At 44.1% G+C, this 144,179-nt stretch overlaps 1 protein-coding gene across 1 annotated transcript; it reads right to left on the bottom strand.

Moving 5' to 3' along the window:
• Positions 1–45,133: 45,133 nt before the first annotated feature.
• On the bottom strand, positions 45,134–111,409 carry CDH20 (cadherin 20). Its single transcript, XM_054984723.1, has 11 exons — positions 111,164–111,409; positions 86,718–87,012; positions 83,739–83,858; positions 79,207–79,374; positions 73,330–73,517; positions 64,721–64,974; positions 55,131–55,267; positions 52,861–52,982; positions 51,759–51,876; positions 46,493–46,744; positions 45,134–45,633 (listed from the first exon to the last, which is right to left on the bottom strand). Exons 1-11 carry the CDS (start codon positions 111,407–111,409, stop codon positions 45,134–45,136), a joined length of 2,400 nt encoding a protein of 799 aa, XP_054840698.1.
• Positions 111,410–144,179: the final 32,770 nt, after the last annotated feature.

The raw sequence follows: 144,179 nt of genomic DNA, 5'->3' as shown, positions 1-144,179 counted from the left end.
TTCACCAAACCATACATTGGCAACTCTCTGTATCTGTAACATTTGCTTACAATAATTATGCACAGGTAATATTCACCAACTAGGATGCCAGCCAGGATGTGAGCTACATGGCACAGAAAGCTGAAGCCAAGCCAACCCAGCCCAGTTGAGCAAACTGCTCAGAGAAAAGAGAGCATTGTTTCCATTGCAAATAATAGGCACTCAGTCTTTGCAATGGGGCAAGTTGGCTTGCCTTATCTTGCTTTGATTCTGATAATATCTCCCCAGCTACTGTTAACATACACCAGAACTCTGTATTTAGTTGGAATTAAAAAATGGTGGAGCACCACCACACAGGATAAATATCCAAGGGCTCCTAAGGGAGAAGAAATCCACACAGACACATGAAGCTTCCTGATACAGACCAGGACCATTAGTCCATCAGGTTCGGTATGCACTGTCTTCTCAGACCGGCAGCGGCTCTCCAGGATCTCAGGCTGAGGTCTTTCACATTACCTATTATCTAATCCATGTAGTTGGAGATGCTGGGGATAGAACCTGAGGCCTTTGGCGTACCAAGCAAAAACTCTATCACTGAGCTACAGCCCCCCTTCCCCGTTCAAGGACATCACATTTTTTCTGCCATCCTTACCATCAGTTCCAGTTCTCCTCCTCTTCCTCCTCCCTCTTTTGCTAACCTCTTCCTCTTGCCAATTGCCTCTTCAAACTCCTCCTCATTCTGCCTTCAGTAGGTTTCACATACCATTTAGGTTGCCATAGCAGTCCAAATTGCTGCCTGAACTGAGTTCTGTACTGGGAACTCAGTTCCCAGGTGTGTTCCCACAGCATGTGGGGAGAGGTGCTTATTCCTTCCATACCATTGGCCAACCCAAAGACCCAGGGTACGGAAAACTTCACATACCCCAGATCTGACGACTCCCCGGTGTTGTTCCTGGGGCCATTATGGGTTGGGAGAACAGCATGGGGGGAAAGGATGAAGCCTCTTGTCCTTGTGCATCGTGATCTTGATCTGAATCAGAGACCAGATGCCTACCACACATAGTTCCTATTTGGAAAAATTCCCTAGTAGAAAATTTGCAATCACGTGGCTTGCATGGAACCAGAATTAGTTGACATTCTCCAGGTGGGGTCTGAAGATCTCCAGACTACAGAGATCAGTTCCCCTGAAGAAAATGGGGGCTTTGGAGGTTGTATAGTATGGCATTATGCTCCGCTGAGGTCCTTCTCCTCCCCAAACCTCCCCCTCCTCAGGCTGGTGGAGGTGGAGAGCACTTTCAAGTCATAGCTGACTTATGGTGACCCCTGGTGGGGTTTTCATGGCAAGAGACTACCAGAGGTGATTTGCCATCGCCTTCCTCTACAACTCTGGTTTTCACTGTAGGTCTCCCATACAATTACTAAACAAGGCCGACCCTACTTAGCTTCTGAGATCTCACGAGATCAGGCACACCTCAGGCTCTATTCCCCCTCCCCCAAACTCCAAGAATTTCCCAACTTCCCAGGGTGGAGGTGGGGAAAATGTAGTGTGTGGTTAGGCCCTTAGAATCCAGCTAAAGATGATGTTGGACATCCATTGTTTCTCTCTGTGGGTTTTTTTTGTTAAAAGTAATGGGAATATATATTTAGTTTGGTTTAGTTTAGTAACCTAGCAAAGTAACATAGCAGTGTTATTCTAGTCAGAAGCATTTAAACCCTTAAAAAAGTGCATTAATTAATTAATCTTCAGACAAAATCATAGAAAAATAGAATTTACAGTTTATGTAGTAGATTTCTTCCGTAGCAATATCTTCTGGTAATAAGAAGGGAAAGATCCTAATCTAAAGAGTTACATTCCCTATTCTAATGCCACGGCCTGAAAAAGTAAGCAGCGAGGCTGTAGATGTGGGTTTGTGGACAAAAAGAAGGGCTCCATAAGGAGTACGGAGGATTTACATCCTTCCTCTCTGGAAGACCATGTAGGGAGAGAAAATTTGCCAAGAGGCACAGAGGCAAGAGAGGAGGAGTCAGTAGGCATTCCCACCTTAGACAAGAGAGTGGCAGATTGCTAGACTTATATATTACGTTCAAAGAGACATGCAGCACCTCCCAGTGTCCAAAGGCAGGCTAAGTCGCCTATTCCAACAAAAAGTAACTGCAGTGGCCCTGAAATAGCCTGGGGCTGCAGCTCTGGAGGGACGAGATGAAACCCTTTCCCTATAATGCACGTTGCTTTCCTCCACCTGATATATACATTGCTGAGGTAATATAAACCTGGAGGTGGATTAATAGAAGGAGGGGTTGTGGTTAACATTCAACCTTCATAGAAACAGATGTACATTGAAGCCCTGAGCTGACAATGCAGAGATTGTTTGGAGGCAGGTCTGGGGCCAGCATGTTCGTGCCCCCTTTCACCACATGGCGAATCAATGTGTGGACAGGTTGTCTCCACAGGGCTAGGGACGCCGGAGTAGGTGCTCTAGGCAAGGAGCCTATAAGGGTGTATTGTTTAGAAGAAGGGTTTTTTGAATGCCATTCCTATGGAGGACCAAGGAAGGCAAAATACAACTTCCAACCAACCATCTTTACCCCTTCCCAGAGAGAGCTTTTGCTTGATTAAAGATGCAGCTTTTCTCCATGGAGCATCCATTAGAAATGGGTAGGGCTGCATAAGCATTTCTTTGAGCAGTTCCTAGCGAGCATCTCATCCCGCCTGTTTTACTCAGCTCAGGAAGAACTGAAGTTCTTGCATGTTCAGCCTAACAAAATATTGACAGGAAAGTTCCATCTCTCCCAAACAGAGTGTTGTACTAAATCATTCTGTTTTGCTGGAGTCTTTAGCCTTTACTCCCAGCAAGCCTTTTCTGTGATGCCATCCTTCAAATTAAATTAATATAACAAATTGCTATTAATCTTGATTTCAGACTCTGGAGTGTCCCAGATGCACATACTGATTCAGCACCTTTATTTTACTATGATCAGATTAAAAGGGGATATGGATGAAGAATAGACTCATATTTTTTACTTTTCCACTATTGCTGCTAAATCCTTACATATCTGTCAACACATAAAGCTGTTTTTTGCGGAGTCGGACCATGGGTCTATCAAGGTCTGACAGGCAGCAGCTCTCCACGATCTCAGGCAGAGGCCTTACACCACCTGCCTGATCCTTTTAGAGATGCTGAGGATTGAACCTGGGACTTTCTGCATGCTGGTTTTCAAATTTTCTGCGATCATACCCTACTGCAGGGCCCCCCAACCTTTTGGCACACAGGGGCCACATTAGAGTGCTCAATGCCTAAAGAGGGCTACAGCTTAAATCAAAATGTAACAAAATTGTTAACTTACCTATTTAGATCAACAGCAAACATCCAGAGGTCAATGAAAAAATGTTAATTTGAATGCAATCCATTTTGGAACAGTATTTTACTGTTACCTCTCTCTCACAAGCCCTGGGCAGAAGACCTCTCCTTGCCTACAGACAACCCCCAACCTTAAACGACTTCTCACTTACAACCGTGAATCGGCTAGCAGAGTCACCAACACAGGTACCAGACCCTGCAACAGACCCAGATGCCAACTCTGCCCACATATCTATCCAGAAAATACAATTACAGGACCCAATGGCGTCAACTACACTATCTCTGGCTCTTGCAGCTGCTCATCCTTCAACATGATCTATGCCCTCATGTGCCAACAATGTCCATCTGCTCTGTACATTGGACAAACCAGCCAACCTCTGCGCAAAAGAATAAATGGACACAAATCTGACATTAAAAATGGCAACATCCAGAAACAAGTGGGAGAACAATCTATCAGGACAGTCCATCAAGGACTTAAAGGTCATTGTAGTTCAACAGAAACCTTTCAAAAACAGAATCCAAGGGGAAGCTGCTGAATTGGAATTCATATGCAAATTTGACTCAGTCAGGCTTGGATTGAATAGGAACTATGAATGGTTATCTCATTATCAGAAGTAACTGATTTCATTATCAGAAGCAAACTGATCCCATTATCAGAAGCCACTGATTGCATCTACTCCCCCTTCTCCTCTCCACGTATATATCTACCGGTTTCTTCTTACCCTCCATGCATCTGATGAAAAGGACTGTAATTCTCGAAAGCTTATGCTACAGTAAAGTTGGTTAGTCTTGCTACTGGACTCTTTTCTATTTTACTGTTGAATCTTTTTATCTAGCTACACATGCTTACCTAGTCAGTGTGATTTTTGTGGCTGTTTTCTGTTAACCAAGGCATTAATGTCCAAGTCAAGGTTTATGACAGACATCCTTAAATGTCATGTTCATCTGTAAATTTTGACCTGCATTTGGATTTCGCAGATTTCTTTCCGTTGATAAAAGTATCATGTAGACCACAATAGAAAATGAACAGACTATTTTCTTTGTAATTGGCTCTGAGATGATCACTGGCTTGCAAATAAATTAGTTCAATCTGAAAAAAGTTACTTGTATCTTCTGGTGCCACTTCAAATGGATTTTGAAACATTCTTATTTCCTTTCTGTGCTTATGGCAACCAGTGAATCTGTTTTGGAATTCCACCTGCAATAGGTCCAGTGCTTTGACATGTCCTTCAACACAGAATTGAAATTCCCATCCTTCTCAAATTTTAGTTCATTGCAGCATGAGAAGTTTGAAAAGTTACTTTCACTAACTTGCTTCACAAAAATGTTATTTTGTTTCAAAAGCTTTCAGTTCAGAATACATATCACACACAAGCTTTCCTTTCCCCTGCAACCTTAGATTCAATGTGTTCAGTTGCTCTATGATATCAGTTAAGAAAGCCAAATCAAAAATCCATCCACGGTCAGAAAGTACTTCTTGACTTTCTCCTTTCTCCTTGAGAAAGACATCAACCTCATGATGAAGACTGAAAAAAAGTTTGAGGATTTTGCCTCTGCTAAATCACCTGACTTTTGCATGGTACAATATGTCTCCATATTCTGAGAGAAAATTTTGAAACTGGTGATGAGTAAGGCCATGATGCCTGATGTAATTAATGCTGGATACAACAATATGCATCACACTTTCCCACTGAAGAATCTTACTACACAAGGCTTGCTGATGGATGATACAGTGAAATTGCATGGGAAGTGTACTGTTTAATTTCAATATCTCTTCATTGATTCTTGCATCTACACCAGTTTTACTTCCCACTATATTTCTTGCACCATCTTATGATGCTTTTCAATTTATCCCAGCTCAGACCAAGATTTTCTACTGATTCACACACCTTCAAGAATGTTTTCTGCAGTATTAGTGCCTTTCAAACTCTGATCAATATTAGTGTCTATAATGTCATTATTCTCATCTAATGCTGAAGAAAAAAAAATCAAAACTTTTTGCCTTGTTGGAAATCAGTGACATATGCAGCTCTTCTCCTAGTTCTTCAACACTCCTGGTGCTTATAAATGCAGATAAACTGACACAACTGACACAAAATACCTTAGCAGGGCACATTTCCTCCATTACTTTAACCATGCGCTTTTTAACAAATTCACCACCAGCAAATGGCCTACCACTCTCAGCAATACATTTAGCAACATGATAGCTGGCCCTCATAGTACATAGGTTCTCCTCAACTATTTTGCTGCAAAAACATTGATTTTAAAAGATAATTTATCTTGTTCCCTCACATTTCTCCTTGATATATTGAGTAACTCTTGAGACAGGATTCAAAGTGCCTTCTAACATTGTATCCTTTTAATACTGAGACAGTTTCAAGACATATCAGGCAAACTGCTTTATCTTTGTGTAAAATAAAAACGTACTCAGTAGTCCATTTGTCATTAAAGACATGGTGCTCATCTGCAATTTTTCATTTCTTTGAAACAGCACTTTCTTTCACAGACATCTTCTTACAGAATTTTTAGCAGAGCAGCAGTTGCAGTGTTTCAATATTATACTTGATCCAGAGGGGAGAGTCATGTTAGTCTGTAGTAGCAAAATAGAAAAGAGTCCAATAGTGCCTTTAAAACTAACCAACTTTACTGTAGCATAAGCTTTCGAGAATAGAGTTCATCTGACGAAGAAAACTGTGATTCTCAAAAGCTTATGCTACAGTAAAGTTGGTTAGTCTTAAAGGTGCTACTGGACTCTCTTCAATATTATCTTTGAATAAATAAAAATATGAAAAGTATAGTTTTAGGGGCCTAACTCTTCCCTTTCCCATCATACTCTACCTAGCTGCTATTAGCTGGGGGTTCTCATTTTGACCACGGTAAAGAAGAGAAGAGACCCTTCCTCTAAAGTTCTCAGGAGCATTGGGCCATATGCACAGGCGAGGAAGAATTTTTAAAAAATGGATTATGAACCTGACCTACTAGATGGCAGAGTTGCAATCCTAAGTACATTGAATACTATAAGAGTTATTTCTTAATAAACATGCTGCTTTGAGATTTAAATCTACATATGCTAATACTTTGGGGGTCCTCCAAAAAAAAGCAGATAGAGAGAAAGAGCGAATGAAAGGGCAGCCTCTCACCTGGAGCAGAAGATATGCTGTTGAATTGGCTTCAAATGATATGTGGAGTGCACATACACATCACTGCCTGCCAGCCAAGCCTCAATCATGAGAAGCAAAATGGCACCCGGGCTGAGGGGAACTTAGCTGGAGGAAGATGTGGGAAGAGGGATCCCTTAAGCTTCCCTGCTAAGGGAGTGCTGCTTCCCTTCAACCCAAGGGGCCACTCACTGGCTCCTGCAATCACAGATGCATGATAAGACTCCTAGCTGGAATGGGTGGGGGAGGAAAGGCAGAAGCAGGCAAGGCAAAAATTCAGAGCAACCAGGGAAAATGCCTTGAGGGTGATAGCAGCAAACAAGCAGGTTGAAGGGCTGCACAGAAAGAGCTTGGGGGCTGCATGTGGCCTGTGGGCTGCAGGTTGGGAACCCCTGCCCTACTGTATCTGCTCACTGAATGTCCTAACTGTTGATTATATTGTATTTCACTTGCACTGTATAATCCACCTTGAGTCTCAGTGAGAAAGGCAGAATACAATATTTTTTTAAAAGCTCTACCACTGAGCCATTGTCCATCCTTCATATTTCTCTTACAGTTCCTTCTGAGAGGTTGATAGCTGTTATGATCCTGCTCACTTCATCTTGATGCTGTGTTTTCCATACAGGGACAGGCTTGTGTAGTTTCCCCTTTGCTGCAACCGAAAAGGCCTGGTTAAGGGCCAAAACGGCCTGGAACTGGCCACTGCTGGGTGGGGGAACTCTTCCCCACCCAGCACCAGCCTGATCCTGGCAGTTTCCAATCCAGGCTGTTTGGGGCCCTAAACAGGCCCAAAATGGCCAAAATGGTGCTGAAATGGCCGGGATTGGGGCCGAAACAGGCTGGATCGGGTTGCTGCTGGGTGGGGAACCCTCCCCCGCCCAGCACTGGCCCAATCCAGACCCTTTCGGCCTCAATCCAGGCCATTTTGGCTATTTTGGGCCCATTTAGGGCCAGGATCGGGCCTGTGCTGGGCAGGGGAAGGTCCCCCCACCCAGCAGCGGCCCAATCCAGGCTGTTTCGGCCCTGATTTGGGCCGTTTCAGCACCATTTTGGCCATTTTGGGCCTGTTTAGGGCCCCAAACAGTCTGGATCGGAAATGGCCAGGATTGGGCTGGTGCCTGGTGGGGGAGAGTTCCCCCATCAGGCAGCAACCCATTTGAGGCCATTTCAGCCCCGATCTGGGCCGTATTGGCCCTTTTGGGCCCATTTAGGGCCAGAAACGGCCAGGATCAGGCTGGTGCTGGGCAGGGAAGTGTTCCCCCACCCGGCAGCAGCCAGTTCCAGGCTATTTTGGCCCTGATCCAGGCTATTTCGGTGCCATTTTGACAGTTTTGGGCTGAAAGGGGCCCCAAATGCCCAGGATCGGCCCGCTGAGGCCTGGGGAACACTCTCCAAACAGGCAGCAGCCTGATCCTGGCCATTTTGGACCCCTTTCGGCCATTTGGGGCCCAATTCAGGCCCAAAATGGCCAGCATTGGGCCTGAAATGGCCAGCATCAGGCCCCTATCAGGCGGGGGAGGACTCCTCTACCCGGCAGCAGCCTGATCCTGGTCATTTTGGGCCCCAAATGGCCATATTTGAGGCCGAAATGGCCAGGATCAGGCCCGAAATGGCCAGGATCAGTTCTCTGCCAGGCGGGTAACACTCCCCCACCCAGCAGCAGCACAAGCTTGGCCATTTTTGAGCCCCTTTTTGGGTCTGATCCTGACCGATTCTGACCATTTTGGGCCCCTTTCAGCCATTTTGGGCCCAATTCAGGCCCAAAATGGCCAGGATCAGACCAGAAACAGCCAGGGCCGATTCCAGACAACTAACCTGAAGGTGCTGCATGACGCCATGTTCCGGATTGCGATGGGGAAAACGTTCGCGTTTTCCCCATCGCAATCCGGAACATGGCGGCATGCAGCACCTTCAGGTTAGTCGTCTGGAATCGGCCCAGGATTGGGCCACTGCCTGGCAGGGAGTGCTCTCCTGTGTGGCAGCAGCCCGTTCCAGGCCAATCCGGGCTGTTTCTGGCCCATTTTGGCCCAATTTAGACCTAGAACGGCCTGGATCAGGTCATTAGTGGCCAGGTTCGGGCTGCTGCCTTGCGGCGAAGTGCTCTCCCGTGTGGCGACAGCCTGTTCCAGGATGTTCCAAGCCATTTTGGGCCCATTTTGGGCCATTTTGGACCCGAAATGTCCCAGATCTGGCCACTGCCAGGCGGGAGAGTACTGCCAGGTGGGGGAGTGCTCCCAGGGCAGCCACGCCTGCGTGATGACATCACTTTCCAGAAGTGACGTCATTATGCAGTCCCGGGAGTGTATGTGCACTGCGCGTGCCCTCATGTATTGAGAGGTACAGCACCTTCTCCCAGGAGTTGCCCCGGGTGAAAGTTCCTCCACCTCTTTCCCCAGAAAAAAGCCCTGGTTGGAACTTAATTCCCAGGTTACATGGGGGCTAGAGTTTCCACCTCTGGGTGGGAAATTCCTGGAGATTTGGGCTTGGAGCCTGGGGTAGGCTGGGTTTGGGGAGGGGAGGGACCTCTGCAGGATACCATACAGTTCTGCCTCCAAAGCAGCCACTTTCTCCAGGAGAACTGATCCCTGGAGATTAGTTGTAATTTTAGAAGATCCCCACCTGGAAGCTGACAAGCCTAGAAGGTGCCCAGTTTGGAATGTGGCATGTGGAGAAAGGAGGCTTAAATTCACCCCAGAAGTAATGTCATTGCATCACTGGTGATGCTCTAGCATTCTGCCAAAATTCTATGGTTTAATCATAGAGCGTGATGGTAATCACCTGTTTATTTCTTCCTTCAGTCCCTACCCCCACCCCACTGCTTAGCTGGGTAGTGGTGGGTAGAGATGGTGGGGAGGACTGGCAGGGGCGGGAAGTCTGCTTGTTACAGTCACACACCTTTGTAGAGAGTTTTGCAGCAGGAAGCATAGTACTAGGGGACAATCATTAGCAAGTTTTTGACATCTGTCTGTATGCTGGCTGGTAACATTAGACTTTCGTGAACTTTCCTGTACCTACTGGCATTACTTATATTTTCCTATTAGCTTGATAATTTAAGCTTTTCCTTATTTGTTATGTTCTGATTACACATTTTGAAAAATTGGTGTGGAGTCCAAAATCTTAATATGGTACTGTCTATAGCCCAAGGGACTATTGCTTTGTGGAAACCACTTGTTATACCTCAATAATACCAAGCAATTAGCTGTTGAGAGGCTGTGGCTTTGTGGTAACCCCTACATTGTTCTGCTTATGCCTCCTGTGTCCCCTGAAGCATTGCTTTAGATGCACAATTTGCTGTTGGTAATGAGTAACTAAGTGGCCATTTATACTTGTTTACATTTGCTTTAAGAACCTGCTTAATGGCTGTTAGCAAAAAGTAAACCTTGTAATGCCAAACTGGCAAACGAAGCCTTTTTTATTCTGGAAAATTGTTCCAGAGTCAGCACTCCTTTACTCAGACAGGTGGTGTTTGGGGAAGGGAGCTCTGACTCTTGAAAGCATACACTCTGAAAATCTTGTTGGTCTCTAAGGTGCCACTGGACTTAAAGCCTGCCATTCTACTGAAGACGAAGATGGCTACCCACTTAAAATGTAAAGGAAGAGAGGTTTTAGCTTGCATTCGAATTAATCAGGTACACTTAATAGCAGCTACGTTTAACATCTCACATGGGCCTGACATTCAGAAGGGAACAATTATATCAGTTGAGAGGTCTTTACTGAGTATTGCATTGATCACAAGACAGCAGAGCTAGCATGTTCTTGGCCAATTTCTTTCCACTTGGAATGCAAGATGAACTGTAGGGGCATTCTAAGACATCAGTTCTAGTTGACCAGCTTAGATTAGTTTATATTCTTTAGAATTTTTACAGAACACTTAAAAAAGCTGAAGTATAAAGAAACAAGCATAAATAAATATTAGAGATTCTCAAGCACTCGCTGGTTTGGCTCATGTCCTGTTCGCCAGTCATAAACCAGTTTTTCAATGGGCTGTTCATCGATTGAGCCATTTGTGACTGTTCAGCGGGTTGCTTCAAATATTCCTTCCCATCAGTACAGTATGTTGCAACTGTCTTTTTGCACATGGGTATTCTCACAGAGCCTAATGACGATCTACGCCATTGCGCTGCACCACTTTCTGCTCAGCCGACAGTTCTTTAAATAAGCATTTAAATCAACCACAAACCATATAAATTGAGTATAAATAACACTGTCTTAATAAAAACCGTATCGTACAGTTTTCATCTAAGTAGTCTTTGGCGACATTGATAGCTGCCATTCCATTTGGATCAGTAGCATTTTCATGCATGCACAGTTTTGCAGAACCCGGGTGCTGGACTGAACAGACCCAGCAAACACATCAAACACATTCACCTTGAAATTAGCAGTGTCCCTAATAAACATCCTCGGGGAGGGTTCATTCAGGAAAAAGCTCTGCCCTGAGGAAATTGTAAGTGGCTGATTGTCCTGTGATGACTTTTCACCCCCATATAATTGATCCCAGGAAAGCACAACCTGCAGCCCACAGTCCATGGCAGCCGTCCAAGGGATCAGGACGGAGTCCTCTGTTTTTCTTTTGCCTGGTTGGGACTGCAGAAATTGGAGGATTGCTGTGGCTTGCCAGCTGCATAATGAGCTCCACTTGGTGTTGTGAGTCACACATTGCACAAGCCTGGTATAAGCTGTCCCTCTGTGGCTGTTTAAATAGATGCTGTTTCATTAGCTTTAACACTTAGAAGGGAACCAGCCATAAAAAGCCTTTCTGCCCACACATCTATCAGTCTCCTATTTCAAGGGAAAAAATCAAAGGTCACGCCTAGCCCTACGCTTTCCCATTGATGGAGAGGGAAGTGGAGCAATCCCTCACAGATCAAATGGGGGGTAACAACATGCCATCAACTGCATTTCGATTTTCTAGAGTTAACAATTAATCTTCACTTTGAGTTTACTTGAAAATATATATATATACAAGAAGAAGTGGTTATTTGTCAAAGGTTGTAAAAAACTGAAGGGGATGGAAAGGAGAAGTAGTTAGGTCTCACTGTTTTCAGTGGAACATACTTGCAAAGAAACACATTTAGGATTATCATCTTCTGGCCTGAGCCAAAGGCCTCCAATTCTCTGGAGCACTTCTGTTCTTAGCTTCGAAAGGAAATGCAGCATGCCTATGGGAATGCATGAAGGCAGGCATAAGAACATTTATCTACTTATAGATTTTTATGTCTCATTTTTATCTCCCCCTTCTCAGTGCTCAGGTGATGAGCATAGATCTCTTCTTCCATTTTATCTTCACAACAACCCTGTGAAGTAGGTGAAGCTGAGAGAGAGAGTGTGACTGGGTTAAGGTCACCAAGTGAGTTTCATGGCAGAATGAAGATTTGTAATCGTGGTCTGCAGTTCTAGTTCAGCATTCTAACTAGGGTTGGCAGCCTCCAGGTAGTGCCTGGAGATCTCCTGGAATTACAAGTGATCTCCAGGCTGCAGTTCTCCTGGAGAAAATGGCTTCTTTGGAGGGTCGACTCTATGGCATTATACCCTGTTGAGATCCATACCCTCCCCACATCCCACCCTTTCCATAATCCAGTCCCCAAATCTCCAGGAATTCCCCAGTGTGGAGCTGGCAACCCTAGTTCTAACCACTGCATTACAGTAGCTTCTCTATATATGCAAAGCTTCACCTTCACACACACCAGAATTGCTGGACTATGGCCTTAATCTGCAGTGGAGCAGGTAAAGGGTACAAATTTAAATATTTGAATAGAGTTCAAATACTGAGCTATAAGATTTGGATTTGTTGGATTTGTTCAGTAGCAAATATATAAGAATTCAGCCCCTTAACGGGCCAGTAGATGTGTATACCCAGTTAGGGAAATTTATACTCCCATCTTGTTCCCTGCTAAACTGCTTTCCTGTTTGTTCCAGAATTAGAGATAGGCATGAACCGAAATACGAACCAAAATTAAGCACAAACCTGGGCCGATTCCAGACGGCCCCCCACCTCGCGAAACGTCACGCGTTGTCGCGCGTCGTTGCGCAGAAAACGCGAAATATCGCGTTTTCTCGCGCGAGTTTTGCGCGATGTCGCGCAAAACTCGCGCGAGAAAACGCGATATTTCGTGTTTTCTGCGCGACGACGCGCGACGACGCGTGACGTTTCGCGAGGCGGGGGGCCGTCTGGAATCGGCCCAGGCTGGTTCATGGTTTGTGAACCGCGGTTCATCAGATCCCATTTCTGACGAACCGCCACGAACTTTAGGCTGGTTCATCTGGTTCATTTTTTGGTTCGTGACTGCACACAGCCTGGTGCCAATCAATCAGTTTCCTAGGCAACAGCTGATGGACTTCCTGCAGACCTTCTGCTGACCCAGAAGTGAACTTCTGCTGGGCCAGAAGTGACCACCTGCTGACCCGGAAGTGATGATTTTCTGACCCGGATGTGATGCTTTCATAAACCAAATGAGCCGGTTCGCGAACCAGGGGCAGGTTCGTGAAAATTCGTGGTTCGTGGTATTTGATGAACCACGAACCGCATGGTTCAGGGTTTTTTTGGTTTGTACCCATCTCTACCCAGAATGCAACTCAGCCTTTCTGCTTCTTCTCTTATTTTCTGCCAGCCACGGTCACTAGAATGCTTAACCTTCCTTCTGCCTATCCAGTGCATGAATCTGTTTATACTGCCTTATACTGAATCATACTGTTGGTCCATCAAGGTCAGTATTATCTGCTCAGTCTGGCAGCAGCTTGCCAGCCTCTCAGGCAGAGGTCTGATCATCTACTCCCTGGTCCTTTCGACTGGAGATGCTGGATATTGAACCTGGGACCTTTTGAGCGCAAAGCAGATACTATACCAGTCAGCCACAGCCACACTGAACTCCTACCCCCAGGAGGGTAAGTTCCCAAGAACAAATGTAATAGCTGCTTACGTTTTCTTCAACTGCAGAAAACCCCAGTACATTTTTTTATGAGCAAAGAAAAACTTCAAACTTTGCCAATGTTAACGCACAAACGAAAGCTCCCATTCATGCAACGCATTTGTATTGCTGGCAGATTCACAGAGAGTTTTTTTCTAGAGATTTTTCATGCCTTTTTAGTTCGTTTTCTTAAATCTTAGTTATGTCAAGAAATCCCACAAATTGATCAAAACTTGGTAATATTTCTGTGGTTTGTACTGTGGGTAATAATTACTATGTAAATTATAGACTACACTTGAATGTTTGAAGAGAGGAATTACGGATAATTTCTGGTGTGTCAGTCCAGTTTCTATGGTAATTTGAATAATTGTAAATTAATTGCTGGCTGTTGCCATGGTTCTTAATGACAATTCTAAGTTGACAATTTTTGTAACTTACGGGAAATGTTTTTTTCTTGTCTTCACGCCAATATGCTCTCTAGGATGCTTCCATGCTTTCTTTTTTTAAAAACAGGATGTTATAAGTAAGTTGGTTAGATCATTCAAAAAGGCAACATAACTTGTTTTATATAGGTCAGATTTTAAACAAGGGAAGGGAAGTTTTCCTATGGCACCCAAGGCTGGTTCACATGTGCAAGCTGGTTCACATATGCAACAACTGCTACATCAGCTAAGGGAATGGGTCCTCGAAGATATAATACCACAGCAAGACCTTTCCTATTACTACTATGGGGTAGTACTTTTTAATGGCAGCCAAGCATAATTTCTTTGGGCTTTGTAGAAACTTGAAACACAGGCCATAATCTTTTTTTAAAAACTGATTTTATTTTGGAAATGTCAGAAGTAGGCTTATTAGCTGGTGGCTGTGGGAGATTGGAGGGCTGAGACATGTGTGCGTGTGCGTGCACACCATCATGTTGATGGCATGCCATGATTTCTGGGGTGAACCATACCATAGAGTTTCTGCTGAATGGTAGAGCACTATGACATCACTTCCAGCTTTGTCCTGGAGATGATGTCATGCTGTTGATGTGATGGTGATTTTTGCACTATTTATAACTCTGGGGGCCTATAGCAGGAGACTTGGCAACCCTAGTCAAAAGTCAATCAGAATAACATTCAACTATTACAGCAGCGAAAATTTTAAAATAGGCGCTGGGAACATTTTTGGAGCATAGAACCTCACTGAGTTGAAAACAGCAGTCTCACAGAGCAGTCCTAAGAACACTTCCTTGTGTGTCAGCCGCATTGAATAGATCATGGTAGGATTCTGAGTAGATCTGCCCAGGATTGCTTTCCTAATTTATAATAGATACCTTGTAATTATTATTCTACTGTTTCTGTTAAGGTCTGGATTTCTCCCTCCCTCCCCTGTTTGCCAGGCCAAGCCTAGCAACCAGTGGGAGGGTGGGAGGAGGGGAGTGGGGACATAAGAGGATGTGTGATGTACATCACTTCCAAGAACCTAGAAATGATAATCTGTAGCTCTAAGAATTGGTGGAAATTCTATGGTTTTACCATAGAGTTTCTGCCAATTCCTAGAACTATCCACTGTCACTTCCAGGCTGTACCCAGAAGTGATGTACTGACACAGAGTCTGCCAGTGTTTTTATTTTTCTTCCACTGCTGCTTGCAGTGGTGATAGGCAACAGCAGTGACTTATAGGAGCAATCTTACCTCCCCCATTATTCTGTTTCCTCTGGGACATTAGTAAGTAACAGAAAATAGGACAGGCTGTTGGATAGTATGAAGCTGTACCTCCTATAAGTGGTTCTCAGGTTTCATGGATGGATTATGCTCACATACAGGTTTGATTCATGCCTCGTATTGTTGGGGTATATGCTCTGCTCATATATGGCACGTCCTGCGCAGCAAATGTCTGTTAAGTGGAATCATGCCAGCTAAGTGAACGACTTAGCTCTTTTCTGTGCATACTATTCCCTCTTCACACCTGTGCAGCCAGATATATCCTTTAAATGATTGGCATCACAATCCATCTGATGCACTCATGCATCTGACAAAGAGAACTGTGGTTCTCAGAAGCTTATGCTACAATAAAGTTGGTTAGTTTTAAAGGTGCTACTGGACTCTTTACTACAATCCATCTGGGCTCCTTTTCATACCATGTAGAAGTGGCTTCCATGCAATCATGAAATTAATTAGGGCTCAGGAGGATTAATGGTCCCTAGATTTAGAGTCAGGAAGAAATCCCTTTTCCCAAATCAGGCTGGCTACAGATGTGTGTGTTTGCTTTGTCATTCTCCTAAGCATGTGGTTAGTTTCACTTGCTGGAGCTGTGTGCTTTTCATGCACCTTCCATGTTTCATTTTCTTTCTACTTATGGCCTGCGCTTTGGGCATGGGAATGACCTGAATAGTCTTCTGGTATTTCCTGTTCTTTGATGCTGAATTATGTAAACCTTCCATACCTTCATCTCTGATGCATTCACAACAATGTGAAGGGCCAGGAGAGATAAGCAGAGATGTTTTGCCTACATAACAGCAAGCTCCCCTTCTTGACATAATGATGGATAACTTCAGCAGGAAACTTGAGAAGAATAGCCATGGGGGAGAAGAGAAACTGGGAGGTGAGGTGGGAGGGTTTGGATCTTATTTGAGTACAATGCAGTCTTTGATCTGTTCCTTTTGTGAAAATCTAGTTATTAGCACTGCAATGCTCCCCTCTTAGGAGGGGAGGTGAAACTAACAGAGTTTCCAAAGGCAAAGGGAAATTAACAAACCCTCTGAGCAAGGATCTCCCTGGCTCTGTAGAGAGGGGAAATTAACAAAACCTTCCAATCTCTTTTAAAACTCAGCTCCTCCTCATGTAATTCGTCTCATGTAGCTTGGCTCTAAGTGATAAAAAATGTCTTGGTTTCCAAATGTATATATAACTTGGCACAATCATAGCATTTTTTCTGCCTACCCAAATAATCACTGAAAATATCATCCCATGCCTATGTCCTGAACGTAGATGAGATATTGTGGTTCAAGTTTCCTAAACAACACAATCAGCGTTTCCTACTATAAAAGATTCTTCTTGTGCTCAAAGGGGCAGATAGACTGATGGGGGTAAAACTGGAATTGTGGGAGTCTGAAAAGCTTCATCTTATTACAAGTCTTTCAAATGTTGACCAGGTTTGTATCCCCTTTGCTTCAGTTTGCCTCAGTTCACCTCTACTAGGCCAGATTTCCTGCCAGCCAGAGGCAGATTGGGAAGAAAAAACAGCCCTGGAAATGAGCCCTGTCCCCCTGTCGGGGAGATGGAGGGTGCACAGGATGAGGGCTGCCAGCTCACACCTGCCCACCTAACACAAGGCAGGGGCCAGCAGCTTGTGGTGGTGGTTCCTGCCCGCTTTGCTTATATCATGGTGGCTTCTACCTGGCCAGATAGGAGCTGATCCATGGAGGGAGGGCCCCCAGGCCATCACCCCAAGACTTTCCCAGCAGCCTTTATGACCAAACTACCTCTACTGTCAGCCACCCCCCTTTCTGAAGAGAACCCCCCCCTTGCAATCAAGAGCACAGCATCCAGTTAAGGGCAAGTGTTGTCTAATGAGTTTTCCCTATTGCTGGTTATTTTATTTCCTTTCTCATGTGAGAAGTCTGAGAGCCCCCCCCCCCGAGAATTGTTCAGGAAAGCTTAGGAAGACAAATAGATTCTGATTTGAGCCAACTTACTACCTGAAGGTTGTTGCTATTATTGTCTAGGTAAGCCAGACTCACTCCTTCTGTTCCGTAATAATAGTCTCTATGGCAAGTTTTTTGGTTAATTTATCTAAGTTATGTATTGTACTGAATATTTCCATATGTTTTTGTTGGTGTTGCTATTCAGCTTTTTTTAATCCTACAGTTTTTTTTAAATGGCAAATGGGGCACAGCTGGACACATCTGCTCTTCTTGCCAAGTATAGGAAGGCACTTTAGCTACCCAAGCACAATTCGCTGCAGTTAAATTTGACATATAATAATGGGCTGCTTGTGGAATTTTTAAAAATCCTATCACATTTATTATAGAGAAAGCAAATATTATTACTTGTTTTATGTGAGTCTATCAGTGCAGTCCTAAACAGAGTTATACCCTTTTGTCCCCTTGCAATCAATGGGTTTAGTTTTACTCTGCTTAGGATTGCATTGTCAGTCATGAAGACAGAGCTATGAAAGAGAGCTGGGTCCTGGTATTCCCCGTGAACTGAAGATAGGAAGATGAATATTAAGGAAAGGCAAGATTTGGACATATGTTCATACTGCACTGGGATTGTTTGTGTCTTCAGCCTGCCCCAAACTGGCCTCCTTGCCTAATAAACTTCCCCTATCTAGTACCAGGCCTGAAATCTTGGGAAGCCTACATACTCTCCAACATTTCATAGATGACAATTGGCGCATGCTTGTAGCACCTCAGTTCTCATAATACAGGCCAACCCTCCCTCCATTATCAAAAAGTTCAAAGTGATTAGTTTTGTTTACACGGATATCTATATGATGTATATAGTACTGGAATTCTCACTCTAACCCCTTCCCTCTAAAAAGGAAGAAAAGAAAGCCATAGTGAGAAGGAGGATTTTTTTGTTATTTAAATCATTTGCATTCAGTTTCATTCCAAATCATAAGGAAGGTTTAGTCTCTCAGCATTTTAATTTGAAAGGAAAAGGTTGACATAAAAAACTGACTTTTGCCTCTAATCTGACCTTTCAAGCTATATAGTTCCTTTGAAGAGCTTCATTTTGCTAATGTGATTATATTAACAAAGACAAGCAAACCAGAATGAATGTAAAGTGGTCTTAACTATGTTAGGTAAGACAAACTGACAGATCAGTTAACTGATAAGGAATCTGGCATTGATCACAGAGACTGACTTCTTTTCTTGTAATTTTCGTAAGGTTGAAAAACTGAAATTACAATGGTTGGGGATTAGCTGAATTTTTCTTTATCAAAACAAAGGATCCAGTGTAACAAGATTTTAGTGTTTAATCCCTGGATTGCAGGACACCATTGCTTTTGACCTGACAGCCACCTGACTGAAATAATCTCTGGCTGATACTGAGGTGACTGTCTGGGAATGTTTGCAGAGGTCTTGAAGCGACTGAGAGAATTCTTTATTATTTATTTTATTTTTATTTTTATTTTATTTATTCCCCGCCCTCCCCACAAATGGGCTCAGGGCGGCTAACAATATTCATAAAACACAGTGAATTAATCACAGAACCATAACATCAATAATAATCTTTAAATGACTACTGGAGCAAAGAATTATAGTGGTGTTAAAATAGGCCCTTTCTACACATTGTTAAAGGGACGGCCCACTCACCAAACTCTGGTTATTTTCCCATTTGACTCCAAATGTCTTTGTTTTCAAAATGGTTGCAGGCCCGTTGGCTTCCATTTTTTGGCATATTTTCTGGGAGCACACAGAAAGAAAATTGATTCATTTGAAATGTGCTGGGGGAGAGTTTTGTGGATACCATGGATGGCCAAAAAGACAAATAAGTGGATTCTAGACCAAATCAAGCCTGAATTTTCACTAGATGCTAAACTGACAAAACTAAGGCTATCATAATTTGGTCACATCATGAGAAGACAAGATTCTCTGAAAAAGTCAATAATGCTGGGAAAAGTGGAAGGCAGGAGGAAAAGAGGAAGACCTAAAACAAGATGGCTTGACTCAATAAAAGAAGTCATGTCCTCCAGTCTGCAAGATCTGAGCAAGTCTGTTAATGATAGGATGTTTTGGAGGTCTTTCATTCATAGGGTCGCCATAGGTCAGAGGCGACTTGACAGCACATTACATGCAAACACATTATTGATTTTAATGTTTGTATTTATCTATATGTTGTAAACCCCCTCGAGCACCTGAGATAGTGGTATATATAGTTGAATAAATAAATAAATAAATAATATCAGGAGAGGGAAAGGAATGAGAAAAGGCAGACAACCAGTAACCAGGGCTGTAAACATCTAGGTGGTACTTGGAGTTCTGGTATTATACCCCTGATCTTCACATCACAGAGACTGGCCACTTGGCAGTCTTATCGCTACTACGCTGGGGCAACCTGCATGTAATTAGAAAGAGTAATAAGGGAGGAATCTGCTAGAAGAGCCCTCTTCTAATTTTCTCAGCATTAGGTTCCCAGGTTGTAGGGCAGAGCTGGGGGGGGGGGCATATTCGGACATGAAGGGTACAAACTTTCAGAGAGGAAGAGATTATTGGGGAAGACCGAGACTTCTGTTGTGTTGTGTGCACAAGACAATTCTGTCATTAACTTGGAACTTTCTGTTTACACCACACCAACCCCTTATCTGGAAAATCCAGAGCAAAACTTGAGATGAGTGCAGAAATAGCAAAACACACACTATTTCAGCTTTGGGCGTAACTCATTCCTGAGTCTCCAATAGGGTTGCCAACCTCCAGGCAGGACCTGGAGTTCTCCTGGAATTACATGTGATCTCCAGATGACAGATCTCAGTTCCCCTGGAGAAAATGACAGCTCCAGAGGGCAAACACTATGGCATACCATCCCCAGTTTTCTCCTCCACAGGAACTTCCCACAAATCTGGAATTTCTCAGGCCAGAGTTGGAAACCCTAGTCCTTGATATAAACCTGAACATGGTAACTGACTGGAAATCAGGGTGTCTCTTGCTGAATCACTCTGCTGCATAACTGCTGTAAAGTATACTGCTGGAAAATGCAAGAAATATACAATGCCAACTTCTCCGAATATGGTAGGTTACATTTGAACATTAACTTTATTGAGGAATATAAAATGGTTATGTTCAGTTGTCGGATTTTTGCAAGGGAGGTTAAGTCATCTTTGTCTTTGAGACATTTACAGTTTCACACAGTTGCGCTGTGCAGACTTTTAACCCTTCTAATGGCAGGGTTAATCCTGCATTGACTGAAAATAACATGAATCTACCTATCCTGTTGTTTGGGCTAGATTAATACTCTGATATACTGCCATCTACTGGCAGCACTGAGCTGTGCATTGTATCATATTTTCTTTGGCATCTGTGCATAAAATACAAAACGGGGGATTTAAAATTTTGCAAAGTTAGATTGTCACATAGTTTGATTTTGGGAAAATAGGTCTCTGAAGACTTCTGGTATCATGTTTAGATCATGTTAGTCTGTCTGTAGCAGTGGAAAAGAGCAAGAGTTCCGTAGAACCTATAAGACTAGCAAAATTACTGGTAGGGTATGAGGTTTTGTGAGCCATGGCTCACTTCTTCAGATACAGCTAGATACAGCTAGAATGTGAGTTTACCTGTCCTTATATCTTGGAGAGTGGAGTGATTACAGAAGCCAAATGATAATAGCCGGTGGACTCTTGCTTTTCCCCACTGGTATCATGTTTAAGACTCAAAGAAATGCCCCCTCCCCCTTTAATTGTGTACTTATTTTTTATAAAGCGTATTACAATGCATTTATTTATAACATTTGTATGCTGCCTTTCTACCCAAATAGGGTCTGCAATGTGGTGAACATATAAAAAATATAAAACATTTTACAAAACTTAAATTTATAACAACGTTTAAAATAGTATAATATTCAATAAAAACATACACATAAACTCAGCACCAAGAACAGGGAAGAGGGTGATAACAGTTATTATTACCAAATTTCTTCATATTTGGGTTTATGTGTATAGGACATAAGACCTTATACAGGGGACATGAGGCCTTATACAGAAAACCTGGCATTATTGCTTACTGGGTTAAAGCAGGTGGTCCGAAGTCAGTCTTCATAACAACTTCTCTAATTTTATAGGTGGAGAATGAAAGAAACATACATATGACAGAGAGTGCTTTGAACTAGGGACCCCTGGTTTAATATAATTAATCACAGCGCCCTCCCATCAGAAATATTAGCACTCCTATTCAAAGATCCCTTGTGGCCATGGGGCATCCATAGGGCTGTTGGGTTATTGCTTTGGGTGGGAGATTTCCTGACCCTGGCTGACCCTTCTTGCTGCCACTCATCTGGATAGTGGGAGAGAAGTGGAGGGGTGGATGGTGAGGGCAGTTGCTACCATCTTGATGCAATAATGTAATTTTCACTGCAATTGAAAATATATGGCTAAACTATAGAGTTTTGACTGAATGATAGAGCGCCACCATTGATGCAGTGATGTCACTTCTAGTTGCACCAGAAATTACGTCAGCTGGCAATATTATCATGTCACTGGTGAAGGCCCCTTGCAAGGTCAGTCTCTTGCTGGTGGTGAGACTCATGCTGGCAACCCTGGGCATCTGTTTGCTCCCCTGCTTGCAAGAACTTCTGTTGCCATGCAGATTTTTTTTAACAGTTCAAACTCTAGGATTTATAGTGTCGATGCACGAATATGTTAATAGCATACTATACATACAATACCAGTGTTCATCACTGTAATACTATAGTGAAAATCACTATCCATTTTTTAAAAAAGGGGTGGGAGAATGTGCTGGAAATGGGAGGGAAAATAAAAAAGGCAGCACTGGCAGAAGTGCCGGAGATATTTCAAACAATGAACTGCAGCAAATCAGAAGTAACCAGAATATTTTAGGAAGAGAGAAAGGGGTAGCAATCAGCAGTCAAAACGGTTGCATCTGAAACGGCACTAAAAACCCATTCGCGACCAGCAGCCAAAAGGCTTTAGAAAGTTTGTGCCACATCTCTCTCAAATAGCCCTCTTTCGCTCAACACATGAATGAGTGGTGGTGGTGTGGGCTTGCCCCCTGATGTTTGCATGTGCATTTGAAATATGTCAGGAGTCATGTACCTACAAATATATGGGTCTCACCATTCAAGATGCAGAAGGTGTCCCAAACCTATGGTGGGGACAGCCATAATCAAGTTTGTTGGCTCAATACATACATTCAAATCAATGTATGCAGTTGAGCTCAGTGTGTATACATTCAAATTAACATGCATTACTTGGGGGGGGGGGGTGGAGCTTGCTGCTGCAGTATTCCCCATATGTGCACAGTTATTCCATTTGAACATCTGTTTCAGTTCTATAAAATGGCAGGTAAGCACTTTTCATATTAAGGGCTGCAGGAATAACCCCCCCCCAATATTTACAGTGTAGAAATGCTTAATTTGTGCATACCATATGGCAAAGTGCATGCAGCATATGGACAGCTTGAAGGTAAAGGTTAATAAGGTGCTAATTAGGTTACTGAGTGATCTTTCTTTTTGAGAGAACCAAGCGCATCCGATTATTTTGGAACATCGGCCTGCTGTTAGAATTTTGAGCAACAACCCAGGTGATGCTGCCATGTTCAGGCAGAGGAGAAATAATTGCCAGGAAAATGACAGGAACCTTGTGAGTGATTCTTTCTCTTGTGGTAATTGACAATAACGTTGCTTCATAACAGAGAATCCTAATTATTTGGAGCTGCAGGATATTTCTTTTTGACTCTTGAAAGCCAGTTTGGTGTAGTGGTTAAGAGCACGGGACTCTAATCTGGAGAGCCGGGTTGGATTCCCCACTCCTCCACTTGAAGCCAGTTGGGTGACCTTGGGCTAGTTATGGCTCTCTGGAGCTCTCTCAGCCCCACCCACCTCACAGGGTATTTTGTTGTGGGCATAATAATGGCATACTTTGTAAACCGGTGTTAAGTTATCCTGAAGGGCGGTATATAATGCTGCTGCTATTATCATTATCATTATCATTATCATTATCATTATCATTATCATTATCATTATCATTATTATTATTATTATACTCAGAGACCAACAAGATTTTCAAAGATGCCGCTGGATCCAAAGAGCGGCTGAGGAAGTGCTTTGCTTTTCTCCTCCCTTTCCAGCCTACATGATGGGAACCAACACTAAGCATTTTCTCAGTTGAAATAATGTAAATGAAGTGCATTATAATTTCTATATATGCATAGTGAAGGTCTAATATGCCATATATGCCAATATGTTTCCAAACCTGATGAGCATACATAAAACGATAATACACAATTTTCTTTCGATCTATATTTAAATACTCTTTCTTCTCTTAAGCCTTTGTATGAGATAATTTGTTGTATCCTCCGGGCCCTTATTCATCAAAGCAACTTTAAACCACTTCCTCAAGATCAAATGGCTCTTTAATCCATCTGCCCCCAGCTCACTGTGTTATAGAATATTAATCAGAGGTATTAGTCAGCATCTGCAGCACGATTCCTCTGAAGCTCTGAAAAACGGTCATCAGGAATTCTCAAAGAAGAGAAGGAAGGAATTAAGGAGCGGGGAGACTTTCCTGATTTCTACTGTTATATTTGTCCAGTGGTGACATATTTTTTCCAATCAATTTACTTTTCAGTAATTTAAAAAAAAATATTTACCTCATGTATACCTCACCTTTCTCTCCATCTTACATTTCTGCTCCTCTCTTCTAGTCTCACAAAAGTCCTGTGAGCTAGGTGAGGCTGAGGGCCTAACTAGATGTGACGGCATCCCTGGGTCTGACCTGTGGCCGATGCTGCCATTTTACAGTCTAATGAGGTGATTTAAACATTCTGTGAGGGCCTGACCTTGATTGGGTGCTGGGGGATGAGGTGCTCTTAGGCTTAAAATCTCATCAGGCTTTCAAATGGTGGTGGCAGACATGGGTTGGATCTGCGGATGATGCTACGTCTAATTGGCCCTGAGTGTGTGTACCTAGCCCAAGATCACCCTGCAAGCTTCCATGACAGAGTGAGGGTCTAAACCTGGGTCTCCCAGATCCTAGTCTGGCAACTTAACTGCAATTATTATTTATTTATGTCATTTATAGTTTGCCTTTCTCACTGAGACTCAAGGCGGATTACATAGGGTGAGATTAGTACAATCAATATCAAAGCTATTTCAACAAATAATGCCATAGAGTTTCTGATGGTATAATACTGAACACTGCATTCTGGGATTAGTTTTAATTTATATTTGTATTATATTTGATGTATTTTAGCATATTTATTGTATGTTTTTATCTTTATTGTATGTGGATTTGATATTGTTACCCGCCCTGAGCCTGCTTGTGGGCAGGGTGGGCTAAAAGTTTAATAAATCAAATCAAATGAGTGTATAAATGCAACCTTACAAAGGCATAACATCAGCAAATATCCATTACAGAGCTGAAGCAATGCTGAAACAGAGCATAAGTAATTCTAAGACTGACATTAAACAACATAGCACTACCCAGTTGGATTATACTTAAAGCAACAGAATATGTGGTAGCACATACTTGCATTTGACCTGGAAGGAGGAATTGTTCAACTGGCCTCTCGAATATTGTCAAATAGTAGTAAAATACTTAAAGTATTTTTTTTAGAAAAAGAAATATTACTAACATGTAGAATAGTAGCTGCACCTAGAAGTACTACATAGCACTAGGAGGTATGTAGAAGATCTTTCTTTCATAGTGGGTATTAGTGAAACAACAATGCAAGATTCCCCCTCTTCTGTATGGCACCCACCATACAGAGGGAGTCTGTTTACTGCAGCTCTGCATCATTTAATGATCTGGCCTTGCCTGCATCCTGTTCCTCTCTATTAGGGCTGGGTAATTCTGCCAGTGGATTATTCGCTTACTCCTGATCAGGGCTTTTTTTCTGGAAAAAGAGGTGGTGGAACTGTGGCGCAGAGGGCAATCTCAACTCCCCTCTGTCTGGAGATCAGGGGGCGGGGCCACCAGCCATGTGACCATTTTCAAGAGGTGCCGGAACTCCGTTCCACCGCGTTCCAGCTGAAAAAAAGCCCTGCTCTTGATGCAGCAGAATTGCCTGCCCTCAGAAGAGGCAGATCTAGAACAGCGACTCTTTCAGAAATACAAGTGTTGCTGCTCTGGGGATGGGTTGATCTTCCTTCTCTACATTCTGTTGCTGCAGGCATTTATCCCCAAGGATGCTCAATCACTCACTGATTCGGCACATGGGTTGCTTGCAGGATGCCGTGGTCTCTGTCAGACGTTTGACACACTTTTCAGCAATGCACAGACAGTTGCGGGAGGGTTCAGTTTCTCTCATCAAAACTCTCCTTTGTTATACAAAATACTAGATTCCTCTTCTTTATCTATGATCAGGGCAGATGCATGAGTAAATGAATGTGGCTGTCCCTATCACATCTATTCTGGCTCTTAAAGTGGACTTGTTTGGGTGTAAGAATGGAATGTGCTTCAAATTTTAATTCAGATAAAAAGTATGTTTTGGCTATTAAGCAAAAGCATGTGATCCTGTCTCCCTTCCCATCTTACTCACCCTAATTTTGCTGCCACCAGTTTAACCAAAGAGATCCAATTTAAAATCCCCCCGTGTGATGCTATTGTAGCCGCTTCAGGCAGAACATAATGAGAATTGGCTGTAACACGCAAATATTTGTGTCAATCATATTTTCCAACGTGGTGTCTCCAACCAGTTTTACAATATCTCCACTTCACTTCCAATTACTTATGTACCCAAGATTTAATAATGATTGAGTAGCTTCTTGTTATAGGTAATGATCTGCTTTTGCCAAAATAACATTCAAGGAAATTGTTTCTGTTGCACAAAATGATTAATGAGGTAGAAACAGTCATTTTCTACACTGAATGTTAATGGGCACATGAGAATTTTATCACAGCACTGTTATTGGAAAGTTGGATTATGACTGGCTATTTGTGTTCAGGTGGTCATTGTACATGGCAGACAATCTGATGTCTGTCTGTTCATTAGGCAGCTCTTGCTGTCTGGTTCTTTATTCTCCTCTGGCCGCAAAGAAAGTCCGTTTGAAACACTGCTGGTGAAATTGTGTCAGTAAATAAGTTGTTTCATGAATCAGGCAGCTTGATATTGATTGCATTTTGTAGAATCTCTGATTAAAGGCTGGTGAAGGCAAGGTAAGAGAAGGCAACCCCAACTTAGGTAGAAAGAAGAAACGGAAGGTAAATTTATACCATCTGCCTCTAAAAAGTGTACAAGATGTTGCCTTCTTAAAATTTCCAGATTATCTTTCAAATTACCACCTCCAACTGGCATTGAGGGGTTTTCTTTGGCAATGGTGCAATATATAACAGAGTGCATGGATCCTATGTCCAGGGCCGGCACGCCCATTGAGGCCAGGTAAGCGGTGGCCTCAGGCGCGGGGTGGCGGAGGAAGTGCTGGAGGAGGCGTGGGGGGAGGAAGCGCACGCCACAAAGCAGCAGCCTCCTATCCCTCCCACCCTGCACCGCTGCTGCCACCAGCACAAGCCCCCAGCCGGGCACAGCTGCCGTGGGCAGGCATCTGCAGCGGCGCAGGCAACCGAGTGGGAGAGCTCAGAGGCCGCCTGCCGCAGCGATTGGGTCAGCGGCAGTACGCGCGCTCCCATGATGATGTCATGTGTGACATCATCACGCAGGCCAGGGTGCGCGCTCTTGTACACGCGCGGGGGGGCACCCGGCCGGCCACGAGCACCGCAAACCCTTGCGCCGCCCCTGCCTATGTCTATGTAATGCATACAGATCAATGGTGCAATATAAAGGTAAAGGTCCCCTGTGCAAGCACCATGTCATTACTGACCCATGGGGGGACATCACATCACAACATTTTCTTGGCAGAATTTTTACGGGGTGGTTTGCAATAGGTAGGATGTATGAGGAAAGACAATGGTAGCTTTTTTAATTCAGAAGAAAGTTGAATCTGAAGGGATGTGATAGAGTTTGATAAAATCTTGCCTGGTTTGTTTAGAAAAAGAACATGTTTTTCTCTTGTCTCATAATATCAGTACTCAGGGTTACCTACTGACATTGATTAAGAATGCAAGAAGAGTCCTACTGGATCGGACCAGTGATCTAGTTAGTCCAGCATCTTGTTTCAAACAATTTCCAACCAGTTGTTGCAGAGGGCCAAAAAGGCTTAGAGGCCAAGGCTTCCCCCTGGTATGGTCTCCTAGAACTGGTTTTTCAGAGGTTTATGGTCTGTAGTTTCCTTTAGTCACTAGAAGTAGTAGGCATTGATGTACCTATCCTCCATACATATGTCTATAAGAACATTAAATAGGGTTGTCGTCTTCCTGCTGGAGGACTGGGATCTCCCACCCCCATCTCCCATTGTTTGCTGCTGCTGGGCTGGATGACAGGAGGAAATGCTCCAGCAAAATGATAGAGACGTTGCTTCCGGCGTGAACTGGAAATGACATCATCATGCCATATGACACTTTAGCATTCACTCCAAACTCTATAGATAAACCACTGAGTTTTGGGTGAATGCTTCAGCATCAACCCCAGCTCAATGACATCACTTCTGGGTCACACTAGAAATGATGTCATTGGCCCCTACAGTCCAGAAGTCCCCACCTGCCGCATCTCCCTCTAGTTACAGACTGTGCCCTGCTGGATCAGACCAGTAGATTGAAGACAGACATACAGAGTATACAGGATTGGCAACTCTGAGTTGTGAAATTCCTGGTGATTTGGGGGTAGAGCCTGGGAAGAGCAGGGGTTGAAGAAGGGAGGGACCTCAGTAAGGCATAATGTACTTTAAAATGTTGTGGAGGAATTGAGGCACACAAAGCTTTTCTGCATAGCTTGCAGAAGATGCTAGTGAGTGGCCAGAGCTTGGAAGTTAAGCAGGATCAGCCCCAATTAGTACTTTGACGGGAGTCCTCCAGAGAAAAACTGTCTTTGCACAGAGGCAGGCAATGGCAAACCACCTCTGTTAGTCCCTAACCTCGAACATCCCAGCAGGGAGAGCCCTAAGTTGATTACAGTGTGATGGCACTTTACACACACAGAGGGTAGCTATTATAAAGGAACTTTGTGATATAAACAATACATATAAAACATGGGTAGGTTTGGAGGTGCAAACGGCCCAGGATCAAGCAGAGCTGAGCAGGACATGGCATGCTGGCTCCTTGGCTTGAACCTGGCCATGGGTGTCACATGAAGAGGATCCAGAGGAGTTAGCCGTGTTAGTCTGAAGAGGAGTTGGTCAGGCCTGAGACAAATGCCTCTGTTGCCAGTGACACGCCAGAAATATATTAAAGGGCCCATCTACTCCTATTTGCAAAAGAGAGAGGATGAATGAGTCATTTTGAATCTTCCATTACTAAGTCTCTAATGCAGTTGCTTTTAATATATTCTCTTGCTGTGTACTGGAATAGCTGTGCGGATGGTGTAACAGTTGGAGCCTGCTGAAATTGCAGCCACCACGTTCATTTCCCAGATGTGGGCAAGTCTTGGGCAAGCCCTTTCTCTGTATAGAGTGGCTCTTGCGTAAATTATACTTCGGCAAAATATCCTCAGCGTTGGTTGCGGTCCTACTGTACAGCATGCTTAAGTTGGCAGTTAATCCAGCCCTAATAAATTCTTTACAATTTATTTGTATCATAATAGGAACTTTACTTTTAGGATAAAAATAGTTTCCCCCTTAAATCTCTAGACCTTCCAGATGTTATGGTTGTGCATAGATCCTCCTGTTACACATAGTCACCATGTTGCCCGACAAGGGAAATGCATGGATTTTTAGCTTCAGTACATGTGAACCAGAACCCTGAAAAACAAATAGGTCTTTCGTGTGGGAGCCTGTGTGGGTCTCTGTGTGGTTTCATGTCTGAAATAAATGTGGAACTATATAATGTTTCTTCGTAGGGAAAATTCACAGAACTGTCACCTCTTTTGTTGTTTACATTTGCAGACAATTCTTTCATGCTAGGTAAAGGTAAAGGTAGTCCCCTGTGCAAGTACCGAGTCATTACTGACCCATGGAGGGACGTCGCATCACTACGTTTTCTCGGAAGACTTTTGTTATGGGGTGGTGTGCCATTGCCTTCCCTAATCATCTATGCTTTACCCCCAGGAAACGGTACTCATTTTACTGACCTCAGAAGGATGGAAGGCTGAGTCATCCTTGAGCTGGCTACTTGAACCCGGCTTCTGCCAGGATTGAACTCAGGTCACGAGCAGAGCTTGGGCTGCAGTACTGCAGCTTACCACTCTGCGCCACAGGGCTCTGTCTTCTTACATACATGCTATTGAACCTCAAATGTTTTCTGATTAGCAAGCAAGTAGAAGTCTTTAATCCTTGAAATTCTGAATTGCTAGGGGATAATAGCTTCTCTGGAACTGGCTTAATTAAAATTGGCCAACAAGGTCACTTTAAGCAGCTCTTTAAGGCAAGTCTTCCAGTTTAATGCAGTACAAACTTTCTCTCAGAAAACACGTTGCCCTGATGGTGTCACAGCTTTCCCCTGCTGCTAATAAACAAAAAAAGGAATGATTGCCATGGATAGCCTGACATATCTATAAGCATAGTGCTACAGTCGCAGTATGAGGGCGTCTTCATGGCACTATTTCTGATGTCATCGCACCACGATTCCATTTTCATGGTACGATGACATCAGAAATCACACCATGAAGATGCCCTTGTTCCATGAGTTTAGCACTATGCTGAGATGTGTGAAAACAACCCTTGTTTCCAACTCTGATGAGTGACAGAAAAGGAAATGCAAACAAACAAACAAACAAAAACAAACAAAATGATGGCATCTTCAGAAGATGCCAGCCACAGCTGCTGGTGAAACGTCAGGAACTACAATGCCAAGACCACGGCAATACAGCCCGGAAAACCCACAACAACCATCGTTCTCCGGCCGTGAAAGCCTTCGACAATACATCAAACAAAATGATCTTGGGCAGCTGAACAATGTCCTATGTTGTTCATTCAGCCAGTGCTTAATTTCTAGGAAGAGAGATGCTGTACCCTGTGATGTGGAACCCTCCTTCCCAATCCCTTCTGTGAAGAGATTCTTGGTAGTTCCGCAGTGAGGGATGGGCAGCCATCACCAGTTGAATGCATAGCAAGTTTAAGAACACTGGATTAATCTGTGAACTCAGATCCATGATAGATAGAGGCAACTTGAGGGAACTCAGAGGCCTGTGTAGATGATTGTAGGAGAGGGGGTGCGGGGCCAGAAAGATACTGTCCACTCCAAGAGGATCATCACAGACATGAGGGTCTCTAGGGGAACAATTGGAAGCATATCTGTTCATCTTTCATGTTATTTCCTGGGTGTTACTTACAGGAAAGAGGTTTTAGGATTACAGCCTAGGTCTTGTTGTGCATCTAACACTATCATAATTCAGGAAGGTGGTTTTTTGCCATATAGTTTTATCACAGAATTTCTGGTGATTCCTAGAAATGTGTGTTGACTAGACATGGGCACGAACCAAAAAAATTTAACAAACCAGTGGTTCATGGTTTGGTGCCGCCGTCGAACCCGAACTAACGAACCAAAATGAACATTTCCTGCTGATGAACCGTTTTGAGGTTCGTGGTTCATGGGCATCGGAACGCCCTCTGTTGGACTTAGAGAGCCCATATTCCCAGGGAGTATTTAGAAGGCTCTCCTCCAGCCAGCACCCAAGTTTGATCAAGATTGCAATAGGGATCTTGGAGTTATATCCTCTCCAATCTGAGGCCCCCAGGAAACTCCCATTCAATACAATTAGAGCCACCAGTTGACGTTGGCCCAGTGTACAAGGGGTTGGCCGTCAGAACTGCCTATCAGGGTTTGCAGGGATGAGGCTGGAGTGCCCATGGCTACCCCCTCCCCCTCCCTCCCCCCGGGTGTCTTCTCCCACGTAACCAATTGTAACCAATTTGCAGCTCCATGGTTGGAAGGAAGACCTGCCGATCAAGGTAAGGTGGGTTTCGATTCGGGTTTCCAGGGCGACAGAAGGAATGCAGACAGAGTTCAGGCATTCCCCCAGCTCCGTTTTCAAGGGAATTGATTGATGGTGCCTGACTGTCTGGCTTCACAAACCGCAGGCGAACACAGTGAACCAGGTTTCCAATGAATGCTGGTTCATTGGCCATGGACCCTCACGAACCACCGGTTCACGAACAGACAATCAGGCAGTTCGTGGGTTTTTTTGGTTCGTAATGTGGTTCGTGCCTATGTCTAGTGTTGACAGTGCTTCTGGGTATTTCCTGAAAGTGATTCCACAGCATCACTGACTGCACTTTCATGTCCCTGCCCCCAGACTCCCACTAGTTACCAGACAATCGTACTTCTGCCCACATTTGGCTGACAACCTTACTTCTGTCCATGTTTGTCCCGTGACTCCTGGCATAGCCTCTTTGGAGGTGAAAAGGGCCTTCTCCTCTTACTTTCAGCAGTGGAAAAGTTGATAGGACCCTATTCTCCATTATATTCTCTTCATATATAAGTCAGAGATTCTTTTTAGTTATTTTTGGGCCAAGTAGACCCCCATCTGGCATCCCATAATGGATGATGAAGTCCGTGGATCCAGCTGCCTTCCTCAACCATTCTACACAACCATCTGGCTTGTTGGCCTGAGGAAGGCTTGGAAACAATCTGTTGAGTGCCTATCTCATGCCCTCTGTTCTACTTAATAAGCCAGTTTGGTGTAGTGGTTAAGAGTGGTCGGACCCTAATCTGGATTGATTTCCCACTCCTCTGCTTGACGCCTGCTGGGTGACCTTGGGTCAGTCACAGCTTCTCAGAGCTCTCTCAGCCATACCCACCTCATTGTTGTTGTGGGGATAATAACACACTTCGTAAACCGCTCTGAATGGGAGTTTAGTTGCCCTGAAGGGCGGTATATAAATTGAACGTGATGATGATGATGATGATGATGATGATGTTACTAGTCTTTACATTCCAATGGGCAAGCAAATATCAGTCAGGTGTATACTTTGTGCTGTATGCTTCATGCAACTGTTATTGCTACTGCAAGTATTGCTGCCTCCTGTTCTTTCTTTCCATCACTGTGTGACTTGAGGGCAAATTTCCGTTTGCGTTCTGAAGCTGTGAATTGTTCAAAAGATACTGAAGCCTTCCAGCCACTCCGTGGCTTCTTGGAGTTATATCCTCTCCAATCAAAGTATCCATTGTTTAAATATTGATATTATTCACTGTAACATCCATTGTGAGGGTGAACTCTCAGTGGACAAACCTGCTTCCAGAAAATCCTACTTCCTTTCTCTTTTCTTGCTGGGTGAGACCAACAGTTCAGCAGCCAGCTAGTTCTAAACATGTTCCAGTATTCTCTTTCCAACCTGCATCTTTACTCAGTTCAATTAGTGCACACACCTTTTAAAGTGAACTTTTACCCTTCATGGGCTGAGAGGCAGCTTATACCCTGGCCCTCTGTTAATTACAGATACTGTGGTGTTTTAATTTGCAGTGCCTAAGAAAGCAGAACAGCAGGTGAAGTTACATTTGCAATGAAATCATGACTCAGTGTTTTTGAGTGAGTGGATGTATAGTCATTAAGGTCATGGCTCTACAAATGTCAAGAAACTTACGGGAAACAGGTGTAGATAAAGGGGAGTTGGTTAAGCTAGAATTGTGGATTAACAAACCCAAGGGAGTTTTATCATGCAGAGTTTCTTTAGATGCCACACTGATGTGGAGGGGACTCAAAGTCTGTTCCTCATTATCTGAAATACAAGCTTTGTGTTTCCCTGCTGTAACCAGAAGATGTAACCTCTTCCACTCAACTCCCCTCTTTTCTACAGCTTCAGTCCCACATGGCTTTTCCTCCATGCAGGTACCCTGATCTCCAGTTTAGATTTTTGCTGGTCAAAGGGAACCTCTCTTCCCCTTTTCATCAGCGGAAAAGCTAGTTGGATCCAACCCAATGGGAACTCGGTTAAATTGTTATGACTTGAAGAGGAAGAGAAGGCTGCCTTTCGGATGGCCTCCTCATCCAGCACTGACCCAGTCTGCCTTCTCTTCTAGCTTGACTTTTTTTGCTGAGTAATCAACTTCATGCGTACTTTTCTAAGATGTTCTTCTGCTTTCATTTTATGGTATACGGAGGCCTGACTGTGTGTTGGGATGTGTGCTGAGGAGTAGATGCTATGGCCACGGATGATTTGAAAGTGACTGCATGGTCTTTGCTGTCTTTAAACTTGACTCCATATAGTTGGTGAAGTGCTACAGGATTGTTCCAATTCCCACCTTTAAAAGAAAACATCGACGGCCCCATCTAGGAAACCCTATTGTTATCTTTGTCTACTCCTCTCTGATTGCTTTCTAAGTGAAATCAGTGGCAGCTTGCATATCTCTAACTGGAACAAACTTGCATCCTTCTTCTGACATGTCTGTCTAGCATTCTGTCTGTTGCATAGTGTAGCCAATATACTTGTAAGGTCTCTATGGTCCAAACAGATTAGACCACTTGAATTTGCACAATGTACATGTGGCATTGTACACATTGTTCCCTATGTTATGGTATAGTTCGGACAATGTGGGCCAATTAGAAGCACATTTACTTCTCATGATGGATATGCTGTGATGTGGTTGTGGGTATCAATGGATTTGCATAGCGACGTATTACCTTCCCTTGAGCTTCTCATGTTCAGGAGCAGAATCACATCCTATATATTGGTATTACCATGTTTCTTTATGCTACCTTAGATATCCCCATTACCCAAGGTACATGAAGGATATAGGATTACCAGCTGCCTGGAGGAAAAAAAATATGTCCTGCCCCTTTAATAGACACATCAAACCTCCATTAAAGGGCCCAGGATATTTTTTCTCCAGGCTGTTGGCAACCCTAGAAGCATATGCAATAAAAGAAGAAAAGATTTAGCTGCCCCGAGTTAGAAGCAGAGATATTGAAATCCAAGGTCCTGCCAATGAAATTCACCAAGTTGCAAAATAATGTACGGGAGCGATACTTGTTTGACTTATATTTCCATGATTATTGGGTAATCATATTAATAAGAATGAACCATCATTAGCCATCAGGTCAAAATACAGCAGGATAACAAATAAAATACTAACTATTTGGAGCACAATTTAGCCAAAGTTCCAGTTGGAGAGATTTAAACAGACACTTACATTTCCCATTAAAATTATTAGAATTTGTATGTTAAGGTTAAAAATAAAGAAAAGCCCTCTTTCCAGCTCTGATTTAATAAACTTTCTTTTCCAGATCCATTATATACCCTATCCAATGTTTTTCGTTAAATTATTAAAAACAAGTCATCTGGCATCTAACAAGTATTCAACAGATTTTAAAAAGAATGTCACACTATTTAAATTCATGGTTTAATCATGGAAGGTTTGTTAGATAAATAGTAGGGAAACCAGGTTTTATATTTTCACATGTTGCCTATGTTGATTTTATTTTGAGAAGTGCTGGAAAAGTGTAATTGGGGGAAGGTTCACCCTTCCCTTTATCCTTTAAAATCACTCCTATGCTTTTATATTAACAATCCTGGTGCCCCATTAAATATATACGTATATTTTTTTAAAAGCACAAAAGCTTTTTAATGGGAAAAATCTGTCAATTGACCACTGGGTGGCACTGTGGTCTAGCAAACTCTACCTGGAATTTACAAGCTGGTGTGCAATACCTGTGTATATATTTGTAACATGAGAGGGTTCTCAAAGGCTGCCCATGGAAGGGTGATGTTAGGGCCCTTGTATACAAGTAGTTTATGGGAAGGAATTAGGAATTGCATGTTGCAGGCAACTGGGCATCTTAATTTTGGTTAAGTGATTCACCATCACAGAACACTTCCTTGTTTAGCTATAAAGGCGTTGTTTGATAACTAGAACTATTGTAACTGTTGAAAAACAATACTGTCATTTCTACGCATGATGTGATTTTCTTTACATCGCCGTTTATTCTAGCCTTCTGGTGTGAAGCTGAATAGCTTTTCTTGTCCATATTCCCCCTACAGTATACAAATTCTGCACTTTTTGTTGGGTTTGGTTTGCTGTGTAAGCCCAAATTCCTTTTACGAGTGCCACCTGTGACTTTTCCTGGAGAAATCTGATCTAGCCATGGTTATGCATAGGGTTGCCAGGTCCCCTTACTGTCCCAGTAGGTGGCTGGGGACCTGGGCCTTACCGGTCTTGTGGCCCCAGCTTGCTTCTCTCGCATTTTGTGTGCGTGGCCCTGCACCTGCACGATAACATCACTTCCGGTGATGTCATTCCCGGGTGATGTCATTACGCGGGTGCAGGAGCATGTGGGCACTTTGCAGTGGGTTGATTTAGGTTTCAAATGGGCCCAATTTGGCCTGTTTGGGGCCCAAATCGGCCCACTGCAAAGTGCACATGCACTCTCGGGGAGGGCGCAATGACATCACTCTTGGGCATGATGTTGTCGTGCCACCCCCAGAAGCACCCCTGGGAGGCCCAGTCCTGCGCCCTTCTCCCTTGCCAGCCAGGTGAGTGGTGGCAGGGGGTGGAGGGTGAAAGTGGGGGATCCTCCACCCCCACCAGCGGAATGGGATCCCTAGTTACACAAACGTTCTTGGGGAAGTCTACTGGTCCAAAACGCAGCTACCTATTTGTTGGCCTTACTCCTAGTTTGTTGTAGCTTCCCTGGCTCCCTGTTTGTGGCCAGGCCCAATTCGAACTACTGGTGGTGAACATTAAAAGCCTTAACCTGCTTGAGACTAAGAAATAGAGATGGGCATGAACAGCATTATGAACGCAAAAGAGCTCATGAACAGCCTGGTCGGCTGTTCGCGAACAAGCTGTTCATGAGGCCCCATTCTATACGAACAGGTGGTCATTGCAAGCTTTGTTCATTGCTCTTTGTTGCTGTTTGTCAAGCCAGACAGTCTGGCACCTGCAATCAATTCCCATGGCAACTCAGACAGGGATTGTCTGAACTCTGTCTAAACTCCTGCTGTTGCCCTGGAAACCCCAATCTAAGCCCAATTAAGCTTGATAGGCAGGTCTTCCTTCCAAGCATGGACTGGTGCTCCAAATTTGTTACAAGAGGAAAAGACCAGGGGGGAGGGGGGCTCCCAGCTCTGGCTTTCAGGGAGAGACCGCTGCTGTTAGAGAGACAAGGTGAGTGCATTGGAGCTTGAATTTTCTTTGTGTGTGGTGGGATAGGGATCTACCCCTTCAGGTTCCAAGGCTGCTGTCAGGCTCTGGGGCCAAGCTATTATTTATTATTGGTACCTTTCCTGCTGCTTGCTCAGGTAGGGTTTCTGGGAGTGGTGCGGTAGGGATCTACCCCTTCAAGTTCCAGGGCTGCTGCCAGGCTCTGGGGCAAAGCTATTATTTATTATTGGTACTTTTCCTGCTGCCTGCTCAGGTAGGGTTTCTGGGAGTGGTGCAGTAGGGATCTTGATGGCTGGAGGAGAGCCTGCTGGCCCCCACAAACAACGAACAACGAACATGTTTGTGAACAGGATCATGTTCGTCAGTGTTCGTTGTTCATTGTTCGTGGATGGCAACGAACAACGAACACCATGTTCGGGTTTTTTTTCCTGTTCGTGCCCATGTCTACTAAGAAAGATTCAGGACTGTGTTCTCCACGAGCCTGCATGTGCACTTGAGATCATCCGGAGACGTCCTGTTCCATGTCCACCATGTTCAGAGACTGGAAGGATGAGACCATGTAGCAGGGCTTTCCTAGGGTTGCCAGCTCCAGGTTGGGAAATTCCTGGAGATTTGGGGGTGGAGCCTGGAGAGGGTGGGTTTGGGAAGGGGAAGGACTTCGTCAGGTATAATGCCATAGAGTCCATAAAGCAGACATTTTCTCCACGGGAACTGATCTCTGTGGCATGGTGATCAGTTGTAATTTTGGGAGATTTCCAGCCACCACTTGGAAGCTGGCAGCCATAGCTTTCTCAGTGGTGTTGTGTGCTTATGGAATACAAAGAAGGAAACAGTTTAAGTTTATTTTTATAAACTGGGAAATACTATTTTGTTAGGAAGGCTTATTTAGCTGTGGGTTCCTGTTTTAACTCTGCGGATATTAACTTGAATCCCGGTACATGTAGCTTTGATTGGTTTCATTCTGCTGGCTTTTAACTTTCAACTTTTCCCCATGTGGTTTTACATGTTTTGTATATTGGCTCATTTATGATTTTGATGTATTGTTAATTACTGGTACTTTGAAAGCAGTTTTGGGTCTACAAGGACCATCCCCCGCCCCCGAAACTGCTTTCAAAGTACCAGTAATTAACAATATAAGCAGGATATAAATATTTTAATCAATGTAAATAAAATATGTCTGAGAATTCAAAAACCACATTGTACAATAGAACAAGAAAGGAAAAGAAAATCTAATTCTGATCAGAATACATTAAAAATAGCAGTGCACTTTCAGGGTACTACATAGGAATTTTTGTTTATCCTGTATAATAATTTATGTAATATGCAAAATCTCATTGGGCTTTTCAAAGGGAAATTCTTTAGGGACATGTAACAAATTACTATTAGAGCAGGCACATGTTGCAGTGTCTACTAGGGTTGCCATGTCCCCTTACCCTCAGCACTCACCTTGGTGCCTTCCTTGAAGTCCTCCTCGCACATGCCGTTGTTCCTGTGTGATGATGTCACTTCCAGGAAATGATGTCATCATGTATGTGTGGGGGCATGTGCACACTTTGCAGCAGACTGATTTGAGTCCCACTGGGGGACCTGGGATCCCTAGTGTTGACAGACACAATAGGGCACAATGCTCATTAGTTGTTAGTGTGATGTGACAGACAGCAATGTAGAACATCTAAATGTGGGTAAGCTTATAGGATCTCTTGATAAATATTATGGTATCCTAAAGTACAACAGTTTGGTGTAGTGGTTAAGAGCGTGGGACTCTAATCTGGAGAGCCAGGTTTGATTCCCCACTCCTCCACTTGAAGCCAGCTGGGTGTCCTTGGGCTAGTCACGGCTCTCTGGAGCTCTCTCAGCTCCAACCACCTCCCAGGGTGATTGTTGTGGGGATAATAATGACATATTTTGTAAACCGCTCTGAGTGGGCATTAAGTTGTCCTGAAGGGTGGTAAATAAATTGAATGTTGTTATCTATAGCTGAATGCCAGAGGGTCAGCTAGCAGGAACATTTTTCTCTGCAGAAACTCCCTTACCATGATATCAAAAATGGTTCCTGGGTATCTTCCTTCTTTGTTCAGGCTCTGGAGTTGAGCCACCTCCATTGGAAGAAGTCTCCTTGAGGAGCAGGAAGGCTTCAGACTAGGCAGAACACAATGGTCATATGCAAGCTACATCAGCTCCGCTTCTCTGCTTTTTATGCTCTCCCCTGCAGACCTTGTTTTGCAGCACAACGGCTGCTCTTCTTCCAGTGCTGATTTTCCTTGTCCCATGTGGCATCATGCAGCTTCCAGTCACTGTTCTGAAGTTCTGTGGATTCCAGGTCTGGAAAAGCTGACGGCCACTGGACTAGGAAAACCAGCACAGGATGCAGAGGAACCTTTGGGATGATTCAGCAGCAGGCTTCGAAAAGCCCTAAAATAAAAAGGCACTTCCTGTTAAGATGCTGCCCTTGGAAGAGCATCCGAAACAAAGCAAGAAGCATATGGCTCATATAGAATTTTCAAAACCAGAAATGGAGTGGGGGTGGTTAGGGGAGGAAGCAAACCATTACAACAATACAGCCTTTACAGAAGTTTTCATTAGGGGCGCCACACTGAGCCTAGCAATCAGGAGAAAGGTTGGGGCACGTGGGTGTGTGACATTGTCAACATCATTGATATTACTATGTCGCTCCTTGGTGCAGTGTCACGGTGGCTGTAAGTTCTAAGGGCTTGGTTTCCATTTGCAAAGAAAATGGCATCTCTAAACAGTTACCATTTGCAATTCTATATTAAAATCCAAATGAGTTTCTAGCAGAAGGAAAATCCTTGTCTGACCTTTGTATGGTTTTGTGATTCGTTTCCTTAGGGGATACAGATGTTTGGTAGCAGTTGCTGTCTTTAAAGATACTGATGCGACACTGTTCTGAAAAATGGTACACTTATAGTTTCTGTAATGCAGCAGCTGAGCCTACTGAGCTGGAATTGCTGGCATAAATATTCATATAGGCAATGCAGTAACATCAACTGGATTTTCTTCAGCAACATTTTAATGACATTTTAAAGCAGAACACATAGGTAATGTTCTTGATTGTGGCCTGTGCAAGACGCTTAATAAGCTACAAGTTTACAATGATGCAAGGAAAGTAAGTGCAACTGCCTTGAATAGGAATAGCAAGTGTAAAGCAGTTGTATTTCCTATTTCCTGTATGCCATCAGCATGTTTGAAGCATGGTTTTGCAACAATATAGTGGATCCTGTTTCCTTATGATCATGGGATAATTGTGCATCCATTCTTACAGTACATCGATGGTTTACCGCCCCCCCCCCACCAAACCTTGGATATTTGTTTGAGTGTTCCAATTTTTTTCTGGTAGAAAGAAAACTGAAGGGTATCCGAAGAAGTGAGCAGTGATGTGTAAAATCTCATCCTCTACCGCAAATTTTGTTAGTCTTATAGTTGCAGCTGGACTCTTGCCCTTTTCTACTGCTACAGGTGATAAGTTAGTGTGGAATTGAAATTCTCGTTGTTAAGAAAGGAATGGGAGGAGGGGGAGTGAGGCAAGTGCGACAGCCTGGCAACAATCTGGGCTTTTGCACACTTGTCCTTAACAGTGGTTAGGTGACACATCTAATACAGCTCTGGTTTACTATCAGGAGGACATAGTTTGTGAAGCTGCGTTTGCTCAATTGAGCCTGCTGTCTGAAGTAATACAGCTCAGGCACAGCTTTATTACCTTCGTGAGAGCTGGACCTCTGATTTAGACCAAAAACACGATGGCAGATGGTGGCATTCTGATCTTAGATCTTGGTCATCGTAGTCAAAGGACAAGAGAAACCTCCACTGCCTAAAGAGCAGATTTTATATTGCTAGTTACGAGAGGCCAGAACCAAGCCAATCAATAGTTGATAGAGTTCCAACCACCAGGTGGGGCCTGGAGATCTCCTGGAATTACAGTTGATCTTCAGATGACGGAGATCAGTTCCCCGGGAGACAGTGGCTGCTTTGGAGAGTGGATTCTATGGCATTGTACTAGGGTTCCCATTCCCCTGGCGGGGGTGGGGGATCCCCATTCCCACTTCCCTGCCCCCACTTCCCTGGCCAGCAGGGGTGCACCCCCCTGGCAGCGTCTCCGGGTGGTGCGGTCCCCTGTGCAGCGTGGCACACTCCCGCAGTGGGCCCGTTTCACCTAAATCAGGCCCCATGGGGGTAACGATTCAGGCCTTGGACAAGTGTGGGAGTGCTCCTGGCTGCCCTTTGACCCACATGATGATGTCACTTCCCAGAAGTGACATCACCATGCTGGCCGGAAGCACGTGCATGCTTTGTGTGTGCGCGAGAAGAAGTCTCCACAGGTAGAAGCCAGCGTCCCAGCCCCCAACTCCATATGTCCAGGAATTTCCCAACCCAGAGTTGGCAACCCTAATAATTCTAATAGTTGATGAGATGCACCTGCCCCCCCGTGATTTTCTTGCAAGTGGTCCTAATTGGAATTCTAGTGCTATTTCCTGACATTGCTGGTACTGATACATTAAATTGGATGGGCCACAATCTTCATTGCTGTAGTGTATTGAAAACTGGCCCACTATTGCTGAAGTTACAAAGTGAAATCAGGAGAATGCATGCAATATGTAATCAGCCATGTCACACGGGGTAGTAATTTTCCCTCTCTCCTAGAAATCTTCTGCTTTCACATTGTTGTCTTAATGATCTAGATGCCAAGCATATAAACTAGCCAGATACCTGCCAGTGGTGGGCAAACTCCTGGAGATTTCCTTTCTGCCTGGTGATCAATGAAGGTAGGCAAGCTGCCTGGAGATCACCCACCATTGTCAGGCAGTCCCTCCCCCAAATGGCCCTATGCATGTGTGCTCTTGTGATAGTGTTGTTTCTGGCTACATCGGCAGTGATGGCATTGTGGGAGAGCCAGTTTTTAAACAATCAATCCCAAACACTGTAATCAGAAGTGATGTAATTGCACAGGGGCCAGGAACAAACAAGGGTAAGTACTCCTGTCCCCACCCTCCTGACAGTTGCCAGGGGGACCTGAGAAGCCTACAAGCATAATATCTAAGAAGGCTCTGCATTCCCCACCTCAGTGTAGCTTGGGTCCTATCGGGCTGTCACCTTTGGTTTGTGACACAGCACCATGTCATGGGCTCTCTAGGACTGTGATTCTGTTCATCATCATATGCAACACTGAGCAAGTTGATTTCGTTCTATCGGGAGGATGGTGATCTGTACGGTTGCCAGCTTCAGGCTTGGGAGATTTCTGGAGATTTGGAGGTAGTGCCTAGAGGGGGTGGATTTAGGGAGGGGAAGAAGCTCACCAGGGATGTGATGCCATAAAGTCCACCCTATGAAGCTAAGATTTCCTTCAGGGACACCGGATTTCTGTAGTCTGCAAATCATTCTGGGAGAACTCCAAGGCCTACCTTGAAATCGGTAACCGTGTGATTTAGCCCTGCTGGGAGGAGTCTGTTGGCTGAGATTTTTCACTAGCTAATCACATTATTCTGCAAAATCAGGCAGCAGCCAAATGCACATCTTCATATAAACTGCACATAAATGAATTTTAAAAGTGCCACGGGGTGTGTGTGTCCTTGTCTCAATGCATTTATTCACAAATGGCAGGGAGGGGGGTGGTGGCAGGGTGTAATGCCCTAGAGGTCCACCCTGAAAAGCAGTCATTTTCTCCAGAGAACTGAACCATTGCAGTTCCGAGAGATCTCCAGACCCTACCTGGAGGCTGGCAACCCTATCCTATGGGTGTGTATGTCACTGTATATACCTGTGCTTAGAACCTCCAGATGTCTGAGACTCCCGGCATGTTCATGTTGCAACTACATGCAGCAATTTACCTGCCTCTAAGAAGTTTGTAATATCTGAAGTGGCCTTTCATCCCATTTTGATTTAAGTGTTTAACTGTTTGCTTAAATCCTATTGAGTTCAAGGGCACTTAGGTGTTCTTGATGTTCTATTCCAATTATAGGCCACAACTGAAAGCTTCAAAAACTAGCTCCCGGGGGGCTTGAGACCTGTTTTTCTTGCAGGTGGGATCAAAAGTGGGATCAAAAAGGGGCAGCTGCGGAACAGCCATATTCAAGGTCTTATGTGACCCAGATTGTTAGTGGAAACATATTGTACTTGTAACCTTCATGACATAAGAGGTATCTCCTGTAGGGGTCAGTGATCTGGATCTGGGAAGCAGGTGAAAAAACTGAATTTTTGCTGATCTGTCTAAATTCAGCTTTCCTTGATTGAATTAGAGAATCCCAGATGCTATCCAGCCTCTGGATCAAGACCCCAGATAAATCCAGGTTAATCTGGGAAATGTGGCTTCAGCCTCTTGGCTGGCTGTTTCCCTGTCTTTTCCCATGTTTTTTTCCAAGAGGGGAGGGGGAGTGAAGTAGAGGCAGGCGTGAGGGAGGAGTGAGGCAGGGAGGGTGAAATGAGTGGCCTAGCAAAGTTGCAACAGTGTCCCTTGCTTCAGTTTGGTTCGGGTGGAATTCCCTGCTTTAACATGATTCTCTGATTTGATGTTGGTCCTCATGATTCACTTTGGTTCGGGGGGGGGGGGAAATCAATTTCCTGGGTTCAGTTTGTTTTGGGAGTGTGCCTCTGGCCAGCGGCAGCCTTGCCCCTGTGAGTTTCTGCCTGAGAACCGACTTGGAAACTTTCCCGTCATAGGAAACAATGGAAAGTGGCTGGATACCTTCTTCAGGGGGCACTTGGCTTTTCGGGGGGTGAGGGATGTCAGTTTGGTTCTCTTGGGCTTTTCTGGGTTGAGGTTGCATTTGAGAATGTGCCTCTGGTCAGTGGCAGCCTTGCCCCTGTGAGGTTTAGCCTCAGAGCCAGCTTCCCACCATAGGAAACAATGGAGAGTGGCTAGGGGAACCTTCTTCAGGGGCCCATAGAACTGGATGCAAGGGTCCAATCTTCCTGAAATTTGGATATGGGGAGGTCTTTAGTGGACAGCCAGGAGTAGGTTCTCTGCAAATTTGGTGAAGTTTGCTTGCAAAATGCCTCCCCTCCAACCCCAAGATAGTTTTCCCCATAGGGAATAATGGCCAGATAAATCTGGGATTCGCTAATCTTGCTGAACTGCATCAGAAAATATTCCCTGGATTTTTTTTGGGTATCCTTGAAACCCCCAAACATCTGAATTTCCCAGATGTTTTTGGTGCACACCCCTAATCTCAAGTATTTCCCAGATGTCTAAAACAGCACTGGCTCGTTTTAGTCAATGGACAGATAATACATGCAGTCAAAAAGAATGTGACCATCGATAAACCAATATCCATTATGAACCGATACTGAGGCATGAAACTAAATGACTAAGAGAGAGATATTAATGTATGATGTGCACAGTTTGATTTACATTATTAATGGGTGAATATAATTTTTGTAGATAATGTAGTTTGACTATGTAACAGACACATGCTTTATATATTGTTTTACTTTGCTGTTGTAGTGATAAGAGTTAAGGGGGAAGACGTAGTGGTTGTAGATTTACAATTTAGAGACATTCCCTTATGCCATGTTAAGGTATTGGAAATATGTTTATTTGACCAAAGACGATGTTATTTTAGTTCTAGAACAAGATCCTAAGCAGAGTTGCACCATTTCAATGGCTTAGAAAGGTGAAACTCTGCCTAGGGCTGTACTGTTAGAGACATCTGTTTTTTGCTCTTCTGATTAAAGTTGCTTTAAACTATTCCTCATTCTGTAACCATTCCCTATGGACCCAGAAATATTGCATTACAAGGTGAAGGGAATTTCAAAAGCAGCTTGTGACATGGTGTGAGGAAGGCATAGTGATCGTATGCTGTAAAAAAAAAAGAAAAAAATAATTCCATGGACTGCTATGCTAGAGATGAAGCAATTATTTGAATTCTGGACATCATAGGTAAGACATTCAATAAATCACCTTTGCCTTTGATTTAACTTTTATTAAAAGAGGTTCTAAGGTACTGTATTGTATCCAGTACATGATATTTATTACCAAAATTATTAACAAATATACAAAACTTATATATGGAATATTTCTTACATCCACTTATTCCTCTATAATACTGCATTTTTTCAAGTAGGTTACCTACAGTATGTAAACTTCCCTCAGTTTGAACTCGCATAGTTTGGGAAAGCCCCTCTGACCCATATAGTTATCAAATCATTTTCATTTTATTTGGCTTTCACTGGTAGCATCTAATTTTCACATTTGGCACGTGGAAGAAATATCTACAGTGCAAAAAGAGGCATCTTTTCTTGTCTGGCTTCATTCTGAACCAGTGCCACAGTTTTTTTAAAAGCTGAGGAGAGACTCAACATACATTAATTCGATATTAGTATTAATGCAGATGACACATCAATCAGATGTTATTCAACTGGTGTGCAAGTCAACGGCTTTTGCTAACCCCCTTCAACACTCAGATCTGTCTGTGCAAGGTGGCAAATGTCAGGTCCCTTTTAAGAACTAGAGGACTCTTGCTGGTGACAGAAATCCCACTCTCGGGTTTTTTTCCCCTTTGTGTTGTGCCTTCTAGAATTTGCTAGCGAGTCCTTGCTTCATGAACCAAGACAGGGAGGGCTGAATTCACTGGGAAGGCTTTCTGTGAACAAGTTCCTTGTGAACTGAAAATTGCACATCTTCACACCCAAATGCAAAGAACTTAATAAGCTCTTGTTAAAAAAAAATACATCAAAAGAGGATAATGTCATTCTAGTCCAGGAGTGAAGTGTTCAAGTTTAGCCATTTTTTTAAAAAAAAGCCCAGGAAAGCCCCCCTCCCCTTTTCTTCCCTGTTTATTATTGTTTACAAATGTAACTTAATATAACTGAGTAAAGCTGATCCAGAGAGACCTTGTATGTATTTCCACTCTTCTTCTGCATTCTCCCTCAAGCACCATATTGCTATTTGTAGTAGGAGGCCACCTCACCCATGTCCTCATATCTGATGAGTACAAATTCGGATGGCTGTACTGAGTACGCTGCCCTTTCCTCTTCGTTACCAAAGGGCCCCGTTCCCTTCTGTGGCACCATACATTTCTGCCAGCTTTTTAAAACGAGGCCCCCAGTCCGTCAGATAGTCATAGCTTTGCTCTGAGTCCGTAGTCACTGACTGCAAGGAACTGAGCGACTCTGCCACGGAGCCGTTGCCCTCAAACATGTACGTCTGGAGAGAGTCAAAAGGGGGAGCCCAGAGGTCCATGTCAGCTTCGTAGAGCTTGGCCAATACATAGCTATGAACGCTGCTGTCCATTGTGCAGGCCTGAGGAACGTATCTGGAGAGACTTTCTATTTCAGGCATCATGTCCTGCCTACTCTTCATTACCACATGGGCCTCTCTTGGGTTCCAAAGGGCCGCAATATCAAAGGCCTCCGTGTCTTCCTCCCCACCCCCCTCATCATCATATCGTACGATATTCTCATGGATGTTCTCATCTTCATCAATGATGTAAGGCTGCTTCCTGTGTCTTCTCATGGCTAAGATCAGCAGCACCAGCACTATAAGAAACAAGCAAAAGGAACGATTTGTTTTGTTTGGCGTTCCCTCATTAACTCTCATTGGCCCTGCTCCCTGTTTGTGTGTCTCTGTCTTGTTTTAAATGATCTATCTATCGATCTATCTATCCATCGATCCAGCCAGCCAGCCAGCCAGCCAGCCAGCATCTCTGTATTTTAAATGCTCAAAATTCTCATTGTTCACTGCCTTGGGGAACTCTAAGTTGGGTGGAAAGGCAGCATACTAATGTTTTAATTAAATAAAAACAAAACACTGCAGACTTTTAGAAAGCACCTTTTTGTCCATTGCAATACGTCCCTCCATTAATGGCCTACCTGGAAAAAATGTCAAGACTGATGGGCTTATAAACAAATTCCATTTGTGGGTAATTTACCTAGAAGACAGGGGCTATGTTACAGTGGGCCACAATTACTTTCTGGTAGTAAAACTCTCACTTATATCTTATGCACTGGTGGTTTTTACAGAGTGATTATAGTTTCTAGCAGGTGCCTTCTGGAAGACCATCAGTCTAATTAGAAATGTGCAAATCCCAGTTTTCAATAAAAGGAACCATTGGGTAAGTTTGAAAATGGGATGTTAAACCTTTCGCTTTCAGTGTTGAACGAGTACTCATCCTGCGATAGTGAACTGCCACTAGCCATTGCTTAGCGGCCAAACTGCGTCCTAAGTAAAATGCAAGCTAATGAACCAAAACACTACTTTACATGATGAAATATTAACTAAACACAACCTTGTGCAGGAGTTGATAGCCCTTAATAGGCACTCCACTTCAGTGAGTATTTGTGAGCCTGAAGAACTGACGGCATTATCTTCCTTCAAGAAATGCTACTTATTGTTTACCTAGCAAGACGAAGATGCAGGCTAGAATGGCAATAAGTGCGCCTCTGCTGAGGGTGACGGGGAGGACGTAGGCCTCTGCATTGCAGGACATCAGCAGACCTTTGTCGTCGCAGCTGCAAACGTGGATTGTTACAGTCCCGGTGCTGCTCAGAGTGGGGTGTCCATTATCAGCTATGAGGATGGGAAGGTAAAAAGTGTTCTGCTCATGCTGCCGGAAGCCCGATCTCCTGGTTAAAATCCAAGCTGTATTGTCTGGAATAAAAGAAAAAAATACAAAGAAGTCAGTATTTATTTGTAAAGTAAAGGTATCAGAGGTTGAAGCTATAAAGCTATCTCTCATTAATCCCATAAGTTCAGAACTTTGAGTTTTGCTTGCCATTTTATACCGTAGAACTTGCAAACATAACTACTCATTATGAGACAAAGAGTGGATATTTTCACACCAGCGTTATCCTGAAGCAGGGGATTTTTAGAGGAGAATCATACAGGAAGAGAATGATGAAGTCCTCTTCTTTGATTCTAATGCCTCTGCCTGTCCAGTTTTTACTAATTTTCCTCAACTAGGCTTTAATATAAGATAAAAGCCTGGTTGTGGGGGAAAAAAGCAGAGAGGTGCTTTGCAGTGGAAAATAAGTGAGTGGAGAAATGGTTAAGTGTTCCCTTTTCACTGGCATTATGCTAGGGTAGGTATCCAGTTCACCCCATGAACATTTCTAGACAGGATGACAAAACTGATGATTCAAGTGCAATGCCATGGGACGGAGATGGCCTTGGTTGCCCTCACAGATGACCTTCGCAGGCATCTGGATCGAGGTCGGTCAGCGCTGCTTGTGTTACTCAATCTCACAGCAGCGTTTGACACAGTCGACTATGACTTGTTGGCCAGCCACCTTGCCAACGTGGGGATTAGGGGGCCAGCCTTACAGTGGCTGGTCTCCTTTCTCTAGGGTCGGGGACAGAGGGTGGCGTGTGGGGGAGATTTATCACCCTGTCACCCTTTGGTGTGTAGGGTTCTACAAGTGGCGATACTCTCCCCAATGTTATTTAACATCTACATGCGCCCCCTTGCCCAGTTGGTGCAGAGGTTTGGGCTGGGTTGTCATCAATATGCGGATGACACCCAGCTTTTTCTGTTGATGGACAGCCGGCCAGACACGGCCCTGGATAATCTGGCCAGAGCTCTGGAGGCTGTGATGGCATGGTTGAAACTGAGCAGGCTGAAATTGAACTCGGTGAAGACGGAGGTCCTGCAGCTGGGACGGGGGCTGCCAGATGTTGGGATCCAGCTCCCAACAACTTTGCCAGTGGTGAAGAGTCTGGGCCTGCTCCTGGATGCCTCCGTCGATGGAGGCCCAGGTCATGGTGGTTGCCAAGTATGGCTGGAAAAGAACCCAGAAGGCTGCAAATCATCACAGCACCCATTTTTTAAATGTTTTGCAAAACCCACCTAAACTGGATAAATCAGTCTCATTTTACATGGATAATTTTTGTAGAATATTTGCATTCTGTGATGGAAGGCATATTACGAATTTATTTGTGTAGGTGACCATGTATTAAGTATCAAGGGTTCTTATTATACTCTCATCTCTAGCATAAATGAACACAGAAGAGAAAACTATTTGATGACTGATATGTACCTGTTAAATGCCTGCTCTTATAACTGAGAAAAAGGATGATCTTGGAAACTGGTCTTTTACTATAAAGAATAAGGAACAACAGCTCAGTCACCACTGTCACTTTGAATTACCCCTTAGGAGGCCTTAGATGGGGAGGAGAAAAAGTACATCTGATGCAAAGAACTTTCCCTAAGCATCCCCTTTTTAGCACAACGCCTGGAGGATGAAATGAACCTCGATCACTCCTCATGGCAGTGATGGTTTCTCTTAACGTCATCAACAACGCATGCTTGAAAACAGGAAGACAAGGTCACAACATGTTGCTGCAAGTCAATGCCCTGAAGATCTTGGCAAGCATTTCCAAATAACTGATATGGGCAGCTTACTGCCATAAACATGCTGCTGTAAGAAAATACTCTGCTTCTTGAAAGTTCCAACCTTTGAAAGTTCCAACCCTTTTGGAATCTAAAGCAAACAGATCCACTAATATTTAAAATTTACTGTACAAAGGTTATATATCTATTCCCTGAGTCTTACAGTAATACCCATCCTAAAACATAAAAGGCAAACTGTGTTGCTGCTGACCCGGCATAGCAGCGGCCCCAAGCAGGCTGGGGTGGTGCAATGGGCCCTGGAGTGCTCCTGAGCTCCACAGCAGCCTGTTTGGGGCTGAAATCGGCCCTCTGTAGAGTGCAGGAGCACTCCCAGGCCTGTTGTGCCACCCCAGCAACGTTCCTGTACTCCACAGTGGCTCAATTTTGGCTACGAATGGGCGTGATTCAGCCCCAAATGAGCCAAAATTGGCCTGCTGCAGAGTGCAGGAGCTGTTTGTAGAGCCCGTTTTAAAAAATCGGGCTTGGTCACTAGTATATACCTAAAGGGCAGCTGTTGTCTCTAGATTAGGGATTCAGGATAGTTCCCCGACTTAGGTCAGAAAGACTGTTGCTGCTCCGGCTTGTGTGTTCTCCGTGGCTGCAGGAGTGCTGTGGAACAGGCTCCCCTAAGGCATGAGGAAGGACCTGACCCTCTGAAGCAGAGCTCTTTTCTTGTGCATTTGCTAGCCCATGTTGCTGGCTTCCTTGCCTCTGTACTTTTTTGTTGTGATCACTGCTCCAGCGGCGTGGAGGGCAATCTAAACTCTCCTCAGTCTGGAGATCAGGGGGCGGGGCCACCTGCCATGTGACCATTTTCAAGAGGTGCCTGAACTCCATTCCACCACATTCCAGCTGAAAAAAAGCCCTGATGAACAGCAATGAACAGCAACGAACGAGGCTTGCAACGACCACCTGTTCGTTTAGAATGGGGCCTCACGAACAGCTTGTTTGCGAAAAGCAGATTGGGCTGTTTGTGGGGTTTTTTTAGTTCGTATTGCTGTTCGTGCCCATCTCTATATAACTACAAGCCAGGGATCCCACAAGGACTTTTGGATGGCATCTCATTTCCCCTTCCCCACACTATTTTCTCTTTCCCTTCTCCTGGCAACGTTTCCCTGCTTCCTTTTCTTCTTCCCATCCACCCACCCACATTTTCACATATATTTATTTATTTACTACTTTATTTACTAACTTCACAGTGGGGACCCAAAGTAGCTTACACCATTCACTTCCACTTTATCTTCACAACAACCCTGTTAGGTTGGTTAGGCTGACAGAGTGTGACTGGCCCAAGTCTACCCAGCAAGCTTCCTTGGTAGAGTGGGGATTTGAACCTGGGTCTCCCAGATCCTAGTCTGAAATTTGAACCACTACACCACACTGGCTTTTGTGTGTGGTTGCTGTTGAACAGTAGCAAGCAGCCATGCCTAGGTGAGTTGTGCAAGTTTCCGTGGTAGCAAATCACCCAGGCCTCCCTCAGAGGCCAAAACAGTCTTGGAAAGGGCCCTTCCCTCTCTTCTGCATTTAACTGAAACCACAGCTTAAAAAACTGAAGTGTTGTTGTTGCCTAGTAATGGCCATAGATGGCATTTGTTTCTTAAAGTGACAGGTTCTACTTCTATTACTCTCCCTCCCTCCCTCTCTCTCTCTAACTCCCATGCATTTTTTTTAAAAAAAGATATTCTCAGGTTTATAGAAAGATCTGTCTTGTCTGTTCAGGGCTACACTCCCTGGATTTAAGTAACTACAGGTCTGGCCATGTTGAGAATTAGATATACTGATGATAGGGAACTATGCCTACTGCCTAGTCATTTTTTAACATCACCTTTTGTTTGGTGAAAGTATTCATGGAAGTAGTGGGTGTTTTCATCCAGTCCTAGTTTTCTCCACGCCTCAGGATACTGTAATAATAACTTTTACCACAAGGTGATGCTACGGTACTGTTTATTTTGATACTGTATTTTCATTGAAATTCTTGCAGGTAGGCAAGGCAGCTAGGAAAAGGGGATGGGGTAAACTTACACAGCACAAGACCTATAGGCTTACTCCCCAAGTAACAATTTCCTTCACTATCTGCATTGCTCTCTAGTATGCTGCCCTCAGCTGCCAGAAAACTCTCAGGTATCATGCCTTAAAAATGGGCTTGATGGTTGATGAAGGAGTTTGGCTTGGCTATGACCAGAGCATCCATATTCTTCCACCACCATTTCTGGGATCCACCTACAGAAGGCTGATGCTCTTTGCCTGAGACAGCACCTCACGGCCGTCCTCTTGGGCCTTGGACCCATGCACTTATTGGAGAATGCGCCATAACAAGCCCATTCAACAACCTGAGGAGTTTCTCGGCTACGTGGACTTCTAGTGTTACAGCAGTGGCATTCTGAGGGGGCTGTTTCAGATGGCATTTGGAGGACTGTGAACTGTTTTGGAATTAGATTTAGCGCTGTTTTTTAAAATCTCTCTGTGTTTGATCTGTTAATCGAATTTTATGTTTATGTCTTTCAGACTTTTTGTTGCCTTGTTAGCAACCCTTGAGTCCAAGGAAATACAGTGGAACGTAAATATTTTAAATAAATAAATACAGTTTGAAAAATCAGAAGCACAGTAATGAAAAAAGCGTGTCTCTCTCTGCATGTAAGCGGATACCTCCCTATGTCAACTCTTATGACCAGTTTCCTTTGCTGTTTAAGGATCCTTTTAAGAATATTTCTCTAGCTTTCTCACTTTTAAAAACTGTATCTTATTTCTGTGCCAAATGTCATCCCATCTGACTGATTTACATTTTTTAAAAAAGCAATTAGCTATTAATTTAGTAATATAAGAGAACAAAACTAATCTCAGGAAAGGGAAAAAAATCCCTTTCTGTTCTCTTGGTACAAAGGCTCAGAATACAAGAAAAAAATAATTCCTCTCTGATTCTTTCCCCGATTCCAGTTTCAAGCTTGACCTTTTTAAGCATCTACTTCTGAGCAAAAATCCTATTCAGAGAAGATACCCTCAGTATGACAAGGCGGTGCTTAGATTTGCACAACGTTGGCATATTTCCTCAAAATAAAAGAACCTGTCGCTGTGAAATGTGTACATAGGGGCAAACTCAGTACAACTGTAGTGCGTAAAATAATATGTCATTTTATCGCTGCCTTTAAGGAGCAGGTGTCACTTGGCATTATCAGCTATGGCAATCTCAAGACGGAGTGTTAAGACTCAGCCTCTCCAGTCCAGCTCACTGAAGAAGAGACATTAGTTAGCATAACAAATGGCATCGGCTCCAATTACCTTGATTGTCCCTTAGAGTGAAATTGGGGTTGTTGGCTGCCTCGGGAGCCAAGCTGTAGTAGAAGTGTTGTCCTTCTGGTGGATCATCCTGGTCGACTGCACTAACTGTCTGGACCAGCTGGAGGACACAAGAACAAAACAAAGAGACTGAAGACAGCTCCGGTGTGTGTGTGTGGGTGTGGGGGAAATGGTGACGTTGGGTGACAGCATTTAACTATTACACTCTGAAAACAAAGGAAGCAGAAAGAGACTGGCAAGTAGGCAATGGGAAATGTGCAAGAGACGGGTGTTAGGTAAAACACCTCATAATAAGAGGTCAGAAGAGCCCTAATGGATCAGACCAGTGTTCTATCTAGTCCAGCCTACTGGTGCAGCAAACCAGTTGCTCTAGAGGGCCACGCAAATAGAGCATTGAGGCTGAGGCCCCCTCCCTTGATGCTGCCTCCCAGCACTGGTATACAGAGGACTGCTGCCTCTGCACATGGAAACTCCCTTCAGTCCCCATGAGTCATGACCGTTGAAGTACCTTTCCTCCAGAAATCTGTCTAACCCCTTTAAAGCTACTGATGCTCGTGACCATCACTACAAGTGGGAGTGAATTACTCATTTAGTAAGGAAATATTTGCTTTTGTCTGCCCTGAACCATTTCCCTCCAATTTGATTGGCTGCCACTGATCATGTCTCCCCTTAGCTATCTTTTTCGAGCTGGAAAAGTCCTTGGCTCTGCAGCTTTTCTTCATAGGAAACGTGCAACAGCCCCTTAACCATCTTGCTTGCCCTCCTCTGTACTTTTTTCCAGCTCTGCAATATCCTTTTTGAGATATGGCAACCAAAACTGTACACATTATTCTAAATGAGGGCAGCACTAGACAAAGGCATTGCAATATTTATCTTCAATCCCTTTCCTAATTATTCCTAGCATGGAGCTTGCCTTTTTCACCATTGCTGTACACCGAGTTGACATTTTCATTCAACTTCCCACTACAACCCCAAGATCTTTTCCAATAGGCCAAAACTTATTTTGGCCTTAGTATCCAGAAAGCCTATTCAGAGCCTCAGAAGTTGGCACCAGTTTAATACAGAGTTCTTCTGAACTTCTCACCTGTCCAGGCTTTGCATTTTCACAAACAAAAGCCTCATAGAACCTGGGGAATTCTGGAGCATTGTCATTTGCATCCAGGACTCTGACTGTGACAGCAACACTGCCAACTTGGGAAGGGTTGTCTGAAAGAAAGCAGAACACATTAACACCAGGGAGTCTCGTATATGGCATGTTAACGCAGGGTATGTGAATCTGTACTGCAAATTACACTGCCAATGAAAAACAGGTGGGCAAGCAATGTATTAAGGCAGATGTGTTGCTACGCTTTTCAAACTCTGATTTAATTACTGATGTGACTGACATCTTCCCAGTTTTATATATCAAAATATCTATTGAAATTGCTTCTTGGAATTTTTAATCTGAACAGCAAAATGTCTTTGTACTTGTGACTAGTACATTTTTTTGGTAACATGATTGTGTTAGGCATCGAACCAAATATTTCCACATCAAAGAATTTAGAAAACCAGCTGCTGGCTTTAGTGATACATGATTTAGCTCTCTTCACACAGAGAAATAGCACATGAGGACTATTTGGTGGTCACTTGTGGGTCCGTCATCCAATTAGGGATTATCTGGAGCTTGCCAATGATATGAATTTGCACCTCCTGCCAGATCTATGCAATCAACCACAGCAACTTGCACAATCACACTGCCTTCAAAAAGGACCACTGCAATTGTGCAAACCATGGAAGCCATACGTGGCCACCATACATGAACTATAATGTGGCCCCATACAACACATGGCATTTTCATGCAATACCTACTGGGTTATGGAGCCTTCCTCAGTCTTTTTGAACTCTTGTGTGCAGTCATACGGGGGGGGGCGGGGGGGAGCTGCCGCAGAATATGGCATGTCTAGTTCTCCTCCATCTTCATAAAATTCATGATGTGACATGATGTTGTCATGCAGTGTTGGAAGGAGGGAAACTTGTAGCATAACAACGTCACATCGTGCTGTGAATTTTACTGTTTATTACTAGGAAAAGGCTGGGAATAAGATACAAGACTGCCGTTTGTGATGGCAGTCTTGTTATAATGTGTCACAATGTGACATCATAGAGTAATATTGGAAGCATTTGCATGCTTGTGGGCAGAGGGATCCCAAACTCAGTATATATCTGGAATTTCAGTATTTATCTGATATTCTGGCAAGCAGAATTCTTCCACCCTAAACACAAATTTATTATCAAATCATTTCTTATAGGTCACTAAAAGAGAAAGCAGATGGTAGTGACAGCCACTCACTACTGGCTCAAGAAAGGTTGGAACCAGCAACCTAGAAGCAAAAAGCTCCAAGCTCATTAACAAACCCCTGGTCCTCCATTCATCCCTGATAATGCTGCTCTGTACACTGATAAGCTCTGCAATATTCAGAGCATCTGTTTTTGCTACTAATAGTTCCTGGAAAGGGAGGGAAAGAACACTCTTAACTGAATTGGTTTAAGAACACTTAAAAATAATTCCTTTGAATGCTAATGACTTGAGTAAACAACACTCCCCGTTTCACTTGCAGGCACCCAGGAGTGCAAAAATTTAATGCCAGGTTCATTCCCTCAATCAAATGCAAAATGTAGCTTCCGCTGAAGCGCATATAAACAGACATGTCTTGTAGCCAGGGCAGACATAACATTGGCTTCCTCTTAACTGCAGGTAACGTGGCCAAAGGTCGATTGCAAGATGTTGATTTCAAATCTGTGTCTAATGAGAACCTTGGTAAGAACTAACCAGGGTTAAAGTCAGTGCCACTATATCCCATAAGTGCAGTTAAGGTGGCTGGGGAGGTGGTGGTGAATTCTTTTCTACAAGGAGAGGTGGGATGGACAGTCCTGTAGCACAGTGGTCCTCAAGCTTCTGTATCATATGTCCCACCAATCATTCTCTTACCTATCCCACCAATCATTCTTTTACCCATCATCTGAACTCTAAATGAGAAAGGAAAGAAATTACACAATGCAGACATCAAGCTCTTTCTGTGTACAAGTGTGTGTATTCCAACACTGGTTTTATCTCCACTATATGTCACTCTCTTACCTATTGAAATATAGGGAGCAATGTATCTAAGTATGAAAAGAGGGTGATGTGGAGGAACGGGGGTTGAGAATATATTGTGCTGATAAATCTTGATGGTTGTTCAATTTCTATATTCAAAAGCAGTAAAACATAATAGGACGAAGGCGGGATGAGCCAGCATTAACATCTGCTCAAGGACGTATAAATGAAACAACTTTGTTGACTCTTTCCATTATAACCGTAATTTGAATTTGCCTTACTCATCTCCACGGCCAACACGGTAATATTGTGCCACACAATGTCTTCCCGATCCAGGGGCCGTGCAGTCATCAAAGCACCAGTTGCAATATCAACATAAAAAAAGCGTCCAGGATCACTGCTCCGGTCGATGGTGTATCTGCAAAAGGACACATTTTGAAGGAATTATGCACATGGAACTGAACCCTTAAAAAGTTGTGTTTAGTTCCGATTCATTAGGAGTGCTTTGCTTTCAGTTCAGAAACTCATTGTAAAAAGTGGTTTGGGAAGAGATTAAACAACTCAGAACTGGTTTTGAACTGGTTTGAGTGTCCGAAGCTCTTACAACAGCAAAGTAACTCCAGTGAAATGAATACAGTGATGAATAATGGAATTAAAAACTTGATTCTCGATTCTGTAATAATGCCATGTCTTCTGGCTCATATAGTTCTCCAATGAAAGGACAAAAGGAATTTCATTTTCCAGATGTTCTTTGTACATTGATAAGGCGGAACAGGGGAGCGGGATAGCTAATTTCATATATTTTTATCTTTCTTAGCAATGTACAAATACGTTGCCACGTTTACAGTGCAATCCTAAGAAGAGTTACTTCTTAGGATCGCACTGTTAGTGTACTGCGAACAGTTTTGGTTATCCCATTTCAAAGGGATTTCAAACGAGAAAAGAGATGCTAAAATGAACAAGGTCTTGAAACATCTTCATCTGAGGGAAGGCTGAAGACTGTGGTACTTTCTAATTTAAGGAAAGAGACAAAGTGAAGGTGGTAGAATTTTTAAAAATTAAGACTATTAAGAGAGAAGAGAAAGAACCTTTTCTCCTGCTTTTATAATAATAGTACTTTTTGGCACACCCAAGGTGGCAGGCTCAGGGCAGACAAAAGGAAATACTCTTCCCCCCATTATATAGTCAATTTAGGGACCTACAAGATGCAGTGAAGTCCACTAGCTCGGAAGGCTTTTAAAAAGGATTAGATAAACACATTAAGGATATGATAAAAAGGCATCATCCAGGACATTTAAACAGAATTTCCACTTCAGAGGCATCACACCCGAGTCCCAGATACTGGAGATGGAAACAGGATGGCTCCCATCTTTCTGCTCTTTTTGTGAGCTTCTTTTAATCCTCTGCTGCTGGACCCGTTAGACTTTGGTAAAGGTCTATCAGGTCCAATAGCATGGTAAAGTTAATGGTAAAGCAGCACAGTAAAGTTAGTGTTCTTCGTTTCATTTTTATTGAAATGGTGCTCACTGGGGAAAAAAAAGAACCAAGGGAGGGCTAAGAGTTTGACCTGCAGTGTATGCTGAAGGAGAGTTACACTCATCAAAGTCCAGGGTCTTAGTAGGGCATTCACTCTGCTTAGGACTGCACGGTTAGTGTTGCTTCTTGGAATTCCCGTGCTTGTGATTAATGGTTTATGTTAATTAGCCAGACGGTTCAGATTGAAAAATTCATCAGACCTATTCATGGTTGGAAATGTAATGTCACAATGCAGGCAAAGCTAACACTTTAAAAACAAATTAATGGAAGATTTACGCATGTGCTTATTTTTTTTCTCATTGAAACCAACGGGGAGGAAAAGTACATCACTTTTAGTAGGATGGTACCCAAAGTTTTTCTGATGCTCCAGAGTAGCAATTAACTTTTCTTTGTCCTCATCGGAGTAAAGCATTCAAATCTGAATGCAAGGTAAATGCACAAAGGACACTCTCTTGGACCCCTCCCTCCATCTTTGCCCTTGGCATCTGTGGAAATATAGTATACAAACTGAGACCCAGCTTGGTGTAGTGGTTAAGAGCACGGGACTCTAATCTGGAGAGCCGGGTTTGATTCCCCACTCCTCCACTTGAAGCCAGCTGGGTGACCTTGGGTCAGTCACAGCTTCTAGGAGCTCTCTCAGCCCCACCAACCTCACAGGGTGATTATTGTTGTGGGGACAATAATGGCATGCTTTGTAAACCACACTGAGTGGGTGTTAAGTTGTCCTGAAGGGTGGTTTATAAATCAAATGTTGTTATTTTTATTATTATTTTGCATACCTATCTAGGAAAAGAGAAGAGAGATAAACTTTTTTATCACCCTAAAAAGCTCGTGCTTTATTTCTGATTATTGAACTACTTGTCCTAAACCAGCTATCAATTGTTCGTTAGTTACCTGGTTCAATTCAAGGTATTTGCTATCACTTATAAGACTCTTCATGGCCTTAGACCCTCCTAGATGCTCAACTGTCCCTCCCCCTGTGTTCCACCATGACAAATTTACTCATCTGAGCAGAGTCGTCTGCAGGTATCACCCTGCAAATGGGCAAGATTAACAACGGCCTATACAGGTGTATTCTCTGTTGTGGCCCCACGTTATGGAACAGCCTGCCTGAGGAGGTCAGGAAGGTTCCTACTCTCCTGGCATTTCACAAACTATGGAAAACTGAATTATTCAGGAGGGCATTTTTATAAAGGTAATAGGACTTTAATATAATGGAATTGATTCAGGAAGAACCCTACTATAGAAAAGGCTAACTGTTCCTGACAACTCACTTCCTACCCTCCAGAGGGCGCAGCTGTGGAGGGAAGCCCAGGCCTGGATCAGGTGTGGAGCAGGCGACAATGCCTACCCCCTGCTTTCATTCAACTGGGATCAGGAGCAGAGCAATGCCCGCCCCCCTTCATGCAACTGGAATCAGTAGAGGAACAGGTGGCAATGCCCATCCCCTGCCTTCAGCTAGCTGGGATCAGGTGTGGAGAAGTATCAGTGCTTGCTTCCCCTTCAACCCGCTGGAATCAGGCACAGAGATGGTGGCAATGCCCACCCCCCTTTATCCAGCCGTGACCAGACGTGGAGCATGCAGCAACCCCCCCCCCTTCATGCGGCTAGGATCAAGTGTGGAGCTGGTGGCAGTGTCCAACCCCTCTTCACCTGGCTGGGACCAGGAGGGGAGCAGGTGGCAATGCCCGCCACCTGCCTTCACCCAGTTGGGATCAGGAGCAGAATGTGAGGCAATGCCTGCACCCCTTCACCCAATCGTGATCAGATGCAGAGCATGTACCAATGATCACTCCCTTCACCCGGCTGGGATCAGGCGCGGAACAGGTATCAATGCCCACCCCCCCTTCAACCAGCCGGAATCAGGCATGGAGCAGGAGGCAATGCCCGCCCCCCTTCACCCAGCTGGGATCAGTAGTGGTGCAGGTGGCAATGTCCCCCCTTTCACCCAACTGGTATCAGTCACAGAGGAGGAGGTAATGCCTGCCTGCCCACCTTCCCCTTTCTAGATCCTGTTGTATTTTTTCCTACAATAGGCTTTGCCACTAGTGCTTTAATAAAAGGGAAGAGACTGTGGACTATATTATAGTTATCTGTTGCTGTATGCATTATCCTCTTATATAATTTCTGTATGGTTTAATATGCTATGTTAATTTTAATGCTTTGTTTCAGCTTTGTTTCAGTTTTTCTTAAATTTAGTTTTTAAATTTCAGCATCCTCATCCTATTACACTGCATATTGTATGTCCTAGCCTACTGACCACATTGACTTACACTATATAATTCACTAGTCAGAGTGTATCTACACAAGACATCTTACACAGGGATGCTCAAGTGTAGGGAGATGCAATATTAGCTGGGAAGTGTAGTTTTAAAAGACAGAGCCGGTGGAGATGGCTCCTCAGAGGGTTTATTAATTTAATCTTCGCCTTCCCAAAGGCTCTGTCAATTTCACCTCCCTTTTGGGGAGGCGAAGATGAAATTAACAAACCCTCTGAGGAGCAATCTCTGCCAGCTCTGTATTTTTAAACTATGCTTCCTGGCTAACATTGCATTTCCCTATACTTGAGCATCCCTGTGTAAGATGTCTTAGGTAGAGAGACTCTCAGTGAGAAGGTGGACTAGAAATAATGTAAACAAACAAACAAACTCCAGTTTGGGATCAAAGCAACGGAAAGACCTTAGGTTTGCATTCATATTCATTTCACCAAAAACATTTCTCTCAATGAACCAGTTTTGGATACAGGTTCAGTACAACTGTCATATTATATGGTGTCCTTTCTACAGGAGCATATCAATCAGGAAAAAGATCTCTGCCAACAAAGTACCTCATTTACTCTTACATTGCAAACTGTCATATAAAAAGATTATTGTGTTCCCTCTAGGCCTGCTGCCATTTACTTCAATTAGTACAGGGCTGGGTAGTTTTAGCTATCAGTAATTAAAATTGGTTTGTGCTGCTAATAGGCTGGAGGAAAGGAGATGCAAGGGAAGAATCTGCTGAAAAAGACTTCGTGGCAACCTGCCACCTGGAACGAACATTGCAAAATTTCTCCCATCAAGGCTCTCTCCTGCTTCCACTAGTGCATTTTGGTACAATCCCAGTGGTCTTAATAGGTCAGAATTAGGAACCCAGCAGTATGATGAAATGACACATCTGTTCATGTTTAAGAAAGTAAAGAATTATTCAGTTGATTCAAGACTGAACTCTACAACTTGGTGTAGTGGTTAAGAGCACAGGAGTCTAATCTGGAGAACTGGGTTTGATTCCCCACTCCTCCACTTGAAGCCAGCTGGGTGACCTTGGGTCAGTCACAGCTTCTCGAAGCTCTCTCAGCCCCACCCACCTCACAGGGTGTTTGTTGTTATGAGGATAATAACAACATACTTTGTAAACCGCTCTGAGTGGGTGTTAAGTCATCCTGAAGGGTGGTATATAAATTGAATGTTATTATTATTATGTTATTATTATAACTTTCACTACCAACATTCCCAACAATCCCAAGGTAAGTCATCGAATTATAAGTTATCTTCTTTGGCAAAGACGATTCACAATATAAAATTTAGCATATGAACGCTGGAGAAGGAGATCTACTTCTTATCAGGATTCGTGTGCCTCCCATCAGGTCTGGAGCTTCCCCAACATCACCTTGACTCTACGAATAATTATCCTGGCCCATCATTCTATCATGAAGCTGCAGCAAGACTGAACTCACTTAAAGCTAGATATTTCATTTATCGAGATTGTGGACTGGGAATGTATACACAAAAACTTAGTCCTTTACTCTTATGTAGGGTTGCTAGTCCCCCTGAGGGGGATGGGGGGGAGATCCCCTGGTCCCAGCTTCTGCACCCTGCCACCTCTCACCTGGCTGGAGGGTGTGTGTGGGGGGGGGAGAAGGGCAGGAATGGGCTTCCCGGAGTGCTCCCACGAGTGACATCATCATGCTCCCGTGCTTTGCTAGGCCGATTTGGGCCCCAAATGAGATGATTCTTTAAGATTCCTGGAGTGATGTCATCACACAGGCTGCAGGAATGTCCCTGTGCTTTGTGCTGGGCCGATTCTTAAATAATCTTAAAGAATCACAGGCACCATGTTGGGGTCCCCTATACTGGACTTTCATTCAGCATTGTTTAAGGATTAGAGGGGTAATGTACATGAAGTATATAAATATACATCACAGACAGCATAGCGGTTAAGAGCATAATATATAAGGTTGAAGTCCCTGCTTCAGTTTCAGCTCAACTACGAACTTGCCTTGGATCCGCTAGTAATTTCTGTCTATGGAGCATGACTTCCTTACCTCCCCTGATGCTGCCCAAAAGGCCTTCAGAAATGCTGCTCCTGGGACATGGGAGACCCTCAGGAATATCCTGAGAGAGGTCAGAGGTCTGCAGTGAGATGGGGGAATCGGCCAAAATTGCCCTCCTCCTGTCTGCAGAGATCCTCCAGCAGATGCTGTCTCTAACCTACAGATATGAGGGTCCGTAACACTCCTATAGGGATTACTGAGAAAGGCACAGGCAAGATGCTTCTATGTGCCATTTCGGGCCTGGGAAACTTGTGATACACAGCACTGTTAAGATGCTTGCAGAGGCAGAAGTGACTTTATATTGTGTAAGAACAAGGGAGTAGGGAAGAAAAATTAAAAGATATTTCCCAGGGTGCCAGGTTTATTTAGGAAATCTGCACAATGGCTTTTGTAAGATGGTGAAAAAATGATCGTTCTTGGAAAAGGTCTATTAAAAATTTATTTTCTGACAGTTTAAGGCTGGCTTGTATCTGAAATTGAACATGGCCTTGCGGTTAGTAGCACAGCATTAATCATGGGTGTCACCTAGCACAGGTGGCGGCTTTGTACTGCATTCTTCGCACATGTTCACCTATTATTAATAGCTGGCTCTCAGCACTCGAGTCCATTGAACTGTTTACATAATCTTCCTTAGTCATTCTGAATTAACCAGGCCATGCTTTCAGCCATCAGCAGCTTCCAGTGTGGGTAATCCTGCTGTCAACAAAGCTGGGAATAAGAGGATTTGAGAGTATCTTTTGAACTTTTTTCCAGGCTTTTAAAAAATTCAGTGTCAGATATAACTTTGCCATTTTAATTTAAATGATCAGTGGAATCTTGACACTTTTTTCTCCCTGGTGTAATTATTGTTAACATGGAAGCTCCATGTAAAAAAACCATATAACATGAAGTCTAATAAAGCACCACCAACATTGTACGTTTGCATTAATATACTGGCCTCATTCATTACTATTGTCAGGGCTCATTGCGAGGGGGAATGCACAGGAATGCAGTTCTGGCAGTTCCCCAAAGAGGTCACATGTCAGGTGGCCCCACCCACCTGACTCTCGGCCATTTTGGGCCTGTTTTGGCCTGGATTGGGATCGAAATGGCCCGGATTGGGCCTCTGATGGGTGGTAGATCACTCACCCGCTCATCAGCAGCCTGATCCTGACCATTTTGGGTCCTTTTCCAGCCATTTTCAGCCCCTTTTGCCATTTTGGGCCCAATTTCGGCCCTGAATGGCCAGGATTGGGTCCAAACCAGCGAGAATACGTGATGTCAGAGGATGTGGCATATGCAAATCAGTTATAATAATGACACACTTCCGGTGATGGCAAGAGGTGTGGCATATGCTAATGAGTTATGCTAATGAGTTCCTCCAGCTCTTTTTCTATGAAATGACCCTGCCCTGACTATTGGTATAATGATAGTATGATCGTCAAGAAGAATTAACTTCTATAAAACTGCAGTCTATTTAACAGAGATGCTGGTATGCTCCTGGTATATATAGCTAAGTAATTTCTGATTATGAACATGCATTCCTGTGCTTCCTAGAGTATAAAGAAAGCTATTGATCCCTTGCTAGATCTCTAAGCAAACATCCTCTTTCTCCTCCAAATCTCCCTTGCTGTCTCCTATAATCCTTGAAAACTTTAAAATATTTTAAAAAGCTTCAGAATGAAGTGGCAATTTGGACATTTTTCTGTGACAGTTGAGCAGAGATTTTTTTCCCCCTGTCTGAGGGCTTATACATAATGAAGCTTATTTATTTTTTATGCCTTGCTTTTCTCCCCAGTGACGACCCAAATTGGCTTTTTTAAAACATTGTTTTCCTCTCCTCCGCCCTATCCTCACAACAATGACAACCCTGTGAGGTAGATTAGGCTGAGGGAATATGGTAGACCCAAGGTCATCTGGAGGGCTTCAATGAATGGAGATTTGAATCTGTTTGGCTAAGGTACTAACCCAATATTCCAACTACTTCACAACATTGCCTCTTCTGCTAGTAAGGGGAAGTGATATGCTATGGGGAAAGGTGAGCAATATTAAAAAGAGGAGGTACACTGTTTATTTTAAGGCTTTCCTACATGTATTTATTTATTTCCTACATGTAATATTTATTTTTTTCTCATATAAATAAATATTAATTTATTACTCAGTTGTTTTGGAGAACTCCAGACATCCTTCTTCAAGGTAATACTTCTGTCACGAGAACACTTCATTGTTGGGAAAAATAAAACTATACCTAGCAAATGAGTCAAACCACAGGGTTCTTCTAGAGCATCCACGACATCGCTTCTGTGTTTTTTTTTTTACTGCAAATGACACCAGCATGCCGACTTGATGCCAGTGTGTATGCCATCCCCCATTTCCTCCTGTGGGTGTCTGAGGCATCAGTGGGCAAAGGAGCAGGGTGCTATTGCAGAAGACTTGGCAACTCCAGAGGGGACTGGGCGGAGGAGGCGAGAGTTTACCAGATTATATCAGGTAATCTGGCAACCCTAATGGGTTGGGATTAATGCATCTTTTCAAGCAGAGAAACCATCATGCTTGTCTTTTATTTGTGTTCTTTTTTGGAGCTTCAGACATGGAGGATCCCTTAACATGTAACACCAGGCATGACTTTCTTGTGGACTTAATCATCTCAGTGCTTGCCATGTGATAACGCACCGTTTAACATTTTGTGCATGGGCATGATTCTGTCAGCACAATTCTGTCAGCAGGAGGCCAATGCTTAGTGTTTTGTTTCAAAGCATTTATGAAGTTTTGGCAGTTTGTCTATGCGGTCTAAATAGTGTTGAACAAAATACATGTCTGGGAATTTTACTGCATGGGAATTGTAAGGTGTGATCTGGCCGTTTTGCAAACACAACTGCAGCTTCCTCACAGGGATCTTTGTGGTCATGGCAGTTGATCATGGGAATCACTTCTAGGAAGTTGCATTCATGAAGGGCTCTGAGTATATATGTTACGTTCGCCATATTAGCTAGCAAGACAGCCGGTGTGGTATAATGGTTAGGATCTGGAAGACCCAAGTTCACACAGTCTTGGCTCAACCTACATCATAAGGTTGTTGTGAGGATACATTGGAAGGGGAGCATGTCATAAGCCACCTTGGGTTACCACTGAGAAGAAAAATGGGGAATACATGAAGTGAATAAATAAATAAATGCACCCCTAGGGATATATTATAAATCAATTTCTCTCACAGTGGCCTTTTCCTCCACTCTCAGAAAGAAGAGGCAAGCCTTTTTGGATCAGGGGAAGGCTCCCTGTGCCGGAAGAAAATTCCCGTAGTAGTAGAATGGAGCTCTGTATCTTTACTTGTGAAGACATTGGGCTCGTCTTCTTAAGTCTTCCTTTGTGCCTCCACTCACCTGTCTGAGGTGAGGCAGACGGACATGAGGGACACAGTGTTTTCTGTGACTGGCTTTGGAATACCCCCGCCTCTACCCTGTGTCTGGTGCCACTGCTGGGTTTCTTTTGGTACCAATTCTTTAAAATTTTAGCCCGCTTTTAGTTCATCGGTGTGTGGTTTGTTTTCTCCCCTCATGCTTTGGGTTAGTGTATTTTGGTTGTTTGCTGCCTTGTTGTAAAGACTTGCTATAAGGTCGTTCTGAAGTTTGTGGAATAATTTATGGAATTTTTAAAGTGTTGTCTGGTGTTAACTGCCTTGAACATGTTGGTGGAGAGATGGTATAGAAATATTTTCAAACAAACAAACAAAATGTACTTTCTTTAGGTACCATCTAAAGAATGAGGTGCTGCCTCAGAAGTACCAGAGGCTTCATGTATCTGTGCTGAGTCAGTGTGTGTGCTAACCCTGGAGTCTTACTAAGTCATAACTGTTACAAATGATGGTTGATGGAGACTTTAGCTGTACAAATTGGCTGAAAAATAGAAAAGGACACCCAGCCAAAAAAATCATCTAAGAATTTCTTTGGGTTTGGCGGTTTTAAAACCTGCATTACTTGTCTCTCAAAGAATCCATCACAGCCCTAAATTTTAACACAGTGGATATTAGAGTGGTGGAAAAAAAACCTGATCGAGTTGTTGGTCACATCAGGGTCCTTGGCATAAATCATTTGTATGGTGGTCCCAATGTCCACATCTTCAGGTACCTCCACAAAATAAAAGCTAGGCTCAAACACCGGTGGCTCATCCACATCCTCCACGCTGATGTGCACAGTGGCAGTGTCACGGAATGGGCCTAGGTTGAGGAAACGCATTTCCAGGTGGGGATTGGCACCTTCTACTTTTAAAGTGTAGCTTTTCTTGGTCTCGAAGCTCAAGGGCTGAAGAAGAAGAAAGAATTAGAAGACTGCTTCTCAAACTTGACAAAATTGTTCTTTCCCAGTTTCAGTGAATGTTTTGAGCAATACCAGCCAGGAACATTGAAATAAAACATCTTCAATTTAAAGTAGAGTTGCCAACCTCCAGGTGGTAGCGGGAATTTCCCTGGAATTACAACTTAGCTCCAAACTACAGATCCCCTGGAGAAAATGGCAGCTTTGGAAGGCAGACTAAAGTATCACATTTCTACTGAGCTCCCTCCCTCCTCAAACTCTGCCCTTCTCAGGCTCCCCTCATCAAAATCTCCAGGAATATGGCAACCCTAATTTAAAACTGTATAGTTAAGCTTTACAATCAGATAAACACGCTACTTCTCCAAGTTTAGCACCTTCACTTTATATATATATATATATCTGGAAATATTATAATAATCACTGGTCTATAATTTACAGGGCTATGAAACAATAGTAGAATAAATTTAATTTGCAATAACTGTAGCCAGGTCTAGTTTCTAGTCTTGCCTTAAAACAGTTCTAGTTGACCTTAACTGTGGCTGATTCCGCACGGCTTACCTGAAGCTGGGACTTTGCAGAACATGCCGGCAAAAATGCGGTAGATCGTGTTTTTGCTGGCATGTTCTGCAACGTCCTGCAACGTTCCGGCTTCAGGTAAGCCGTGCAGAATCGGCCATAGACTAGTTGTACAAGAATGTAGATAGAGATATGCATTCAAATGCATATTTCACTGAAAACAATTTATCGTGCACAGACTGGTCGAACTTGATGTGAATTTGGATTTGCATCTAATTTGCACCACAATTTCCTAGTCTGGCTAGTGATGCATGGAAGTATGCATTTTGGGTTCAAATCAAATAATTCAGATCCAGCCAAAGTAAATGGTTACAAGAACACCTGAATGTATGCCATGGCTCAAATCTGAGCTTGGCCACAAACTCTTTGAAACAAGCAGTTGTATCTTCTTTCTACCTGTAACTCACACAGAACACTAGCCCATCTAACAGATCTCTTGTAAATGTTATTGAGATAACATAGTTAAGAATTTTAATTCGTAGGAGAAATGTATGAATATTGTGTATTACAGTATTTTAAGGACATAATCCAGCTGAAATAAAGCACTGTTAATTCCATTGCTACCAGTGGGAGAGAGTTTAAACACATGCTTGACTACTGTATTTACTCAAAAGGGAGACAACCATGATTGTAAGACACATACCCATAAAAAATATTGTACACTTTTTTTTACTATTGGGCATAACTATAACTTGTATGCAAATATAACACAACCCCCTTTTTGATGTATATCTGGGTAAAAACCTAGTCTTGCACTTGAGTAAATGCTGCACTTCACTGAAATCTCTGCGACTCTCTAATATACTCTTCATTGGCTGGTTTATGCCAATTATGGCTGTAACTTTATAGGGGGCTGCACTGCAGAGCAAAAGCGATACTGAAAAGCACCATGCTGATAACCCCCTTTGGCAGATGAAATTCTGTTCCATGCTGTGTGTTCACACCCCTTTCTTAGTGCACTTTACATAGGAAAGAATCAGTGCTGATAATTGTACTGCAGTGATACCCAATGTGTGCTTTTTATGTACAACAGTAAAATGATAATTGAAAAGAAAGCGACAACAGCAAAGTGGGGCCTAGGAATGACCAAAGAAACTTCATAAAACTGGATGTGGAAACAGTTGCAAGGGTCTTATGGAACATTATGAGGCCTCCTGCTGATCATTTAATTTCCAACCATGCAATGGTTATATTCTCTTTACTCTTACAATAATGGGTAGTTTAGTGCTGAATATTCACAGAACTGCATCCCTTTAATGGGTACAGATCTTGATCAAAACAAAATGTGCACCGCTTTAAGCAGCTGTGTTTTAGAGGCAACCAGTGTACTGGGAAATCTTTTTTATTTTGTTAAAACTACTTAGCACAATTTCACAGCTAGCTTTGTACTGTCTGCCCTGCCTGTCAGTGGCTCTCAAGAGTCTCAAATAAAGGACTTTTCCAGCTTTGCTACCTGTGATCCTTTGGACACGGGTCTCCTGCATGAAAAGTATATGCTCTGCCACTGAGAGCCAAGCTACAAGTGACGCCAGACACAGATTGGACACTTGTCAGCTTCCCTCAAGTTTTGATGGGAAATGTAGGCATCCTGGTCTTGCAGCTTGGCTCTCCATTTAATTGAAGTTTACAGAGTGGCAGTCTATGGGAGGGAGAACATGCGGTCGGGAGGGGATTGCAGGCGTTGGGCTCTTGCTGGGCGTCCCCCTTCCCCTCCACTGGGTGTGTGTGTGTGGGTTTCTGTAAACTTCAATTAAATGGAGAGCCAAGCTGCAAGAACAGGATGCCTACATTTCCTATCAAAACTTGAGGGAAGCTGACAAGTGTCCAACCTGTGTCAGGCGTCGCTTGTAGCTTGGCTCTGAGCTACTGCCATTCCAGTCACATCCATATCTTCCTAACAACTACACATACATGATACACATATTTGTAAATATATGTCTGTTGCATTCTGTGAAGAAATAGCTAACATTTAAATTAAAAATACAAAAACCAGTTTGAGGGGATAGAATCTAGACCCACTCAAGGTTGGATATCTCAGAGCCAAGCTACAAGTGATGCCTTATACAGGTTGGACTCTTGTCAGCTTCCCTCAAGTTTTGATGGGAAATGTAGGCATCCTGGTTTTACAGCTTGGCTCTGCATTACAGCTGCAAGACCAGGATGCCTACATTTCCCATCAAAACTTGAGGGAAGCTGACAAGTGTCCAACCTGTGATAGGCGTCACTTGTAGCTTGGCTCTCAGTTATCATCACTCACAGGAAGAAGATGGTTTGCTTTTCTAAGTGAACCAGAACAAAGTTTATTTCAGAAAAAACACACCACTGAGGTAAATATTAACACTTAACCAGGAGTTGTTGGGCGTTAGGTTTTACATATGCCTCAGGACATGTCAGGCCTAGCAAAACCCTGCTAAGCCTACTGTAACACCTGAGTACACACAGTTCATTCAACAAGGAAATCTAACCCAAAGATCTAATAATACCTCCTTAGAATTATAATTAACACTCCTGTTAGACTAACCCCTCTCCCAATTTCCAAAACTTGTTCTCTTGTCAGTTCTTAATCTCTCCTGTATACAGCTCCTATTAGCTGATTCAGGACACTGCTCTAACTGGCTGTTGTGTTTCTGGGGTACATTTCTGTGCTCTACCTGCCACAGTGTGTTTTACCTTTAAATGACAGTGGTGAGGAACGTAGTATTACAAAGAAGACCTCATTTATAGCTATGGGCAGTAAAACTAAACACTGGCTACATATTCATCTTACATATTCACCTAAAAACTCAATAGTCTTGACAGACCAACAGAAGAAGATAGGTTTAATGGGGGCTTAACTATAAATGAATCTAACTTGGTCTGGACCAATGTGTTAAGGAGACTTCAATTTGTATTGTTTGAAATGTGAATGTTGCTCATGCCATTACAAGCTTTTCATGCTTCAAGATCTACCAGTGATGCCCTGCTCCAAGTATCACCTTTTGTAGATGCAATGGTGGAATCTTGTAGGAGTAGGGCGTTTTTAGTAGCTGCCCCAGTGCTATTGAATGCTGTCATTCAGAAGGTATGTCTGGCCCTGTTGCTTGCTTCTTTTAGGGAGGTGACAAAAGCGTTATTGTCTTACCAGGTTTTGGAGAAGAAGCTGTTTTTACATCTTCTGTTAGGTTTGTTTGTTTTATGGATTACTGGTTTATTTTATTGGTGTTTGATGTGTGTTAGATTTTAATGTTATAATTGGTATGCTTTTAAAATTGAACACCACTTTAAAAGTCGGTAGTGAAAAATGGTATGCAGATTTAGCAGACATATAAACAGATACATAAATCTCTTTCAGTCTGATTAGCAGTTCTCTTCAGATATTCAGAAATAATCACAAATTCAAACAGAACAAAATTAACTTGAAGATGTAACTAATACAGAAGAAGGATGGTTTGCACATTAGCATCTTCAGGGCAAGTGACATATTATGCTACTGCCACCTTTGTAACAAAGCCCCAGTATTCCATTTTCTAATGCAAAGGACCTTCAGGAAGGGGCAATTTGCATGGGAAATTATTGGGAATGCTATCACTTGTTCCCTAAAATCCCCCACCCCAATAGTAGGGTTCCAGAAAAATAATGGCGAGACAAGCCTGAATCTGGAACATTGGCAGAGGTAAAAACAGCTGGGAAGTCTGAGGCACAACTACTGGCTGGAGAACAATTAAGATTTTTAATTGTCACTTGGTTGGTACCCTGCTCTGGGTGTTTTCCATCACTGAGGGCCAAGCTACAAGTGACGAATGACACTTGAACGGCAAGTGCATTTCTCCCTGTTCACTTGCGCTCCAATCAATCCACTTGCCATTCAAGTGTCATTTGTCACTTGTAGCTTGGCCCTGAGAGTAGGAGGGTCCTCTAACAGAAGAGGACATTTTCAGTGATGGCCCCCATTTTATCTAATTCCCCACAACAGGACATTTGTCACTTGTCCTCCTTTCCAGCCCTCTTGAAGCTGCTGAAATCTGATCTTTCAAGAAAGCCTTTGCGGTTTTATTCTTTCACATTTTTTTAGGTTGGATTGTTTTGGGCTCTATGTGCTACTTTGTTGGTAAATTCTTACCTATTCTTTATTAATGTTGACAGAAGTTTTAGGGTTACTTTAAGTTCATTTTAATTTATTGCTACTACAGCTTCCAAGGACACTGAGAAAAAGAAAAAAATTAGCTTATTCACAGGATGGGCCTTGGTTTCCCACTCTGTATAAGTTGTATTTGAATTATGGGATCTCCTCAATTCCTAGCTGTGCAGTGTGCAATTCAGAATAGAGCCATGGTACCCAGACAATTTTCCAGACACAGTCCTCCTGGGGGGCCTGTTGGGAAACCCAAGGGGAAAAGTGAGCCAAATACTGTCCCTAGGACTACTTCTGATTGGGACAATAGCACAGTCAGGGGAGACTGAAGTCCCTTCTTGACACCTGCTGTGGTCCCAGTCCCAATAGGACACCACACATGTAGGAACTCAGGAGGAGAACCTACAACTCACATTTGACTGTTACACAGGAAGACCCCAGACCCAAACTATGTACTTCATAACTTGTGAATCTGTTGTACCAGCCTCTAGAAGAGCCAGTATGGCGTAGTGGCTAGAGAAAAGGACTAGGATCTGGGCAACCCATGTTTGATTTCCTGGTCTGTCATGGACGTTTGCTGGGTGACTTTGGGCCAATCACATACTCTCAGCCTAATCTACCTCAAAGGATTGTCGTGAGGAAAAAATGAAGGGGAGGAAAATGATTTAAGCCAATTTGGGTTCCCACTGGGGAACAAGGTGGAATATACATGAAGTAAAATTCAATAACATTTAAAAAAATTAAAAGGAAGGAGGAGATTCTTTTGTCCCAAAAGGCTAAACAGGCACCCACTGCTTAAGGGTACATTTCACACTCATTTACATCCAGTGAGTCAGTGACACAAACAATATGGTTTTATTTTCAAGTATGCTGGCCAAACAATTCTTGATATTTGGACGACAATCCAGTCCTTCTGGACATGGGTATGTTAAAAGATACAGGATAATTTGATTAAACAGGTCAAAATGTCCTGTTGCTACACAGTAATTAGATAAGAGTACAAATTTGTTTGGTAAAAGAGAAGCAACATTCAGAAGTGCAGATAACCAGTGTAAAGGCCAGAGATAGAGGGACTCTTCAAGCCTGATATGAAACATGGGAAGAGAGGATACTACTTGACCTGTGCTCGGACGCTTTATGGATGTTCCATGCCAAGCATTTTAGCAGACAGTCTAACCCTATGTGTATATGACTGTGAATATACTAGGTAAGAGGTAAACTATTAGATGTTTAGCTAACTGAGGATACATAAGACAGGATGACTATACTGAACAAATAGCATTCCTGTAAATAGCAAAAAAAACCCAAACACAGCAGCTCCTAGCTATCAATTTAAAGACAGCACTTCTTAGCTTAATTACTATTTATGCATCTTTAAGTTGCAAGTTAAAAAGAAAGTTTTATGGGCTTATATAGAAGTCTATAATTGTTTGCTGGAGACTAGAGTGAAAAATGTAAATACAGTTTAAATGCAAATATTGAACAAATCAGTCACCCTGTAGGACTATTAAGCTGTAAAGGTTATTTAAAGGCTACATTTCAGACTGAGATGCCTTTTTGTGAGTTTTGAAAACTTTCATGGACAACATAATTCTCTTTCAGGGACGTTTTCAGTATACAGTCAATTTGTATATTCTTTGAATAAGTTCTACAGGGCTTAGGGTATAACAAGATGTCACAGATCCGTGATGGGATCTCCTAAATATTTTTAGCTTGAAAAGCAGCCCTGGGACCTCTGATCTGTGACGGCAGCCAGGATGGCAGAGGGGTTTAATTCTCGCCTGTTCTGTGTTCCCAACAGAGAACATGTTCCCTAAACTACTATCAATCCAAGCAAAGGGAGGGGAAAAAAACATTTACAATTTGGTGCATGTCATTTTCTTCCCAGAAGGACCAGCAGTCTATTTATTTAAAATGTTTATACCGTGTATTTCTCCAAAAATAATAGACTCAAGGCAGCTTCATCAACAGAGTCAAAATACTTCATAAAACACAAAGAAATGCAAAATCAAATGAAACCCCCAAATATACATTCACATTAACGAGTTCAATGATGCAACTCCGAAAGAACAACTAGAAGCTCTCGTCTCAACACCATAAACCGTTATTTAATAAATTAACTGAAATTCTATGTGCTCTCTATCTCAATTAATTATTCACATTTACACAAATGAGTACACAACTATTTAAAATATACAACCGAAAAACTCTCGGAGGTACCGCCAAAAATAGAAGCAATCCGTTTATATGTCCATCAATGAATCCTTCCTAAATTCCACAAGTGGGAGCTCCAGAACAAAAAAGCTGAAAGAAGAACATGGTTCAGCCAGGTTTTATATCCTTCTTGAGGTTCTATGTAGAGCCCATTTGATGGGAGAAACCAGTGGAGAATGCACTTATGAGATGCGTGTGATTGAAAATAATGACTTAAAATTCCTTTGCTCCTGAGGAAGCTATCTTAGGCGAAACAAACCAGAGCTAGCAGTTTGTTGAGCAGTAACTAACTGCTGGTCTGAGCTCTACACAGAGTTGAACCAAAGCACCTTATGGATTTGGGATCTACATAGGACCTCAAGAAGGATATAAAACCTAGCTGAACCACATTCTTCTGTCACCTTCTTCGTTCTGGAGCTCCCAGTTGTGGAATTTAGGAAAGATTCATTGATGGACATGTAAACAGATTGCTTCTATTTTTGGCAGTCCCTCTGAGAGTTTTTTGGTTGTATATTGTAAATAGTTGTATACTCATTTGTGTAAATGTGAATAATTAATTGAGATAGAGAGCACATAGAATTTCAGTTAATTTATTAAATAACGGTTTATGGTGTTGAGACGAGAGTTTCTAGTTGTCCTTTCAGACTTTGGCACGCTCGAGTGTTACAACTTCTCTAGTGTATAGTCAATAATGCAACTCGACAAAATCCAAACTACCCTGCACCTCTTTCTGAAAATCTGCTAGGAAGAAATCCTCTTCAACTCCCCTGGCCACTCTATCTGGGAGCTATAACTGAAAAAGCCTGAGTTTCACTGGTGAAGGAATGGACTGTCTTGGGCAGGAGCAAAACCAAACATGACTGGTTTGATAGTCTTAACTGGATACAGTTTCTTATCGGGAGGTGGTCTTTCAGACATGTGGACCTTGGGATCTGATTTATTCTGGGAAAACAGTATATGTGAGGAAGGACTAACCCCTTCCATCTGTGCTATGGCACCCTATCCAAACCATTTTACCCCCTCCCACAGCAGCTTTTTAACCTTAAAACTACAGTAAGATTATCTGATCTTAGCTTTCCCATGCCAAATTGTGTTTTCAGTTACAAAAACTAATGGATAGCTCTCTCGATTATAGTATTGTAGAAATGCCCTAATGATGCTAAGAGATTCCAAATGTTGTTGGGGTTTAGGGAAATTGTAAAAGCTTTCTTTTTGATTCTGTAAAATTGACTGCTAACAAGTTTTAAACTAGTTTGCGGGGTTTTAAAACCTTTTTAAAAATAACTGCAATTTTTTTTAAAAAATAAGAAAAACAGTGTTAAATGTAATAACATCATTAATATTAATAATATTTTAATACAGTGGAAATTATGATATATGACCAATGCAGCAATGGTTGCAAGCAGTGTAAGTTGTGTATTGCTGAGGAATATAAACATTACCTTTCTCACTGTGATTATGCCAACTTGATAATTGGGATCCGTCATAATATCAAAGGCATCTAGTCCGTCTCCATCCACTAAACTATATTTCATTTCAGCATTAATGCCTTCATCCAGGTCTTTAGCAAGAACACGGCCCACAGTAGAGCTGACTGGAGCCGATTCTAATACGCTCATCTGATAATGTTCTGGGTAATGAAGAAAAATAAATTAATGGAAACACAAATAAATAAATAAAAGAACATTCCGGCCAATGTTAGGGGCCCTGCAACTCACTTAATGAGCCTTAAAGATGCTTGACGTTGGCTGAGCTATGCACTAAACAAACACATGAACACGTTCAAACACACAACAAAATGAACTGACCACTCTCAACAAATCATGAAGTCCATAGGGAGTTCTATCTGAAAGTTACATATGGCAGGAAAAGCAGCACAGGGTCAGCTCCAACAGAGAAAGCCCAAACAAAGTTAAATATCCCTTGCTGAGTTTCAATAAGCTTCCCAGCATATTGGGGGCATATTTAAATAGTTCTCATCAAAGCATCCATGCTTCCTGTGGCAACTTGAAATGAAATGAGAGCAAAACTGGTGCATAACTGATTTGCTTTAATGGCAAGCCTGGGGAAAAGACAACTCTACACTACAGTGTTTAAAAGTTTCTCCCTTGATCCCTATAAATTCGCTGCAGTGTGGAGTGGTTCCCTTCCCTCCACTTTGTTGCAGTATGATTTCTTGACACAGGTGCCAGTGCTATTTAGGTTTCAGAGTGTGGTGCTGGGGGACTGCTGCTCTGCCCCTTGCCTACGGGGTTCTACAAGGTTCTATTTTGTCCCCTGTGCTTTTCAACATCTACGTAAAGCTGCTTGGGAGAGGTTATCTGGGCTGATTTGGGCTGAGTTGCCACCAGTATACAGATGACACTCAGCTCTATCTCACGCTTCCAGCAGATCTCAGGGAGGCTGTGGAAACCATGAACAGGTGCCTGGAGGCAGTTTTGGGATGGATGAAAGCTAGCAGGCTGAGGCTTAATCCTTAAAAAAAAGAAATGCTACTGGTAGGGAGAAGGTTTGACCCAGGAATGGGGATATCTCCTGTTCTGGGTGGGGTTGCACTCTCCCTAAAGGAACAGATTTGTAGTTTGGGGGTGCTGCTGGATCTGGGCCTCCTGTTGGATAAACAGCTGGAAGTGGTTGCCAGAGGAGCCTCTCACCAGTTTCACCCTTCCTGGGTGAGAAGATCTTGCCACTGTGATGCACATCCTGGTAACATCCAGATTAGATTAATGGAATGCGCTTTACATGGGGCTGCCCTTGGAGACTGTTCTTGAAGCTACAGATGGTACAGAATGCTGCAGCCAGAATATTGACTGGAGTGGGTCACAGGGACCATGTAACTCCAGTCTTCTTCTGTCTACACTGACTCCTAATTCGCTTCTGGTCCCAATTCAAGGTGTTGGTATTGACCTTTAAAGCTGTATATGGCTTGGGGCCAGCACATCTTAAGGACAGCATTCTCCCATATGAACCTACCCGTCCACTCTGGGCATCTTTGGAGGCCTTGCTTTGGGTGCCCCTGCCATCTGAAGCTAGATGGGAAGCAATCCAAGAAAAAGCCTTCTCGGTCATGGTACTGAAACTATGGAACTGCCTCCCCAGGGAGATTCGTCTGTCTCCCTCTCTTATTGTCTTCTGCCAACAGTGAACATTTTTCTGTTTCATTTAACATTCCCCCAGTAAACGTTTTTTGGTCCTTCTCCCTGGTTGTATTTATATGCCTGTATGTTTTTATTGTATTGTTAAATATTTAGACATACTTTTAAAATGGCTCTTCTCATGTTTTAAAGGTTCGATGTTTGCCAGCTTGGGGACAGTATTTGGTCAGAAAGGCAGCGTGTATGTTAGCAGTCCAACCCTCCCTCACCCTGAAAGGGCAGTTTATGAGTATGGTGATATCATAAACCCCTTCTCCTCATGTGCTCCAAGTACATTGCCTGGCCAGGCAGAACAGTTTCGACCCAGTTGGAAGAGAAAATTACTGGAATGTGAGTCATAAGGCAGGACTGGCCAGCAGCTCCACACCCCGGAGATGTGCAAAGATGTAAAGACAAAAGAGGTCTTCCAGGAGTTCCTGAGTTAATCTCATCCATACCCTTCTAATCTTCCCTCCTTCCCAATCAGAATTAATCAGGGATCTGATAACTCTTCCCTTCCAATAATCGTGGGTCATCCCACCACCCACGTATACTCAATCAGGCCTTTCCCATTTTATTGTCTCACCTCCTGAAACGGCCATTAAGCTATTATTTCTGGGCAGAAGATACGATCCTGACCCATGGTATGGTCCAGAGTATAACTGGACTGCCCTGTCATGTGCTCAGTGTGTGTGTGTTCTGGGACCCATCCACGCACCCTCAGATTACATCTGAGCCTTCTTCTTACTGCTGTGAAGTGCTGGTCGCTCAAGCTGCTACTCTCTACAGACGTCCTTTGCTCCTCCTAGACTGGTAAACATTGCCATCTCCTGAATCTATCTCACCCGTCTTCCCTGCTTTCCAGTTAGCTCTGTGTGCATGTTGTGTTTGTTCTCCTGTGTGTTTGCTTTTTCTGCCCCTTTAATAAAACCATTCCTGTTGAACACCCACCTGGTTCTTTCAGAGAGTTTTCTAAGGGAACGATCCTGGTATACGTTGGTGGAGAACCTGCATTACTCCCTCTCACTGCGTCTCCTTGTATGCTAATTCCCTCAAACTTGCAAGGATACCCCCCCCATTTGAGTAACATATGCACGTTTCAAACAAACAAACAAACAAACAAACAAACAAACAAACAAACAAACAAACAAACAAACAAACAAACAAACAAACAAACAAACAAACGTTATCTTCAGACGCTGAGAATGATAGAGAATGATATGACTTATTATCACAGGTTGCAGCATTTAATCATTTTATTGAAAAGAGAACTGAGTTGGAAACTTTGGAAGAGTAAGTTTGGTGAGAGTGTGATTAACGCGAAGGAACTAAAATAGACTAAATGGTTCTAAGGTTTAAAATGCAGGAGACTTTAGAGGGATGAGATATATAGATTATTCCTGGGGGTTCACAGAACTGCCATGAGAACCTGCTGAGAGGGGTGGGGCAACAGCATCGAGCAGAGCAAGAACTGTGCCATATGGATGCTGTTTTGACCCATGCCAGCCTTGCTTGCAGCTGCTGCCAAATCAGAAACATGCTTTCATTTAGATGCAGCCATAAGTGGTGACTGTTTTGACAGTCATTTTGTTGATCTGGATTATCTCATTAATAAATATGCTGAACACAATGTATAATTTGGCAAACAACTGGTAGGGGTAAAATGTGTTGGTCCATGGTCACTAGGGAGGGGAGCTTTCACTTTCCCAATGCCATTCACATCTATGGCACTGCATCTCTCCAGCTGCAGCGAAGGAAAAACTCAGGTTTATTCTGCGTGGCTGGTCCCATATGGTAGGGTTGCCAGCTCGAGGTTGGGAAAGTCCTGGAGATTTTTGGGGTGAAGCCTGGAGAGAATTAGGTTTAGGGATGAGAGGAACCTCAGCAGAGTATAATGTCACAGAATTCACCCTCCAAAGCAGCCTTTTCTCTAGGGGAACTGATCTCTATGGCCTGGGATCATTCTGGGAGCTCTTCAGCCACCACGTGGAGGCTGGCAACCTTACATATGGGGAAGTGCCTCCTGCCCTGCACAGTATCATTGAATCACAGATTCCTTTCCCAACATTATATGCCCATCATATTGATGGGCAGTTGTCTAGTAGGGCATAACTGTCCTGTATTTTGTATTGTTCTACAAAAATAAGATTCCATGAAAAGAAAAAAAAGGAGGCTAATTTGGATTACTAATGACTGGAAAATTGATTTAAATTCTTTTTCTAAGTAAGGAGGACATCTGCACAGGACATTTTGCAGGGATTAGGTTGGCACTGTTCTGGTTCTCTAGCCATCTGCACTGTGGGTGGCACAATGCAGATGGCACACTTTGGACAACCCAGGGAGAATTACTGGCCTATGTTTTTCATATGCAAAACAGTTCATCATGTTTTGTGTGTTTGTGTGTGTGTGTGGGCTTTTGAATTTGCAATGTTGTACTAAACTATAGAAAAGAGGGGAAGATTTCCAAAGAGATCTAATCTTAGTTGCAAATTCCAGACTTAAACACTGTTAAGTCCCATTGATGGATAAAAATCCTTATAATTTCTTTTGCTGCATTTGTGTACCATTGTTTTCCTATGACAATCTTGATGATGTAAGTAGAGTTTACATCTCATTTCAACCTTCCAACAATCCCTTAGGTTAGGGAGACTAGCCTGAGACAACTTCTGTTTTCCATGGTTTGGATCATGCCAAGTTTTCAGTTGTTGAAAAAGAAGTGAGGGTTCCCTTTTCTCAACAAAAACAATCAAATGCCACACTTTGGATCATGGGGGTCTACATGAAAAGAAGTCACGGGCATGGAACCTGTGGTACCGAGAGGAATTGGGCAGGGCTGAGTGAAAAAGCAGACTGGATCCAACCCTGTATGCATGCGACAATAACACTATATGTTCTTTTGAGAATATGTGTCTTGCAAAAGCAGCTATAAGAATCTGTAGCTTGCTTGGTCTAGCTATGGAGAAACAATGGATTTCTTTGCTCACTATACATTTACATGTTGGGGACCTGTGAGGACACATGGGAGGGAGGAAATCCTGTTCTCCACTTTTACCTTCTCCCCCTTTCTCCCATTTCTGCATCTCACTTGCCTGAATGTCTTCCCTCCCTCTGCTCTGGCTCCTCTTCCTCCTTGTACATGCTTGCTTTTTTATTTCTCCACCAGCCATTCACCTTCCTGATATTCTTTCCTTCTAGGGTTGCGAGGTCACGGTTGGGAGATTCATGGAGATTTCGGGGTGCAGCCTGGGGAGGATGGGGTTTGGGGAGGGGGAGGACCTCAGTGCAGCATAATGTCATAGAGTTCACCTCCCAAAGCAGCCATTTTCTCCTGGGGAAATGGTCTCTGCCACCCAGAGCTCAGCTGTAATTCTAGATCTACAGCCCCCACCTGGAGGTTGGCAGTCCTATTTCCTTCCGATCGCCTTGGCCAGCTGTCCATCTGCTTTTGCTGCTTGCCTCGCCTGCTCACTCTTTTCCTTCCCCCCTGTTCTCTGTCTTCCCTCATCTGCTGTCCATTCTTGCTTCTCCACCCACCTCTTTCTCTTCGTGGTACCAGACTTCTGGCATCATTTTGGATTGCTTTGGCCCCCAAAGAGTTTTCTTTCCATGTGCAAATGTTGCTGTTACTGTTTTGGGTTTCCATCACCTCTCCATTTTTAGTAGTTGTGAATTTCCTGCATTGTGCAGGGGGTTGGACTAGATGACCCTGGAGGCCCCTTCCAACCCTGTGATTCTTGGGTTTTTTGCATAAATTGCTACCATAGGTTCCCCTTGGTTATTAGCTACAGAACATGTCAGAAATAAAAACAAATCCCCTTCACTAAAAGATGCAAAAAGCAAACGTAGCTACTCAGGTGAACAGGCAAAAAAAAGAGGAGAAACCGCTTCAAGACAAATTCTCCGTGTGTGTATGTGTACAAACAAATCTTTATTGTGCAAGTATTTGTCGTCTTTGGTTTACATCTCCGTTGTCTACTTTAGTTAGCATCCCAGAAATCTGCATACTTGGCTAATATTTAATTTGAGGAAATGTGGATAGAGAAATTCAGATAAGGAAATAACAGTGCCCCACCTTGAGAGAGATCCCGGAACTGAGAAATACACCTGGAGGGAACCCAAAATATTGACTCAAATGGCCCAATATCACACACTTGGCAACGAAAAACCCTCATGGCAGTTACTTACTCTGTGGAAATCTGGGTGGATTGTCATTGACATCGGAGAGAGTGATGTTGACGGTGGTTGTCCCGGCTAATCCTCCCAGCTGTCCACCCATATCTTTGGCTTGGATAATCACTTCGTAATATTCTTTCGCTTCTCTGTCCATGTTCATTAGTGCTGTCCTAATTAAACCTACAAGAAAGCCAGAGGAAGAAAAAACAAGGACGCGAAAAAACATTTCATGTTAATAATGAACAAAGTAATAATGAACAAAGTAAAAAAAAATTAGCTTTAATTTGTTTGAAAATATTTTAATTTTTAATACATCCCAGATGGATGAACTCCTTTAAAAAATGAAGACAGGCTTTACTCTCAAGTCATTCTAGATGCAAAAGCTGAGCTCTAGTGAGGTCAATGGAATCATTTTCTTCATTGAAGGAATTCCTGTGAAGGGTTTGTTCACTAGGGCAACATTAAAAAGAAGAACATGACCTCAGTTTTCTCACTGAGATTCAAGAAGGAAACAGTTTATTTTGTTTTTACATATTAGCGTTGCGACCTTTATCTTAAATTGGTGAGGGATGCATGATAAAGACATAGTTGTGTATTTATATGCCATTTTATTTCTGAAAGATAGAATGTTTTCCCTTCCAGTTAAAAGGATCTTTGCTGTTAGAATGGGTGTTAGTTCTGAAAATTTAAGTTTTCTCACCTTTCAACTAATATATTAAGAATATTCAATCAATTAATTGGTTAAATCAATTAACACTTTCATTGATGCAACACTTTCATTGATGGACAGCCCTAGCAACTACTTCTGTTAATCTTAGGAAAGCCACACATAACTTGCAGCCTTGGGGGGGGGGGGGGCACCACTTGTGCCCGTACCATCGGTCAGGAGTTTGGCCGTGATCCTGGATTCCTCCTTATCTATGGAGGCCCAGATTGCGATGGTTGCCCGGGCTGCTTTTTTCCATCTTTGTCGGGCCAGGCGGCTAGCCCCCTATCTCTCAGCCCAGGACTTAACGACAGTGATCCATGCAGCGGTCACCTCCAGGTTGGATTACTGTAATTCGCTCTATATAGGGCTGCCCTTGGGTTTGATCCGGAGACTACAGCGGATCCAGAATGCTGCTGCACGTGTTTTGACTGGTGTTCCTTATAGGACATATATTACACCAATTCTGCAGCAGCTCCACTGGCTCCCCATGGAATTCAGGATTCGGTTCAAGGTGCTGTTTTTGACCTATAAAGCCCTAAATGGACTGGGACCAGCATACCTAAGGGACCGCCTCTCCCCGTATGTGCCCCGGAGAACACTCCGATCAGTTGGAAAAATCTGCTGGTGGTCCCTGGCCCCAGGGAGGCTCAATTGGCCTCAACCAGGGCCAGGGCCTTTTCGGCCCTGGCCCCAACCTGGTGGAACTCTCTGTCTGAGGACACCCGGGCCTGTCAGGATCTTCTATCATTTCAGTGGGCCTGTAAGACGGAGATGTTCCACCAGGCATATGGTTGAGGCCAGAATGAGGTCCCCACTGAGCCTCCCACCAGCCTCCCACTAAGTGTGGGGTTATACAGTGTCCACCGGCTGGCTGCCCAACATATGGGTACAGTACTGGGCTATGTAGTGCCCATTCGTTTGCTGACCCACGTATGGGTTGCAGTACATTATCTGTCTGCTTCCCTCCCCCTGTATGTTGATGGGCAGGAATCTGGAGCTGACCCCATCTTGGGACAGTTAGTATCTGTTGTTGATTTTATGATGAACTGTTGTTTTATGAATTGTTTTTAATATTGTATTGTATTTTTATAACTGCTGTACCTCGCCCTGAGCCCGCTTGTGGGAAGGGTGAGTTAGAAATGTAATAATAATAATAATAATAATAATAATAATAATAATAATAATAATAATAATAATAATAATAATAATAATAATTTTTTGCTTCCAATGCACAAAGTGAATATTTGCTGTTACAAACAGGTGCCAGGTTTCTGTTTGATTATCACCAGATAAAATGGTTAAAGGGTGCTCAAGCTGTTGTGCAGTCCAATCACTTGTGTATGTACTGAACAGCAATGGCTTAGATTTGCAGTGTGTTGCTTTGAGAGAAACCTGCGCTTTCGAGCACAATTGTAATTAATAATACACATGTGATGCACCAACAGTGGTTTGGCTCTGTAGCAAAAACGGCTTATTCTCTCTTTCACACAAGCATTCCAAAGACGTGTTGCCATTATATAAGTAGGAGGAAACATGCATGGAAATAGACAGGCTTCCCACTTCCCTGGTTAACATCCAGAAAACATTAGTTTTTCTTTCAGGAAGCTTTACTGAAATAGAACATGAGGTGGCAGCAGGTTTCTCTGGTAATGTCTGTCAAAAAGTGTCCAGTGTAATTACTACCTACGCTGACTGCTATGGGCTCCTTAATTTAACCCATTCTGCACTGTTCGGTGGTGCTTTATCATCTCATTTTCCATCTCCCATTCCAATGATTACTTTATTTTCATGTTGATCTTTGTTCCTAGACCTCTCTCTCTTAAGCTCTTTTAGGCAAGCATTCATCCTATTCTACAACCTCCAGCAAAGCTTAGAAGCAAAGGGCCAAAGGACAGGATACGTTTCAAGGTGGGCTGAGCCCAGGGAACCTGGGCATGACTTGCTTTCCCTGCAGCAGCAGCCCAATTCAGGTTAGAAGTGCAGTGCAGGAGGAGAAGAGGCGAGTCGGCTCATTTCTTGCAGGAAAACCCTGAACAGTAACGATGGTTAAGTGACTCTTGTCTGTCTAGAACACTCCTTAGAGATCTCGTAACCCATACGCAATTTTTTCTTATCACATACAATCAAGCAAGCAACTTTTTTGCAAGCCGGCAGTAAGCTTTTTGAGAGTGGGACTCCCTGTCATCTGTTACACAGTTTGTGATGTACAGTTTAACTACGCGGCTCCCAGTCAGCAATATCTATTTTATCTTCTGAGGAAATATGATTTTGGAGGGGCTGCTAAGACTCACTCTTACAGAGATCAGATCAGGTCGGCCAGAAAACTCTCTTGCTTAGCATCCCATAATTTATTTATTGCATTTATTTTATCCTTCCCTTAGACTAGGGCAGCATACACAGTTCTCTCTTACCTTCATAAAAAAAGACGGGGCTGATTCAGGGCAGAGAGTATATGAACTCAAGCCTTCCCTATTCCCAGTCCACCTTTCTAAACCCTACACCATACAAGGCATAGATCATGGGATGGTTTGCTGGGTATCACCTCTGAGTAATAATAATGAGTAATAATAATAACAACAGTGTGCTTATATACCTCTGCTCTGGACAGCCAACAAAGTCTGTGTTATTATTATCCCCACAATACAGCTGGGAAGCTGGGCTGAAAGGAGTGGCTTACCCAAGGCCACCTGCTGAGCTCATGGCAGGAGTGGGATTTGAACCAGCAGAGTGCTGATTTTGCAGCCTAACAACTTAACCACTATGCTGCAGCAGGAGGCGACATCATTTGGTACATTAACCGGAGGGCACTGGGAGGAGGTGACAGAGACATTGGGGCACTGAGTAGATGCCCTGCTAGTGAATGACGAGCAGAACTCAGTGCCAGCAAGGAATGTAATCACCCGCACCCATGATGTACTCAGCATGGGCTTGCACTGTGCTGCAGGAGCAGGCTTTTTATCTATATCACTGCCTTTTGGAATCCTCAGGTCAAGGAATGAAACCCCTTCTGCTTTCAGTGGCGCTTGTGGTGGTAGCTACAGTCCTTCCCGTGAATAACAAGCTATGTTTGTACCACACTAGAATCACAGAATCACAGGGTTGGAAGAGACCTCTAGGGTCATCTAGTCCAACCTCTGCACAACGCAGGAAATTCATAAATACCGCCCCCCCCAAACACATAGTAACCCTTACTCCATGCCCAGAAGATGGCAAAACACCATCAGGATCCCTAGCCAAACTGGCTTGGGGAAAATTGCTACCTGACCCCCAGGTGGCGACTGGCCTTACCCTGGGCATGCAAGAAGGGGCCACAAGAACTAAGCACTGAAGTAACCCTTCCTGCCCTCCCTCTCATTAATTTCCTAGGTTCACAGAATCAGCATTGCTGTCAGATTGCCATCTAGCCTGTGCTTAAAAACCTCCAAAGAAGGAGAGCCCACCACCTCCCAAGGAAGCCTGTTCCACTAAGGGACCACTCACTAGCACATAAAGCTATTGTGTTGTCTTTACTAGTTTACCCAGCACACCGATCTATCAATTTCCTATCTTTTAACTTTGTTTCACTTAAGTACTTTTGCTTTCCCCAGAATTGAACACGCTGTTCAATAGATTCTCCTTCCTTTTCATTGCACTAGCCTAAAATTGCTGTTGGATTGGACACACTATTTCTCATTCACGTTTTTTAAAAAATACTTCTTGGTGCTTTCTTGTGAAATAATGGTGTTCGCAGTCATTGATATCTTGGGTTTTGACAATGAAGCCTAAGGTGAATACTGAATGAAAGCTAATGGGAAATGTCACATTCTCGGCTGATTCTTCTCTTGAATGAAATTACCTGTTCTGGAGTCCACAGAGAAATATGGCTGTCCTTGGAGAATGCTGTACACTACCCTGGCACTGTTCCCATAGGTAGGATCATCAGCATCTGTTGCTGTCACTTGGATAACGGAGGTACCTGACAAAAACAGCGTGGAACCTTGTTAGATTCGTAGCTGCAAAGAAAGGACACAGGAACTAACTAGGTTCAGTGGATATAAATGTCCCGTTGCCCAGAACCTTCATTTGGGGGCCTGATCTCTTTGTGATGCTTGAGGGATTTATACATACAAGTCATTAGCCCTAATGGGAGTTACAGGCACAAATCCATCAGGCCTTGATAGGCTAGTAAATAATCTGTAGAGAAGCAGCCTTCTTTTGTGGTCATTCCCACCTACTTTCTTTCTGGCCTGTAACTCCTGCAGCCTTTAAAGACACAGTTTTATAACACACTCAGTACCTTGCGAAAGCTATTGCCACGCAACGCCCCCCCCCCTCCAAAGCCCTGGGATAGGCCATTGGATAGTATATGATGAATACGAGAAACATTAATTGTAAAGGGAAGAAAAAATGTATATGACACCATCATTTAACAGCTACATTCTATCCTGTGCCATGTTATAAATGGAATGCCAGTGAGGTTCTCTTCTGAAATGTGAGCTGAGGATCGGGGTCATGGTAGATTCTAAATTACAGCTGGCAAGTTGCACTTACTCTGTCTGCTGAGAAACTGTTATCCAAAAATATGGAAAAGGTATACGATGGGTACAAAATCCTGAGAGGTGAAAACCCTATTTTGGGGGGGATCTAAAATTAGATCCAGACACCCAGTCAAAAATATATACATTATCAAAAATGTATTTTTCCCTTATGTGAAGCTAGTGTAACGCCTCTGTGATACTAGCAAATGTTATAAGACACAATCCAAAGAAAGCTGGGCACTTTTAATTACCACTGATATTAATGGCACAACTCACCTCACAATCTGTGCTTAGCTTTGGCTGTACTGAGTTCTTGTGTATTTATCACCAGCACGTTAGAAGGATTGCTTTTCCTGAACTTACCTTTGCAATCCTGAGGGCAAAGACATTTTAAAAAAACACAATAAAATCTGTGATTTACATTACTCTAGTGTTATGTGTTGGGTTGAACTAGGGCTTAGCCAGGCCTCCAATGTATTCTGATTCACCTTCCCCAGACTATCTGTAGGACTTTGCGAACAACAGGGTGTTCCAAGCTAAGGGGAGGAGGGGTGTTGTGTATTGGTCTGAGTTAGGCCGAGCAAGGCCTCTGGGGTGATTACTGTATTGAATGTTATGCACTGTTAGCTTCAGGTTATGCCAAGGTTCCTAACACACTTCATTCTCATTGGTTACATTGCCTGCACTTAATCCTCACTGGGTACATTCACATGCACATTCATTGGGTACCTTCTGAAGGTAGCAGCCATTTGGTCCTCTCAAATAAAGACCAATCAGTGGCCTGCCTATCTTATACATTGTATATAGTTAATGCAAATGATGGTATTGTAAAGTACACATTCTTATTGGTTGCTAGCTATTCTTGGGGCGGGGTTTCTCTGTATTTATTGAGGGCTTCTGTTCAGTCTGTAGTGAGTAGTGTCTAGTGTCATCTGTTCTGGCTTGCAATAAAGAGCCTTGCTTTGGCTGAAATCACTCTGGGCTGCAATCATTCTGAGCTCCAGGCTCAGTACACAATATCTAGTAAGAGACATGTGTGGTTTGTGCTCCCCCTCACCCCTCGCCCCAGCTATAGAGATACCTGGTGCTTAATGGAACAAACACACAGTCACAGTTTTAAAGAACTTGCAGAACAAAACAAACAATAACCAAACAAAAGAGAGAGAAACAATTGGGACTCATGCTTATAATAAGACAAAAGAGTACATACAGCAATTAATGTTATTGTGAACAGGAACAGAAAGGCAGCGAGAAAAACAAGAAACATTAACGTGAAGCTGCAGCATATGTGTTTACCCGAACGTTAATATATTCAGCGTGAAGAATATTTGCAAGTAGGTGGACGGGATTTACCTATTGGTTTATAAATTGTCAAGGGCTGAGTGATTACTATTTGTGGCCATACGTGATGTTACACAACTGGCTGGTGGATTTTGTACCCCATAAACCTTCCTGAATTTAAGGTGTTTTAAAACCATCTTTGCCTCTCCTTGATCTATGGGCAGTCAGAATTTCTTTTAGCTCCTGGTGTAAAACCAGCTGAGGCTGGTGACTGCTTTAATTTACACAGGCTGGTAATGGGCCCCAGGGGATCACTGCGCAGCTTGAAAAAATCAATGAAACACAAGGCTTGTTGCCATCGGTATATTCCTTCTGGCACTTTGCATTCTATAGTGGGGGCACTGATGGCAGGTGATGGCAAAGTCTAAATCAGCAGCAGCGCATGTGGCTTTAGCATCACTTTTACTGTCGCTGTGCACATCAGACTGGTGAGTTGTGTGACTCAGCAAGCTGTATATGATGACCTATTCTTCACTAGACGAAACTTCTGTATTTTGCCCTCTGCCTAGGACTACAAAATAAGGGATTTGTCAATCACCTATCAGGTCACCAATAAGCAGCAGGCTGTCTTTGCTGTTAGAGAACATAAATTGTGAAAACTCAGCCTACACGGTTTACTGGCAAAGGAGGAAATGTGGAGGAAGGGTGCTTCATCCTGCATCTCTGGAAAGGATTCCCAGTCCGTAAGGAGGTTACAAGAATCGGTGTGTGTGTGTGTAGCAGTTCTTCACTGGGACTCTGATACTAATATGATGCTTGCACAACTGGTTTTACATAATAGCTCATTGAAGTTATTGTTTCCTGAAAGCCAGAAATGGACAAAATCAAATTTCTAGCCTTCCCTTTGCATTTTTTTTCTTGCTAAGAAGCTGGAACAAAAAAACCCAAATCTTGTGCAGATGATGCACTAATTCGATTTCTAAACATTAAAAGCATGTTTTAAATGTCTTCCTTACCCACGGGTGACATTTCTGGTACTGAAGCAACATATGGCCCATCCAGGAATTTGGGTTCGTTGTCATTGATATCTTGAATTTTGATGATAAATTCAGATTCTGGTTCCATTGGCCTGCCTGTCCGTCTATCCAAGGCTTGGGCTCTCAGTGTGTACTGGGACCTCTCTTCCCGATCTAGTCTTTGAATAGCATGGATATCTCCCGTAGTATCATCAATGGTGAACACAACACCTGCTCCTTCTCCTGATAGAATATATTTAATTGATCCATCTCCTCTGTCCATATCAGAATGCAGCTGAAAGAAGTAACCAGAAGAAGTTGGGAATTTAGCACACACGACATTTGAGAAACTCTTCTGCAGATTCACTAAAGGAGGATGGTTTTGAACCCCCTCCCCCAATTTATGATTTTTGTATTAAATGTTATCATTATAATTTTTACGCAACTTGTTTTAGTTGCTTTCTTAGACTGCCCAGTTCCATGAGATTGAACCTGCTGATTGTCAGCAATCTTTTATAATTAAACAGCTGACGTAAGTTGAATTATGTCAAAACAAGGAGCAAGAGATCAACCATTATAAGATAGCCTGTTTACATAACCCAAATATACAATTTCGAATGACTGATAACTGATATGGGAATTAATAATCCATATAGTCTATGCAGCCCAAACACTGTTTATTGCAAGTCCTTTGTTAGAAAGTGGTACACGTGAGATCTTATAAGTAATAAATATACTTAGGAACCGGTTTGGTATAGTGATTAAGAGCGGCAGGACTCTAATCTGGAGAAGCAGGTTTGATTCCTCACTCCTCTGCTTGAAGCCAGCTGGGTGACCTTGGGTCTCTCAGCCCCACTCACCTCACAGGGTGATTATCAGGAGGATAATAATAACACATTTTGGTAACTGCTCTGAGAGAGCATTAAGTTGTCCTGAAGGGTTGTATATAAATCAAATGTTGCTGTTGTTGTTATTATATACACAGGAGAGCCCTGAGTGATTGTTATTGCATTGGCAGAAATCTCTGTATGGTTCATACCTGGATTACTGGCAAATGCTTACCTCTATCATTTCCCTGTCTGTAATGCATCTCTAAGAATATCTTTAGTCCCATAAAAATGATTTGCTTACTGTTCCCTTCACATGCAGGTTGTTCTAGCATCCCACCTAGGCCTTCAAAATACCTTAATTTGGAGATTTCATTTTCTTTAAAAAAGAACCATGTCTGATTCTTTACTGAGCCACTTATGGCTCTGTAGCCATAGGCTGCAGTCCCCTGTGAGTGGCTTTCAATACCATCAACCATGGTTTCCTTGTAACCCCTTTTCACGATTGGGGGCACTTCCATTCTTTTCTCAGGAAGTAGGGGTTTTTTCACACATCTTTATCCTTGCGCAAAATCGTGCAAAACTCACGGAACAACGGCATCTTTTTTTTAATTTTTTTTTTAATTGGATTAGAAATCAATCAATATTATACTCATTACAATCAATTTCCTTTAAATATTCCAGTTCTAACCCCCTCCCTTCCCCCCCCTTTTGTTGACTTCCAACAGTTTTCCAACCCCTTATCCATTATTCCCCCTACTCATTTCAAACTTATTTTATTCTATTAAACATATACTTTCACTCTCTTCTAAGCTTATCTATTATAACACAGTGCTATCTCTGTTCCCTTTCCCACTTAACTTGTCAACTAAGTATTACATTCCTGGCATATATTCTTTAATAATAATAATCATTTATCTAGTTTTGTACTCTATCTTACACATTCTAGTCTCATCAATATGGGACAAACAATTTGTCCCTCATTCTACATAACTTTAAGTACTTCTATAAACATTGTATACATTCAATATAAGTCAATCAACTTAACTTATACTCTATATGTTACTCTTTACTCTTTACTTCCTTCTACATATCTTATATTCATTCTATTTTAATTATATAATTTCTCCATTATACAATTGTCAGCCAGTAATAATCAATCAATTTGACTCTGCACATTTCTAAGTACTTCTATAAACACAGTATACATTCGGCATAAGTCAAACAATTTAACTTATATTCTGTATGTTACTATATATTTCTTTCCACCTTTCTTATATTCATTCTATTTTGATTATATAATTTCTCCGTTATACAATTATCTGCCAGAAATAAAACTAGTTAATTTCTATCCTTATAATTCTTGTAATAACACCTCTATTGCTTAATACTATATGTAATAGTCAAATAAAATAGTTGCTTAGAATTTCTCCTTTAACTTTCCTCCCCCCGGTAAAGTCACTTCCCTCTTCTTTTGTTGTATTTCAGTAACAACGGCATCTTCATGACGCAATTTCCCATCATGATTCCATTTCATGGCGCGATTTCTGACATCATCAAGCCACAAAACGGAATCATGATGGGAAATCGGAAACTTCAGTTAGTGCGGAATGCTACTGCTTGTCTGTTGACAGGCTCCTTACATATAACACCAATTCATTTCTGAAGCAGTTCAAACTGCTGTTTTTGAACTTTAAATACCCACATGGATCCTCATTATTTCAGGGAATGTCTTCTCCATACAAGGGTAAAACACTGATAGATGCTAGTTTAATTCTATGGGGCAAAGAAAATGGACTACAAAATGTGCACAAATATAGATTAAAAACAAGTTTAAAACATAAGGCCTGAATTGTAGGCTACATACATATGCTAAAACTTGCTAGAACATTCCCAGTGTACAGATGATGGTACAGTGCAATGACCAATACAAACATACCATGGTACAGTACAAAATCCGACCAGATGTGTTTTTGCCCTAAGGCCTTCCTCAGTGGTCAATTGTAAACTATTTATAATCAAACACCCATACATACAGAAACCAATCATGAAATTGTACTTTGAGGCTTGGTTTCTAATGTGGCCATTCTATGTCTACTGCAGATTGATGTAACACACCCTTATACACTGGAAACCAAGACTCAGAGTACAATTACATTGTGTAAGTGCAGTCCTGGGTCAGCTGCCACAATTGTATTTTATCACACAATACTAGAGCTTTGGATAAAATACTGGGAGCATTTCATGATTGGTTTCTGTATGTATGGGTGTGTTTGATTATAAATAGTTTACAATTAACCACTGAGGAAGGCCTTAGGGCAAAAACACATCTGGTCGGAATTTGTACTGTACCATGGTCTGTTTGTATTGGTCATTGCACTGTACCATCATCTGTACATTGGGAATGTTCTAGCAAGTTTTAGCATGTGTGTGTAGCCTGCCATCCAGATCTTATGTTTTAAACTTGTTTTTAATCTATATTTGTGCACATTTATAATAAATACTTTCAAAATACATTTTATTTTAGGTTATAACTTGACCCCTCTATTTTGTTCCCTTGCTTGTTTGGGTTGAGTTTGTGGGGACCTTTCCCCACACCCCCTTTTTCTTCTTCTTTGTTGTTGTTGGAAGCAGAAAGAACCATTCCGTTCTTTCCCCTCAGATCCAGATAACTGAGCCTGGTTTGTAAAACTAGCTAGTCTTGCCTCATGCTCTGCTATGGTTAATGAGAAGGGGGGAAGTGGGAGTAAAAAACCAGGACAATGAGTTTGAGGAAAGGACTGGAACTCTCCCCCCGCCACTGAGACTGACTTTTAACTAGTAAATCATCATCATCAGAAGAGGCAATACTACGTAAGTCATTTTAAAAAGATGTCTTGAGAAGAAATATTAGTAGGTCTGCATTTTTCATATCACAAGCAACCACTTCTTTGCATATTTTATGACAGTTCCCCCTTGCCCTAAATTAATATTTCATTATTAGCATAAGGTTACATCTAATGTAGGAAAGCAGACTTATGGCAGGGCACTGAATTGATTTCATACAAATTCATAATAACTATGAAGGGAAAAAATAAACGTAACTATCGGGAAACGAGGACATTTTAACACTGCCGCTGAAAAGAAGCAGCCAAAGGTAAGTAGCTTGGAACATCTGAATATACACCCCAGCACAGCTGCTACAGATGATAATGCATCCTAGAATATTAAAGAGAATTAGTGAATTAGCACACTGCATGGTGGCTAATTAGTTCTGAGTAGGCATTGATAATTTGGGAGGCAACGGAACATAGACAAGCGGAATACAGTATCAATTATCTTTTACAAAAGGAAAGAAGAATGATTCAATTAGTTACATGTCTGCTAAACACCTTTGCCTTGTGAAATAATTGGAAAATATTAAGAGGAAAATCACTTGAGGCTTGATCAAATGGCTTATGGAACCACAACTGGCAACTGTCAGAGTAAGTTTAGGAAAATTTCTTCCCAGTAACGCCTACTTGCTTATCTCGTCTTGTGTTTTTTATGTGGGAAGAAAGTAGCTGACAGCTCAAAGATAAATTAGCAGAAAAGCCTTGAAAGTCCAACACTGAACATATTTATTCAGAAGTAAAGCATGGAGAAGTCAGTGGGACTTCCTTTCTTGTAAATATTTGTAGTATTGCAGCTGTGGTGACATTGATAAAGCGAGTTTTAGGTAGGTAGCAGCATTGGTCTACAGTAGACATGGGCACAAACCAGGGAAAAAACAAACTGCGTGGTTCGTGGTTCGTTCAGTTTCACGGAACACAAACCATGAACTTTGCTGAACTTGAGCCGGTTCGCAAACTGGTTCGCAGTTCGAGGGAGCCCAGAATAGGCCCCTTCATGCTCACACCCAAACTAAACAACACCTTCCCAATGTCCAATACCAACCACATTTGCAGGGGAGCTAGTCCTCACTGTCCTCTAAAGACCTCCCCCCCCCAAGTTTCAGAGAGATTGAACCCCGGGAAAGGCATAATCCATGGGTCCCCCTCTTCCTGTCATTTTCTCTTCACAGGATTTAAAACTGGTAGCAAAAACTGGAGTGTCTGCTGGCAGCTACTTTGAGGAGCTACAAACTGACCTTCCCAATGTTCAATACTCACCAAATTTGCAGGAGAGCTAGTCCTCACTGTCCTCTAAAGACCCCCCAAGTTTCAGAGAGATTGAACCCTGGAAAAGACATTATCCATGGGTCCCCCTCTTCCTGTCATTTTCTCTTCACAGAATTTAAAACTGGAGTGTCTGCTGGCAGCTACTTTGAGGGGCTGGCCCTTTTCCTGGCTGGCTGGGCCAGAATAGGAGCTCTCTAGTTGGCAGGGACAGCTGCCAATCAAGCATGGAGGACTCAGATTGGGGGCAACCAAAAGACTGCCACCATTGCCTGGGTGATGGATTGAATGGCAGCAAAGTGTCTGGCTTCCCGAACTGGCAACTGAATGGTAGGAAAAAGTCATTTGTTTCGTCAAAACGTGGCTCTATGGAACGTGTGTTTCTTTGACTGCAAACCAGCCGTTCCATCCGGAATTTTGTTCCGTGGTTCATTTCATGCCCATCTCTATTCTAAAGTACAGCAGCAAGATTTGAGTCCAGTATGGAGGAGGCAAATGGGCATTAGGGTGGCACTCTGGAGATCATTGAGCAAGAAGCTTCAGTGCTTTATTGTATCATAGGCCACACGAGAGAAACGTGTGATATGGCTCCTCACAGTAATCCAGTTCCTGGAGAGATGCTACTGGCATGGCATGTTGCATGTTGTATGCTCATTACCAGCATCTACAAAGGAGTAACTATTTTTCTATGTAACACTTGTATTTTGCTCTTCTCCCAGAATCTAGGTGTAGTGTACATCAGCCATTCTGTTTTATATTCATGGAGTTTGGTATTTATTTATCATTTACTGACAACATTGCCCAGTCAGGCCCATCAAGGCACCTACACTGTGAGCCATGCACTATGGTGGCCCCCAAACCACTAAAAGTAACATTAGAGGGATCACATAACTTCTTACAACATGTTGATGGCTTAAAAAGCTGACATGATGGTGGCTTGGCCTACATGGCCCTTTGTGGGTTCCTCGCATTCAAAGAGCCAATGATTGCTGTGCTTTGAACCCGTGGGAAGTAGCAGAGATAATAAACAACCTTCCCCTATGTGGTTGCAAATGCCTTGCTCTTCATGCTGTCAGTTTGGACACGAAATACAAATTTAAAGATACATTTTCAACATATCCTCAGTGGTGCAGAAATCTCTGTGGCATGGCTCTTGCCTACACTGCTGGGGTACTCCAGAAGTTGATATTTATTTATTATTTATTTATGTCATTTATATTCCGCCTCAATGAGACTCAAGGTGGATTACATAGTGTGAGATTAGTACAATCAGTAGCAAGGACAAGGGCAGGTATTTCTATACAGTGTCAAGTACATTTCCCTAAACAATGGCTGTTTTCACATGCCTAAAACCTCTGGAAAATCACGCAAAACTCATGGCACGACCGCGTCTTCCTAATGCGATTTCCCATTTAATGGTGCGATTTCTGACATCATTGCACCATTACATGGGAAATTGTGCTATGAAGATGCCGTTGTGCCGCGAGTTTTACGCCATTTTCTGGAGGCGTTACATGCATGTGAAAATGACTCGTGTCATAGGGTAAATAAATACAAGTTTACAAAGATATAGCTTTAGCAAGGATCCATTACGGAGTTGAAGAATTGCTGAAACAGAACATAATCAATTATAGAACTAACATTAGACAGCATGAAGCACAGGTAATATATAGGAGTACATATTTAAAGCAATAGATAATATGTAAGGCAACATAATGGTGAAGTCTATGGTCCCTAACTCATTAGCGAATCATCTGAGACCCCCTCCCTACAATACTGCCCTCTTATCTGAGTAAAAAGCCTTTTTGAATAATTCAGTTTTCCATTGTTTGTAGAAAGCCAGGAGAGCAGGGGTTCTCCTTACCTCCTCAGGCAGGCCATTCCACAGAGGGTAGGGGCCAGCACAGAGAAAGACTGTGTACAGGTTGCAGCTGAGTTTTGCCCATGTGCAGGCTGGCACCTGCAGGAGACCCTGTTCAGATGAGCGAAGCTGCCATGGGGGAACATAGGGAGGGAGGCGGTCCCATAGGTATGCTGGGCCAAGGTCATGAAGAGCTTTGTATGTAATAACCAATACCTTGAATTGAGCACAGTAACTGATAGGTAGCCAATGGAGTGACAGTAGGATGGGAGTGACGTTCATGCTCCTGCTTGCTCCTGCTAACAGTCGAGCTGCAGCATTTTTCACCAATTGGAGCCTCCTAGTTAACTTAGATGGGAGACCAATGTATAGTGCATTACAATAGTCAATAGTTACAATGTTACCATACCCTGGATCCAGGTGGCCAGGTTGGCCATGTCGAGGTAAGAAGCCATCTTCCAGCCTAGAGTGAGATTGTAGAAAGCATTTTTTGCGGCTGCCTTAACTTGTTTTTCTAATCACACCTACTTCCCATCTTAGAATTGTTTTTACTTCCATGCAGTGTGATTTCACTCTGCATCACACTAAACGACAGCAGAAGCGTTGGGAACTGAATGCTAGTAAAAGTCAGTCTGCTAGACTGCATCTCTGCTTTTAGCTTTCCCCTAACAATGTTCTCTTTCCTCGCTCTTGCTTTCTGTGTGTATGTGACCATATACAGTCCAGGCATTCTGGGAGACGAATAAACTAAAAAATTTCTGGCACCAGTTCACTTAGTTAACTCACTGTTAACAACAAAGCAGTGCCTTGCTTCAGGTCAGGAGACGGAGAGCGGATCTATTTACAACCTTCTCATTCTCAAACCAGCTGCTAATCTGTACAAATCATTCCAAGTCTCCTTTCCACATGGCAATTCTTTTTGATGGAGGCTCTGAGAATACACAGTACATTTCCATAGCTGCCAATGAAGCACCCATTGCTGGTACACATGGAAATGCTTCAGGGAGTTGTAGCACAGAAGAAGTGTAAAAGGATGGTTTCAAATGGCGCCACCAAAAAGTCTCAGCAGGTCACTTATCTTGTTAGATTTGTTGATGTTTCCATGACTCGCAAGCAGGAATTGCGCACTTACAGTGCCTCTTAAGAACCCACGCTCTAGTGACCCATCCTTCTTCCAAGTTGCTAAATGTGATTTTGCATTTCTGTCCTTGTACTACCATTGCTGTTCTAGGAAAGTTTCAAATGGTTTTGCTGAGATCCAGGATAGGGAAATTGTGATACCGAAAATCGTAACTCAATGGAAATAAGTCACTTCTAAATGTTCCTATTCTGGGTGGAACATGATCTGAGGGACGTGACTTTATCAGCAGGGTATTATATGTGTGCGTGCTTGAATCTGAAAAGCTGGGTATTTGAAGAGGGACCAACTGACCTGGATAGTCCAGGTGAGCCTGATCTCATCAGAACTCAAGAAGCTAAGCAGGGTCGGCCTTGGTTAGTAATTGGATGGGAGGCCTCCAACGAAAACCAGAGTTGCAGAGCCAGGCAATGGCAAACCATCTCTGGTGTGAAAACCCCACCAGGGGTCGCCATAAGTTAGCTATGACTTGAGGGCACACTCCACCACCACCAGTGGGCATAGCAATCTATTGCTTAGGCTCTATTAGCTCTGGTCTCAGCCACTGCTCCCCCAGCTGCTGTCTTGATCCTGATACCAGTCTCTATGCGTGCTTGGTGGGGAGTGGGAGCAGAATGGATGATGTCCAGTCTTTAACATCCCATAAATTGTACAACAACTTTCTACCTGTCTCAGTTACAGCATGCTGAGTTGGATCCAACCAGCTTTTCTGCTCATAAAAAGGAAGGAGGGAGTCCCCTTTGACCAGAAAGTTGTGCTGGGGGTCATGGGACTTGCATGGACAAAAAGCGTGTGGGATAGGGACTGTAAATAAGGAGGAAAGTTGGCTGAGATAAAGTGAAAAAGTTGGCTGGGTGAGATAAAGTGAAAATCCAACCCATTGTCTACAATGCCTGAAATATGAAGATGAGAAGTAAATCCATACTGCATGCATATTTATGTACACACCACTTAACAAGGAGAAAACAGGCTAAAGAACGGAAAGGGATCCCGTGAAATATCACCGGCAAAAATGTTAAGATGTTGATACAATGTCTTGTGACTTTTATACTGAGGCTTGCAAATAAGTGATTTTTTTTTGTGATTCATGGACAAATTGACTGGCTTATACGTCTTGCCTGATCAATCTTAAATTCCTATGAGGAATCAAACTCTCATTTGTTCTTTGTCAATGGGGCTTTATTGACTGCAAAAGGCGGGTGCTAAGTCATGTCAAGCAGGCAGCCTGACCTTGTGACACGATGAATCTTTGGGGAGTGTTGTTCTTCCCAACCTGTCAGGGTCCTGCTTTGGGCCTACATAAACTCTGCTCCTGCTTTTATTGAATTCAGAAGATGTTGTGTAGGTCATACCCTGAATCAGCAAGACTGCAGCTGTAATTGAAGAAGCATATTACAAAACTCCTTGTATTTCTGTTTAGCTAAGGAATCTGTTCTAAGCTTGTTGCCGGTACGCTCCTTTGGAATGGATCAAAATGACTAAAATGTCGAAATAACACTGCAGATTCAGCATTTCCACTCCGCAATCAAGGCTGTACCACAATATGAGATCTGTATTCTAAACAATAAAGTTCTGTTTAGGCAGTATGAGAGTAGGCGCTCCTTTTGACTTTTATTTGCCTTCCTCTGCATTTATGCTGCTTATGAAAGTTCAAGCTGTACTTTCTTTATTCATTCAGAAAATGTAGATGGTGCTTCTCTGGAGACTGCTCGAGGCAGCTTACAAAGTACAAACAATATAATATAATAAAAAAGTAAGGATGATCAGTAATAATGCAAGCCGTAAAAGCAAGTCAGGGGGCATTAAAAAAATTCAACAGCCTAAAATCACGTTAATGTAACAATCCTCAGGCTAGAAGCATATCGTCATAAAAGTTTCACAATGGGCATCTGGGTAAAAAGAAAGGTTTTGGTCTGATCCCCACTGCAAAAGTCACTTCTGAAAAGAATCTAAGTGGTGGGTTGGACAATACATGAGGCTGTGGTTTTTCAAGCACCTAGTCCCAAAGTGTTTAGAGCCTTAAAGGCAGGGCTTTTTTTCTGGGGAAAGAGGTGGTGGAACTCAGTTGCCAGCACCTGGGGCAACTCCCAGCAGGAGGTGGCACCCCTGTTACCACATGCACGCACTGGGAAGTGACGTCATTGCACAGGGTGTGGCCCCTCCCAGTTCCCCTCTCCCAGCTGAAGCCCGGGGAAGCCCCCAAATGGGCTCTTTAAACTTCAGCTGGTGGGATTCCCCCTCCCAGCCGAAGCCCGGCAAGCAAAACAGGCTTTAAACTTCAGCTGGGAGGGGGAGATTCCTCCCTCCTAGCTGAAGCCTTGGGAAGCCCCAAAAGGGCTCTTTAAACTTCAGCTGGGGTGAAATTCCCCCCTCCCAGCTGAAGCCCGGGGAAGCCAAATGGGCTCTTTATTCAGCTGGGAGGGGAGATTCCCGGGGAAGCCAAACGGGCTCTTTAAACTTCCTCTGCATTTATGCTGCTGAAGCCCGGGGAAGCCCAGAAATGCTTTAAACCTCGGCTTCAGTTGTCAGGCAGGAACTATCGGTGGGGCCGGAAGTTTGTTGGGAGAGTAACTTCAAGAGGTGTTGGATCGCAGTTCCACCACTTTCCAGCTGAAAAAAAGCCCTGCTTAAAGGTAACAACCAACACTTCAAATTCTGTCTGGGAGCAGATGGGCAGGCACCAGTGCAGATCCTTTGGCACAGGGGGTGCTATGACTCCTGAGTCCAGCCCCAAGCTAGCTTGGTCACTGCATTTTGGACCAATCAAAGTTTCCGGAAAGTTTTCAAAGGCAGCCTCTTGTAAAGCACATTACCGTAATCTAACCTGGACGTGCTCACAGCCGGGATTCCCAAATCGTATTTTTAGGGGAAGGACATAACTGGCCTATCAGTGAAAGCTGGTAAAATGGGCCAGGATCCAGTAGCACTCCCAAGCTGGGAGGTTGTATTCTCTCCCTTTGCCCACCCCCTGGGCAGGTCAAAGGTACACATCAGAGAGGCTTTTCTTGGTGGTTCCAGGAAAAAACCTTTCTGGCATTTTAGTCCTCTGAGAGCCAAGCTACAAGTGACGCCTGACACAGATTGGGCACTTGTCAGCTTACCTCAAGTTTTGATGGGAAACGTAGGCATCCTGGTCTTGCAGCTTGGCTCTCCATTACAGCTGGAAGACCAGGATGCCTACATTTCCCATCAAAACTTGAGGGAAGCTGACAAGCGTCCAACCTGTGTCAGGCGTCACTTGTAGCTTGGCTCTAAGTCTCTGTCCTCCCCCACACCCCTGGGAGGGTAAGTGTTTAACAGAAGGTCTTCTAGCCACATCTGCCTGACTAAAGCCCAAGGCTAGGTGCAGCTTGGAAAGCAGCTTTCCCCCCTCCCACCTCCAACAGTTCTCAGCTAAGAGACCCTTTTTAAAACTGGGAGTGAAGTTTTGACACACTCCAAATGTACAAATAAAAAGCATTTCTCCACAAACGGAACCCCTGCACATCATGTATGACCAATACCGAATGCATCATGTGTTCCATGCAAAAACAAATAACTACAATCTCACAGGTGTTTATTTAGAACAGCTGACAGCCAAAAGCAACTTCTTTCATTCACCCAGGGATTCCTATGTCTCAGGGCTTCCAACCCGATCACATTCTGTACGATGTCATCAGGAGTGAGAGAGTCTGAACTTTGCAAAGTTCATCTTGGAGAAAGTTTGAGCTATTTCACATTAAAGAGGAGGTTTTTTAAAAAAATAAAAATAAATAAGAGTATTCTATATTAATATGGGATAGGAGTGAAATTTTTGCTCATCGCTATCTACAGTTCATAAAAGAAGAAGCGTCCTCTTCTCTCCGATTCATAATTTGGGAGGTACCCATCAGGGAGCCAAGAACAGGTCTCTTTGGGAGGAGGAAATTATTAAAGGTTTGAGGACGGATTCATAACCACTTACTATTTAATGGCATTTTGTGAAGATCTGGCAAAACGGTCTAGAGTAAAGCTGTGCTGAATATTCTCTAATTTTGAGCTCTGCTTGAAAAGCACGCTTGAGACAGCCAATCAGATTTCTGGAAAACTACTCATGGTTTTGAACATCCACGTAGTTTTGATGCTGCTTGACACATTTTTGTTAGCCTGGCTGCTGCTGCTTCTTGGCATCATCACCCTACCTCTTTGTCCTTATTTGCCCTCGCTGCTGTATAATAGGATTGGTTGTGCCAGGACATGTGACTTTGTTTACAAGTGTCCATTATCACATGATGTCAGTTGAAGCACCATGATGTCACTGGCAAAAATCACAAGAGATGCTGCAACCAATAGGATTAAAAAGCAGTATGGAAGTAAAATAACAAGAGGCCAAGAGGAAGGAAGTGGCATTGAAAAGAACAGAATCAAAATAATGTAAATGTCTTCACAACAAGTGAGATGCACTTTTTGACAAAAATTTTTTTAAATGTACAAAGTAAAAAAAAGTTTTGATTCAGCTCAATTCAATAGGTATTGAAATGTTTAGGGTTATATTTAGGCACTTCTCTTTAGAACTGAATGAAAGCTCTACTAATAAAAATTGGACACACTTCATTCTCAGTATTAGCAAACATTTTCATTTGCATGCACAGGTATTTCTGCAAGAATGGAAAGAAAAGCTATGTTCGCAAAAAATAAATTCATGTGCTCTTATCTGCAAAATTGCTTGACATAGCAATTTTGACACCATTCTAGCATCTATTTGTGAATTTTTAAAAATGTTTTTTTTTAAAAAAAACATACCTCTAGAAAATACTTGTGACTTTATATATGCAGGACTGAAAAGGTTTAGATGCTGTACCTAAATCAGTGAGGCAAATAGTCACTGCTGCCTTGGAAAAAACTATTTAAAACCAACGAGACCACCTAGGGAGTAATCTTGGAGGAGGATACAACCCCATTTAAAAACGCAATGAGATTTGTCTTGTTCTATAATGCCTTTAAAGCACTCTTTTTGGTTTGTTTCTTTTTAATCAAGTCAGCTATTGACGTGATGCTGCATACAGCCAGAGCAGTGAATATATTTTAGATAGATATAGTTCTAGATGTAGATGTAGATATTTTATAGACGTGTAATGCTAGAAAAAATTGCCCAATCATACGCTGATCCCTGGAACTTGAAGCATGATCCTATCTGATCTTGAAAAGTATAAGATCTTGAAAAGCACAACTGTCTTAGGACAATTGCAACCAGAGTGTCGTGTATTCCAGCACACCTGTCATGATTGTATTCTGCATTTTGTACTGATCAGTGCTGTTTGCCATAGTTATATGCTGTATTCTATGTACTCATCTGAGAGTGTCTTAACTTCTGATATTAAGTGCAGGAGAGCCAGGGGGCCCCTCCATTATCTGCTACAAATATGTGCTTTCACTTTCCACAGCAAGTGTCCTTGAAGGAGCTGCTAGCCGCAAACATTGTAACTTTCCCAGAGACAGATTTTCTTTGTATTTCATGTACTATCTTGTTCCCACGCAACCTCTTTGGGGTTTCGCGCCAGAATGCAAACGGACCAGAGAGGATGGGAAGTTTTCCTATAATAGCCAGGCCTTTGTTTGAATTGTCACTTCTGCCAATCTCTGCACCTTCGGGTGAACACCTGTATTGAATGGATCTCAATCAAGCTGCTTCAACTGGAACACTTGAGTGTTAACTGTAGAGGGCTTGAGGGACCTAACTGCCAGGGACTGACACAGAGAATAAGATGGTGGCATTGTGAAGAGTTGACTTTGGAGACGTACCCGATTTATTGCACCCCGTTTCAACTCCCTGATAAAGAAGCAAGATGAATGCACCATGGAGAGGTGTACACACCTTTACTCCTCAGCACTTTGTTCATGCAAACATTACCAGAATAGCACCTACCCCATGCTTTTATCTGAGTTAGAGCAGTAGTTCATGTAGTCCAATACTCTGTATTCTAAAGGCAGCAGCTCTCCTCAGATTTCAGGCAGAGATGTTTTTCCTACCTTAGTATTTGAGATTCACTTTAAATAACCGTATGGGCTTTCTGCATGCACAGCATAAGTTCTAACCCTGAGATATGCCTCCTCAAGTACATTATGCATGCAGAACATATGCTAAATCCCCAAAAGGCTGTGGTGGTTAGCTCCCCTGTTCACAAGCCCTCTCAGAAATCGAGAGAGGCCCAGGTCTCTTATTTTTGAGGCCCCCCCCCCGCCACTGTTGGGGCTGGTGTGGCTCCTGGCTGTCACTGATAGAGGAGGAAGTAGGTGTATTACCTCTGTAAATGTAGACAATGCTTTGGAGGGGATTTAAAGCCCCCCCTCAATGTATGGTTTCAAAATGTTTTCAGAATTTTCTGCAAACCTGAGGGGTCCTCCAAGTTTGCAGAACTATCTGTTTTCTGTCAGTAGAGCCCTGATTCTTAGATTTACATATCCACAAATAGGCCCACACTTGTATATTAGAATATACAAGTGGGAGAGCCACAAGGACTTGTAGGGGCATCTCATTTTCCTCTCCCCCACTATTTCCTCTGTCCCTTTCCTGAAAGCTCCCATAGCTTCTTGCCATTTCCTGTCTCCTTCTGTGCCTCTCACCAACTAGCCAAATCTACCTTTATTTCCCTCACTCCCTCCTCTTGGCAGCCTGCCTGGTATGTTCATGGCTCTAATCTCCAGATTTAAGTATCCACACAGATCTAGCCATGCAGACAATTATATACATTGATTGTGGTGATGATGATATTGATTCATAGTGCGCTACAGGCAGTAGTGGGATGCAGGTTTAAAGCTGTATGATGGACATCTTCTTTCAATCCTGTCAGTGTATCTCAGCAACTGTATGTATAACCTCACTTGGAGATAATGTCAAAAATCTAAATGTGAGGCCCTCCATGAATGTGAGGCCCAGGCCAAATGGTCCTCCTACCCAACCTTCCCCTGCCCCCGCTCCGCAAACACATACGGAGTGTGGCTGTTCTTATTTCAGGACAAAACAGATATCTGGGATGTCCTCAGTTCACTATCTATAATCATTCTTGTGGGTGGCAAAACACTGTACAAGACAGATTTCCTGAGTACAGGTCATTTCACAGGAGGTTTTCCTGTGCTGTTGGCCCTGACCTGCAGTGGGTTTTCTCCAAGTTTCTGCACATCTCTGTTTTCCATTCTGTTTGCTTCTCTGTGCTTCATCAAACCAACTTCCATCTGACTTGAGAAAGCATGGAGAAATGACAAGGAAAACATGGAAAATGAGGACACGAGGAAGCTTGGAGAAAAATGCTGCAGGTCAGAATCTAAAGCACATGAAAACTTACATGTGAAAACACCCCAACCTACTGAGCATATCCCAAGCATGCAGGCATTAGGGTTGCCAGGTTTCCTGTTATACCCAGCAACCTTATTTGTTGCCTGCCAGCGGGAGGAAATGGTAGGTGGAATGGAGCATTCAATGAAAACTTGAAGGTATGCCATAGAACTCCCTGGGATTTGCAAAATCTCAGTGGTTTTATTGCAGAATTTTTGCAAATCCTAGAGTGTCCAATGGTGACACTGGAAGTGATGTCAGTGTGCTGGTGTAACACTGGTGTGCCAGTCCTCACAACCTTAATGGTCCTGGAGGGTTGCTAGCTGCATGCTCGAAGTAGTTTCTTTGATCACACCCTTTGAATATTCTGCATACATAGAGTACAGCTAATCCAATTATACAAATTGCTTTCAGCCAAAATCTCAGTTATATTATGTGCTGAATGTACAGTAGAAATATTTAGGAGACTGTCACCCTCACAGAAGTTATCCAAGTATAACTAAAATGAACTATATAGGTTCTAAGGACCTGAATAAGAACAAAATGATATAAAACAATGATCAAAATAAAAGAGTTAATCATGGAAACGTTTCTCCCAGCCAGAATGAAAACAGGTGGATCATGGAACACAAAGATAAGAACTAAAGTTGTCTGGAAAACATCCATCAAATAATATAAAAGCCCCCACAAGGAAGCTAAATAAGCCCTCTTCTGTCCCTTTAGATTCCCAAATAAGGCAAAGATAGGAAGAAAAGGTTTCTGTTTGCAAGTAGACAACAAACACTAATTTCCTAAGTAATATATTTGAATTGGCTCATACTATTACAAGAATGAAACAAACACTCAGATATGCATTAAATATATATATAAATTCTAAGGGACAAAATATCATGTTTTGGTAGTCATTCCCACACTCCAACCCATAACCAGGATTCCAATTTAATGAGCCACCATAAATTATATTTTTGATGTATTTAATCCACAAATGTACATACTCAAGCTAAGTTGATCAAAAAGAACCACCAGGAATGGGAAACGAAGAAAGCGGAAGCTTGAATGGTTCTATAGTCTTTTTCTAGTGGGGCAGTCCCCGAAATTCTTATACTATCCTGTTGTATGAGTCCAAGATTCATTTGGCGTACCATTCGGGTTCCAACTACAGCCAGACAGATGCCAGATGAGTGTTCACAAATAAGTCTGAAAATGGTGGCCTGTCCAGCCTATGCAGTTCAGAAGACTTAATGGTGTTTCAGTTTTCTTATGAGGGAGGTGTTGATTTCTGCCGATTTCCCCCTCTTGTTGTAGCCCACGACGTAACTCCCCCCCCGCCCTAATAGTATCTGATATAGAGAGGTCAATCATTTTGCATATTCATGAGGTACAATTCATAATGAAGAGGTAAGAGCTATTATCCTATGGACTGCACACAGTAAAAGCTTGCTATTATTAGACTTCCATTTTGGTACTTGGTTGCTGTTACTGAATTTCTTCAAACTCTTGCAGATCAGATCCACGCCCTAACAATTTAGGGAAGGAGATTGCTGCTTTCTGCAACTAACAAACCCTCCAGTTCCAAAACCTAGTGGCAGATGGGAGTTTTGTCACATAAAACTGCTGGGTGCATTTTTTTTAATGAAGAAAGGTTCTAAAAAAATCGAATTCCAAATGAGGCAGAAGCAATAATGAAGAAATGTGATGTTACTCATCGCCAGTGATGTCACAGTATGCACTGTTCAATAGGTGCACATGACATTCAAGCAACCATCATCTATCTGTAACATCTTTACTAGAGTTGGCCAGGTCCCCATAGGCTCCCAGTGGGGCGGTACTCACTGATTTCATGATCTTTGTGCACCCTGTGGGGGGATCTGAACCTGGATTTCCCAAGTCACTGTGACTGTATAACTATGATATGATAACCTTTATCACTCACATATCACTTTCAAGAGTAACAGATACACTGGCCGTTTTCACACGCACCCATAAGATCGTGCAAAACTCACGGAATGAAGCATCTTCCTAGTGCGATTTCTCTGCATGATCCCCTTTAAGGGCGTGATAATGTCAGAAAATGTGCCATTAAACGGGATCGTGCCAGGAAATTGCGCTAGGAAGATGCTTTCTTCCGTGAGTTTCATGCAATCTTCCGGAGGCTTGGGCCATGTGGAAACGGCCACTATCTGCCGCAGAATTATGTCACATTCCTGAAACTGCAAAAATATTACGAGAAAACTGAAAAGGGGAAGGTGTGAATCAACGAAACCATTGAGGGTCCAACCACATATAATATAGGAGGTGTGAGATTAGCTCTCTTAATGTTTTCTTTCACAATAAAAATCTGACGCACCTCTCCACCCCCAGACAGGATCAGGGCAGTGGCAGTAAAAGTGGTAGTTTATTTCTTTTCTTCATGACATTCTCCTAATAGAACCCCCTCCCCTCCCCTTTGAAGCTGTTATTAGCAGTTGTTGGGGAAAAGACAGGTATAAAATGGGTTCTTGCCTCCTTTTTGTGGCTAATAGCAGCTTTGAAAAGGGGAAACAATTTCAATGAGGGGAATGGAATGGCTTTAAAAATACCTCACCTTTCCTACCCACCCCCCTAGCTGCAGTTCTAATCCATTTTTTTGTTTCCCCTTGGGTTCCTTTTTTGGGTCTGAAAGAAAATGTTGGAAAAATCCAATTGTTTATATCTTCCACGTAATGCATTCTTTGGCCCTAAAGGCAGATTAGGAGTAAAGAATATGATGCACCTAGTTTTTCCACTAGTTTTAACACTTTTCATTTTTAAGAGCAAAGAAAGCATAACTGCTTATGTTCAAAGTTAGGAGAACAGTAGATTATGCTTATTTTAATTGATAAAGAGACAGTAATTATACAATGTCAGGGTAAAGAAGAATCAAGGCTAGATTTACGCATTACAATAAATGTAGACCCCCATCACAGCCGCCAATTGCATTCTTAGTTCTCCCCACATTTTCTGCACTACCTAGTATTTATTTTTTAAAAGAAATTTTAAGTACAATCTCAACAAAATATCCCTAAGACAGCTTACAACACACTAAAAACAGCAGAATAAGAAAAAATGATGTCATTCTAAACTAAAAACAGCACCAAAAAATAAAACCCTCAGATAATATCATAATTTTAAGACAGGGTAAAGATCTTAAAAATCCTAAAAACACAACATTAAAGCTCTCTCTCTCTCTCTGTGGGTCTTTCCCACACACTTGACATTACTGATTTTCTTAGCAGTTGATCCCCAAGCATTGGAATTGATTTGGATACTGTTCTTTTGCATGGTGCCCCTCCCACTGCATTTTTACAGTTGTGGAGTTGGTTTACTTTGTTCTTCACAAACCTTAAATAATCAGGATTTTCAAGTGAGGGTGCTGTCGTCATCGGAGGCATCATCTGAGAGGTCACAGCACAGACCGCTTTTAAATTTTTTTGTGCGTGCTTATATTGCTTGTCTGGGGATGATGCAGCAATGGCCTCCACCCCACCACTGGGCCCACCCCACCGGGCTGCAGAAGCCCCCTGTCACCACCAGCCTCCCACCCCCTCCCTGAGAAGGTGCTGCTGAATCACTGGAGATGAACCAAGCAGCGACTGGAAATACTGGGCAAGCCCCAAACAGTGCTGGCCAGCAAGTGGAGGGCAGAGAGGATGAGGAGATGGCAGGAGCAAGTGGTCACAGGGCAACAAGGCAGGTTGGTGGAGGAGCTGCAAGTGGGGAAGATAAGGCAGTCGCTGGGGTGGGGACAGTGCCTTCTAGTTAGCCTGGAGAGACAGGGCATGCACATGGCTCTGTCAGAGGCTGGTGACATGACTCCAGCCCCGCCTCTGCCCTGGAACAGCCACAAGGACTGGGTGGTGCTGGGGAGCCATGTGGCATTGTGATAGCAAGGGAAGGGCTAGGAGACAATGAACCTTGGCCACAGCTGGTCCAGGGTGCATTCCCACAGCCTGAGTCTCTGGGGGGAGGAGCCCACAGGAGCAGGGAAGGAAGAGGCTCATTGGCCCTTCTCCAAGTCCTGGCACTGGGACTGGCTTGCTTCTTGAGGATAGGCCCAGAGGGGTGGATATGAGAATGGAGGGAGAGGTATAAGGGGCACTTTAAAGGCAGGCTGGGGAGGAGTGGAGGAGATGCTGGTGATAACTAGAGTGAGAGAGAGGGTGTCAGCAAACACCAGACAGGCTTTCTCTGAAGGATCCTGAAGATAAAGGTGAAGTAACCTGGCCCTTGGTTCCTCTATTTGAGAACATCAGAGCCCCCAGCAAGATGGCTGAGGGGCAGAGGTTGGACGCCGACCCACTTGAGGGCTCACATTGCTTTTTCACTATAAGGGCTGAATTTTTTTTAAAGATTGAAAATGAAAACATGGATAAGTCTTTGCAATCTAAACCAGAGATCCTCATCCGGGTTGGCCCAGAGCCTGGAGGCAGAGGCCTGCACCAGTGGGTCAAACCGACCTCTGTTGGGACGTAGCCTGGGGCGGCAGCAGCTGGGGGGGGGGGAGATGTGAAGAGAGGTGTGGTTTGATGATAACGAACATCCAATCATTAAAAGTGAGTGGGAACAGATGGGACAAACAAAACTGAAAGCAACATTATGCCCAAGGGGGAAAAAATTGACTCAAAATTGGCTTCCAGAAAAAACAGTGGTCTCGAGAAGAGAGAAAAAAAGTGGTCTCAAAAGAACTGGAAAAAAAATCTGGGGAAAACAAAACCCCAAGCAAAAATTGAAGGCAAAAAATTGTATGCAGAAATCGGGATAAATCAAAGCAGTATGGGGCCAAAACTCATGGAAAAAACCCATGCAGAGAACTCTATAAAGAGAGAGTCTGCTCTAAAGGGGCAACAACATAAAAGGAACGAAACTCCCCAGAGGACATGAAGATCTCATGATGTAAAGCAGGGCAAATAGTACAATTATATAAAGGAAGGGAAAATTTCTGAAGGGCAGTGGAAAATAAAAAAATACCTTGGTCTGGCGCAAGAGGGTCATAGGGTGCCAGATGAGCTTCTGTTGCAAGGCAGTGTTTCAGTTTAGATGCTATTGTATTTGGTTCTTACAGCCCAGCCTCTGACAGCATAGGCTTGCCAACTGTATGGTTTTTCTCTGAACAGTCTATTTTTTTATTGGACTCTCTGGGGGAAACGTGGTTAAAATACTAGACATGTCCGGTATTTTTGTGGGGTGGGGGGAGGAGGAGCGGCTGGCCACAGGCACCCATGATTTGGCACCAGCACCAGCAGGCCTTTCTGTGCAGCTTCCACCTCCCCACCCCTACTTCCAGCGACTGCCCGCCTCCTGCGTGCCCCGGAAGCAGCAGTTCCATTCACCCACCTGGGCCACCTGAGCACAGGAAAAGTGGCCAGGGATGATGCCACTCCACAGTGACATCATCATGCTGGGCCTGGGAGTGTGAGAGCGCTTTCTGCACATGAAGAACTCCAGAGTCCAGTTTATTTTTTTATGGAATCTGGCAACCCTAACCACATATAGAATAGGGCCTCTAATGAAGAACTTATATATAAGAAGGAAGGCAGCCCTTCAGTTACCCTGATCCCAGACCATGTATTGTTTTATAGGTTATAAAAAACACTTTGATTTGTGCCTGAGTCCCTATAACTAGTAACCAGTTAGCAGCCTAGCTGCTGCATTTTGGATCATTCGGACAATTTGTTTAGGAGGACTGCAATAAGTAAAGCTGGATGTGATCAGAGTATGAGATGCCTCTCACAGAAGGGCTGCAGTGGTAAACCAGCCCAAGCTGATTAAAGGGGCTACTCACTATGGAGGAGATATGTGTCTTTATGTGTGTGATAGTTACAAAGGATGATACAGTTATGAAAGAGTTAATGTTTGGAGAAGAGCCCCTCTGCTTACTGGTGGTGGCTGGGAAGCAGACATGCTGTTGTTCTTAAGATGGCTGCTGGAGTTGTTGCAGTTAGGGTCTCTCAAACCAAGTTGTGTTATATGTAAATAAGCCTGTTGAGTTCCTTCTCAAGTGGCTGAGATCCATTCTTCGGGGAATATGGAGGATCTTCTTAAGTTCCCTGGAGCCACAGATATAGATGCATCCCTGCTCATGCTGTACATCTGCTTCTTAAGAGGTAGTACAACCATAACTAGGGTTACCAGGGACCTGGAATCGCTTGACGGGAGATGCCCAGGTCCCTGGACTCTCCCGGCGGGGGATTTGGAGCTGGCATCCCAGCTTTCTTCCTCATGCATGCGCATAGCACACATGCCCTCCCAGCTCGCATCATGATGTCACTTCTGGGAGTGATGTCATTGCGCAGGGTCAAAGGGTACCCCTGGGTCAAAGGGGGCCCTTGTCCTCACCAACACGGGCTGCTCTCGTTGTGACCGTGGCCCCCTCGTTTGGTGCAAAGGGGCTGCGGATGCAGCAGCGAGAGTGGGTGGCAGTGGCAGCAGCAGTGGCAGCAAGAGCGGGCCACAGCAGTGATGAGAGCGGCTCTCACCACCACTGCTACGGCCTGCTCTCACCACCGCTGCCATGGCCTGCTCTCGCGGCATGGGAGTGCACCCTCCTTCCCGTGGGTGTACTGTGCTGGGTGGGGAGGGGGCCCCCCAGGGAGCATGCCCCCTGCCAGCCAAGTAAGTGGGCATGGGGGAAAGGGTATGATTAGGGCATCCCCCGCCCCGGGCGGGGAATGGGAACCCTAACTATGTCCCAGAAGATTCCAGAAACCTTGAATGGTGTTACTATCAACCAACAGTTCCCCAGTCTCTTTTGGACTGAGATTCAGCTTGTGACCAGCCCTGTCCAACCCATTACACCTCCAAACAGCGGTCCAGAACATCTACTATATCACCTTTCTCAACTGCAAAGGAGAAACAGAGCAGGGTCTTATCTGCATTCTGGTGACACCTCCGTTCAAAATTCTAGATGCCTTCTGCTGGAAGTTTCATGTAAATGTTGAACTGTATTGGAAACATACAGAACCCCATATTTCAGAAATCATGGGGTCAAGCAGTTGTTCCCCTCCCAATGCCAACTCCTGGAACCAGTTCACTAGGCAGAACCACTGGAGTGTGTTGTTCCCAAAAGCTATCTCAGTTATCCTGTCCAGAAGAATACTGTCTCTTTCTTGGTGAGGGCCATTAGGCCAGGGTGACAAAAGTAGTTTCTGTCCAAAAATGGCACCTGAAACCTGAGTTAAATACATCTTTGTTGGAGAATGAAACATGTCACACAACCTTGTGTGTCTTCCTGCTCCTGACAGATGTCATTGTTTCCAATTGGCAAGGGCTGGGTGGGCCAATACACAAGCTATGCCAGTACACGAGTAAGTTATTTTAGGCACTGGGAGTGGGAATTAAACACATGGTTGCAATTTTTGGCGTTGGCTGCACATTGTAATGAAAGTTCCAGCACCAGGCTCTCTTATTATGAATTGGCTGCAATCACTCTTCATTAAATCAGAAGCAACACATCTGGAAGAGGAAGGCCCCTTGAAGAAATCTGCTTTTAAAAATCTGAATTTGGTTTTGCTTTTTCTATACTGCTGGACATATAGACATTTGGGTAACTGCAACCCATTTATTTATTTACTTACATTATTTCACCTTTCTCACTGAGACTCAAGGCGGATTACACAGTGTGTGTCAGTACAGTCAGTTTCAAAGACATTTAAATACACATGTAATGGGGTTTATACCTGCAAATTTGCAAAGATTATAAACCAGCAGAAATCCAGTACAGAGTTGAAGAAATGCTGAGAACAGAGCATAAGTCATTCTAAGCCTGATATATTAAACAACATAGGATCAAGCCAGTAGGATCATGCTTACAACAACAGTAGTAAAGTTTACAGTCTATCATACTTAACAGCCATAGTAGTAAAGTCTATAGTCACTTCCTATACTTTTACTGATGCAACTCTTTGAGACAGCTTTCATAGATTACAGCCCTCCTATCTGAGTAAAAGCCCTCTTGAATAATTCGGTTTTGCATATTTCGTGGAAAATCAGGAGAGTGGGAGCTTTCCTAACCTCTTCAGGTAGGCCATTCCATAAAGCGGGGGTCCCTACAGAGAATGCGCGTGTACAGGCAGCTAATGATGTTGCCCAACTGCAAGGTATCAGTTGCAGAAGGTTCTGTGTCTACACCTTTATGTGCTCTGGCACTTGAGCTATTCCTATGAAGACAGCTCAAGATTTTGTAAAGTGACATCAGATTACAGCTCATAGTGCTGATCTTTTGGAAGAAGGAAAAGCATTGGCAGACTCTCAAAACAGACATTATTCACAGCTCAAGGTGACACTAGTTGGAAATCCTCAGAAAATAAAATATATTAGACGTCCATAGAACAGGCAGCTAAATCAGAAACCTGTGAGGTGCCTCCTTTCAAAAGCCTCCTCAAAACCGACATCATCAGTGAAGCTTTTGTCTTAATTCCTACATCCTTACATTGACCCAAAACTAAGCTTAAGCATGTATCATTCTGTTACTCTCATCTCCCTCTTTGTTCCATCCCCTAATTAATGAAATTAATATGGGCTTAGATGGTTACTATTTTGAATGGACAAGAAATGAAGGCAGGTGTATTGGTCCATGACAAACCCCAAAAGATAAATCGTGTAATATCTTTTACTAAGCTAAACAAAATCAACACAGTGTGCATCCTGCCTCCTATGGCTCGTTACGTGGTTGCAGTGGTCAGGGAAATTGGTGAAATCCAGGAACACCCCCACTTGGGCAAGCAGAAGTGCCTCGTCTCCTCACAAGGCCATCTTTGGATTCAAGTCAATGTTAGCTCCTTGGGGCAAGAACGTGTCTTGGATACATGACACACAAGGACGCATGAAGCTGCCTTATAGTGAGCCATTGGTCCCTCAAGGAAAGCACTGTCTCCTCTGGCTGGGTGGCTCTCCAGGGTCTCAGTTAGAGGTCTTTCACATCAATGACTACCTGATCCTTTCAACTGGAGATGGTGGGGGTTGAACCTTGGACCTTCCGTATGGAAAGCAGATGCTCTACCACTGAGCCACAGTGGAACGTACTTGTGTACTCTGTAAAGTAGAAAGCATATCAATGGTGCAACAGACACAACAAAAAAAGTCTTTGTCTACTATACAATGTACATTCTTTGTATAGATACACATGATGTCTGATATAGCAACAATCTGATGCCCCATTCAGTGCTTTCCGTCTTACCTTTCCCACATACAAAGGGTCAGTTCCAGTGTATTCTTCCAGAACAAAGAACTGGTTCCACACCCAGCTCCTCTTCATTCGCTGATGCAGAAGCAAGTTGTCTGACAGGCTATCTTCTTGGCCTTCGCTGGATGGTACGGTGCTTCCAGATAATGCAACTGCAATGAGGTTCATCATCAAACAAAACCATATGGATATACTGGATCCAAGCCACTTGGCGCTGGCCATTCTGCTTGAAGTCCACATCAGTATATTAGAAGCCTTTCCAAATGTAGCGTTGGTTCTTTAAAGAGTCCAATGGATAGGCCTTTGAAGTGTCCAAGAGCAGACTTTAAGTAGTTTGAACTGACCACTTTACGGCTGACAGGCTCCTGTAAAGTTAAAGAAGATCTATTATCAAGTTGCTAACATGGAACTTTCAGAATAGTTAAAAAAAGAGAGCCGTGTCTCAGAGTATTTGATCTCCCTCATAAAAATGTGATAACAAGGTAGGCCTGTTCCATAAAAAGGAAAAATCTTTCCTTATAACCTGCAGTACTACACTCCCAAATGAAGGTAATGACTGAGAAGCTAGAAGGGAAGACTTCACCGCTTTGCTAAGATAGCTGCCGGTTTTTACTGTATTATTGATTGGCTTGAGTTAACAGAACATCGTTTAAGAAATATTTATGACCAGAAGCCTTTGATAATATTTAGAAGGAAGTCGCCTCATAATAATTATAATAGACATGACAACTAATACCCTTGTCTTTTTTTTCTCCTGCAAAATTCTTCTCATTACCTTACAGAAGTGTGCATGCACATGGGTGTTAGTGATACATTCAATTTAATTTTAGCAGCAGCAAATTATTTCTGACTTTAATTATTCTTCTAGCACCCGAGCTTCAGCTGCTTCACACTCCACTGCCTGCTCTCTGAGGAGTTGGCCGCCGCAGCTAATGTGACATTTCTAGGATTTTGAATGGTCAGTTAATCATTGTATCAGGTACAAAAGGGGCTTGGATGGCTTGTGGTTGCATGCTATTGTGGCATTTGCCTCAGTGAGTCAAGCTAACAAATTTTCCCCTCCTTTAGCCTGAAAGGCTTATTTGGGCCAAGGAATGCCGACCTCCATCACAGGACACTTTCTCATCAGTCAAAGATCTTTTGTTGTCATGAAGCTAGATTAGCTGGTGACCTCACTGCAGGCCATGCTTTGTAGCAGGCTTTTCTTTCACTGTTTTGCTGGGTTTAATGAGGTGACACTGCACTTCCCTACTCTGTCAATGCAGTCAGAGAGCATTCTCTGTGTGCTTAATGTTTCAGATATTCTTTTGGTTTAAAAAAAAAATAACCCAATGTTTGTCTCTGCTTCCTAATGGGGCAAGTGCAGCAGCCCTGAAAAAGTTTCAAAAGTATCCTTTAAAAATCTGTTAAAGTGTACTAAAATTTCATCTGTGTTCTGTTATGAAGTGATTTGACAGGCCGCTTAATTGTTTTATCTGGAGAAGATGTTTTTTTTTAAAAAAAAACAGCAGGAGATGCTGGGCTCGCCATGTTCGGAACTGAATCCCTTCAAAGGAACAAAAATTATTAAGAAATTATTTTTCACGGCTCTCTAAGGGGAAAAAATGTAAATACCAGTAGAAACCTATGAACGTCATGGACATTAAAAACACACACACTCTCAGTATCCATTTTCCCCTGCTACATACACGCTAATCCACTTTCAAAGAGGGTTTGATCTCAAGGCTGTTCTTGAGCACCTTTCTGATATCAGGAAGGCTAATCTTTTAGAGGTTTATAGTATAGAAAAGATACAATTAATTGGAGTGGTAGGCTTGCCAGTCCCCTGCCCCCAGCTTCTGCCCCCCCTTATGTGGCCAGCGGGGGGCAGAATGGGATGGTGGGGGCAAAGTGCACTCCTGTACTCTCCGGAGTGCCCTTGTGTCATGCTGGGGACGACATCATTTCTGGCATGATGTGGAAGCTGCAGGTCATACAGGGGGCTGATTGAGTAAAACTTGGCCCCCAATTTAGTGTTAGGGATAAATTTTTATTCAGTTGGCCCCTGGCACAACCTGTTACTTCTGTTTTGTGCCGGAAATTACGTGAGTTCCAATGTGGCACGTCTCCCCCCACCTGGCTCCCTATTCCCTGCCTAGAGCATGATAAAGCTTTATACAATTATAGTGTAGAGAAAATGGACAGAGAAACAGAGAGTCACCCATGAAACTGAATGTCAAAAAGTTCAGGATTGGAAGTTCTTATTAGTTTACAGAATTCACTACCATGCCATATGGTGATGGCCGTAAGCATAACATGGTTTTGAGGAAGGATTGCAATGGAGTGTAAGTTTATTGATAACTATTAGCTGTGCTGAAAACTTCATGGTTAACATGCTCTTCTGGTGAACATACCTTGTTCAAATTCCCTCAGTTACAAGTGAGGTGAGCTCCTGATCAAATCACCTCATTATTCCCTAGCAAAACTTGTATCAGAGAAGAGGCACATATGGCTTGGAATTAAGGTCAGGTCATTATTGTGTAAACCTAAAGCACAGAATTACTGTTCTGCCAGAGGCAGGGGTTCTTCAGAGGATTTGGAAGGCTCTGGAAACTCCCAGAGGGAAGATAGTACTCTGGTAGGAGTAACTGGGCTTTAACTGAGAGAAACAGGCAGCCCACAATACAGCAATCCCTTAACACAGGGAAACAAAACAGCAATCCTTTATGTACTGCTAAAGAGCTCCATATAGTAACCAGCAGCACCAATGCAGACTCTCCAGCTCCTTTAACCCTTTATTGGAAGAGGTAATCCTGCAACGACTTGTAGCTATGGCAGCCTAGTGCTGATATGCTTGAAAGCCAGAATAGGATCACCTGACATCATCATCCCTTATTCCTCCTCAGGGGATCCTCCGCAATGGTGCTTCAATAGCCTGCTCCTCATTTTCTCATTCTGCCTGTGCAGTCAGATGTATGCAGTCTAACTGACATCAATAAGTGTACATCAGTTGGATTGCACTGCCTGCATTTTGAGCTTGCACACTCAGACACATCTATTCAAGAAGATAGTTTCAGGTGGATAGCTGTGTTGGTCTGTAGTAGAAGAGCAAGATTCAAGTCCAGTAGCACCTTAAAGACCAACTAGATTTTCAGGGTATGAGCTTTTGAAATTAGACATGGGCACGAACCGCATTACGAACCAAAAAACCCCACGAACCGCCTGATTGTCTGTTCATGAACAGGCGGTTCATGAGGGTCCATGGCCAATGAACCAGCGTTCGTTGGAAGCTTGGTTCGTTGCATTATTCTGTGGTTCGTGAAGCCAGACAGACAGGCACCATCAATCAGTTCCCGTGGAAACAGAGCTGGAGGAATGCCTGAACTCTGTCTGCACTCCTTCTGTCACCCTGGAAACCCGAATGGAAGCCCAGCTTACCTTGATCGGCAGGTCTTCCTTCGAACCACGGAGCTGCAAATTGGTTACAATTGGTTACATGGGAGAAGACACCCGGGGGGAGGGAGGGGGAAGGGGGGGGTGTTCTGTAGCCATGGGCACTCCAATCTCATCCCTGCAAACCCTGATAGGCAGTTCTGACAGCCAACCCCTTGTACACTGGGCCCATGTCAACTCGTAGCTCTAATTGTTTCCTGGGGGCCTTGGATTGGAGAGGGTATAACTCCAAGATCCCTATTGCAATCTTGACCAAACTTGGCTGCTGGCTGGAGGAGAGCCTGCTAAACACTCCCTGGGAATATGGGCTCTCTAAGTCCAACGGAGGCCATTCTGACACCCATGAACCATGAACCTCGAACCAGTTCGTCAGTGGGAAATGTTCATTGCGGTTCGCTGGTTCGGGTTTGTCATCAGCACTGAACCACGAACTGCTGGTTTGTTAAATTTTTTTGGTTCGTGCCCATGTCTATTCGAAATCCAGCTCCCTTCATCAGGTAGTATGTTGTTGGTATTTAAGGTGCCGTTGGATTGAATCTTGCTCATCTATTCAACAACTGACTGCAAGAATCAGTCACAAGTTTAGCTGGATTCACAGGCAACTACAGAAGGCACATTGAGACACCTAAGTAGTCAGTCTGAATGAACAAAAGAATTCTCAAACTTAATTTTTTTTTGTTTTACTATGTTTTTTTTTAAAACTGGAGGTGGTAGTGGGGCTGCTGCTACAAGAAATCCATCTAATCGTGCAAGAAAGCACTATTGTCATGCAAATGGATACATCTAAATGTAGTCAGTCACATTTAAACAGTTCACCATTCACCTTCCTACTCCCTAATGGTGAACAAGATGTGAGCTGAACTTATTCATGTTCAAGCATATCTTAGAGTTGCCAGCCTCTGGGTGGTAGCTGGAGATCGCCCGGAATTACAACTGATCTCAGCCCAGCTGAAGCCTCAAACTTTGAACAAAATGGATTTCAGACCCTGACACTGTGTCAGAAACTGTGACTTTTGCTGAGACTGCAGTGATACAGCACCCAGCCGGAACATCTAATGTCAAGTAATTGTAAGCATTTGGAAAGTGCCTTTTAACAATGAGAGAAAACTTTTGTTCACAGGGACAGCTTGCCTAAATGGAATTTTAAAACAAACAAACAAACAAACAAACAAACAAACAAACAAACAAACAAACAAACAAACAAACAAACAAACAAACAAACAAACAAACAAACAAACAAACAAACAAACAAACAAACAAACCCTTTCTCTAGGATTGCCAGCTCCAGGTTGGGAAATTCCTGGAGATTTGGGGGGAAGAGCCTGAAGAGGTTGTTTTTGGGGATAGTAGGGTACAATGACCTGGAGATCGATTGCAATTCCAGGAGATCTCCAGCCATCACCTGGAGGCTGGCAACCCTACCTCTCTCCTAGGATTACCAAACTCCAAGTAGTTACTGGAAATCTTCCAGAATTACAACTGATCTCCAGGCAACAGGTAGCAGCAGCCATTTCTTTTCAAGATCCACCTTTCTTGAGGAAGTACTGCTGAATCTTGAGGCCTACAAAGGCCTATCCCTGCCAGGCCCTCCTAGTCCTCAGGAATCTGTACAGGTCCAGTTTTCCCAACTTCCTGGATTCTAGGATAGGAAGCTGTGAACTGGCAATTGGTTGCTAGGGAACTGTGCTGTAACTAAAATAATAATAATAACATTCGATTTATATATCACCCTTCAGGACAACTTAATGCCCAGTCAGAGTGGTTTACAAAGTATGCCATTATTATCCCCACAACAAAACACCCAGTGAGGTGGGTGGGGCTGAGAGAGTGCCAGAGAACCATGACTAGCCCAAGGTCACCCAGCTGGCTTCAAGTGGAGGAGTGGGAAATCAAACCTGGCTCTCCAGATTAGAGTCCCGCTCTCTTAACTAGACATGGGCACAAACAGAAAAAACCCTGAACGTGAACAACGAACAACGAACATTGACGAACACGATCCTGTTCATGAATGTGTTAATTGTTTGTGGGGACCAGCAGGCTCTCCTCCAGCCATCAAGATCCTAACTGCACCACTCCCAGAAACCCTACCTGAGCAGGCAGCAGGAAATGTACCAATAATAAATAATAGCTTGGCCCCAGAGCCTGGCAGCAGCCCTGGAACTTGAAGGTGTAGATCCCTACCGCACCACTCCCAGAAACCATACTTGAGCAGGCAGCAGGAAAGGTAACAATAATAAATAATAGCTTGGCCTAGAACCTGGCAGCAGCCCTGTAACCTGAAGGGGTAGGTCCCTATCCCACCACACACAAAGAAAATTCAAGCTCCAATTCACCCACCCTGTCTCTCTAACAGCAGCTGTCTCTCCCTGAAAGCCAGAGCTGGGAGCCCCCCCTCCCCCCTGTTCTTTTCCTCTTGTAACAAATTTGGAGCTCCAGTCTGCACTTGGAAGAAAGACCTACTTATCAAGCTAAATTGGGCTTAGACTGGGGTTTCCAGGGCAACAGCAGGAGCTCAGACAGAGTTCAGACAATCCCTGCCTGAGTTGCCATTGGAATTGATTGCAGGTGCCAGACTGTCTGGCTTGATTACCAGCAACGAACAGCAACGAACAGCAATGAACGAGGCTTGCAATGACCACCTGTTCGTTTAGAATGGGGCCTCACGAACAACTTGTTCGCGAACAGCAGATTGGGCTGTTTGTGGGTTTTTTTTAGTTCATATTGCTGTCCGTGCCCATCTGTACTCTTAACGACTACACCAAACTGGCTAAAAGAGCAGGAGTGTGCTATGGTAGCAATTAGTATGTCCGAGGCCCGGCGCGCCGGCCTCGGACTTTCCCCACCCCCATCCCCCCGACGACGCAGGGCCCACCTACCGGGCGGGAGAGGCCAAGGACAAGACCCCATCGGCGGACGGAGGCCCCAGCAGCTGCGCCGCCGCCGCGCCGCCGCCCGCTGCCGCGCCAGAGAGAAGGAGCCCAAGCGGCCACGGCGGCGGGCGCACCCGGAGGCGGCGACCGGCGCGATCAGCGCTCTGGCGGGAACGGCCCAGTTCGGGCCGCGGGGGAGGCCGCGGCGAGCGGGGCGAGGCTGCGCCGAGCCGCCAAACGCCGGCACAGGCGCCCGCGGCCGAGCAGGATGGCGGCCGGGGCCAGCGGGGGGGAGGGAGGAGCAGGCCAGCCTGGGATTGGAGGGCGGCTCGGGGAAGGGCCGGATCGCCCAGCCAGGGGCCAAGCTCGCTGTCCATCACAGGGCAGGAGGGCGGAGGGCAGGAGGCATTGGGGGAGAGCGGGGCAACCCGGCTAGCAGCCCACCAACGAGGTAGAGGGAGGTGGGCCCAATGGGCGGGGATGCAGGTGGCACAGGTGTTGGGATTGGTGGTGGGTGGAAGCACTTGGGGGTGAGGGTGGAGCTGAAGAGGGAAAAGTATTTAAGGAGGCTCTGGAGGCAGGCCGGAGAGGAAGGTACTGGACAAGGCGAAGCAGGTGCCCTGCGTTCTAAGGCGAGCTTCCTGCCGTTTGCCAGCCGACTGCCCTGAAGGTTAAGGCGCAGCCGGCCGGGTGGAGCCGCGTGCTGGCCGGACCGCCGGTCAGACAAGGGCCGCCCTGGTCTGAGGCTGCCTGTGAAGGAGCCTCCACGTCCCCTGAGGGTCCGCCCAGCCGCCCCAGGCTACCAGCACGGACCCGCCGGGACCGCCCCGCCCAGACCCGCCGCCAGGGGGCGTGTCACAGCCTGACATTGTGGTGGAGAATGTGGGCACGGACCCTGCTGTGAGGCGCCCGCGACCCCACCTTCCGACCCCACCCGGGTGGACGAGGCCTCGCAACTATCTGCGCCCGGCAACCTTCGGCCGACCCAGGCTTGACTCCGAGGTGGTACCGACGGAGGGCACCCCCATGGACCAAGCGGCCGCCGCAGCGGCGGGCGGGGCCGGGCAGCCCGCGGCCCCGGTGGCCCTGGACTTGGGCCAGCTCAGCCAATGGATGGCCGAGCAGCAAGTGCGACTCCTGCGGGACCTGACGGCACAGCAGCAGGAGTCGCAGGCCACATTGCTCCGAGGACTGGCCCAGACTCTGGGGGCCGGACCCACTGCACCGCACCTCGGCCCCATGCGAGGGGCCCCCTTTCAGCTGACCAAGCTGGGAGAGGCGGACGAGATAGATGCCTACCTGGAGGCATTCGAACGCACAGCGGAAGCCGCCCAGTGGCCCGGGACCAGTGGGCATTTATCATCGGCCCTTATCTGACAGGGGAGGCCCAGACAGCCTTGAGGGCCCTCCCCAAGGAGGAGAGCGCTGACTACCGGGCGCTGAAAGCCGCTATTCTCGACTGGTATGAGGTGACGCCCGACTCCTACCGTCAGAAGTTCAGGTCTATCACCTACAAAAAGATCGAGCGACCCAGAGCGCTGATCAACACATTATGGGATGCCGCCTACCGGTGGCTGAAGCCCGCCACGGAGGGCGAGAAGAAGATTGTGGATCAAGTGGTCCTGGAACAACTGCTCAATATCCTCCCGCCCAAGGCCCGACAGTGGGTAGCCTGCAGTCACCCGGCGAGTCTGAGGGAAGCCATGGCCCTCCTGGAGAACTTCGCCGTGGCGGCAGACCCACGTGAGGCACCTCAGGACGCGGGCCCAGGAACAAGGGCCAGCGGGTCCGCCCCCGGCCTCCAGAGAACCCGCGCCCGGGGAGGGCCAGGTCCGGGGCCCGGGAGTCGTCAGGGCCACGACCGGGGGCCTCCCGGGCACCCCCGCTGCTCCCCGGTTGCGAGGGGGCCTGGGGCCGACCCCTGGCCGGGCCCGGACCGGAGGCCACCCCAAAGGGGGCCCGAGACCCTGAAGACCGGGGCCCGTGCTTCAAGTGCGGCCAGCAGGGCCACTTCATCCGCGACTGTCCGCTCATGGAGTGTGATGCCGGCTGGGAAGAAGCCTACCCGGTGGCGGCCCGCCCGCCAAGGCTGCCGCCGCTGATAGTGATGGTAGAAGTGGCAGGACGGCGCCTGTCCGCCTTCCTGGACAGCGGCAGTTCGATCTCAATGATCCGCACACGCCTGCTACCACCCCACTTGCCCATCGTCCGCTCGACGGCCGTGGCCTGCTTTCATGGCCACTCGGAGACCTACCCGGTGGTACGAGTGCCTCTGACCTGCCGGGGCCAGACCTGGGAGGTAGAGCTAGCCCGAGTACCGGCCCTGCCCTACCCTGTCCTCCTGGGCCGCGATGCCCCCAGCTTCCACCAACACCTCCAAGCAGCGCGCGGGCCTGAGGAAGCCTTGCCCGCGGAGGACCCGGGGGAGGGGCCCTCCACGGTGAACGACCCCATGCCAGACCCAAACATCCAGGACTGGTCAACGGACCCCAGCTTCATGGCTCGCCGAGCGGACGACCACATTCTGGGTGGGCTCCGAGACGCCGTGGCGGTGAGTGAGGGGGTAGTGACGGATAGCAGGCGGGCTGGGAGAGTGCCCCGGGTGATCCAGGAAGGGGGCGTGTGGTTCCGCATCGCGAGGGCCAGGGGCGGCGAGGTCCGACAGCTCCTGGCCCCCCAAGGCTATCGACCACGTATACTCGCCCACGCGCACGACCACAGCTGGGCCGGACACCAGGGACCTGCTAACACCTTAGCCCGAGTGCTGGCCCAGTTCTTCTGGCCCTCGGTATCCCGGGACGTGAAGGCCTACTGCCGCACCTGCGAGGTCTGCCAGCGAACAGCGGGTCGACCGCCCCCGCGGGCCCCCTTGGCACCCTTGCCCGTGATCCGCACGCCCTTCGAGCAAGTGGCTATGGACTTCATAGGACCGTTACCGCGGACCGCCCGAGGATGCCGGTTCGTCCTCGTCCTCGTGGATTACGCCATTTGGTACCCGGAGGCCATACCCCTGTGGACGATGCAAGCGCCTGGCGTGACGCGCGCCCTAGTGCGCTTCTTCGTGCAGGTGGGCATTCCCAAGGAGCTGGTCACGGATTGCGGCACCCCGTTTACAGCCTCCGTTACCCGTCAGTTATGCCGCACCATGGGAGTACGGCAAATCTTCACCTCTATATATCACCCTCAGACAGACGGCCTAGTGGAGCGGTTCAACCAAACGCTCAAACTGATGCTACGGCGTCTGGCCCATGACCGCCCGGCCCAATGGGACCTCTTCGTGGACCCTCTGCTGTTCGCGGTCCGCGAATCGCCCCAGGCCTCAACCGGCTTCGCCCCCTTTGAATTAGTATATGGGCGCAACCCTCGGGGGATCCTGGAAGTAATGGAGGGGCGGCGGGCCGAGTCAGCGGAACCACCAGGGAGGCCCGCCCCCGAATATATGAAGGAACTCCGGGAACGATTGGAAGCGGCCAGGACCCTGGCCGGGCAGAACCTGAAGAGGGCCCAGGCGGCCCAGAAGGCCCGGTACGACCGCGGGACCAGGCTGAGAACCTTCAAGGAGGGGGATCGCGTCCTGGTCAACCGCCGGGTGTTCGGGCCCGGGCACCATGGCGACCCATGGCGGGGTCCCTTCCAGGTCAAACGGGTGCTGGGTTCCCATTCCTATGAGGTCCAGTGCGGCGCCTCCCCCCGGCAGGCCAAATGCCTGCACATCAACGACCTCAAGGAGTGGCAGGAGCGGCCCTCCGGCACCTGCCGGCTCGCGGACGACCCCCTGGACCCGCCAACGGGGGAGCTCCCGTGGACAGACCGCCAGCTGGAGGGAAGCGTGCCGGGGCTCGACGAGGCATTGGAGCCCCACCAGCGGCAGCAACTCCGGGCGCTGCTGGAGGACTTGCCTGGCTGTTTTTCCACCCGTCCGGGACGGACCCACCTGGCCAAACATAGGATCCCCACAGACCCCGGCCAAGTTGCCCGGGCAACCTGGAGACCCCTCCCCCGGAAGCAATGGGAGGCCGTGGCCCGAGAGGTGGAGGAGATGCTACGCCTGGGCGTGATCCAACCCTCACACAGCGAGTGGCGCAGTCCCATTGTACTGGTCCCGAAACCGGATGGGTCCGTGAGGTTCTGCGTCGACTACCGGGAGGTAAACGAGGTCGCAAAGTTTGACGCGTACCCCATGCCCCGGGCCGAGGTGCTAATTGACCAGCTAGGCGCGGCCCGCTACCTCTCGGCACTAGATCTAACCAAGGGATACTGGCAGGTCCCCATGGCCCCAGGAGACCGCGAGAAGACGGCTTTCGCCACTCCCCAAGGGCTGTTTGAGTTCAAGGTCATGCCTTTCGGGTTACACGGGGCCGCCGCCACCTTCCAGCGGCTGGTAGACCGAGCGCTGGCTCAGTGTCAAGGTTTCGCCACCGCCTACATAGATGACATCTTAATCTACAGCCCGGACTGGCCGTCCCACCTCCGCCATCTCCACCAAGTGTTACGAGCCCTCCGTGAGGCAGGACTGAAAGCCAACCCCACCAAAAGCCGACTGGGCTTCCAGGAGCTGAAATACCTCGGGTTCCTCGTGGGGCAGGGGCAGCTGAGGCCCATCCCGGACAAGGTGGCGATCCTGGAGGCGTGTCCCCTGCCGAAATCCAAGAAGCAGCTAAGGGGATTCCTGGGGCTGGTCGGTTACTACAGTAAATTTATTGCACAGCACGCCAGCCGAGCCAGCCCCCTTACGGACTGCCTGCGCAAAGACCAGCCCAACCAGGTCCAGTGGACGCCGCCCCGGCGGCAAGCCTTCCTCGACCTCAAGGCCGCTTTGTCGGGGTCACCAGTCCTGCACAACCCTGACTTTGACAGGCCCTTCATTCTTCAGACAGACACGTCCGATAGTGGGCTCGGGGCCGTCCTGTCCCAGGACCGCGACGGGCAAGAACACCCGATCCTTTTCATCAGCAGGAAGCTCCAACCAGCTGAACGCCGTTACGCGGTCGTGGAAAAGGAGGCCCTCGCTGTCAAGTGGGCTGTCGGGGCGCTGCAATATTACCTCGCTAATAACCCCTTCACCCTCGTGACGGACCACGCCCCCCTTGTCTGGATGTCCCGGCTTAAGGACCACAATGCACGCGTGCTAAGGTGGTATCTGGCTCTTCTACCCTTCAGCTTTACGGTCCGGCACCGACCAGGGAAACAGCATGTCAATGCCGACTTCCTGTCCCGGATGTTTGCCGGAGAAGCCACGCCCGACGCAACGCAAAGAGGGGGTGTGTGTCCGAGGCCCGGCGCGCCGGCCTCGGACTTTCCCCACCCCCATCCCCCCGACGACGCAGGGCCCACCTACCGGGCGGGAGAGGCCAAGGACAAGACCCCACCGGCGGACGGAGGCCCCAGCAGCTGCGCCGCCGCCGCGCCGCCGCCCGCTGCTGCGCCAGAGAGAAGGAGCCCGAGCGGCCACGGCGGCGGGCGCACCTGGAGGCGGCGACCGGCGTGATCAGCGCTCTGGCGGGAATGGCCCAGTCCGGGCCGCGGGGAAGGCCGCGGCGAGCGGGGCGAGGCTGCGCCGAGCCGCCAAATGCCGGCGCAGGCGCCCGCGGCCGAGCAGGATGGCGGCCGGGGCCAGCGGGGGTGAGGGAGGAGCAGGCCAGCCTGGGATTGGAGGGCGGCTCGGGGAAGGGCCGGATCGCCCAGCCAGGGGCCAAGCTCGCCGTCCATCACAGGGCAGGAGGGCGGAGGGCAGGAGGCATTGGGGGAGAGTGGGGCAACCCGGCTAGCAGCCCACCAACGAGGTAGAGGGAGGTGGGCCCAATGGACGGGGATGCAGGTGGCACAGGTGTTGGGATTGGTGGTGGGTGGAAGCACTCGGGGGTGAGGGTGGAGCTGAAGAGGGAAAAGTATTTAAGGAGGCTCTGGAGGCAGGCCGGAGAGGAAGGTACTGGACAAGGCGAAGCAGGTGCCCTGCGTTCTAAGGCGAGCTTCCTGCCGTTTGCCAGCCGACTGCCCTGAAGGTTAAGGCGCAGCCGGCCGGGTGGAGCCGCGTGCTGGCCGGACCGCCGGTCAGACAAGGGCCGCCCTGGTCTGAGGCCGCCTGTGAAGGAGCCTCCACGTCCCCTGAGGGTCCGCCCAGCCGCCCCAGGCTACCAGCACGGACCTGCCGGGACCGCCCCGCCCAGACCCGCTGCCAGGGGGCGTGTCACAGCCTGACATAGTATTTAGTTTTCAGGTTGCTAGTAGGGATCCCAGTTTTCCCAGTGGGGGCAGGGGATTCCCTGCTCCACCTCCCACCACCGCTTACTTTTCCCATATAACACTGCTTCATTGGTGATGAGAATACCTTCCACATTCCACTATTCCATCACAACTGAGCCTTCCTCACTCTATGATGGAGTGCGGGCTGCTCCTAAGAGGCATACTTATGTTCTGAGTTTTCAGTGAGGGTGCTTGTGGTATAAAAATATTCATTAAAAATATTTTCTCAAGATGTGCTTGAGTATGTGCTAGTGGACTATTGGCTTTCTATTTGTGCTTACTCACAAACAGGAATATCAAAATTGTTAAGCATTGTGACAATGGATAGAAAACTGAATATACATCTATTGCTCTGATATAAATACATGCCTATTTATTTATTAGGATATTTCTATGCCTCCTCTTTACAATCCTGTTCGAGGCATCTAACAATTAAAAGTAACACTATAACAAGCCATTAAAACCAAACCAGTGGACATAAATAGCAAAAAAAGTATCCAAAGAAAAGAAGTAAACCAAGTAAAAATACAAGCTGGTAAGATAAACTCATCAATAAAAGACTGCGTAAAAAGATATGTTTTGGCCTGATGCCTAAAAGAAAGTAAAGCAGGCACCAGGTAAGCTTCAAGGACTCCAAAGGTGAGGTGCCACCACAGAAAATGCCCACTCTCTAGTTGCCACTAGGGATCCCAGGTCTCCAGGTGGGGGCGGGGGATCCCCCACTCCTACCCTCCATCCCTGCCACCGCTGGCTCGGACGGTGGGGGAGAAAGGTGGGGGAACAGCCCACCCATGTGTACTCCCAGGGCGGTACAACGGCATCACTCCCAGGAGTGATAATATTGCACTGCCCCATGAGTGCTCCCCCGCTTCTCAGCAGGTCGTTTGGGGCCCAAATCAGCCCACTGAGAACTTGAAGCGTGTGTGTATGAGGAGCAACAAAAAGGTGAGTTCTAAGTCTCTTCCCCTCCCACCTGGAGGATAAGAAGATCTGGCAACCCTAGTTGCTACCCCCTCCACCTGTGAAGGTGGGGACACAGAGAACAGGCCTTGAGAAGCAGATCTTAGCTGCCAGGGGGGATAGAATGGAAAGAGATGGTCCTTCAGTTTATTCCAAAGGGTCTTTGAAATTAGTTGATTCAATTGCTCTTGGCAGGGGATTTATATTCCCCCCCCCCCTTGGACACTCAAGAACAGAAAGATGGGAATGTATAAATTCTCTAAATATATATGACATATGCATTGGGAAGGCTTGTCACTACAATGTACTAAACCAGCATCTTTACTATTGCTTCTTATTTTAAACAATTAGCTGCATCCTTGAACTACCTAACTGTGGTAACACACAGAGGTATGTATTGTTGTGGGCCAATTCCTGCATAAAACAGAAATCTGTGTCAAAAACTCCCATCAGTTTTGATGGAGCTCAACTGAACTCATTTATGCTCCCCAAAGAGACTTGTTCAAAGGTATGCAAATATCCCTTCTACTAATCCCATGGCACAAAGTCTTTGGAATATGAGTCACCAGAGGTTTCGCTTAAAGTTGCCTTGCAAGCATGCTTGTTTATTGAACATCTGTGCACATCAGCAAAGCTTAGGATAATAAAGAAAACAAATGATCCAGCTTTAAATCCATTCTCACTGGAAACAGAAGGCTTTTGTTTGCTTACTCCTGCAGGTAAAGTCAATTGCCATAAATTTTATTTTAGCACAGCCACGTTCTTCTGTGATGCTACTGATAAAAGGATAAATTGTTATGTCTGGATTTTCCATGGAAATCCATTTCCCAGGGATAGCTGGCCAGCTTTCCTCCAAAGGAATTTCAGAAGGGCAATGCTTGCTCATTCATTTTTATATAGCTATGATATAATGCTAGAATAAGGGGAGGCAGAGAGATATTTTATATTAATTTAATAAAAAGTATCAAGTAAGACTTAAAAAAAAAGGATTTTAAAGAATTATATACATGCACATTTCAAAGTCCATGGGATAACCCAGATCTCTTTTAGGGAAAAGTGCTGGCCCTTTCAGTTATGAATCCTGAAACAAGAAGAGTGAAAGGTGGTGTTGTGTAGTGGTTAGTGCGTAAAACTAGAATCTAAGAGACCCACATTCAAATCCCCCACTCAGGCATCGGAACATGCTGCGTGACCTTGGATGCCTAACCTACCTCACAGATTTGCGGTTGTGAGGATAAAACGGAGAAGGATGTTGAAGAAAGAAGCAGGGTATAAATATCTAAATAAATAAATAATGTGTGTGTGTGTATGTTTAGGATTTGCCAGCAAGCTGTTGTGCGTGGGAAGGGCTGAGGCCTCATGGCTCCATTAGCATAGTGGTCTTCCATGGAATATGACTGCTGATCAGAACTGCACACTGAACAGTGGCAAAGAAATAATCAATTACGTATTAATTTTTTAGTAATTAATTGCTATGCTAGTATTTCTTAGCAAAGATAGGCAAGCTTTCCATTTTTCATTACAGCAATAGCGCCATCCTAAGCAGAGGATGCTTATGGGGGGAGAGTGCCCTCATGTCATAGCTGACTTATGGTGACCCCTGGTGGGGTTTTCATGGCAAGAGACTATCAGAGGTGGTTTGCCATTGCCTGCATCTGCAGTCCTGGGCTTCCCTGGAGGTCTTCCATCCAATTACTAACCAAGGCCGCTGGTGTGGGGAGGACGGACTATAAATTGAATACATTCAATTCAATTCAATTAAAGGCCCACCCTGCTTAGCTTCTGAGATCTGATGAGATTGGGCTTGCTTGCGTTATCCAGTTCAGGGCAAGTTTAGGTCTTGATGGCATAGAAATTTCTTCTTTTGAATAGCCATTTTAAAGGATTCCGATTTTCAATTTTTTTCTAATTATGAGGTGTCTTGGCTATGGTTTTGGGGAATGCCCTCAAGTCATAGTTGACTTATGGTGACCCCTGGTGGGGTTTTCATGGCAACAGACTGTTAGAGGTGGTTTGCCATTACCTGCTGCTGCAACCCTCATCTTCATTGGAGGTCTCCCATCCAATTACTACCAAGGTCGACCCTGCTTAGCTTCTGAGATCTGACAAGATCAGGCTCACCTGGGCCCTTAGTAATTATACCTTTCTAATTCTAGTGAAGTCAATAAGCTGAGAAGGATGTAGCTCTGCTTATGATGGCAGTATAGATCTATTATGTGAAACCACCATATTTAGCAGAAGGGAATTTGACCTTGAATGTAAGACGATCCCCCCCTTAAAAGTTAAATATCAAAAGTTTTTTTTTAAATTAACGTACATGCCTGTAACTTGTGTTGAATTTAAGATGACTTTTAAAAAAATGTTATTCTTATTCAGGAAAACAAGGTATTATGTTTTATGTAAAATACAATAAGACTGTTACATACTGAGTTGTAACTTAAAATCTTTCCGTTTCCTTAAAAACAACGCCTGCTTTTACACAAAAGCAGCTGCACAAAACCTTTTTACATTCATCATGAGAAGAGATCTCATTGAGAAGGGCGTAAGTACACATTGGTTTTGATTAACTGGATTACACCAGCCTTTTGAAAATCATCTGTCTTGCATATGCAGTGTTTGCTTATTCCTGACGAACACCAAGCGGTCTGTACTTCGCATGTTAATAGGAATGGGTGCCTTAACTTGAGGCAAAACTTTCAGAGCCTTAGCGGATTGGATGCAAAGCGCTCATCAGCTTTACCGGATCAAGCTTTTACATCAGTATGATTTTTTTTTTAGTTGTTTTGATTAATTAGCAGAGCAAAGGTAAGACGCACTATGTATGCATGCATGATTAATGTAGTCATTTAGCTAGGTAGTAAAAAGCAATTACAGGTCGATCCATACACTCTTACAGTCAATTTTTTAAAAAACCTTTCGCATTGACATAATATTGCGTGGCATGCAGAGGATGAAGCAACACTGTGCCAATGGAAGGGAAATTCCTGGGGGTTAGCAACATTTCCAGTGTGCACATTTTCAGATTATTTTCCTACATTTCCAAGACTGAAGGGAGCGTAACTGCAGAATTAAAGCTGGTCAACTGCAAAAACTTGGGCATCATTTTCAGCTGTGGGGCAACCTTCCTTTGGCAAACTCTTGTCTATTATTAAACTGCTGTGAGGCAGAAGCAGAAAAATGTCACCCTGCCTCCATGAAGGGTTGCCAAGTCCCTTTACCCTCCTAGCCGGAGGGTGGGGACCCAGTGTTTACCTTTCTGCTACTCTGTGGATGTGTACATGTGGACCTGCCCCGGCATGATGACGCAAGGTTGGGAGCGTGCGAAGTGTGGGAGTGCTCTTGGGGTGGCATGATGACATCACTGATGTCGCTGCACTGGCCCTGGGAATACACCCGCGAGGCCTGTTACCCGCCTTTCCCACCACTGGCCAGGTAAGTGGTGGTGGGGAGCAAGACGTGGGAGTGGGGGATTTCTCGCCGCCATCAGGGGAATGGGATCCCTACCTCGAAGCATATCTTAGGCCCAGACTACATGTTACAATTTGTAATGTTGTAGGGTTGGGGTGTGTGTGTGTGACCTGACACCAACACTCAGACATCAGGAGCAGAGTAAATTGTTTTTTAAGTACCCGGTCCTAGATTCAGACTGGGGTCCAGGTGCAGGCGCTAGGACTTCAGCCTTCCCTCAGTGCCATTTGTTATGATTTAAAATGGCCTTGGGGGCATTTGCCCTATTGGGCAGGTTCACATGTACCAATGGGCTACATGCGCGGCCCCCTAATGGGGCAAATATTGCCCTCAGGGGTCTTTTGAGTTGGGAAAATGGCATGAAGGGAGGGCTGAAGCCCTTTCTCCCCCTGTGGTGTGGTCTCAATCCAGACTGGGAAACAATTTTCACTATTCCTGATGTCTTACTGTTGGTGTCAAAGTCAAGTTGGGGGAATTTTGGACCAAATGTAAACAGACACAGTGAAACAGGAATTTGTAATCCCCGTGGGGGAATATGCAACAATCTCTTATTATTTTTTTTAAAATTGCAGTTTTTTTCTCATGTGATAGACTTTTGGATGGTGGAAATGAACACAGTGAACCATGATATTACCTTTCTGCAAAGGTGGCCCTTGGATGGACTTCCTGAATTACAGTTGTCAGTTGTGACTTCTCTATCAGCATAACATATTTTTTTAACCTAACTGGAATATGTTATTGACCAATGGCTGATTCTATGCTTTTAATAATATACTTGTATTAAATTATTTGGAATGTGAATCTGCTTCTAATTCCTTTTAGAATAATAATAAAAAAGAGAGACACTTCTTTGAAAAAGGCCACTATTAAGAAAATCATGCAATAGATACCTTTAGGTGTCTGAAACTATCTGAAGAAGGTCATAGTTGAAGAAGGGAGCTTTGACTCTTGAGAGCTTATACCCAGAAAAGCTTGTTAGTTTCTAAGGTGCCACTGAACTCAAATTCTGCAATACAACAGATTTTTTTTTAAAAAAATAGCTGCTCTCCCAGCTCTTTTAGACGGCATCACCCCTCTCCTTTCCATTAGCCAACAAAGAGACTCTTTTAAAGAGATATCTTTTCATTCATATTCTTCACTTTTATACAGGGACTCTTCTCTTACGGCTTTCTCAGAAATATCAGAAATTCTTCCCTGCTCCTTGCAGGTCTATTTTAAGATTCTGATGGACCCAAGTGCACAATGTGCGATGGTTTCCCTTATTTCTCACTGCATCCTGCATAATTATCATCCCCCTACATTAATAGATATGCAGGCAATCTTTAAGAAAAAAAAAGATTTTTATGTCTTGAAGGAAGGAAGAAGAAAAATAAATAAATAAATGATATTGAATTTGATAGCAAGACTCCTTTGCAAACAGTATCCTCCTGTTTTTAAATGTTTTTTCAGAGGTGAAAATAATTTAAATTTCTTATTGGCATTGTCTCTATCAGGGGCTTGCAACAGAAAGTGGCATCTCTTCAGCAACTTTCTTACCAGTACTTTGTACCAGCTCATACCAGTTTAGCTTCACCTTTGTGTTTTTTGTACCTCAAGTTGGTGGAAGTCTGAAATTAAAAAAAAGTGTCAACAGTGCTTATCGGAACTTGAGCTGAGGCAACATATAGCCTGCTGCTACATGCTGGGGTAATGGCTTTGCCATTCCTTCCTCCATCAGTGAGGCAGAAAAAGAATGTTACTGAGGTGCTTCTGCCCTTGATCCATTTCAAGCTGGCTTTGATTTTGGGATGGAGATTGTGCTAGCTGCCATTTGCAGAAGGACAGAAGAAATGCATCACTTCAGGTCATGTTTGGTCTTTTTGCTGCTTTGGACACTCTCTACTTAGACCACTCTCTCTCTCTCTCTCTAGTGGTGCCCTCAAGTCATAGCTGACATGGCAACTTCTGGTGGGGTTTTCATGACAAGAAACTATCAGAGGTGGTTTGCCATTGCCTGGCTCTGCAACCCTGGTCTTTGTTGGAGGTCTCCCTTCCAATTACTAACCAAGGCCAACCCTGCTTAGCTTCTGAGATCTGACAAGATCAGGCTCACCTGAGCTATCCAGGTCGGGCACTATATGGACTGTGATGAAGTTGTTTTGATTTTTTGTTTTTGACTGAACAGACTCAGAAAGTCATTGCCAATTCTAAATCAGTTGTGTGCGATTTGTGCTCCAGAGTTTGAATAGGGACCTGATCTTTCACTAATGCTTTGTAACATCTAAACAAAACCATTAAATGAAACTGTATGAAGGTTTGAGGTGGACTTGTTATCAATATAAATTGATGGCAATATAAATTGCTGCCATCAATTTCTATGCCATAAAAACATGCTGATTCTCTTTACAATATAAACTGACAAAGAGTCAGCACAGTGTAGTAGTTACAATGGCTAAGAAGGATCTGGGAGACCCTGGTGTATCCCATGTTCTGCCATGAAAACTGCCTGGGTGACCCTGGGCCAATCCCACTGTCTAAGCTTTATGTACCTCACAAGAGGATAAAATGAAGGAGAAGAAATTGCTATTGTGAGCTACTTTGGATCTCCATGGGGGAAAAAGTGAGGTATAAGTATCTAATAAGTAAATAAGTATGCTGTTGACTCAATTCTGTATTTCTTTAAGTAAATCACTAGAAGCTGGAGTCTCTGTTTCTAATTTGTCACTGGATGTCACGGTTAAATGGCTGAATGAAAGCAAATTAAAACTGAATCAGCAAGACAGAAGTGATGCTGTTTGGTAAGGTAGCTGTTCTGGAAGGAAATATACTTCTCATATAGGATGGAGTGATAATTACTTTGATGGACTCTATGAAGAGCCTAAGAGTCGTTTTTAGATGCAACCTTGCTGTTAGAAAGCCAGGTCCACATCACTGAAGACAATCTGTATATATTTTTTCAATGTTTTGATTGTTCAGCAACTTGGGGTGCTAAATTGGGTGGAAAGGCAGCTTTAAAATGTTTTATATAAATAAAACAAATAATAAATGAAACAAATTCTGATTCAAGCTGCAGGTCAAAACATGACAGGAGCAGATCTCTGCAGAAAAAACAAAAACACCTTAAGCAGAACCTTGGGCAAACCCAAAATATTCCTGGTCCTAGGTTACATTTTAAACTGAATTCCTTGAAAAGGGTCTTATAAATTCAAACACAGAAACACAGTAGTGTTTGTAATTATGTGGTCCCCTTCACAACAGAATTGGGGGGAATTATTCCTATTCCTTCCCATAAATGGATTTGGGTTCTTGTATATGAACTGCTCCAAAAGGCACTGTAAAGCACCATTGTACAAATTGTTGGTGGTGCAAAGGATTACACAGGGGTTGTGTTTCGACATGTCTTAGACTGCACAAGGGCCTGCCAGCATTCTCCAATGATCAGGGTTTAAAAAATATTTAATAACAAATAACCAATCTGATTCCAAGGTGCAGTTTAAAGTCTTTTTTCAAGTTTGACATAAGTTTTATGTTTGGTGTAGTGGTTAAGAGTGGTGGGACTCTAATCTGGAGAGCCGGGTTTGATTCCCCACTCCTCCACTTGAAGCCAGCTGGGTGACCTTGCGCTAGTCATGGCTCTCTGGAGCTCTCTCAGCCCCACCCACCTCACAGGGTGTTTTGTTGTGGGGATAATAATGGCATACTTTGTAAACAGCTCTGAGTGGGCATTAAGTTATCCTGAAGGGCGGTATATAAATCGAATGTTGTTGTTGTTGTTGTTATATACAACCTGCGTTGGGGTGGAAACGTCTGTAGATTTCTGATATGCTGGTCAGGACAAAGGCAGCCTTGATAAACAGCTACAAAATATCATGCATTTGACTGAGTCAGGTGGCAGTGAGAAGGAGAAAGACGGATGCACTCAAATTTCTAAAACTGTGCATGTATGTATCTCTATGTAGATTACACCCATACATATACACCCAGTAAGCAGTTTCTAGCAGCACGTACCCAGTAGTAGAAATATATTAGTGGAGATGGCCTTCCATATGCAATGACTTCTTTTAAAAAGGATTTCCCCCTCTCCCAGCTTAAAGAAAGCAAACAGCTTAGCAATGAACACAGTAGGAGGAAATTAAAACAGAGTACAGAGTACGCTTTAAATGAGCTGTTTATTTCGCCCTTTAATTTGTTGTGATATTAAAACTGAGAGCAGGGGGTAAATACTTTTCTTCATTAAAGAGCTAAGTTTTCATACTTTTCCAACTTACTTCTGTGGTTGTTTTATATTCTCTAATGCTTGCACCATTATCCCGTAATTCTTACCTAGTTGCACCACATGAACATGGGACAGGTAAACAAACAAATGACAGTATTTTATGCTTTTCAGTACCACCAATAACAAAAGAAGAAAGGAAAACCATCAAACTGAAAAAGAAAGGTACAAAATACAGAAGGGTATAAAATACAGGTGTGTAAATAACACAGACTTCCTAGTACCCACTTGTACTTTGCTTTTTCAGAGTGTCTCTACACAAGACATCTGACACATGAAGAACACATGTCGGGAGATGCAATGTTAGTCAGGAAGGGTAGTTTAAAAAGACAGAGTCAGTGGCAGGGCAAAGTCTTTGCTGTGCACTGGAGCTGTGTGAAGGGGCTGCCAGAAAGGAAACTTCAGTCCATTATAACCTCTTCAGGTCCAAGCTCAGCTCTGGAAGGCAGCTTCAGCCCATTTCCATACCTCACTGCCCTCAGGTTGCGATCTGACAGATTTAGACTCCAGAGGTGAAATTGACAGAGCCTCCAGGCAGGCAAAGATGAAATTAACAGACCCTCTGAGGTGTGATCTCCACCAGCTCCGTCTTTTTAAACTATGCTTCCTGGCTAACATTGTGTCTCCTTATACTTGACCACATGCCCCAAGGCATCCCGTGTAGAGAGACTCTCAGTACCACCAGCCAGTCCCATCCAAAGCAGGATATATTAAGAACTGTATAATGTGTGTAGTTGGGGGCACGTTTGCTCTACTTTTTTTTCTAAGGAAAAGATGGTATATTTGTCACCAAATTTTGGGTAGTATAGTTAAGCAGTGCTCCAGATTTTGGTTTGGCTTTGGCAAAGTGAGTGCCACATTAGGGGAAAAGTGTAATGAATTATCTTCCATATGAATCAATGACTGTTCTGTTGAAGAGATAGACCCATGGACCTGGATTCCACTGAAAATCTGTGCTAATGGAAGAATTTCCGTCCACAGAGACTAATTTCTCCACCTCCTGCTATAGACCTAAATGCTCCCCCAATGCTGCTCCTGATGAATGGAGGGCCCATAGGACCCATGTTCGTTACCATGGGGTTTTTTGTGAAAACTGTGATCTCTACCAAACGTGGAAATAATTGGAAGGATTTAACCCATGGTTCTCTTCCTCCATTATGGCTTTATTATAAATTTGTTAATTGCTATTAAAATCATAATGTCCAAAAATCCTTAAGTACTTTCTGTATCAGAATAATTATCAGATATCTGAAAACAGCAGTAATAGAAAAACTAATGGATTTGGGGTCCAATCTCGACGAAGTTCACGGGTTAGACTAAGTCTAACTGAAAGCAATGGGAATTCTTTTAGATATTATTAGTTATGTCTGTGAGGCTTACAGTGCAATCCTTTTCACAGTTGCACCTGTCTAAGCTTGATTTCAGTGGGATTAGGCTGAGTAACTCCATTTAGGATTGCACTATTAGTCATGTTTAACTTTAGCTGTTTTCAAAGATTGGTACATGCAAGGAATGACTCACATAGTCGAATAGATCTGGGAGCAACTTCATTGGATGAAAACCTTCCAGCTGGAATGTGGCTCCATTGAAAGTAGGAAGTTGGAGCTTTTCCTGCCACCCAAAATTACCTGCTGTTTTCATGCTGACCAGAACTGTTTACACCCCAAAAATTCCACTTCTCATTGCAGATACAATCCCACAAAAAATAGACCCGGAATATTCCAAAAGGAGGAGAGCCAAAGAGGGATGGCGTCACTCAGGGCTTTTTTTCTGGGAAAAGAGGTGGTGGAACTCAGTGGGTTGCCCTCGGAGAAAATGGTCACATGGCTGGTGGCCCCGCCCCCTGATCTCCAGACAGAGGGGAGTTTAGATTGCCCTCCGCGGCAATTGAAACTCCCCTCTGTCTGGAGATCAGGGGGTGGGGCCACCAGCCATGTGACCGTTTTCAAGAGGTTCCGGAACTCTGTTCCCCCGCGTTCCCCCTGAAAAAAAGCCCTGGCGTCACTTATTCTCCTCCTCCACCCATCAAGCAACTGTTCAATACACATATGCCCAAGTAAGTTGTTTAAATGTTGGATGTTATTATCTAGCTGGATGATTGCTATGTATTAGTGCAGGTTGCTTAAAAAGAGAAAGAGAGAACAGCCTGGGGCATTTGTTTTCATTACTGAAAAAGACTGGTGTTAGATTTTTAGCTACTTTTTCTTTTATTAAGATCTTGGAAAATACAATGAAACCTGACAATGCACCATATGGTGCATAAACATTAAGTCAGAATACGATCCAATGTCACAAAGTTATAACCACAGATCAGTCAACAGATTCTCTTGGGATGCATCAGGCAGCCATTTCACTCAACATCCAAAGTCTTTCAACTACTTAAAAAAAAGAGAGGAAAAAAGTGAGAAAAAAGACCTGCTCTATAAGCCCCAGAGGAATGCTGACAGGAGCATACGGACAATATCAGATTTTTTAAGCAAAGGCAGTCCATATGGAGCTGTGTCAATGACTTTTGCCAGCTCAGTCCTTCCAAACACTATTTTTTCTGAAAAGGAAAATAGCTGGAAAAAAACAATACTGTACGGCAACTGCAATTTGACCGAATATGTCAAAAATTCCTTTTAAGCTTTGGAGGCCCAATTTTCTTTTCGAAGTCATTAATAATGAATAACAATAATAATATTAATAATTAATAACAAGAATTAATAAGAATAACACAATGTTACTATTACTAATTATGTACTTTTGAATACTCAAAGCACTTCATATATATTGCTAACAAAAAGCCCTGATAGGTAGGCATTATTATCCCTTTATTATATATGAAATGAAATCCTGCCCTCAAATCATAGTTGACTTATGGCGACCCCTGGTGGAGTTTTCACGACAAGAGACTAACAGAGGTGGTTTGCCATTGCCTGCCTCTGCAACCCAAGTCTTCATTGGAGGTCTCCCATCCAATTACTAAGCAAGGCCAACCCTGCTTAGCTTCTGAGATCTGATAAGATCAGGCTCTCCTGGGTTATAGAGGCTTGGAAAATATTAGTTTGTTGTTTTGAGCCTATAGAGAGTTCATGGAAAGTGACACAAGATTTGAAACGGAGACTTACCGGTTCGTAGTTCAGTCTCTTTGACTCTACAATGGACTCTTGCAATTACAGGGCCCAAGATTAAATAAATTATAAACTTGAAAGAATCAAAATGTAAAATGAAAAAGATATGTTCATTGTTAGATTCCAAAAGGAGCCCTTTTGCTATATCCAACCTTGTTCTGTGTGTCATAAAAAGAGGAAGGGAAAGGCTGTCATTTTGATCCTTCCCCTGAAATCAGATGTGAAAATGCCTAAGGCTGGCATGTGTTCTACCATTTAGTCTGTGTAGGTATCCCTGTACCAGGACAGGCTTGTAAATAGCCCTTTGCCTAGTAGCTAGGGGTAATAAGCAAGTGATCACACCGGAATGCTTCTGTCAATTTGAAGAAAGCTGATCTTTTCTTTTACTTTTGCATTTTTGATGTACTGGAAGTTGTTAACATAGGTATGTTTTGGGGGCGAGACCAGTAACTTTGGTAGACTTATTTTGCGATCAAATTGCCTGTTTTCCAAAGCAGATGTAATACTGGTTCTGTGGAAACCATTTACAAATCTGGCAGAATGCAGTACCGCCTGCTTCTTCCTTCCCCTGGAGGAAATTCTCCCTCCTTTTGCATGTTGGTATTGATCATGGTTTAGAGTTATGGGTACAGTTAAGGTAACCAAAGTAATTACTAGCCATGGTTCCCTCGCGAACCAGAATCCGAAATCATGGTTTCAAGCAGCTCTGTTTAGAAGGGAACCTAAAAGCATTAGCCATGGTTAGTGTAGGTGCACATATAACTCTAAGCTATGACTCTGAATTAGAAATCAGTTTTATTTTATGTTACATATATGCCACTCAGGGAAGAAATACACTAGTCTAAACTGTATTGGGAAATTTAAGAGAAGTCCAAATGTTAAAAAATTACATAACAAATAGCACATAGCAAGTTTAAAAAACCCAGGCTGAATGAAGTTATTGTGTAACAACCTAATGAATACTCCCTGGCTATAGGAGAACATACAGATGGTCTATTGCACAGCCTCCCTCTCTCCTACTGGAACAAGCTGATAAGTAAAATGTGCAGTGGGTCGGAAAAAGTGCTGGCTGTGTCCTCCTTTGCAGATGGGGAACTGTTAAAAGACACAGGAGACCTTTTGGTGTAGCAAGTGGCATCTAAGGAAGGGGCTGTGGCTCAGTGGTGGAGCACCTGCTTGGCATGTAGAAGGTCCCAGGTTCAATTCCCAGCATCTCCAGCTTAAAAAAATAGGATCAGGCAGTAGATGATGTGAAGGACCTCTAACTGGAGAATCACTGATCAACCAATGGTCTGATAAGGTATAAGGCAGTTTCATGTATTCATCTCTAGTTCCAAATCCACTATCTACCAATAGTTTTTTGAAAAGTAATTGAGAGGGGTGGGGAGAAAAAAGAGATCACGTCTATTTCCAACAATTGTCACCTGTCCATCTCCTTCTTATAAACCTGTTACAAGAAAGCGTTCAAATTGTGCAAATTGACTTTTTATGTTATGCGTTTACATTTAGAGGTAGGGCAGGTGCAGAAGCCGTATCCCAAGGTTTGCTGTCAGTTCATCTTGCGGTGCTGCACTATGTGGCAACCCAAAGGCTAATTTATCTTTTCTTAGAACTGACATTTATAACTGCTGGCCAGGAGTGACATCTATACTATTTGGTCCTGACCTTGCTGATTGCCTCAACTCCACGAAGGAATACTATTAGCCAGCAAGATAAAGAACATTTCCAGCTGACTGTGAAATCAAACCTGGGAAAGAAATGAGAGTCTTACGGCAGCATGTATAAACTATGTGAGAAACTATAGAACTATCTACTCCATTCTTATATACAGGCTTCAAAGAGCCACTGGGAATATGAAATACAAGTCCACGGCCTTCACAGCAGTCTTTCAAGCTAAAAGAAGAAAGGAAAAAGACATAAAGACACCTTGACCCCATTCCTCTCAGAATGGTCCTAAAGCTGCAGAAATGATGCTCTTGAAGCTTCAAATGCCACCTCAGAATATTTCTGAGGAAACACCTAGGATTTTTTCCTTCTGCTCCGCGGTGGCCCAGTTCTAGAAGGAAAAGTGTGTGAGATGCCACACACCTGGTCCTGTTGGGGTTGTACATTTTAAGCACTAATAAGATCCTTCAAGGCAAGGCAAGGCTCTTTTTCTTCTTCTTGCTGCAGACCAACATCTAGCTATCGCAAAGGATTTTTCAGAACATAAATATTTGGATAATATTAGCATCGAAGGAACATCGGACTATTTGGCATTAGCCCACAGTAAAAGGTGTCCTAAATGGAACATGGCTTTAATTGAGCTCCCATGCTAATATGAAATCATAGCCCTTTTCAGACATCACATCCATGCATACCGTGAACCTAGTGTTTGTGTACATCAGAAGAACCAACCATGATGTGGTCAACGTGCAGATTTTGCATGCTTCAGTATGTGTGAACTAGAGCCATAAAAAATCCAGTGGTCCTACTCTGTTCATACATGCATTGTCCCTGTTCGGACAGCATGGTGACTAATGCATAGAGGAAGGACCTATGTGCCTTTGGGATGTTCCTAGTCTGTGAATGTAATATCTGAAAAAGATGCTAGCTATATAAGAATGTGGATAACAATGCATGTGAAGACAGATTACTTTTTTATTGGAATGCACAAGAGTTCATCCATAGCCAGCTTCCCTTCATGACTGGGCCAAGGTCACCTACTGAGAGCTAAGCTACAAGAGATGAATTACATAAGGAGGAGCACGTGAAGGAAGTCGCAATGTTAGCCGGGAAGCTGAGTTTTAAAAGAGATCAGAAGACTTTGTCAATTTCCCTTCTCTACAGAGTCAGGGAGATCCTTGCTCAGAAGGTTTGTATATTTCCTTTTGGCCTCTTAGATGGGGAGGTGAAACTGACAGAGCCTTGGGGAGGCAGAGGAAATTAACAAACCCTCTGAGCAGCCATCTCCCTGGCTCTGTAGAGAGGGGACATCGACAAAGCCTTCTAATGTCTTTTAAAACTCAGCTCCCCAGATAACATTGCGACTCCCTTCACGTACTCCTCCTCGTATAATTCATCTCTTGTAGCTTGGCTCAGAGTTTCACGACAGAATGAAATTTGAACTTGGGCTTCTCCTGTATAAACCTAACCACAATGGGACACTGAACAGTACTTTTGGAAGAGTGTGGCAAGGCTTTTTAAAGCTGGAGGCAAACATACTGCCAACTTTCTTACAGAGATATGAGTACCTCAGATAGGCATGCTCATTTCATTTGTCTGATGTGTGATAGTATACTCTTTCCATGTTTTGTATTTTGACCCCTTTCCTACCCCTTTTGAATTCAACCATAACCCCCGCCCCTTTTGTGTAATAAACCTTTTTTTTGATAAAGACTTTTTTTTGGCTTCCTTGGTACAATGTATTTGTCTGGGATATTTTTCTGAATCTCTTCCCTACAAGTCTCTACATGAGACGTCTGGGCATGTGTTTGTCAAGTGCCGGGAGATGCAATGTTAGCTGGGAAGCATAGTTTTAAAAGACAGAGCTGGCGGGGATTGCTTCGGAGGGGACAAATTCTCTCACAGCCCTCCACCGCCTCTGCCGTGTTGGACTGTCTCCCCTTCCAGAGCCTTTGCCCTGCTGCACACGCCGCTTAAAACTATGAATTAACCAAGCCATAGAAGGTATGTTCAGAAATATATCAGCAGGTTCAGAATCCCTCTTCAAATTATACTCCCATGCTCCCTCCCCCACACAGTGCTTCTTGTTGAAGGAGGGATTGAAACTCTATTGACCATCTTTTAAGCACTCCTGGCACTGATTGGGTTTGAAGAAGGCAAGACACCTGTGTTTGGATTCTTCCTGGGGCAATCCTCCAAGAGCAATTGCAGAGATACTGTGATATTGCAGAGGCCCAGGGCCAGATCTAGGGTTGCCAGCACCCAGGGCAACCCAAGTCCGGCCTCGCACGTGCACAGCGCGTGTGTGCTCCCAGCGCTGCGTGATGATCTCACTTCCGTGACTGTGAAGCTGGCAGCAGCAGTATGGGTGGCTGGGAGGCTGCCTGTGCCGTTCGCCTGCCCTACTGAGGGGGCGGCTGGCTTGCTGCACGAGTGGCACACTGACGGGGTGCTTGCCACGCACCCCCTGCTCTCGCGGCAGGCGAATGGCATTGGTGGGCTCCCACTGCCCTCTGCTCAGCCGCCCGCACGCTCCCAGGGGCTGGCAGCTGTGCCCGGCGCCCCCTCTTTGATGCCACCGGGGGCAGACTACCCCCCCTTTCCCCCCATCGATCTGGCCCTGCAGAGGCCCCAGGGCAATCTCCCAATTCCAGCTCAGAAGAGGATCAAAGAGGAAAGAGGTGGAGCCTTCAAGCTGCGGCAGCCATTCAGGTCAGGATTCAGGGTTGGGCTTCTGGGGGCTACAACAGCTGCCCAATTCAGCTGTCTCTGGATGCCTGCCCTGCATGACAGAATACATTTAAAAAGCTAAGAACTGAAAGTGATTGAATATTCCCTTTCTATTAACTCGCTTTCTCTTCTTAAAAAACACTTCAAGTATACCACTCCTATCCTTCTTTTAATATACTGCAACAGGTTACAGCGTGTCCTGTGACTGGGTGTGACTTTCCATTATTCAGCATAAGGAAAGGATGATACGTAAAGAAAGGCCTTTGGAATTTTCAGAATGCTTACGGAAGTCAAAGTGTATTGCCAGTCGGAATTAATGTAAAAAGACAACAATGAACATTGTACTAAGATGTCTTTATTTGCATGGTAAAAGTAGTCTGATTTCTGTAATCTTTATTGTATGCTGCACTGCCTGCATTTGCTTTTAAATTAATTAGAGCTATGGTATCTTTAAGGGTCTTCTCAAAAAGCATTAGCTGCTTGCTTATTGACTTGCTTCTAAAACTTATCTTTGATGAGGGTACAAATTACTTGTTGTTGTTGTGGAAGTGGATGAACAGAAATGTGAAAGTGGCATTTACTAAAGGACAAGATGGGACAACGATTCTATGACTTTTTAGTAAACACCAGTCTTTGCGACTGTCACTGGGCTTAGCAGCCTGCACACTGGACAAAAAAAACCCCAATGACAAATGCCTTAGACAAGTCCTCTGATCAACAATCATTGTAAATAGAGTATTACATTAATCCACAATACGATCACCTTAATTACACAGATGTAGTATTTATTCTGAAAAGATTCCTTATTTGGCAAATGCTGGCTGTTATCTCTGTATTTCAGGTCTTACAGCTGAGTTGAAAATACAGTGGGTTGGATCAAGCTGGCTTTTTCACTCAGTCTTGCCTATTACTCTTTACTACAGTTCCTGTCCCACATGGCTTTTATCCATGCAGGTCCCATCATTCCCAGCATAGCCTTTTTTGGTGGTCAAAAGGGACCCTCTCCTCACTGCTCGCAGCCAACCCAATATTTCTAGCCGTTGTCTCCTCAGAGCTATGTGAATATTATGATAGCTTGGCTTTTTAAAATTTATATTTCAAAATTTGCAAGAATTGCAACCAAACTTACCTCAGCCTGTTTGAGGAATGCCCCTCTTTTTAGTGACTCAAGGATTTGCAAATTGCTAGTGACAGTATGAGCATTTTTTCCCATGATGGTCAGGATAGTGCTTGATTACTATGTCCCCCACCCCCAGATCATTATGGCCTGTCCCTTTTAAAAGCAGTTAAGTTAGTTGTGTGTGTTGCTTTTACACCTGCAGTTGGCACCATTCCAGCCTCTGCATCGGCCCCTCTTCGCCACTCTTTCCTCTTTTGTCTGTGTGTTTGTGTGTGAGTTCTGTATATCCTAATGAAGTGCACCTCCAACTATTAAGAAAGCCTTGGTTGATTCCATTTCCAATTCATAGGCTCCCAACTCAAGAGCTTCACTTCTCCAAGCCAATACTGTAGCCATGGTCAGCCAGTATATTGATGTTAAAAATTCCTGGTGGGGGATATTTTGTGAGGTGGGGTGGAATTCTCAAATTGTTCCTCATGAGCCCCAACCTGTACAATCTAGTTCCGATTAAATGTATATGCTCCAATTCAGTGGCCCCTGGCAGTTGTGGGCGTTCCATTGGACACCCAGATGGGTCCTGCTCGTCAGCTTATCTAATTATTTCAGTGAAGGGAATGACTGAATGCATGCAAAAGAATAAGTATAGAAATCCTCCCTCCATTTAAATGGATGAGAAAGCCTTCCACAGCTCTGAACTGGAGCACACTCGGAGCATAAAAAATGAATGCAAATAACCACTTACCAAGCAATAACTTGTCTCACTATGTGTGTAACTGTTGAGTAAGCCTACCAATTCTGCCATCCAGATGACAAATAATGACTTTTTTTTTTACTACTGTCCCAACTTTTGTCTATATGACGAAGTTCTACTCACTCTCTGCAGCATTATAAACAACCAGTGGGCTAATGGGGTCACGCATGATCTGATAATCTGTATGCATTGTGAGAAGAGGGAAACTATAGCAGGGAACCTCCTGGCCTGCCCCCCCCCCTTACCTGTCCCCCACCACCTCTCAACAGGGCAGTGGAGAAGAAAAGTGGACTATAAACGATGTGATAAAAATGAAATAAATACTTAAAAATGAAATAAATACAAATTAGAGAAATGTGTATATCAGGTGACATCAGTACTTGCAGCATCCTTTTCTCATGCCTTCTTACTCTCTCTCACACTGGAATGTTTCTTAGATGTGTTAGGCATACTCCTGCTCTCTAAAGTGCATGTATAAATAAATGTTGAGCAATGGGGGAGAACCAGCAATCAAGGGAACACACACATGAGCAAATCCAATTTTAAGGATCACCCTTTCTGGTGTTGTGATCCACTGCTTCTGCACTCAAATGTATGTGGCCAGTTCCTTAGAGCCAAGCTACAAGTGACACCTGACACAGGTTAGACACTTGTCAGCTTCCCTCAAGTTTTGATGGGAAATGTAGGCGTCCTGGTCTTGCAGTTGTAATGGAGAGCCAAGCTGTAAAACCAGGACGCCTACATTTCCCATCAAAACTTGAGGGAAGCTGACAAGTGTCCAACCTGTGTAAGGCGTCACTTGTCGCTTGGCTCTTAGACAAGTCCTCTGATCAACAATTAGGAACTACTAGGGCACATTAAAAAGACTTTACTGTTAGCTGATGCTCATCTCTGGAATCGTCCCTCCATCAAAGTCTCGCCTTGAATATCTCACAAAGCAAAAGTTTCGTTACAGATTTTATGTATGCATTTTTTTATCACATTCTACTTTTAAATTGTCCTTACTTGGCAAGATTAGAGCGGACCCATTTATAAATTAATTTAAAAAACATATTAAAAGTGAAACTTTTGCTCTTGATTGTTTTATATTGAATATTTCAAGACTGGGATAGTGTCTAACATTTAATTAGCACGGCAGGGCTTCATGCAGCCATTGTAATTTGTCTCTGTTCAAAGAAATACATACATAGTTTATACATCCCTCTTCTGAAATATGCCTCACAGCAAAAAAGAACAGGCACACTTCCCTATGTAATGCCGTATCAGTCCGATTATATTCTACATAGTAAGGCATGCCTTAAGATAAAATAACACTTGGATCTTTATTCTGAAAGATGACTTTGATGTTAAGTGAGCTAACAAAATCTTTAAACTTAAAAGGCAAGATGGAGAATTTCTGTGTCACTGTAATCAGTCTATATCCACAGTACAAGTCAATGCTCTTTGCAAGCACTGCATATAACGTGATCCACTGGGACCTTCTTGTGACCAATTCTCAAAGTAGTTAAGGAAAAGGCATCCAAAACCGTTGCTCTGCTCTAGTGCAATTCAAACCCATGGGCCATTTCCATACGTCTTACCTGCCTACAGAACATCACGCAAAAGACGTGGAAGACAGCGTCTTCTTGCATGAAATTGCGCCAGGAAGACGCTGTTATCTGGGAGTTTTGCACGATTTAGTGCAAAACTCCTGGATAACAGCGTCTTCCTGGCACGATTTTGCATGAGAAGATGCTGTCTTCCGGGCCAGTTTGGTGTAGTGGTTAAGAGCACGGGAATCTAATCTGGAGAGCTGGGTTTGATTCTCCACTCCTCCACGAAGCCAGCTGGGTGACCTTGGGCGAGTCACAGTTCTCTGGAGCTCTCTCAGCCCCACCCACCTCACAGGGTGATTGTTGTGGGGTAATAATAACACTTTGTAAACCGCTCTGAGTGGGCATTAAGTTGTCCTGAAGGGTGGTATATAAATCGAATGTTATTATTAATCGAATGTTATTATTATTTTGTGCAATGTTCTGCAGACAGGTAAGATATGTGGAAACAGCCATGTTGTCAATATGATCTTTGAAGCAGGTAAATTCCAAATGCATTGTGTCTGTAACACACTTCTGATTACAAACAAATGCTAGATAATAGAATGAATGAGAATTAATGATTTCGAGCAAGGTATTTTCTAAAGAAGATTCCTACATCTTAATTGTAATAAACATGCAAGAGTAAAATGGACCCCAAATGGACCCCTTTTGGATGTAATCTTGCCATAAACAGCAGAGGGTGAGAGAGAAGGGTGGCAACTGGGCCCCCTCAAAGCAGATGGTCCCCAACATATTGGTTCATAGTGCTTAAGACTAGTGGACAAAGTTGCACCCATCCAACTTTCACTTTCAGAGCAGTGGCTTATAGAAT

This window comes from Eublepharis macularius, chromosome 7 (genome assembly GCF_028583425.1).
Source record: "Eublepharis macularius isolate TG4126 chromosome 7, MPM_Emac_v1.0, whole genome shotgun sequence".
Taxonomy (NCBI): domain Eukaryota; kingdom Metazoa; phylum Chordata; class Lepidosauria; order Squamata; family Eublepharidae; genus Eublepharis; species Eublepharis macularius.
Note: the sequence above shows the minus strand (reverse complement) of the source record. Positions and strands in the feature narration are given on the sequence as shown.

Excerpts from the sequence above, each read along its gene's own strand:
- CDH20 (XM_054984723.1), bottom strand. The coding sequence starts at position 111,409 with ATGTGGACTTCAAGCAGAATGGCCAGCGCCAAGTGGCTTGGATCCAGT. Across the intron at positions 73,518-79,206 it reads TCCACCCAGATTTCCACAGA|AACATTATCAGATGAGCGTA; the intron begins GTAAGTAACTGC and ends TTCATTACCCAG. Across the intron at positions 55,268-64,720 it reads GTGACCAACAACTCGATCAG|ATACACCATCGACCGGAGCA; the intron begins GTTTTTTTTCCA and ends GTCCTTTTGCAG.